This window comes from Microchirus variegatus, assembly GCF_963457635.1.
Source record: "Microchirus variegatus genome assembly, chromosome: 5".
NCBI lineage: Eukaryota > Metazoa > Chordata > Actinopteri > Pleuronectiformes > Soleidae > Microchirus > Microchirus variegatus.
In genome coordinates this window covers 32025741-32169919 of record NC_139806.1, presented here as the reverse complement: position 1 = coordinate 32169919, position 144179 = coordinate 32025741, and the positions used below count along the sequence as shown (strand labels likewise).

General features: G+C 39.6%; 7 protein-coding genes across 8 annotated transcripts; 3 read left to right on the top strand and 4 right to left on the bottom strand.

The window, feature by feature from the left end:
• Positions 1-8230: 8230 nt before the first annotated feature.
• LOC310927436 (interferon alpha/beta receptor 2-like) lies at positions 8231-15056 on the bottom strand (the record flags this gene model as incomplete). The annotated part of the gene is made up of 8 exons (XM_083889731.1): positions 14956-15056; positions 12973-13102; positions 12044-12219; positions 10854-10999; positions 8877-9036; positions 8660-8772; positions 8372-8439; positions 8231-8288 (listed from the first exon to the last, which is right to left on the bottom strand). Exons 1-8 carry the CDS (start codon positions 15002-15004, stop codon positions 8231-8233), a joined length of 900 nt encoding a protein of 299 aa, XP_083745857.1. The 5' UTR covers positions 15005-15056.
• Positions 15057-33305: 18249 nt separating this feature from the next.
• LOC310927435 (exosomal polycystin-1-interacting protein-like) lies at positions 33306-34037 on the bottom strand (the record flags this gene model as incomplete). Its single annotated transcript, XM_083889730.1, has 1 exon — positions 33306-34037. One exon carries the CDS (start codon positions 34035-34037, stop codon positions 33306-33308), a length of 732 nt encoding a protein of 243 aa, XP_083745856.1.
• Positions 34038-62487: 28450 nt separating this feature from the next.
• On the top strand, positions 62488-67824 carry LOC310927434 (ly6/PLAUR domain-containing protein 6-like; the record flags this gene model as incomplete). The annotated part of the gene is made up of 7 exons (XM_083889729.1): positions 62488-62605; positions 62845-62943; positions 63272-63402; positions 63551-63695; positions 67003-67063; positions 67358-67499; positions 67798-67824. The coding sequence occupies 7 exons, from the start codon at positions 62488-62490 to the stop codon at positions 67822-67824; spliced, it is 723 nt and encodes a 240-aa protein (XP_083745855.1).
• A 6771-nt stretch (positions 67825-74595) lies between these two features.
• On the top strand, positions 74596-101387 carry itgb2 (integrin, beta 2; the record flags this gene model as incomplete). The annotated part of the gene is made up of 15 exons (XM_083889728.1): positions 74596-74632; positions 76933-77030; positions 80448-80649; positions 80732-80902; positions 81838-82079; positions 84700-84858; positions 84978-85073; positions 85169-85258; positions 85352-85489; positions 87274-87464; positions 88641-88873; positions 94834-95053; positions 97175-97389; positions 98921-99087; positions 100560-101387. The coding sequence occupies 15 exons, from the start codon at positions 74596-74598 to the stop codon at positions 100623-100625; spliced, it is 2325 nt and encodes a 774-aa protein (XP_083745854.1). The 3' UTR covers positions 100626-101387.
• Positions 101388-102449: 1062 nt separating this feature from the next.
• Positions 102450-114454, bottom strand: ubxn4 (UBX domain protein 4). 2 transcript variants are annotated; one of them, XM_083889955.1, is made up of 13 exons: positions 114271-114454; positions 113686-113788; positions 112141-112169; positions 111703-111821; positions 110808-110976; positions 110179-110290; positions 109607-109661; positions 108216-108380; positions 107101-107228; positions 106401-106503; positions 105209-105340; positions 104781-104995; positions 102450-103399 (listed from the first exon to the last, which is right to left on the bottom strand). In XM_083889955.1, the coding sequence occupies exons 1-13, from the start codon at positions 114350-114352 to the stop codon at positions 103342-103344; spliced, it is 1470 nt and encodes a 489-aa protein (XP_083746081.1). In that variant the 5' UTR covers positions 114353-114454; the 3' UTR covers positions 102450-103341. The 2 variants fall into 2 exon arrangements, with proteins under 2 accessions (XP_083746081.1, XP_083746080.1); XM_083889954.1 differs by having other exon boundaries at positions 102452-103394.
• Positions 114455-116378: 1924 nt separating this feature from the next.
• nmi (N-myc (and STAT) interactor) lies at positions 116379-125771 on the top strand. Its single transcript, XM_083889983.1, has 9 exons — positions 116379-116525; positions 116616-116675; positions 118068-118226; positions 118301-118417; positions 119867-120029; positions 121267-121373; positions 123025-123211; positions 123670-123773; positions 124643-125771. The coding sequence occupies exons 1-9, from the start codon at positions 116511-116513 to the stop codon at positions 124844-124846; spliced, it is 1116 nt and encodes a 371-aa protein (XP_083746109.1). The 5' UTR covers positions 116379-116510; the 3' UTR covers positions 124847-125771.
• A 3323-nt stretch (positions 125772-129094) lies between these two features.
• Positions 129095-141917, bottom strand: LOC310926643 (rho-related GTP-binding protein RhoE-like). Its single transcript, XM_083888822.1, has 5 exons — positions 141763-141917; positions 140778-140865; positions 133192-133301; positions 131256-131381; positions 129095-129632 (listed from the first exon to the last, which is right to left on the bottom strand). Exons 1-5 carry the CDS (start codon positions 141865-141867, stop codon positions 129387-129389), a joined length of 675 nt encoding a protein of 224 aa, XP_083744948.1. The 5' UTR covers positions 141868-141917; the 3' UTR covers positions 129095-129386.
• Between the last annotated feature and the right edge of the window lie 2262 nt (positions 141918-144179).

The following is a 144179-nucleotide window of genomic DNA, read 5'->3' as shown; positions in this document are numbered from 1 at the left end:
TGGATTTGACATGTTTATCTTTATAATAAGTGAACCACAGATGTTGACCAGTAGCAGACAGCGGATACAGACACTCTCTAATCTCTAATAAGAAGGTGAGAAGGTGCAAATATTTTCTCTGAAAGGTTATTATGGCATTATTGATCTATAACACCAATAAATAAATAAATCAACCTCATGTTGTCTGAGCGATGTGGACTGGAATACCTGTAGTTGATGATTTGTACTGTGAAGTGGGCGTCTGCTGGGGTCCCAGGTCCTGGCAGGAACTTGACTGTGTGCTCCATGTTGAAGGAAGAGATGGTGACATTGGAAGGAGGTGAGAGCCAAATGCCAGCCACTACAGAGACAGACAACACACTGGAATCTACTTAGAAAACACAGCATTCTTTCTAACCTGGACCATAATCTTAACCTAAACCACAATTTAAATCTTAGCCCTGAACTTGGCCAGTTCCTTATAAATGAGATTCTGCCTTATTAGGATAAGGTTTTGCTGATTTACCCTCGTATAGTTGGGACATAGAGGTTTTGGATGGCATCAGATGCTAAAAATGTTATCTTTCTCATATCCGATCCAGTGATTTTGACCACTATCGGACCGATACTGGTACTCGGTCATGTATTGGCTCATCACTAATTGGTTTGTGTGCAAATCAAAGCTAATTCTAATTCTAAAAACCTGAACAATCCCTTTAATACACTTTAATACATATACATCTACATACACCAGGGGTCTCACACTGCAATGAGAGTCTAGTCTGATCAGTGAGGAGTGGGCAACTTGACCTAAAAATCATACTGCAGTCATTAAAATGATATTTGACATCATTCAAAGCCTTTGTTTTGATATTGGAAATTAACACAAACATATTTAACGATCCAAACTGGATGTATAAATAACAACAATAACAAAAATCAAATGTATTATCATTATTTTTTAAATATTGCAATTAACATATTTAGGAATATAACCTGTCTATATTCTATCACCTCACAATAATAAGTGGTGGGCCACACACACACACACACACCTTCATAAACATGCATCTTCACATATGATGCACACACTGTACACACACACACAGACAGACAGAGCAGATAAGCAATAATCAGACAGAATTACCAAAGTGTAAATTGAGGAGAAGGACGATCCTGTGCAGCATTGTTCCTCCATAGACCGAAATCACCCTCAGTTAAATGTTTTTGCTTGAGAGCAGACACCGTAGACGGTGATGGGCAGGAGCAGAGCATCATGTGGGGGTTGGGAAGTATATTGTGTTTTTCATGTAACATGTTGACTTTCTATTTCCTGTGAAATCCCTCCCTGTGCTTCTCTGTTCGCCTCTGCCTATCTCAGCGACACTGACACCGGAGTCGGTCGTGCTCTAAACTCGCTGCTGTGTTTACTGCAATAATGCACCTGAGAACATTAAGAGATACAAACTGAAGTGATGCTTTATTTTTCTAAGTGTGTACATAAATGTTAGAAGAGTTGGGTACAATGAAACAAGCTTGAACACAGTGTAATAGTCAGTATAGAAGAAAAATTACAGGGTTCAGGGTTTTTTTCTTCCTGCTGCATAAAAAACGGTCAACACTGAAGTTCTTTTTTTTCCTAAGTGTAAAATCTTATTCAATGTTTGACTCGTATTATAGTATAAGAAACACTGGTGCTAAAAATAAAAATAAACCAGCAGGTGGTGCTGGAGGTGGCAGAGCTGAAGATGCTTAAAGATTAATTAAACCCTTAAAACCACTTTTTCCAGGTTAAAACTGGTGTTGTATGTGGTTATCTGGTAATACTGATCAATGATCCAGGTCCAACTCTTGAAAATTTTGTATTAAGTATAAATATATAGCCGACTCTTAGCGTGACATCATCACTTTCCTGGTTCTACGTCACCCACCATCTCCCTCCAGCCCCTGTTTTTATGTATTTTCATGCACTACTGAAGATCACAACTGTTCATCGTGGACACATTAAGGACAAATACTGACACAAGGTGTGAACGGGTCACTAACTGATTTGATATGAGTCACACAGAGGCGTCACATAAGTGTCACAGAACATCCAGCCACGACAAACTAACGAATGTGAACGGCTTTGTGTTCCGAACATTGAACATTAGTGTTGTACAGACTGGTATTTGGCAAACTTCAATTAAATGGTTCAGATATCAGGAGAAAACTGTTCGTAAAACTGGATCTAACATCAGAACCAGTCATGGCTCAGTGTGACTGGATTAAGTTAGCTTCAGTGCAGTTTTACAGTATTGTAGGTTTTTACAAAAGATCACTACCCCATGAGATTCCATCAATAAATTGAAAACTCTAGTGCAAGGATGAACTTAAGATATGAACTGTTTCTAGGGTTTAAAAAACAAACAAACAAACAAACATTAAGTGTGATATAAATAAAATGTATTGTTATTATTATTACATTTACATATCTACTTTTCTTTAATTCCTGCTAAGTTTTGATAATTTTTTTTAATTTGCAATATTTTTTTAGTCTTTGATGTTGTGTTTTTTATCCTATGAGTCATTTTAAATTGCATCGGTTTGTATGAAAGGTCCTATATAAATAAATAATTCAGTCCTAAAGTACATCCACATCTTGCATGGACAGTTACTGATCAGTATATATAAAAACATCAGAGGGCAACCATTGTCTCCAAAAACACATCATTCTAAAAAAAGGCCCATACTTTTACAATAACTTCTTTAAAACATATGTACTTGGACGACCCATGTATCCACACTCCTCCTCCTCTTCCTCATCAACAGAGAGGGAAACCGATTCTACAGCAACTTCCTCCGAGTCCAAAGTTTGCGAGGGTAGATTTGGCGTGAGCGTGCACTCGTCCTCTGCAGAGTGGCACTCGCACTCTGTCAGGTGAAGAGGAGGCTCCGCCTCTTCCTCTTCGTGAATGGCAAAGGTTAACGTGAGCAGGTTGACGTCCTGACTGTCCACCTCTTTCTCCTGCTCGTCAGACACAATTAATGCCACAGTCACACCGTCGTTGTCTGTGTGTGTGTTCATCGTCTGTTTCACTCCCTCCTCTGACTGTGGACTGAAGCCTGAGCTTTGGTTGGAGGAGATTTTAACCTGTGGGTTAGTCTCGGCGGGAAAAGGAGCCGACAGAGACGACGAAGACGATGAGGAGGACAGGAGCTTAGTGCCCGTCTGCAGTTTATAATCTCTGCTCCCGTCACTGTCGTCCGTTTCACTTTCAGTCTCGCTCTCGTCCGAAAAGTGTTTGCTCCTCTTTTCACCTGCAGAGGGCAGCGTTGGCTTAACGCTCAACAGGGACAGCAGGGACACGCTCCACGGCAGGACAAACAGAGTCTCCTCTGAGTGACGGATGGATGTCTGAGGTGCACAAGAGAAGGAAGAGAGAGCAGTCAGTCAAACTGCACAAACATACACATGCTTAACGCTCACGTTTGACAATCATCACTTTAACCTCTTCCTCCCTATTGCACCTGGTTACCGGGGGCAGCGTCACCATATCTAACTTTAACAAACACAGACATGCTGCATATAAAGGTCAGATGCTCAGCTAAACATTCATATACACCATTCTTATGTTCACCAAACACAGTTAAAACACAGATGGATCAAACCAGCAGGAGCGAAAAAAAAAAAAACGTTACAGCGCAAACATTGAAAAGCGGTTCCAGCTGTACCATTTTTATCACTCTGCGACCAAGATTCACGGATCCAGCCCCGAAATAACGCTCCACACAGGGAGCATTGATTTAAAGAGAGTTATCGTACTTTTTTGTTTTCAAAACAAGTTCTTTTTAGACCAATAGTGACATGTAAATAACATTAAATGGGTTTAAATAATTTGGTACCTAGGAAATCTCAAATGGCACAGATAGCGGCAAAATGTGCAAGAGAACGCCTAGACATCTCGTTACTAAAACCTCTGTCATTTTACTCTGCTTCATTTCAGCAGCATCAGACTTTGCACAGCTCACGTCCACATGTTGTAACATGACCTCCATGTGTTTTTAAGCTCCTACTGCATATTTTAAATATGATATTTACGTTAAAATGCAATATTTTTTTAGGCGAGAGAAAACAATCCTTATGCTGTGTTCCACGTACATTTACTCTGACACAGTGGCATCTACAGTGAAACTTACACGTCTGGTGGAATCTCACAAGTGTTATCTGTAGTTTGATACCAAGATAATATAGAGCTTGTAACTGCAGAGATTTACTCTATTTAGTTTGGGAATGTCATTTTAGAGCAGGGACTCCAAGAAGAGGGTCAGGGAAGAAGAGGTTAATCACAAAAATCCAACTCCTCAAATGTCAGCTGTTGCTTCTTTTCTCTATTCCATCAGTATTCTATATTATATATACTTTTGGTTTGCAACTATTTAAATGCTGTTTAAATTTTTTGAATTCTATACATTAAATCCATTGTATGGCTCATTAACTTTATTAAGTTTACTTTATTTATTCAGTCTCCTCAGTGTCCCACTTTTTCTTTGCTAACCTCTTTCTCTTTATATACTCCTGCACTTCCCCATTCCACCACCGAGTCTCCTTGTCTACTTTCCTTCCAGACAACACACCAAGTACTCTCCTACCTGACTCCTGATTGCATTAGCTGTAGTTGTCCAGTCATCTGGAAGCTCTCCCAGAGTCTTTCTCGACTCACTTCTCTCTTTTCAGCTTCCACCGCTTTTTCCTCTGCTCTGCCTTTGTCCCGTTCATCTTCCTTGTTTCCAGAATCATCCTACAAACCACCATCCTATGCTGTCTGGCTACACTCTCACTCTAACTACCACTATTTTGCAGTCACTGGTCTCCTTCAGATTACATCGTCTATACAAGATGTAGTCTACCTGTTTGCTCCTACCTCCACTCTTACTCTTACCCTATGCTCCTGCCTCTTCTGGAGGCAAAGTCCTGGATACCAAACCTGCCCATCACTTCTCCATCACCTCTATTTCCTGCACCAATGACCACTCTCTCACCTCTGGGGATATATATATAACGGCTAATCCACGTCTCTTCCTATCAATACCATAGTAATACAACTTAAAACCTGCACCTAAGCTTCTCACCTTGCTACCTTTCCACCTGGTCTCCTGGACACACAGTATAGCCACCTTCCTTCTCTGCATCATGTCAGCCAACTCTCTAGCTTTTCCTGTCATCGTCCCAATATGACAATCAAAATCCCTACTCTCAGTCCCAGACTCTTGCCTTTCCTCTTCTCGCTCTCTTCTTCTGAACACGCCTTCCTCCTCTCATCCTTCGACTTTGACCCACAGAAGCCCAATTTCCACTGTTACCCTGTAGGATATCTGCACTAATGGTGGTCGTTGTTTTATGCCGGATACCCTTGTTGTAATATTATGAGAATTAAGTCATAATTTCACAAGAAAAAAAGTTGCAATATTATGAGAATACAGTCGTTTTTTGGCACATCAGCATCAGTATCAGGCCTTTGAAAAGATTGTGTAAGAAACTCTTTTTTTTGGCAAGAGGAAATGGTTGCAGTGGTTAGCTGAAGGATGCTGCTGGTTACATCTGCTCGCTGTTCAAAGAGCTTTTTTAGTTTTATAGTTTCTCAAGAAACAGTTTGTCCTCTGAAAAATCTGTTCAGTTTCCACTGTGCTGTCTGAACACTGGAAATGTTACTGAATCATATTAAAACTGTCAGTGTTGAAACACAATTGGAAAACAAGAAAAAAAAAAATTCTGATATGAATCTGATGATCGGATATTTACTTAACTGGCCACATACAAGACCCGATACAAGAGGGGGAAACCCCTCTATATCTGACTGCCTGTCTGTCTCACTACCTTTAAAATAAACGTGGAACATGAAACTTCGTACTATTCATCACATGGCATATTCAAATCCCCCTAAAATGACAAACCGCATATAATAATAATAATAAAAGGTCAACAGTAAGTGGCGCCCACATCCAAAACGTTTCTATACCACAGTGAAAGAAAATACTAATAGGATCTCACAGTTTCAGAAGCTATGCGTGAGTGATAACTGAATTATGGTCTCATCTAAAATTCACGTAATCAATTATCTCTAAAATAGTGCCACAGCGTGAACATTCACAGAGCTTAGCTGTTGATATGAATTATAAACATTTTCATAAACAAACAATCTACTTTCTACATGACCCACAACAGTCACGTGACAGATTTCTGGACCTCTTGTATGACATTTTTTTTTGATTTGTTAGTTTTCATTGAGATATTTTTATTCGGTCTTTGATTTTGCTGTTAGGTTTTCACTTTCTTCAGGTTTATTAAGGTTTTTGCACACTGGACGGATTGCAAATATACAGGACAGTGTGGATAATTATGATGCATCCTCCCATAATTTTTTCTTGTTTATTAAAAAAAATAAATAAAAAAAAGGGGTTTAGGGAAACAAACACAATCAAGTGATCCGCCTTGGACCGTATGTCATTGACAACACTCCATCTGATTAGTTATGTCGACTGGACATCATCGTCAATACTCCGATTGGTTAACTGTGAATCTGTCAGAAAAGGAAAATCGACCACAATCCGAAGAAGACAGAAGTGAGAATCGTAACACACCTAAGAACAGAAACCAGCAGAGTTGAACAGGAAGCAACACCAGATAAGACACACAAGCACATAAACCGCATCATTTTACTGCATTCACATCATCATTTCACAGGCTGGCTTGATTTGTTTCTGTGCAAGGGGGACAGTCAACTATATGATAGTTAACTATTAACATATATGTGTGATATATGGCCCATGTTTAGAATTTTTGTTGAATGACGACATGCGGCTATACGTGTCGTCACTGGTCACACTGGGCAAAGGGCCAGAGAAAATGACGGCGTCTGACTTTGACTGAGCGTAATCGAGACACAGACTCAACATTAACTTTAGTGACCTCCGATGTAATCGGGTGTCATTACTGCTGACATGAATAAGAACTTTACCAAATTTGCATTTATCTTAGCCAGCTCTTTCAGGTAAGACTCTATGTCGCCCGCTCTGGCTCTGGGAAAACACCTGCCTGTGGTCACTGGCGTCGCTATTTTCACGTTCCTCAGAATAGAGCCACCAAGAGAGGGGAAAACATGTTTGAGGTGCGAGTTGGTGGGTGGTGAACAGGACTCTTAGGCTTAGCAATACTAATATATACTGGCTAACTGACTTAGCGTCTATGGTGCGAAGCCGAGTTTCTACTTCACTAAGCCTCGCCTCCATCCTGGCCAATAATCTACACTTATTACAAATATCTGTATCACTAAAGGGAGGCAGAGGAGTAACTAAACATGTGGCACACAACACAATAGAGAGCAAAGTGGTGGCAGAGGTCTGTGTTGTGTTTAGCTCGAAAATAGTTATCAATTTGCTCGCCTAAGAATTTAAGGGTCCTGCATCCATTTAATCTGAAATCTCCATTTTGAAGATTGCCGTATCAATGTTGGCTCCACAAGTGTCAAAGATACAACAGCATGATCTGAGATAACTATACTATTGTGGTGACAGCCTCTGATGTTAGAGAGGAGTTCTGCTGATACTATAAAAGTAATCTAACCTAGAATAACTGTTTAGAGTACCGGAAAAACAGGAGTATTCCTGGGTTCAACTGTCTCCATAATATCAACTAAGTTCAAGTCTATCATGAAAAAGTGTATAATTTTCCTGGATCTTTTATTACTGTTGTCCATCCCGAGAGATCTATCGTTTTTTTTGCATCCAGGACACAATTAACGACTTTCCAAGCAAACAAACTAGGATCCAAATTAAAAGGGCTGGTGTGAATATGACATAAGTCTACCACTGAGAAAGAGGGGAGGGTACAGGAATACAGGTTTCAAGGAATAGAGTGAAACCATGTCACCAGATGTTGTGTCTGCTGTCTGGAAGGGGGAAAAACTGATGACGTGCCATGGGCGGCAGCCCTTCGGATGCTTGCCAGTGGCATGAAAATTTCACTTTCAGAGGTTTCCTAAAATTAAGATGAGTGCCCCTAGTCTGCCGATGATCCCCCAGTGGCTAGAAATGGCCATATGTGTAAAGCAAGTGCTGGGTATCATCCTCCACCTTTGACAAAATGAAAGCTCAGATGGGTTTGAATAGTCCCTTTAAAAAAAATAGGTTCGAACCATTCGAATATCTATGTGAAGAGGCAGGTGTCGATCTCTTTTTAGTCACTATATTCCCGGCGGAGAAAAAGACCCGTTCAGAGCGCACTGAGGATCCAGGGATGGGGAAGATTTCTCTCTGCCATCTGCTTCATGCTGTGCATGTGTGACAGACAAGGCGCCGTGAAGCTGAGGCAGACGGCGAACGCACTGCCCCCAACCACAGACTTATCACCCACTTCCCTCCGGGAGGCGTAACAGGTCTCTCTGCACCCAAACCAGCAGGTTGAGAGGAAGCTTCGTTTAACTGTGACAGTTGTAAACAAGACGTCATTCTTCTGTGTCTCCTTGTCAACCATAGGTATGTCAAACTTACTTTTTAAGATGGTTTTGTGTAAAACAAAGATAACCATTTAACTGTTCAAACTTTTTTCTTCCCACCTTGAGTGTGACCTCACAGGGAAATCAATGACAACAAGAAAAAAGATATAAATTTCTACTTAATGGTCAAAGTAACTTTTACCAACCAGGACTAGTGGTAGAGGTGTCCTTCTCAGACTGATGAAACAACTGATCAGCAGCAGGACCGTGATGATCCCTAAGAACAGCAAAGGACAGAGCACAGCTGAGAGCCAAAGGTCTGCAAAGACAGAGAGGGGATCACAAAGAACAAGGAGACATTAACTGTTACGTGCACCATGATAATAATTGGGAAAACCTTGTGTAAATATGCACGACTTATACCTATACTGTGGTTGCCAAGTGTGGCAGCACAAACAGGCTGACTGTAGTAGAACTCCTTAGACTCCAGATGCATTGAGATGCGGACTGAGACACAGTACTCTTTACCAGGGGCCAGCTCCTGTAAAACCTGTCTTCTGAGAGACTGAATGTCTTTGAAGAACTGGATAAACAGAAATGACAGACCACAGTTAGATTGGTTCAAGACTTGAAGGAAACAATGAGATAATGGTTGCAGATGCAAGCTTTAAAGCAGGGGTTCTCAAAGTTGTGATACCTGAGGGACAATTTAGGAACCCAACATTGGACTGAGGGCCGCCAAAGGGAAAAAACTGAAAGAAATCCCATTTGTAATAACTATGGCGTCCAAAATTTGACAAAAACGTCATACTATACTAAGTCATTAAAAATTTTACAATTTTTGGGGAAAAAAGTTTTTGGTCCAAAAAAAGTTTATGGCGTCCCAAATTTGACAATTTTTTTCAAAAAAAATTTGGTCCAAAATTTGACAAAAACGTCATACTATACTATTTTTTTTTTAAATTTTGGGGGGAAAAGTTTTTGGTCCAAAATTTGACAAAAACGTTGTACAACGTTGTCCCAAATTTAACATTTTTTTTCAAAAAAAAATGTGGTCCAAAATTTGACAAAAATGACAAATATATGCTGTCCCAAATTTGACAATTTCTTTCCAAAAAAAATTGGTCCAAAATTTGACAAAAACGTCATACTATACTATGTCGTTCAAAATTTTACAGTTTTTGGGGAAAAATTTAAATGCCAAAATTTGACAAAAAAGTCATACTATACTGTGTCACTATGTCATCCAAAATGTAATGACATAGTAAATACAGTTGCACAGTTTACACTTATTGGTCTGTATCCAGTAATGTCCAATAAACATTTAATAAGCTTAGTAGCTCCTGGATTAAAACTATCAACTGTAATTCATTGCGGGCCGCTAGAAATGTTTCTGCGGGCCGCCATTGGCCCCCGGGCCGCACTTTGAGAACCAATGCTTTAAACCCATGAGCGTAGCCCTAATATTTGATAATGTCACTCCGCTGTGCAGGCCACATTTTACAATTGGTGGTTAATTGTGCATTGAAACACCCTCAGATCAGTAAGGGACAAGAATCGGATATCAGACAGTTTAAAAAAGTAAACTCCAATACTATCCAAAAATCCTACATATTACAGGCTTCACTATGTAAAAACGTAAATAAAAATCAGCAAAAGCATTTTAGCTGAGTCAGGTTTGGGCTGTTTATTTCTTCTTTTTTGGGAGAAAAACATTTGTTGCACAGTTGTATCACGTCTTTAAAATAACTGTCCGACACAAAAGTGGTAAATAGATCATTGCAGCTGCACTATACCAGGGTTAATTGGAACTTCCGGTCTAGGTCCGCTTTAACTAAAGAGATGAGCTCATCTGATGCTACATAACGTACAATTTTGGTCAATACACATTTGCACACTCGCAATAGCAAACACTGTACAAACAACTATAAAATGGCTTCACTGCACACAGCCACTTTGACCATCACTACTGCTATACTGCACTTTAATGTCACTGTCACTTTTTCAATTTCACAACGCTCTCATTCCTTTCTGATAATTACTGTTTTATTGTCTAACCCCCATTGTGTATATATGTGTATATATATATATTTTTAATTTATATTTCCCAGTCATATATTTAAGTTCAGTCTCAGAGCGACTCAGAGTCCATTTCACTGTCTTTTACTGTGTAACATGTGACAAATAAAAATCCTTGAATCCTTGAACATGTGTGGTTGTGGCTGATGGGTGTAACCTACCCGAATTCATGCGATTTTTTTAGCAGCCAAAATACTCTTAAACATTTTTTCAATTTAAATTTCATTTTAATATTTGTGCTGTCCAATTTATCTTAAAATGTATATAAGCATGATGTCACAAATAGGAAAGATGGTGCTGTGAAGAGTCTGTGTGTAGTACCGTAGCTCCGTCAGCACTTCTCTGGATCTTGAGTTTGTAATGAAGAGTGTCATAGACCTCCCTGTGCTGCTCCATGGGAGGATGAAGATCCACACACAGGTCGCTGCCACAGGACGTCACACTTAGCAGTGGCATATCCAGCTGAGCTGGAGGACACAGAGCAGACGAGAGGGTGAGGGCGACCATTAATATCACACATGACAGAATCACTTGAGTGACTAGAGTGTTGCTTTGCCATTTACAAAGGTGAAAGGGCTGAGAATAAGGCAGGTGTGAACATGATGAGTAATAGTCCTACAGTTCAATCTGGAATAGACAGAAACTGTGTCAACAAATGTGTTTGCTTTCTGGGAGCAAAGGTTATCTAAGAATGACTTCTAACGAATTCTGGTCAGGGGAGCAAGTTGGAATGGAAGCAACAGTCGAATCGAAAGAGATGCTCTTCAGTGGCCACCATGCTGGATGTATACAAAAGGTGCTAGATCGTGTTAAGTCCATGAATTTGTTTGGCAGTGGTTTGACTGTAACAGACATAGGTTAAAATTTTAACAGCTTTAAGGCCACATTATACTTCTCCGACTGCCTATGCGTTATCCGTCTGCGTCACCACGGAGACGCCTCGAGCCTTTATACTTCTGCGTCGTGGTGACGGACACGCGCTGCAATTTCCCGCCCGATCAGTAGGGGTCGCTGCGCAAGGTTGTTCTGCTTCAGGCTACAGTGAGCAATGGCGTCCGAGAAAGAAAGAGAGAGAAAGACTGTTGTTGTTGAAACAGTGGCCGTTTCTCACTTTTCTGTGTCACGGAACGCAGTTTTAAGATAATTTGAGGCGAGAAATTGGCCATTTAGAGTCTAAACATGTGCTGTGTGTGTTAAGATATGACGTATTTATAGTTTGGCAGCGGCGTTATCGGCGGGGATCAGCTCCGCGTCTGTGGACGCTCGGTGCTCACTGTGAGCCGGCACAGAGCAGCTTAGCTCGGCCTGTCCTGAGGACCAATCGCAGCTCTTGCCGTCTCCGTTGACGGAGTGACGGACACTTAAAAAATATTTCGTGCAGTCGGAGACGACGCAGAGGCTCTTCAACAGGCTCTGCGTCGACGCAGAGTCTCTTCGTAACCTACGCAGAGCACTTTACGCAGAAGTATAAATTGGGCTTTAACATCATATTTTCACACAGTGCCACTTACCATCAGTGATGGGTTTAAATGCTGGGTGTATCACTGGTTGTGATGTCCGTGCTTCTTGCCTGGCTACAACCTTGACAAAGTAGACTTCTCCTGGGTCATGGAAAGCATCTGTGAGGTTGCAAACCAGTGGGTACTGGACACGTTCACAGCCAGCCACTGGTGTCCAGGATGTTCCCCTTCAGGAGGGAAACAATAACATGCTTAATTAGGTGAAGTGAAAAAAATCAATCAATAAACATTAATAATAATAAATATATATGCACACAATAAGTTAGGGTTATTTGTTATTTACATGAGTGCTTTTTCCTATTTGGTCTGAATTTTAGTGAAATAAGTAAAAGTTCCCTTTGATATTACTAATAATGAATGAGAAGAAACAGCATTTTCATTAGTTTAATATTGAAACTGATGCCACATTGAAAAGTGTTCATTTAATTTTTTGGCATTGGACCCAATATGTAAGGCACACTGTACACAGTGAGACCATGACGTGGAAAACACAAAATGAGGTGCGTCTATCACCCCAATACAATTGCCTCCCTCTCCCAAAAATCTCGGAAGAACAACCACCGTATGTACGAAATTCACAAGAGTCACAATATCCCTAACTTATTGTGAGTAGTGTATATATATATTTCGTCATGCATGGATATTATACCAATTAATCAACAAACACTTAATCCAGTAAAACTGAAAACAATGATGTAATTTTAAGTACAACCGAACTGCAGTTTTATTGATTTTAGAACGTACAAAAACACTGAAGAAATGTTTTCACTTGTTACAACCTGTCCAGAATATATATCTTTGGGTGTGTGTATTTACACAAATGCTGATTGAATGAATCATCCCGCTGTTGTTGTAACCTGAACTTCAAGTGCCCTGTTGATCTTTATACGGGTTGCAACACAAACACATCTGAAACCCACTTGTCTGTGTTGATGGTGACATTGAAGTACACCCCACTGGGTGTTCCTGGTCCGGGCTGCCATTTCAACACATGAGTAAAGTGGCTGGATTTCAGGGTGAGGTTCACAGGCTGGGGCAGTTCACTCATAGCTGGAACACAAAGCAGAATGTGTTGCTCTAGTCCTGAGAGGAACACTGACCAGCAACAATTTCAAATGCACTGGACATATTTTACACTTCTCAGTGTTTCCAACAAGTCAAAAAAAATAAACCAGTGGGAATTATTTCACAAATCAGAGTCAAAACATTCATAGCATTGATATGTTTGAGCTCAAAGTTTGCACAATGCATAATTATATGATGCTGATATGTTCAACCTTTGCACTGTTCTCCAACAACAGATGCTACTTTTTGTAGCATATGGATCACTGTGAATTCAACCAACTAACTACCATTTTAATACAGCTATCATATACCAATATATATCACAATATAAACACAGGGCTAAATGTTTTTTCCCCAGTGTGCTCCTAAAAGGAGAAATTAAGGAGCATATCAACATATTTAGGGGCACAATGAAATGATATCAAATTATTATGACGTATTCCATCAGATTACTTAAAGCGGAACTAGACCAGAAGTTCCAATTAACGGTTCAGCCATTGCTAAGGCTGTGTTTTATTGTAATCTCGGGCTCAGCGAGATCTCTGAAAATCCCGTTCTAGTTACGTAGACATCGGTTCTCCTGAACAGCAGATCCTCCTGCTCCGGGCACTAGTCCGGGCACATCCAGTTGCGTACATTGAACCGCAGAAGAAGAATAACGTCCGTTGTGGAGGTGTTTCACGAGCGACAGTGTCTTCTGACTCTGGGTCTGACTCCGGGTCAAAGTCATAAAAGGGACTGCGGTGGGGAGTCGTGACAAAGCTATTTTTAAACACTGTTAAAACAATGTTTTGATAATGAGTAGCAGTGCATCCACCGTTCCAGAAGGGGGAGCTGCGCTTCTGAGAGCGGGTGTGCCGAATGTCACTTCTGGGGTACTGGCCAATCACAACACAGTCTGTCTTCTCAGGCGAGATTTATGTCTGAAATAGCACGGCTGACAAGTGCTTCAAAAAGGACATATTTCTATCAGCTCGTTTACAGCAACTAGGAGGTTTTTGACCATAAAAACAAGTTAATGTATGTAAGTAGACCTCCATAACTAACATATATGTGCAACAGGACCACTCTATGTGACCTTTAATCTGGGTAAAGTATTTAAAAGACTTTTACTACTTCCACATTGCTTTACATACATTACCGGTCAAAAGTTTTAGAACACCCCAATTTTTCCAGTTTTATATTGAAATTCAAGCCATCAAGTCCAATGAATAGCTTGAAATGGTACAAAGGTAAGTAGTGAACTGTACAGTACAGTTTCCTTCACCATCAAAAGGCACTCTGGGAGAAACTCTGACAGGAAGAGGTCTGGCAGAGCCAAAGCCACAACAGAATCTGCCAGACCTCATTTCCTGGTTATTGCTTTCTTACGGGTCTCTAATAATATTTGTAATAAATATTTGTCCTGTTTTTCTAGTTCTGATGGCAGATTTCCTCAATACAAAGTGTTGAAATAAATTAAAGATCTACTTCCAAAATGGGGTTATAGCAGGACATTCCAATAAAAATGTGAAAATGACAAGCAGATATAACAACATCTTCTCCAAAGAGAATACTTTTTATCTGATTGTTTGTCTTTTCTCTTGCATATATACAGTATGCAAGACATGTAGTTAATTTCATATTGGACTCCCACCTTTATCTTTAGGCAGCTGTAGTGTCTGAACCCTAATCCTAGGTTTTTGTTTTCCCCAAATAAAGGTTGATATCCTTCTGTTAAAAACATTAAATTGCTAGGGAGGCATTTAAACAGAAAGTGATTGAAAAAGAGCATCATAATGATAAAATTAGCTTCACAGTGCTACTGTTTGTCAGGGTGTCATTAAAACTCTACTCACCTGTGAGGACCTGAGGCAGACATGTGAGCATCCAGATAAGGGCAGTCATGACTGCCAAAGCATCAGAGACCCCAATGACGCACAGCCAGCTCACATATGTGGACTCTAATGCTGCTTTCACTTTCCATATTAATCCAGTCCCCTCTTAAAGCTCTGCCACATAAACCTAGAACAAAACCTAGAACAAAAAGTTAAAAGATGGTGTTAGGGATTCAAAAAAATAATAAATCAATCAATTACTAATGGATTACACACACTGGGTGACAGCACTTTTGATTGAATTATGCTACAAAAACATTGGAGCTTATTTATTTTATAAGCATTATAATGGATTTAGTAAACACATGAGACGGGTACAAATAAACACAGGTATTTTTAACTTTCCCCAGATGAGGCTGAACATCCCAAGACAGGGCCCTATGCATTTGCATAGTCCGCATATAGCATGAAACGGCTATGTCCAGCATCTCCAATGCCATTAATCAACATAAGGTATTGTCTAATCACTGTGGGGGTCAGTAAGGAACCATATATGATGTCCGCACGTCAGTCAGGTGACATGCACGCGCTAGAAGCAGATATATTTGCTTGAAAGTATATGACACTGTCAGCTAGCAGTAGCAGCTTATTGAGATGGTACATTTGTTTAGTAACTCAACCCTTAAATCACTTTCTTCAGGTTAAAACTATATGGTTATCGAGTAACATTATTCAAGGGATGCACCGATCCACTTTTTTTCACTTCCGATCAGATCCCATACATGAATTTTGGAAATTTGGATCTGCCGATTAGGACCGTAAAGTCCTAGTCGACTGGTCTGTAACAACGCATTATGTAATAACAACCGCATAATGTGATAATGTAATAAATGTTCACGCCATTATGTTATAACTGCCGCATTTTGTAATAATCTGCTAATCTACGACTTCAGAGCAGCTATAAGGCAGTTACAGCACGGTGGGGCGGTGGACCTCCAAAACTGAGGGAACAGTTCAAAACATTACTCAACAGTACTCAAGTATAAGAAATGTCCATCCCTGTCGAGCTATGTTGCTAACATAGTTAGCCAAGCTTAACTTTCCTGTCTAGGAGAAGAGACCCTCGCTTTGCCGCAAACTTTATCTTGCCGTTTTTTGACATTCATACCGAGGTCTTTAAAGTTTAGTTTTCTCCGCCATTGTAGCTCAGACTATACTGAATGCAATGATTGGTAGATGGCGGTAGGTGGCGCCACATGCCAAAACATGATTTCAAAACGTAAAACATGATTTGCAGTCTGCAAAATAGTTTTTAATGCAAATATTTTGTTGGTGAGTTCAGTTTTTTATATGAACATTATTCCTGAGTCTCTGTGACATATTAGGAGGATTTTACGCCCAGTTGCTTTAGATGTATTACATATTGCACCTTTAAATATGAATATGTTCAATTTGCTGAAAGTTACAAATGAAACAACAACCATAATATTTTCAACTTTAGTAATTTCCGGTGATAAGTGAGCGACCCCTGACACTGAAAACTACATTTGACTGTTACATCATGTTTAGAAAGGCCCACAAAGTTCAGAATAAGGAACACATAGCAGAACACACGCATGATAAGCGTCAGTGACCGTTAACTTTCACAGCGTTAACGCTGACGACCAGTGGGCTGCTGTTTGCCTTCAGCTCGTTTCACTTGTTCACGCTTTAACACATTAAGACTGCTTTAACTATTAAAGAACACAATACTTAAAAAAAAACTCGAAAGAAATCGCGCTGTGTCAAAAAAACCCCCCCACGAAACCGCTACTAACCGCTTTCAAGCTAGCATGCTAAACTCTCAATTCTCAGCAGCAGAGAAGTCAAAAGTTACACATTGTAACATGCGCTGTTTTTTCATTTTCATATCATCAGTACCTGTCCTGACAGGAGCTTCCATGGGTCTTTTCTTCAGCGACAAGTCACCAGACTTCAGCTCAGAGCATTCAGCTCCACCGGACACACACAGAACACACACGGGAATAATACGGTGACTGCTCATGGTGCTTTCAGGAGCATGTAGTGCAGTCGTAACTGCCCCAACTCCTGACAGCTGACACATTTACGTGCCTGTTTCTCAATCTACAACAAAAAAAACAAGAAATTATACCAAGACTATAAAGCAATTTTGACTATACTGAAAGCCGTTTCATAAATTACAGTTTTATAATTGAGAAAGGTACGCACAAAAAGAGGACGCATAAAAATCAAGCTGAGATGGTACGATAGAAAAATAAAAAATAATAAGCAGTATTCGTGGTCAGGATTTCAGATGGTGACAGACCTAATTTGGCGTTTACTCTCGACATTTGGATTCTTTCAAATCGGCTGCAAAATTGCGATTTATTCAGAGGTCCGTGAAGGCATCACCTACGGAAGCGCTTGATAGGAAATCACGTGACCTAGAAGAAGTCTGCAGGAGGAGAGAGGAGGACGCTTGTTTGTTTAGATTTATGTATTGACAGAAAGTTCATATAAAACAATCCACACAATAATTTACAGCTGGATATCATATAAACATACATTCAAAACAAAGTAGGCCAGTTGGACAGAACAATTATTATAAAAAAACACTTTTTTGTTCAGTACAGTGGCAAGTGTTAAGATGTACTGCTGGAAAATATGTATTAATGGATATGGAATTTGGCAAGAGAGAAAAAAAAGGATAATAATAATAATAATAATTTTATTTAATTTTATTATGAGATGTAAAGATTTTGCTGATTCTCTTGAACATTTTCTGGTGAATGACAATATTTTGTCATTTTAGTCATGTGGATGCGTTTAAATATATAGATGTCTAAGGAGAGTTTTCCCCCAAAGGTCGACTGCAGGAGTTTTCAAATATTCCATTTGAATCCCAAGCATGTTCATGTTTAATACTTCCCAAGTCATAATTTCACATTTTCCAAAGGCACCATTAGTCATGATTTACTGGAATATTTAAGTTATGTGTTAATATAAGAAGGCGAACTAAAAAGTTCATAGGCTGACAAAGAGGTAGGCTAATGCCAGAACAAGGAAACTTGGCACACATTAAATTCATCCTCTCATAATACTAACTGCATTGTTAGCCCCCAAGGACATTCATGCTGATATGGCTGCTGCATTAGGGGATGATGCTGAACTGTGCAACTGTGGACAAGTACATTCATTTTTGATCTTGTACAAGAGGAGGGTCAACACGAAGGGTCAAAGGTCACGTTACACAGTTACCATTGTACATTCCTGTGTAAGACTTCGGCCACCACCTAAAAAACATTGATGGTGTTCACCACATGGTGATGGACGACAGCTGTTTGACTGTTAATCAGAGAGCCAATGCTGAAAGCATCTCCCGTGATTTGCACAACAAACTTGGCATGTTGAAGGATGCAGATTGGTGGGTACCAGAGCTTTTCACCCCCGATCGAAAGCACACCAGGCTGGTCATGTCGCAGGAGAACTTGGCACTTCTCAAAGCTGGATCTGCTGGTATTCCTGAACATTTCCTAACCCAGGATGGTCAAATTAAACCACGGTATCATGGTCAGCCAATTAACTTTTCAGCCCACGCTAATGGCACCACCACCATCAGCTTTAATCTGGTTTGTAGACAAGAAGAGCCGAGGATTAAATCCCTGACTATTTGGTGGGAAGACAACCCACTGTACCAGTGACCCACAGTCACAGCTGGGCAATATGGGCCAAAACACTGCATGCACGTACAGAACATAGACCGGAGCCACATTCTGAATCATGTGTGGGCCATGTATCCAGACTCAGTGTCTTCATCATCTTCATCGTCCTCCTCCTCTTCGGCATCTTCATGATCCCCCTCCGCTTCATCTACCTGTTCATGTCCAGTATCAGATGTTTTAATGTCATTGCTTTCATACCAACTCTTTGTACAGTCTTCCTTTGAGTTTTGCACACTTGCCTCTGTGTCAGTTTGTGAGTCTGTGTTCCTCAAAGCCTCAGTTTCTTTTACAAGGCTTGAAAGAAGCTCTCCGTTATACTGCTCCTCTTCCTCGCCTACACTGAGAGCAGCAATGGTGACTGAGAACAGGTTGACATTGCTGGAGCTGTCAAACACATCATCATTCTGCTTCGTCTCCTCCTCCTGCTTTTCCTTTCCAAGCAGTACTTCAGTCTGCGTTTCCTCCTGAGAGTCCTCACGACCACCACGAGTGACCTCAGGCTCCACAGCGATCAGCCTCTCTCTGCCACTGTCTCCTGATGCAGCAGCTTCACTCTTTCCTGTTACGGTACTTGAACTCCAGCACAAGCTTTGACCTAAGGAACGCTGTGCACCTCTGTCCATGTAGTCAATGATCTCTTCTTCTCCCTCACCCTCCTCCTCCTCCTCCTCCTCCTCCTCTTCATCAACAGATGCAGTGTGTGCTACTGTGGGATTGTTTTGACTCCTCTGTGTCACCTTCTCTGAGATGATAGAGATTGGATCTGGCGTTGTCCCATCTGGTGTCAGGATGTAACCATGCCTCAGAATTATCTAGTGTGGCCAAGATAGGAAAGAGATGTAATGGTTAAAGTGGGGATACAGACGTCACTAGTGAACACATGACCGGCTTTTTTCAAATGGCAAGAAGTATGCAAAACGGATGCCAAATGGCTACATTGAAAACAAATGCAGAAGGGAAGGGACAGGGGAATGCTGTAATCAACCAAAGAAACTCTTGGTCGACTAAAGCCCTGAAATTTAGACCAAAAATCGACTAATCGACGGGGGGTACTTTGCGGGGTGCGGCTCTTTTATTTTGAAAAGAGCCGCACCCGCAAAGCACCTGTGTGGCTCTTAATTTGAAAAGACCCGCAGCCGCGGCTGGAGTTCAACAGAGTCTGACGGCTCTGACAGCGTTTCGCATTACGTTCATCTGCGCAATATCATAGCCCGTGATATCCGACAATAAATAGTAATATCAGCACAATAACTGTTGAGGAGTACAGAGCGAGACTGAACAGCGCAGTGCAGCTTCGCGGCTGAGACACAAATAGACCATGGGACGCTGCTGCTGTTGTCTGCAGTTATAAAACCAATCAACGATTATTAGACTAAAACTGAAATAAGCTAATAATTCTGATATGTTCATACTCAAAACGGATGGAGCAACCTTAGCTTACCGTTTTTAAATGATATGTCATGTTTGTAGTAGAGCTGTGAAAAGCAAACTGTTGCTTGCAAAGCTTGTGTTCCACTTTTTTTTTTACCATCATCTACTTTTGAAAAATGCTGCCACACTGCCGATGTCTCTGACATGGATGTGACAGGAGGACTGACTGTAGCCTAACATGAAAAGCTCAAAATTCACGTCTAATTAATGGCAACGCTTATCTGTCTGTCGTGATGAGCCATGGAGCAGCAACAAGCCACTGGGCTGGACTAAACCAAAATAGTGGAAAACAATTACAGTGTGCAATTTGCTGGCATCATAGCTCCGAGTTTTTAGTGCGTTTTAATTCCAACTATTTCCCCCTAAATGAGAAAACCTTTATAATAGGATGGTGAAAACATAAATCTATGTAATTATCCCCAAACCTGGCCAACACACAAAACTATCCATGGTAGCTAGCTAGCAGCACAGGTGGTGAGGTCAGGGTTAGTTAGTGAATGTTGCTTACAATTGATGTGGGCAGAGCTTTCAGTGTGCAGAGGAAGCCGGTGTAGTGGAGGCAAAAGATGAAGGCGGTCAGGACACCCAGCACTAAAATCAGAAGAGCAGCACCTGCACCTAAAACAAGAGGCTCTGAACACACACACCACACACACACACACACCACACACACACCAATTTACTTAACAATAAGCTCTCGAGAAGGGAATTAACGTTTTGTAAATTCAGGAAAAACTGAGCAGACATTATTATTTTTTAGTAAAATGTATCTCCATCTTTCAGAAAAACAAAGCTGAAGTTACTCTTTTTAGGAAGAAAAAAAAGGATCTTGTTAATTGAGAAAACCAGGGCTTTTATTTTTCTTCAGGTGAATCTGTTTGAAATGTCAGTTCAGAGATTTTTCTGAGGGGAATAACTTTTTCTGCTGTATGATATTTTTGCCAATCCTGCACAGCACCAGGGTTCTACTGTGTGTTTTCTGTACCTGCAAGAGGAGCCCAGAGACTCAAACAGATCACACTCATGGCCTGCAGGGGGTTGGGCTGATAAATTATTCATAAAATATTATATAAAGTGATATTGGGTGAATTCCAGGGGAAATTCCTTGACTGCAACAGGCTGTCCACTTGATGACTAATTGGGTGGATGTCATTCTTCTTCCAATGGTTAAAAATAAATATGAAATGCATATACACTATACATTGGTGGGTGTGAATGGTAGCAGCCAGACAGCCTGTCCATGTGTGGGAAATAGGGCTGCGACAACTAATCAATTATTAAACTAACTATTTTGATAATAGATGAATCCATTTGAGATTTTTCAGCTTTTAAAATGTGAATATTTTCTGGTTTATTTGCTTCATATAACAAAGAAATCATTAAAACTGAATCATTTTGGTTTGCGGACAAAAACCCCCAACATTTTCACATCATCACTTTTGAGATTTGGGAAACATCGATTGACATTTAGGGACCAACAGATCAATTGAAGAAAATAACTGACATTCATACAGAGTAAATAACACAACCACAGTGTCTAAACAGCAATAAAAGTGAAACTTCAGCTCACCTCTGTGTGGTGCGTCAATAATGCTGGTGTAGATGCATTCCCAAGCAGACGGCTCTGTGTTTTTGTTCTGAATGGTCTTTGTCTGCACCTGAACACAGTACTCCACACCGGGGTTCAGGTTTGGAATAATATTATTCAGCTTTTTTGTGAAATAGTCCACCTGCAAGGAAATAAGTTTTCAAAATGTTCAGCCACTTAATTGTGAATATTCTTTGGTTTGTTCGCTCCATATAAATCATTAAAAAACTGAATCATTATTTTTTTTTTTGTGGACAAAACATTTGACATTTTAAGCCCCAAACAACTACTAGATGAATTGTCAACTTATCAATCATCGAGTATTGTCTTAAACTAAATACAATAACTACATTTAGAGTGATTGTATTAAAAGTAATATTCTATGTGACCTTAAACCCACTAAGCACCATAAATATGAAAATCTGTACATCAACATTATTGACACAAGAGCCTCATAATTGATGAGGTCACATACTGTATCCTTTACCCTCAAAAACAAACAATGACAAAATATACTGGAATAACTTTTCATATCAGTCCATTGATCTACGCTGTTAGTATTATTAAACAGAAATAAAACATATTTTAATTTTTTTTTTACCACTGTCTCTTTTCCTCTCTTGCACAAGATTCTGAATTGAGCACTGTAGTATTGCTGGATATCGTTGATTCCTGATCTCCTGTCAGCCTCCGGCAGGGAAATGTTGATTTTAATGCAGTCACCACATCCAGCCAGTGAGAGGACTGGAGGACCTATTTTGGCTAATCACCAGAAAGAAAAAAAAAATCATGGCAGTGAATTTCTTTACATTTTGTTTTGGTCAGATTCAAAGTGGCTGAAATCATTTACATGCATGAACATGTAAATGCATCCATCCATTTCTATCACGTTATCCTCCACATGAGGGTCTTGGGAGTGCTGCGCCAATCTCAGCTGACATAGGGCAATAGGCGGGGTACACCCTGGACAGGTCGCCAGTCCATCACAGGGCCACACAGAGTGTACGTATATAAATATAATATAATATAATATAATAATCAAAACTGTAGGGTGAAACGTTTTACTATAAAGAAATACCACAAACATGACTGAACAGACTGAGTGACTTTCTTTGTTCTTTGTTCAAACTTTTGACTGGTAGTGTACTTTCATAACTTCAACTTTCAACTTCTTACAGTTACGTGCCAACGCGCAGTCCGTGCCAACAACTCAAAAGTAGTATTGCGCCTGCTAATTGCACTGCCTATGGCTTGGTGAAGTGCACTTTTCGATTGAGTAGATGAGACTGTGCAGGTTCATTTATAGCCCCAGGGGAAGGGGGGGGGGGTCTCCCCCTGCCTGCAGCAGTCTCATTGGCCTTGACGGGTGTGTTGAAAAAGCTTCTTCAGGTTGGTCTCGCAAGGACGCAATCCCTATAGTGATGTGTTGTACCTCGTTTACCTCCCTCAAGGAACATTGATTATATTCATAACCTCTAGTTTTGTACCTACAACAGCGACACTGGATATTGTCAACACCATTCACCATACCACTTGCAGTAGTTCTGACTCATATTATGGGCTATTTAAGCTACTTTTTCCTTAGAAATGTCCCAAATTAGGTTGGGCTATTGACTGTTGGCATGTTGATGATGATGTTGTGAATTTTGTAGTTTTTTTTTTGTTGATATATTTATTAGTTGAGCATTTCATATTTTATTTTATATTATTTGCTGAATATTTGAATATTCTAAACTCCAATGCATGAGAGCTGGTGAAAGTAATGCAGAGTTCACATTAGAGCTGAAACGATTAATCGATGAATCGATTATTAATCGATTACTAAATTAATCGTCAACTATTTTGATAATCGATAATCGGTTTGAAGCTTTTTTCATGATTAAAACAAGATTTCTGATAGTTTTAGCTTCTTAAATGTGAATATTTTCTTTGTTTCTTTGCTCCACATAAACAAAGAAATCATTAAAACTGAATCATTTTGGTTTGTGGACAAAACAAGACGTTCAAGAACATCGTCATTTCCAGGTTTGACGAACACTGATCAACGTTTTTTTAACATTTTCTGACATTTTAAGGACCAAACGATTCATCGATTAATCGAGAAAATAATCGACAGATTAATCGATTACGAAAATAATCTTTAGTTGCAGCTCTAGTTCACGTGAGTGTTGAGCCAACAGGAGCAGCTGACGAGATGCATTTAATAAACCTCATCGATTTCACAACTTCTGCAAACACACACAGTCCGCAAACTAAATTATTTCTGCTCTACCACAAGTTGGGTAGTGATTGGGGTATAAAGATGTGTTTTGTTTTATAAATGCAATCAACGACTTTGTAATATGTTATGAATAATCACAGTAACTCGCTATAGAACAGACAGATAAAAAGTAACATAGAGTACGTGCAAGAAAACACATGTATACTCACTGTCTTGATAAGGGCAGAAAACCAAAGTGGACTCTGGAGAGTGGCTTTGGTTGAAGGAGGCCTGGACAGTCAGGTTATAGTGCTTGTTGGTTTGCAGCTTCAGCTCTATCGATGTTGCCGTTGTTACGTTCACTCGCACTTTGCGTTTTTTTCCAAGTACCCTGCACAGTGACACACAATGAGTTCCACGCATATTTCACGCCTGTCCCTAACTTAAACATTTATGACTTTCCACATACACCTTAACAATGCACAGTATACTCGAATATACCACGTACATACTTTTCATTAATACGTGATAAACATCACTCGTGGCTTTGTTTTACTACTTCTCCACATAAAAACAAAAGAAAAAACAGGGTTTAAAGCCTGTTTTTTTTGTTTACAATGCAATAAATGCATGTTGTGCTGTTTTAAGATATTTAGATTTAATATATATATATATATATTCATACTGTACTGTTTCAAATATCATTTCAGACACATTTGCTTTTCTGGTTTTCAGTTATCACTCATGGTTCTTTAATCCACAAAGACACATAGAATATAATTAAACAGAGCAAAACAACAATAAGCTTTGGGTAAAGAAAAATAATAAATAAATATTTTTTTTTTATCATAAACTGCCATCAACCATATCCTCATATTCTTTAGTTTGTGAGTAATTTTCTCTGTGTCACACTAAACTACATCTGAGGAGTTTCTTTCAACAATGTGATTCATACAAATTATTTTCTTGGACCTAATGTCATTTTCTTACATTTGCATAATTGTTTTGTGCATTTAGATACAGAGTTTTTGTTATGGTGTCATCCAGATATTAAGAATATCTGTCTGATATTTAGTGTTTTTTTTTATGACATTTGCTCAGATTCTTCATGCATTTGTTTATGGAGTGATTCGTTTTGCTCTAACCCAGTAGTCCAGCGTCACTCGGCCACTCCTATTGACTACAATCTCAGATTGCGTATTTCAACTCACCAGAGTCATGGAGCATGGCAGCGTGGTGGTAAATATGCGTGACCAGTACACAGCCACTCCTTATGGTCTATTCAATAAAAGGGCACACCAAAATGTGGATTTTGTCACTTGTCAATATGCCACAGAGTTCACAATTCATGAGGGAATGAGTGCCATTGGCATGCCGAGTGCTGGGTTGAGCGTTACAGCTGTGGCAACACAACTGAATGAGCATCATTCCACTGTCAGCTATTAAAGCCACTTTATTGATAAAGTTGTACTGTTTTTTCTGTTTTGTAACATAACGTTTATATTTTTGTTGAGTGTATGTTGTAATTCTCCCTCTAACTACAGTAATTGCTGAGGTGCAGCATGTTGTGATCAGACACATTTATATTCACAGCTTCAAAACTATAGTTATACAGAAGCCTTGGGTATTAGTCTTTATCAGTTGGACCAGAACAAATAATTTGAGTATTTTTCTTTGATAAAATTTGAACATTTGATGTGATTTTAGTGTCTTTACTGTGAATATGCTTTGATTTCTTTGCTCCTCTGTGACAGTTAAACTATTATTTGTTCATGCAAACACTAATCAACATTTTACACAATTGTATGCCATTTAATGGATTAAACAAGAAATTTAACAACAGATCAGTCAATTTAAATGAAAATATAACTATAGTTACAGTCCTGCTTAATGTATGTAAATACACTTTATCTTCCTTTTTTCTCCTCTCACAAGGAGAGTTTTTAATTTTTACTCCTCGTTTTTATTTGTGTTGTTTATTTGTGATTTTCAGAGAAATAATTATCTTGGAAAAACGCAGCCCTGAAATAAATCGTGAGGATTCATGTCTGTCACTGCGGGCGAGTATAATTACTGAAACTTCACAACGACAGAATGAGACGACCTGAAACTGAAAAACAAAACAAAATAGGGACTTGAAAAACATCGGTTCCTTTAAGTATCAGCTGGTCTGAGCTCTGTGGTCACAGCTTTATGTAACACGCAGTGAGGCGGCCGAGAAAAAAACATTAGTCAAATATTCCATCAAAGCAGACGCTCATGTAAACCACGCTGGATTAGACAGGCCGTGTTCTGACTGGAAACATGACAGTTAAAGGTTGCACATAGGCCTGAGGTTGAGTTCTCTTTGTATTCACATAATGAAACAAGTATAAACAAGTTCAAAGTTATTCAAAAAGTGACATAAATTTAAAAAAAAGGTTTGATTTGAATAAAAATTTTGCCACCTGAAGATCCACGCTAGGGCAGTGGACTGTGGCACACTGTAGAGTCAGTATATGCATCAATATATATGCTTCTGTTATGTTTTTTATACAAGAAGTTTCAGAGAACGAAAAATAAATAAATGTTCATTCTGAAATCTGACATGGTTCATATCTATATATATATATATCTATATATATAGATATATATAGATATATATATGTACACCTGGACTATGAGCACACCTGGACTGCTGCTAAAGCTTTTATTTTGAGAACATGTATTTTTCTTTCTTAATAATTTCCTCTTTTTTTGTCTCAAATTCATAGGCTTTGACTGGGCAATATATGGGTATTATATATATATATGTATATATATATATATATATGGTTCAGTACCCAAAGGCTAAAAAAATAGCTTTCCTTCTATATAGAGAAGGAAGGAAAACAATTTTTTTTTAGCCTTTGGGTACTGAACCATATTTATCACATTAATCATCTTTCCCTTTTTGTTCTCCTTTTCTTTCTGGTAGATTCTTTTTATTAGTCACTAAATGTGTCATGACTCATAATCATACTGTAATAAACTGTTACGTCTAATTGTTTTGTATTGTTATCAATGTTAAATTGCATTATGGGTTGGTGGGTGGGGGTTTACACAGTAAAGACGAGTGACACCTCCTCCTTATACAGTACTTTGGAGAAGTAACAATAATAAATAATCACATAGAAGGAAAGAGAAGAAAAGGATGTATATCTAAAAATAAGATTTCTATACAGCACTGTTGCTTTCAAACAGAGGAGTTGGATTACTTTTTGATTTTTTTTTGAGTTTTATAGGGAACCATGGCAACCATGATGTACTTAAAGTGATCTCAGGGTCGGACTTTTTTGAAGAACCTGAAAGACACTGATGTCATTATCATTATCATTTTCTTTTTACTTAAAAGATCTGACAAACGAACCAGCCAATGTGTTGAAAGCCAGAATTACAAGCCTCGTATTAGATTGTGAAGTCCATGCATACTTTAAGAGTCTCTCCTCACAAAGAGGAAAATGACATCAATTAGTTAGTGATAGAAAATGAAAGCAGAGACCACCAACAAGATGGTGGCGTGGGGACATTACCTCCTGTGCACGATGTACTGTGTACCTGGTGGAGTACCAGGTCCAGGGTCCCAGCGCAGGATGTTGTGGAAGTTGACGGAGACCACGGAGGCATTGCGTGGAGCAGGAAGTGTGGCCAGAACTGTGGGAGCAACAGGTTATAATAATAGTGAGCCACCAGGAAGTGGGTGTGGTGAATAAAATGGCATCTAAGGTATTTTGAGATATAAAAGGTAGTTGACCTTCACACCTCCTTTCTAAAAGGGTGACTCATTGAAATAGGGCTGCGACTCATTATCATTTTCATAATCCATACATCTGTCAGGTTATTTTCTCGATTAGTTTTTTATACAAATGTTCTTGTTTTTTTCCCCCAAAGCTGGAAAATATCATAACCTCCACAGATTTACTTACTCAAACTAAAAACTGATTATCAAAATAGATGGCAATTAATTTAGTAACCGATTAATAATCGTCGCAGCCCTAACAAGTGCCGTCAGTTTCTACCTAAACCAATGACAACACAGCTAGTGATGGACCAAGGCCACTCACAATAAGTTAACAGATGGTCAATATTTATTATTGTGACGGAGAAAAAGTCCCATTACTTTTGGTCCGCTAAAAAGTGGGAGGCATATATAGAAAGTGTTGTAATTCCTACACCGTTCATCTGATTTGGATGTAAATACTCAAATTAAAGCTGTTGAGCAGTTAAAGCACATCTTGTTTGTTTCATTTCAAATCCATTGTAGTGGTGTATAGAGCCAAAAAGAATAGAATGATGTCAATGTCAATATTTATGGACCTGACTGTATATCACGCGAGTGACTACGACACCTGTTTAAATCTGAGTGTTTGCAGGAGAAAACCTTTCTACTTTAAGAGTTATAAACAAAACCTGTTTATTCCTGTTTTGGTGATGATTGAATAACTAGCATCAGTTGCCAAAAAAGTAACATCTTTGAACAGGCACAATATTTGACATGCAATATAATCAGTTTAAAGTGATCATGGCTTTCATTTTCCTCTTTTCTGTTGGTTTACTCACCAGAGCTGAGCAGAAACATCATGTAAGTGAGAGCCAAGCAGTGCATGGTCTCATCCTCTGCACACACACACACACACACGCACACGCACACACACACACACACACACACACACACACACACACACACACACACACACACACACACACACACACACACACACACACACACACAGAGAGAGAGAGAGAGAGAGTCTGGTTTCAATGACTTCAGAGGACATTACATTAACTTACATTATACTAACCTTAACTATAATTACTAGTGGCCGAACCCTGACCCTGACCTTAAGCAAACATTACCTCAGCCTAACCATAAAACATTATTACCTGGTTTGTATGTTTGTCACTTTAAATGAAGGATATTTACACGTGTTGGAATGAATTAGACTATAAATTCAAATTCTGCTATAACACAAATAATTAAGTTATTTAATACATCATATTTAGTGTATTTCAACAATGTATTAAAAATAGAAAAAGTCATGACAGCCTATCACAGTCTAAGCCCATCTGTCTCATGTCACAATATAGATATAAGCTCTACAACAACATGATTTGATGGGTTACAATAAACATATTAACAGATAATATAATAATAATAATAATATAATAATCAGCTAAGAATTGATCACATATAGATAGTTAACTCATACAATGCTGACACGATGTACAGAGAACTATTTCAATGGTTAATAACACTGAAAAAATACTGTTTATAGTAAACATGGTTAGAAACATTAGGTTTAGAAACACTACTGTCAGTTATTATCTCTCTGTCACTCTGTTGTTGACATGATACTGAATACCCTATTGATTACTGATCGATTACTAATAGACGAAACTATAATAACTATAATAATATAACTATATTTCTTTTTTTAAATTCATGTTCTACACAGAATATTGTACAACCATAAAGAAAAACTGTGCGTGACAGAGTTTTACAGCTCCAGTCTGACTGGATTAACCCGGTCACATAATAACACCATAATGACTTCAGCCTGAACACTGAGCTGACAACACACACACACACACACACACACACACACACACACACACACACACACTCACATTCACGAGACTCACCTCAACATCGGACACACAAACACACACGTCTGTCAGTGTGTGTGTGTGTGTGTGTCACTAACTGAAGAAACACAGACTTTCATTCACGAAGACCATGGATAGACGGACTAACGACGCAGAAGCCGACCGTGCTTCCGGGTCCTGACCGGGCACTGACGGGGCACGCGCAGCTCGTCAACATGCTGCTGGCATCCCGTGTCATGCTGCGCGTGCACAACCCAGAGTGTACAGCAAGCACACGCAGTCCAAAAATACAACTCGCGAATAAAACTCTCAGGGTCATTTACCGTTAGGTGGTGCTGTTTCACTAACCTCAGTGAATAGTTGCGACCAAAAGAAGAGGCTGCAACATTTCAAGTGCAACTTTACTGCCAACCAGAGGCGGACACAGTACACAGCTTCATTACTTGGGTAAAAGTACAGACACCCCTTGTTAAATTTTACTCAAGTACAAGTAAAAGTACTACAGTCAGATGTCTTCTTTAAGTAAAAGTACTGAAGTACTTGTTTTTAAACTTTTTAAAAGTTTAAAAACAAGTTTATTTTGCCACAGTTCTTATATTTACGTATAGAAACGTCCTACATGGAGTTATGAAAAATGTTCATGTTAATACCTTGAAAAATGTAAAAGGAATTGAAAGTAAAAATCAAGTCATTTTAATTTTTTTTTATGTTGCTTTATTAAACATTCCTCACCTGCCCACAAGGCAATAGCACAATGGCAACGTTCTCACTTAGAAATGTAAGGAAGCGAAAAGGAAAGACGGCTGGCGTGACCGCAGTAACGTTTGTCCATATAGTTTGCAGATTTCTGGACGACATTATTATATTATATTATATATAGATATATACAGTATATTTGTTTATTTGAGGAAACATTGCGATTTCTTAGCCACTTGCCTGTGGAATCTTCACGCTAATGCTATTGTTAGCATGTGGGTGAGCCTGTGTTTCACACACTAAGAAATCAAAGTACGAGACTGTAACTAAAAAGGTACAAACGCTTTGTCGCTCCAGTTGTTACCCTATCAGGGTACAAGCGCTGTACCTTTAAAATGTGTACCTGCTTGTTTGTACCTCTAAAGAAACATTTATGAACCCCTAGTGACCTAGTGACACCTAGTGGTACACCTGAAAAAACTGTCTGTGTGGATGTTTTATGTTATATTCTTATATTAATTAAATATTCTTATTATTAGCATAATTAAATACTTATAAAACAACTAAAAGTTTAAATTAAAGTCAAAATTGAAATATAAGCTTCTATTTTGGGTTCATATATTTGTGCATCCGACGAGTGCCTCCCCAGTCATGAACCTCACTGCATGTCACTGATGGGCAGGGTGATGTGGATCCTGTGCAGGTGAAGGTACTGCTGGTGTCAACCTACCTCTAAAAAAGAGCTCCAACCATTTCTGGGTTTGGTTTTTTGTTATTACAGAAGTTTCTGTAGAAACTATTCTGTCATTGAGAAGGAGACCGTAGCACTCATCTTGGCTCATCTTTGAGGTATACGTTGGAGGAAGGGCACCCCTGGTGGTTTATACAGACCACAACCCTCTTGGGACGTTCTTGGGATTGTCGTTGTTTTTACAGAGTTATGATCTTGACATTCGTCATATTAAAGGAAAAGACAATGTCCTGGTAGATGCCTCGTCTCGGGCACCTCTGCCTTAAAGTAAATAAACCAGGATATTGGGTCAGTTGATCACGTTTTGTTGTTGTTGTGACTCTTAATTTCCCCATGCACCTTCTCTCCTGCTCAGACAAATTCACATGCAGTTGCTAACTTAATTATTATTATTTTTTTTTTCTTACTTTGCCATCCATGTCCTTTTTTTAAAGGGACACTATGTAGTATTTATCGGTTTATATAACCCAAAATCCACTTTTTTTATACATATTATGTGCTCCTGCATTGTCTAGTTGATGTATAATAGTTTTTGTTTCATTTTTGTAGTGTTTAAAAAAGTCAAACAAAGTTCTCTTTCAGTTCACATTGAAATAAAAGTTTTTACTGGATTATGTATCAAAACACTGCCTACTGTACCTTTAAGCAGCTACAAGCAGCTACTTTATACTGTATGTGCATGCACCACACTCTTTTACATATAAACATTACAAAATTGGAATGCAAATTAAGACAATGTGTGCTCATGAAGTCGGCATTTGCACCAGCTCTACAATAAAAGCACAAGCTAAGCTTTGTCTTATACAGCAGCAGATTACCACAATCACAGTGATTGTCGACTTTTCTCATCGGTAAACCAGCTTTACCTTTGTCACGGTCTGATATTGAACATTTGCTGCCATAAAACCTTACTTTCAGTTTCCTCCCTCAGTCCAAAAGCATGCAGAGGTTAGTTACACACTCTAAATCATTGGTTCTCAAAGTGCGGCCCGGGGCCAATGGCGGCCCGCAGAAACATTTCTGGCGGCCCGCAATGAATTACAGTTGATAGTTTTAATCCAGGAGCTACTAAGCTTATTAAATGTTTATTGGACATTACTGGATACAGACCAATAAGTGTAAACTGTACAACTGTATTTACTATGTCATCAAATTTTGGATGACATAGTGACACAGTATAGTATGACTTTTTTGTCAAATTTTGGCATTTACATTTTTTCCCCAAAAACTGTAACATTTTGAACGACATAGTATAGTATGACGTTTTTGTCAAATTTTGGACCAATTTTTTTTGGGAAAAAAATTGTCAAATTTGGGACGACGTTGTACAACGTTTTTGTCAAATTTTGGACCAAAACATTTTGCCCCAAAAAATTGTAAAATTTTGAAAGACATAGTATAGTATGACGTTTTTGTTATATTTTGGACCAAATTTTTTTTGAAAAAAATGGTCAAATTTGGGACGACATAGTATTGTACAACGTTTTTGTAAAATTTTGGACCAAATTTTGGACCAAATTTTTTTTTCAAATTTGGAACGACATAGTATTGTACAACGTTTTTGTCAAATTTTGGACCAATTTTCTTTGGAAAAAAATTGTCAAATTTGGGACAGCATATGTCATTTTTGTCAAATTTTGGACCAAACTTTTTTTTTGAAAAAAATTGTCAAATTTGGGACGACGTTGTACAACGTTTTTGTCAAATTTTGGAACAAAAAATTTTGCCCCAAAAAATTGTAAAATTTTGAAAGACATAGTATAGTATGACGTTTTTGTCATATTTTGGACCAAATATTTTTTGAAAAAAATTGTCAAATTTGGGACGACATAGTATTGTACAACGTTTTTGTCAAATTTTGGACCAATTTTTTTTTTGATTTTTTTTTTCAAATTTGGAACGACATAGTATTGTACAACGTTTTTGTCAAATTTTGGACCAAAAACTTTTCCCCCCCAAAATTTTACAATTTTTAACGACATAGTATAGTATGATGTTTCTGTCAAATTTTGGACCAAAATTTGTTTTTTCAAAAATATTGTCACATTTTGAACAACGTAGTATAGTATGTCGGTTTTGTCAAATTTTGGACGCCATAGTTATTACAAATGGGATTTCTTTCAGTTTTTTCCCTTTGGCGGCCCTCAGTCCAATGTTGGGTTCCTAAATTGGCCCTCAGGTATCACAACTTTGAGAACCCCTGCTCTAAATCGACCATAGGTGTGAATGTGACAGTGAATTGTTGTTTGTCTCTTTGTGTTGGCCCTGCTAATGCATGTGGAGGATAGCACTGAGCCACAGAATGAGAGTATAGCAGCCAGTCAAAGGGTAAACTCCTGCAGACCTGACTGTGGATCGTCAATAAACAAATGTAATGAGCAGGTTGTGCAGAGGGCTTGTAGGTGTAGAAGGGGACAGAAGAGACAGGGGAATGGTTAGGTGGGGAAAGTGCTGGGAGAAAACTGAAGCATGTGGTCCTGTAACACTGTAAGCCTTTATGCTGGAGAGCCCGCTGAGCACTGCTACGTCCAGGATGGTGACACTGAAGGAGGAGAAGTCAAAGGACCGGGCCTCGAACTCCACTGCAACACTTCCTGCGGAGATGATAGTCATTTCCTGATTGGGGTAAGGTACTCCTGGTGTTGCACTGTGGACCCTGAGGGTCTGTAGACCTAGCAAAGCCAGATATCGACTGTCCAAGGGTTTCATTCCACAAAAAGACAAGTGTAAATGTCTGACCATGCTTCCGTTCAGCAGCTCCTCCAGGAGCCAGAGATCCTTCACCCACACGGTGAGGTGTCCAGGATGTCTGTGCCCAGTACGGGGCAAATCGGAGCACGAAACGGTGCGGCACTTGCACAGCAGCATGGCTAGCGCCTCATCGCAGTCCTGCACGGGTGCCGAGCAGCTGCAGTTCTGCAGCTCACAGCCAGGGGCTCCACTGTCGAACAGCAGCGTGGTATTGAGCGGCAGGGAGGGTGCGGATGCCGGGGCGGAGAGTGACGTCTGGATCATTGGGGCGAGGGAGAGGAGCAACCACAGAGACCACAGCAACAGGCCAGAGGAGACTGTGTAGGGAGACATTTCCATGGAGCTCAAACAAGCTACATCTTCACTGAGTGGAGAGGCCAGACTGCACGAGAGATGGATGGCACTGTGAACAGATGGCAGAGTTCAAGTTCAAATGTGTGTGCTATGGTCATACTGTACTGCCAAGAAGTTGATAGATATTGTTATACACTCCAAAACTAAAGAAAAGAAGTCGATTAGCCTGACCCAATGGGGGTTAAAGCATATAAACGGATGTAGGTTGATAACACAAGGTCTGAGAGCTTTGGAAGTTGAACTTATATTGATTCATGTAATATACAGAGACCTATGACATGGACATGCAAAGCATTTATATCTATGCAGAATGTTCTCATTTACTTTGTAGTTGCTTTGCCAGCGTTTGTCATAGAAACACTGGCTTGTTGGAAAGGTGGGGCCCAATCCAGCAAAACCAAATATGTAAATATAGCATATAATCACGGAGTTACATCACTCAACGTGTATGTGTGACCCAAATGAAAGAAAGTGGAACATGATGTTTAAATGGACACAAATAATTGGAATATATATATATATATATATATATATACACACAGGTGCATCTCAATAAAAGTTCATTTATTTCAGTAATTCAACTCAAACAGTGAAACTTGTGTATTATATAAATTCAATACACACAGACTGAAGTAGTTTAAAGGGACACTGTGTAGTATTTATGGGTTTATATAACCCAAAATCCACTTTTTTATACATATTATGTGCTCCTGCATTGTCTAGTCGCTGTATAATATTCTTTGTTTCATTTTCGTAGTGTTTCAAAAAGTCATGTAAAATAACATGACCGCGGACCGCGGTTGCATAGCCACTGTTAGCAGCGAGACGCCATGTTTCTACCGGAGCCTGTAAGGACAAACGTGAGAGAACAAATCAAGCGTCTCTTTACTTGTAGCGGAAGTCCCGCCTCCACTCTCTCCGCTTCGTCTGCTACGGCCGCGCTAGCTCACCCTCTCCCTCACCTCACAAACCTCATCTGCTGACACGGAGAAAGACGACGAGGACGACATTTGACCAGCTGCGGATACCGTAGCGCTCAGGGAAGGGAGGGGGTGAGCAGAGGAGCAGTTCTTTGTTGTAAATTTCAGCCTCTCCTCTAGATGGCACTATAAACTACTTATTTCCCCTTTAAGTCTTTGGTTCTTTTAATTGTGTCTTTTAATTTTGGCTCACATTTAACAAGAAAGCAAAATTCAGTATCTCAACAAATCAGAATACACCATTAGACCAATTAAAAAAACAACAACCTTTAGCTCAGATCAGCCGTCTTCTCCATGATTGTGTAGCCTTGTGAATCAAACCCGGGATCATTTTGAAGGCTCAGGAAACCTTTGCAGGTGTTTTCAGTTGATTAGCCGGTTGACATGTGACACCATTTTAGGTGTTTTGATTGATTCAGATCATTCATTTTTACTCTCCTCAATCCCAGGAATTATTCTTATTGTCAGTTTAATGACAATAATTATAATAATATTTAATATATATCATGTATGTATGTGGCTCCCCCTTCCTGGAACTACAAATTGTGTGAAACTGAAGGATTTTGTCTCATTGGACACTTATTTAAGTATTGTTAAATGATTTAGAGGCGGAAACATCTGACTTTAGATGTTTCCTCCTCAGTGCATTAGAATAGATTGTATAGAAAAAATGGCTAATTGTGTGATTTTATCCTGCACTTTTCACATTTTAGTAATTATTTTGACATGGTATTGAGTAGGCTGTATGAGTGAATCTGTTTTTTTTAAATATATATTATCCTATTTATTATTCTCTTAGTCTTTCTTCCGATTAATATTGAAATATTTTCTCAAATATTCGTGATATTTGATAAACCTTTTGAATTTGACAATATATTTTTTGTCTGTCCACAACCGTGTGCAGTGTATAAGAGTTAGTGACATCTATTGGTGAGACTAGTGATTACAGCAGAGGACTATTCTTCAAGTTCATCAAGGAACGACAGGTAGGAATAGACTGTGTCTGAATTACGTGACTTCTCTGAGTCGAAATTAGTGCTTCATTTTATGTGTAACAGTGAGTCCTGCTCAATCTAATAATAATAAAAATCAATTATAAACTATGCTTATTTCTGCAGTCCCTTCTGACTCACTCCAGAACTTCACACACACACACAGATGGTGTCCAGCTGCTCTGTGGTGAAAAGGCAGTGACCAGCCACATTAAATGCCCAGTAATGAAATACTGGACTCTTTATTTCCATGGTTGAGGAACCGGTGGAAAGTTGGACAGAGTCTGCGGCCTCGACTGACTTTTCCCCTGTCGTCATTTTCTTTGAAATAGAGTGAGGATTGTGTTCAGAGTGAACACATACTGGACTGTCTAATGGCACGGAAAATCAGTTACAGCTGAGGTCAGATTAGCAACGATTTCATCTAGTTTATGTATATGAATGTCTTTGCTTTTGTTAGTGTCTCACTTTCATCAGATATTTATATTCAAAGACAAGTTCACCTGCTTTTAGTTCATATGTTATGAATTTAACTAAAGAATAAGGTTTTTTTGATCGACAAACACACATCAGTCACTTTCTTATCCCTTCCCTGTCCATCAGGCCCCTGGATATTTGGCCAATAGTACATCTAAGATTTTCTCAGCTTGATTAAGATGCCAAATTAAAGTTCTACTTGCACTCCTGAACAGAACATGTGTTTTAGTGGCTGAATGTTATGTTTGGATCATTTCTCAGAGAAGCTCAGTGAGCCGGCTCAAAGTTTGGTGTAAAAAGGTGAATGCACTTTTAGTTTGAAACAAGTTTTTGAAAGATTTCTAAAACATTTATTCTTTCTTTCTCTTTTTTAATGACAGGTTGTATAGTGTATATCTTACTTTTTACTATTTAGTGGATTGACCTGCATATACATACATACATACATACATATAATCATAAAGTCAGTTATCCGTTAATTTTGAAACATTTTATTATTAATGTTTTATATAATAATCTACTGTCAAATCATAAATGTTTCAGTACATTGTACCCAGTAAACACAATGGTTTGAGGAAGCTTAAGTTTATTTTACTTGATTTAATTTGACTTAACCTAATTTGACTTTACTTTAATTCAAGAAGGGCATTCAGTGTATTAAAAAAAGAAAGACTGGTGATCTGCTATAGTGACCCTTAGAGAGGGAGAAGCCAAAAGACATTTAGTCTATAGAGCAGGGGTTCTCAAAGTTGTGATACCTGAGGGCCAATTTAGGAACCCAACATTGGACTGAGGGCCGCCAAAGGGAAAAAACTGAAAGAAATCCCATTTGTAATAACTATGGCGTCCAAAATATGACAAAACCGACATACTATACTACGTCCAAAATGTGAAATTTTTTTCGAAAAACAAATTTTGGTCCACAATTTGACAAAAATGTCATACTATACTATGTCGTTAAAATTTTTAAATTTTTGGGGAAAAAAGTTTTTGGTCCAAAATTTGACAAAAACGTTGTACAAAACTATGTGGTCCCAAATTTGAAAAAAAAAAAATAAAAATTTGGTCCAAAATTTGACAAAAATTACATATGCCGTCCCAAATTTGCTCCAAAATTTGACAAAAACGTTGTACTTTACTATGTCGTCCCAAATTTGACCATTTAAAAAAAAAAAAATTTGGTCCAAAATTTGACAAAAACGTCATAGTATACTATGTCTTTCAAAATTTTACAATTTTTTGGGGAAAAAGTTTTTGACATAAACATGGTACAATGTGGTCCCAAATTTCGTCAATTTTTGGCAAAAAAAAATTTGGTCCAAAATTTGACAAAAAATGACATATATGCTGTCCCACATTTGACAATTTTTTTCCAAAAGAATTTGGTCCAAAATTTGACAAAAATGTCATACTATACTATGTCGTTAAAAATTTTAAAATTTTTGGGGAAAAAAGTTTTTGGTCCAAAATTTGACAAAAACGTTGTACAAAACTATGTGGTCCCAAATTTGAAAAAAAAATAAAAAAAAATTTGGTCCAAAATTTGACAAAAATTACATATGCCGTCCCAAATTTGCTCCAAAATTTGACAAAAACGTTGTACTATACTATGTCGTCCCAAATTTGACCATTTAAAAAAAAAAAATTTGGTCCAAAATTTGACAAAAACGTCATAGTATACTATGTCTTTCAAAATTTTAAATTTTTTTGGGGAAAAAGTTTTTGACATAAACATGGTACAATGTCGTCCCAAATTTCGTCAATTTTTGGCAAAAAAAAATTTGGTCCAATATTTGACAAAAAATGACATATATGCTGTCCCACATTTGACAATTTTTTTCCAAAAGAATTTGGTCCAAAATTTGACAAAAATGTCATACTATACTATGTCGTTCAAAATTTTACAGTTTTTGGGGAAAACATTTAAATGCCAAAATTTGACAAAAAAGTCATACTATACTGTGTCACTATGTCATCCAAAATTTGATGACATAGTAAATACAGTTGTACAGTTTACACTTATTGGTCTGTATCCAGTAATGTCCAATAAACATTTAATAAGCTTAGTAGCTCCTGGATTAAAACTATCAACTGTAATTCATTGCGGGCCGCCAGAAATGTTTCTGCGGGCCGCCATTGGCCCCCGGGCCGCACTTTGAGAACCAATGCTATAGAGAATCAACTTTGATGAGACGTGGATGTTAAGAGTTTACAGCATCATGTCTGGTGTCATGACTGCTGTAAGCTGCTATAAATACATGTGACTTCACTGTGGTTTACAGTAGCAGCTGTTCCTCCATGCACAGTCTGTCCTCTCTTACCTCACTGCTAAGAATATTATTAGTCATTGTCTTGCCAGCTGTTCCCAGCATCAGACTCTCCCACATGTTCTGCGCTCACTTTCTTTCTTTCACTCCATTTTCCATTCCCATGCCTCTTTCTCTTTTGTTTTCCTTTCCCCCTTCACCTCCATCTCTGCACTAATCCCCGTAACGAGCTCCATGTGAGTCTGAAGACATTGTTTTGTTGCGTGTGTCTGTGTTTGTGAACACAAATGAGTGTGTGGTGTAAAAGTGGAAGACTTAGCAAAGAAATAGTTCAAGTGTGTGTTTGTGAGTGTTTTTTATGTGAGGCAGTTTCTTCGAGGAGAGGCTCCACACATTCCTCTGACCTCATCTTCCTCCACATGCTCTCACCCTAATCTTCCCTTCCTCTCTCTCTCTTTCTCCTCCTCCTCCTCTCTTAGTTACACTCTATATCACCCATCTTTGTGCAGTGTCTCTAAAACGCCCCGAAAATGCCAAATATATCGGAATGCATCCCGAAAGTTTCTGCGATGTCTCAGCTTATTATACGCCACGTACACCAGATGACAGCAAGGGAAGCTGCTTCATCTAAAATGGTCAAATATGTACTGTTGCCTTTACATTTCGATCACATTGGATTAGATTAGATTAAATGTATTCTTCATTGCACAGGAATACAAACAAAAGTCAATGCATTCACGTACTGGACTCGTTAAAAAAGAAGCATGATAAATAGTCAGTAAAAGAAATACATTCGCATCGTCTCATTCACTCATACATTCATTTCGAATGAATTTTTGTATAAATAACTGGGCCTGAAGTCACATTCCACTGATGCACATGGTTTTAAAGGCTGCATCAAAAATTATCAGTTCAATCAGTTTAAAATAAATGTTCTCCTCTGATGACTCCTGTTCGACATGACACATGCTAAACTAAAACTGCACTACGTTACCTTTAAAGCGGACCTAGAGTGGTCCTGTTGCACATATATGTTAGTTATGGAGGTCTACTTACATACATTAACTTGTTTTTATGGTCAAAAACCTCCTAGTTGCTGTAAACGAGCCGAAATCCTCTTTTCTGACGCTGTTCCTGAGTCGCGATATTTCAGACTCAACTCTCGCCCCCAGAAGACAGAGTCTTGTGATTGGCCAGTACTATCCAGCACATCCGCTCTCAGAAGCGCAGCTCCCCCCTCTGGAACGGTGGATGCACTGCTACTCATTATCAAAACATTGTTTTAACAGTGTTTAAAAATAGCTTCTTCACGACTCCCCGCCGCAGTCCCTTTTGTGACTTTGACCCGGAGTCAGACCCAGAGTCAGAAGACACTGTTGCTCGTGAAACACCTCCACAACGGACGTTATTCTTCTTCTGCGGTTCAATGTACGCAACCGGATGTGCCCGGACTAGTGCCCGGAGCAGGACGATCTGCTGTTCAGGAGAACCGCCGTTTACGTAACCGGACCGGGTTTTTTCAGAGATCTCGCTGAGCCCGAGATTACAATAAAACACAGCGTTCTCAGCAGTGGCTGAACTGTTTGTTTAGAACCTTCAGGGCTTCATAAACAAGGTAATGACGCAGATACACACTAAAAAAACAGTGTTAATTGGAACTTCCGGTCAAGGTCCGCTTTAAATATTAACATCAGTCAGAGGAACTGATTTTTTATGTCACGATAGATGGAGGCAACAGCAACATTGCACTGTCAAGTGAGGAACAGGTTGGACTAGTGGTGTCAAACTGGTGGTTCATGGGCCACATGCAGTTCAATCACCTTTCAGTGCAGTTTTCAGTGCCTGTCTCTTTAAATGCAAATGAGACACAGGAAACTGCGTCAGCATCACTGAGGCTCTGGCAGCTAACAGCAGTTAGCATTTGGAAAAGCCATCATTTGCCGACTCTAGCCAACACATTACCATCATATGTAAAATGTATCCAGTGGACACACGTAAATCCTCTGAGGCTGGAAGTTTGTGTAGAACTCTGTGCTGCACTTTAATGGCAAGAATAGAACACTTTACGGACTTTATGCTCTTCTAGATACTGATGCCCTCGCCTGCACTCTCCCATTTTTTAGGGACAAAGCAGAGCTCCACGAGACAACAATTCCAGGAATGTGTCATTGTGACGTAGCAATGAGTGCGGAAGTCAACATCGCGCGTTTTTATCTCCTGTATTTAGACTGAGGCGGGCCACAAAAACATGAGTGATCTTTTTTGACACTTTGCCAACTCATAGGGCCTCTAGAGTTCCAAATATAAATATTAAAATGATTAAAAAGTTGATTTGGCATAATATGTCGCCTTTAATATCATGTTATAATGAAAACATCACCTGCAACCTCCTATAAACACAGTGAGTTGATAGAATACTAAATATATTTCCTAGCAATATTTTTATAATAGCAATAATACATTTGATTGTAATTATCACATTATTAAATGTTTTACAATCAACATTAAATCACACACACACCATCAAAACAAGTATTTTTACTTTGAAATTCAGTGAAATATCATCATAAATATATGTATTGTGATATCATGATGGAATATTGTGTTAGAATGTTAAGTTCATATTGCCCACGTGCTACCGAACAGTGTTTTTTCCCTACTTTTTCTTCTTGTCCCTGTCCACCCCTGCTCTGCTGCTGTATACACACAAATGTCAGGTCTGATAGTATTGCATGACAGAGGCAGAATAATAACATCATCAACAACAAAAGTTATGCACTGCCTCTTTAAGTTGATGTTGTTCATACTAGTGGCTCTTTGGGTAATATAAGAAATGTCACTGGTTCTGATTGGCTGGTGAAAGTGTTGGCTAACACCAGGTATTATTGTATCATTGGTGTACGTGGAGGGAACTACAACAGAACTGTAAACACAATATCATTAATAGGTTCTATGAAGATGATTATGTTAAGATGCCTTGTTTTAAAGTTGAAGCTTCAAATTTAAATGCATGACGACCAATTTCTGTACAGATTTTTGGAAAACAAGGAAATGTAACTGTAATTATTGCTCGCACGATACGAATCATCACGTTTTAATTCACCTTCACAAACTATGCATCTGCTTAAATCAACAGTCAACTTGTCTTGTCGGCAAAGGGATGCACTTTTGAGGAAAGACAGCACATAATGGAACAACTAATGGAAGAAGGATGTTAGGATGACAGACACCTTTACTCAGCTGTGTGTGTTTCTCATGACAGAAGCATGAAGTGAGTCATGTCTCACAAAGGGAGAAGTGTTATTGAAAACTGAGGTCACTTTGTAGACAGCGGCAATGGATTCAACATCGACATCAACATCATTAATGTGACACATCAGCAGGACACACTGTGTTGTATGTATGTATGCAGCGGGAGAGAGAGGTATAGGTGTACTTACATGTGTCTGCTTCAGTCCAGAGCTTCCTCATGTGTTCATGTGTGGAGATCTGCAGCAGTATCCGTCTGCTTGAGAGAGAGAGAGAGAGAGAGAGGGAAAAGAAAGTCAGAATGGAGTGAGGGAGGGAGGGAAAAAGAGAAAAAAAGAGAACTCTATACACAGTGAATGGCTAAATGTCTCTTTTGTAAGGCCACACACACACACACACACACACGCACACACACACACACACACACACACACACACACACTCTTGTACTTGCTGCATACTGAGGACTGGGTTGCTGACAAAGTGAGGACCAGCATTTCCACTTTATAAATCAACACAATTACAAATATCTACTTCATGAATGACAATCTACAAAGAACTACTGGTTGCAGTACCATAAAATGTCTGCAGGTGGAGCCCCAGAGCAAAAAGGGCTGGAAAACTTTTTCGATTATTTTTTTTGTTGTTGTCATTTTTGGTCAAAAAATTGACAAAAACGTCATACTATATCATCCAAAAATTAAAAAAAAATTTTTTACCCAAAATTTTTGGTGCAAAATTTGAGAAAAACGTCATACTATATACAATGTCGTCCAAAATTTGAAAAGAAAAAAAGTCATACGTTACTATGTGTTGTTTTTTTTGACAAATTGAGTATAGCATGTTATAGCAACCTGAGGTAGTGATTTCAATGAAAACAAAGTGAGGACCGGCCAAAATGTCCTCACTCCGTAAAAATGTCACTTTGTTGGTTAGAAACCCTCACTGGTCCTCAGTATGCCTCAAGTACAAGAACACACACACACCCACACACACCCACCCACCCACACACACACACACACACCACACACACACACACACACACACACACACACACACACACACACACACACACACACACACACACACACACACACACACACACACACACACACACACACACACACACACACACACACACCGGCCCATCCAGGATCATAACAAGGTCCTAAAAGAGGGCACAAATACAAGAACATGCTTCCATCTAGTGGTCAAATAAAATATTACTACACCAGGTACCAGCAGTCAAACACACTGTAGGTCGATGGTATACGATGAATTAAAGAATGAATGAACGTTTTCATAACTAAGGGCTGCAGAAGAAGAAGATTAAAATTCACAATATGATGAAAAAAAATACTTTTTCATTATTAACTTTCTTGCACGGTGCACCAGGGATTTGTAAAAAGTCAGTGTTAAGCTTGACGATGATATTCAAAGTGGTCCAGTCAAAGTTTGTCTAATATTGCCTGCTCATCTTTGTCCGACCTACTTCTGTCAGATGTTCAGAGGTGTCTGGTGCATGTGGAGACCAAAGTCCCGACTTTAAAACTGATCCTGGTCACAAGACAGAGGTCATGTGTTTTGGCCTCTTCTGTCTTCAGTTCTTGTTTTTCCTTTTTTTGACCCAGAGGATTAACTCTGGAAAGATAACTTCAACTGTGTGCTTTATTGTTAGCTCTCTCTCTATCTATTTATTATTTCCCCAATTAGATGAAGAAAAATCACAGTTTCTAATAGTTACTGTAACATTTACTATGACCCAGAACTTTATGATGCTTAACACAGAAAAAACTCAGGTCATGGTCCTAGGGCCAGAACACATAAGAGCACCACTTTCAAATCAAGCCCTAAACCTAGGCAGTAACACTCCAGTCCCTTGCACTACAGTAAGTAACCTAGGAGTCCTGTTTGACCAGGATTGATCACTGGATGAACACATTAAGCATATATGTAGAACAGCCTTCGACCACCTTCGCAACATTAAGGCAATTAGAAATATTATATGGGGACAAGACTCTGAGAAACTAATCCACACCTTTATAACCTCTAGGCTGGATTACTGTAACTTCTTACTGTCTGGATGTCCTAGTAAGTCCCTGAGAAGCCTTCAACTGGTCCAGAACGGGGTCGTACCTATGTTCCCCGGGTCCTATGTTCCCCGTTTTTCCCAAAAAAGGTCCACTTTGTATGTGACAGGGGAACATAGGACCCTTTTTTTTTTGAAAAAGGGTAGGGTTAGAATTAGGGTTAGAGAAAGGGTCCTATGTTCCCCGGTCACATACAAAGCGGGGAACATAGGACCCGGGGAACATAGATACGGTCCCGTCCAGAACGCAGCAGCACGGATACTGACTGGAACCAGAAGAAGTGATCATATAACTCCCGTCTTGGCTTCTCTACACTGGCTCCCAGTCAAAAGTACTAGAAAACGTCTGCAAACAATGACATGCACACAGGAAGTAGGTCTTCCCAGACAGGAAGTGACCCGTAAAACTTTGCCATACATTGACCGATTGGCTCGAAACTTCACAGGTGAGACCGGGGGACCTGCCCTGAACACTTCTGCAAGCCATAACCTGCACACAGGAAGTAGGGCTTCCCAGACAGGGAGTGACCCTTTGCTTTGCCATATTTTGACCAATCTCCACAAAACTTACACATCAACAGTCCAGGGCTTAACCGGCCTGCTATGAGGGGTTGGGGGCTGCAAGGGTCTGCTTGCGTGCAACGCTGCTTGCAGCTTTAACTATTAATATCATTACATACATATATATATATATATTAGTTCTGTCAGCGTTAACACTTCATTTTGAGCTGATCGGTCAATGAATGTGTGAGTTAAAGGGAACTTCCTGATTCGGTCAACCTACTTCCTGTGTGCAGGTAATGTGTTCAGGGCGGGCCCTTGGTCTTGCATATAAAGTTCTCATGGAAAAACCTAGTAATTTAAAAAAATATACATGACACCGCAAATAACTCATATTACAAACTCATAAACAAAATATAAAGTATTGAAGTTAAATAGTTTTCTTGGTGGTACTAAACCCACAGCAGACAATTCCTCATCAGCACCTTTTAAGCACTGCTTCTACTAGTTAGCGTTAGCGTCAGCTAGCGTTCTAATGCCCACCTTTGGTTCGGGGCCCCAAGCAGTTGCCTGCCTTGCCTTTTCATAAGCTGTGCGTCTGCACCATGGGCTAATATTATATACGAACCTCCTTCATCTGCCTGATGACTCGATGACAAGACAAATATATATTATTTTTTCAATGCAGAGTTGCCACCTCATGAAGGTACCGCCTGGAAACAGACCTGCTCTAGCTGGACTACTCAAAAGTAGTGTACGGTACCTGAGGCCAAAAAGAGCTGCACAGTGTTGTAACTGAAAATGACATTCTTCGTGAATAAGTGCTATTCTCCTGCTATCTTACTTGATGAACATGTTCATGAAGTCACCCCTTCAAACAGCCTGACATCTTATCTTGAAAATCTCTGGTTCCACCATTAAGTGAAGCTCTGGGCCTCACTCTGGATGTTGACCATATAATTGCAGTGTTGATGTCCAATGCCATGTGAATGGGCCTCTGTAAGAGTAGCTCATTGTCTCCTTTGAGTGACAGTTAGTTCACTGATAAAGCAGCGAGGACCAAGGTATCCTGCAGCAGCTGTATTACTTTACCATGTGAGTGAGCTGTTTAGAAAACCAGAGCTCAACTAAGGGAAGCGACTTATATAATAAATATTTAGCTTCAAACAACGGTGGAAAAGTGCTGTGAAATTTTCAAAGTCACTTTTTAGGACATTTACAAGAACATTTGTTCACTTGCATTAATTAATGCATTAAATAGATACATCTAAATAATAAATGCTACACCTAAATGTTAAATCCTAGATTAAGGACTGCGGCAGGGAGTCGTGAAGAGGCCATTTTTACATGATAATGAGTAGCAGTGCATCCACCGTTCCAGAGGGGGGAGCTGCGCTTCTGAGAGCGGGTGTGCTAATTACGTCACTTCCAGGTATTGGCCAATCACAAGACAGTTGGAAAGGCTCTACGTTCTGTCGTAGACAGTTCTGTCTTCTGGGGGGGAGATTTATGTCTGAAACACCGTGGCTGACGAGAGCTTCAGTGAGGAGAGATTTCTATTGGCGTTTACAGCAACTAGGAGGTTTTTGACCATAAAAACAAGTTAATGTATGTAAGTACCTTCTTTATAATAAACGTGCTAAGTAGAACCATATAAGGTTATTCGGCTTGTCCTCGTAGGAGAACCCTTTTTGCTCCAGGTAGATCCTTTTTTATAACGGTTCTACCTGGAACCCTTTTAAAACCCTTTATTCAGCAAAGGGTTTTTAAAGGGTTCTCTGGATCAAAATGGTTCTTACTGGAACCATTAGTGTTACCAAGAACCCTTGAAAAACCCTTTCCTCAGGGAAGGTTTTTTTCAGAAGCAAATGGTTCCAGGTAGAACCTCAGGCCTTCTAGAATGACCCTTTTGGAACCCTTATTTCTAAGAGTGTAGACCTACATAACTCCCATATATGTGCCATAGGACCACTCTATGGGAGCTTTAATAATGACTGCATCTGCATGTTATCTCTTACTAGTGGTCGACCGATATGGTTTTTTTTATGGTCGATGCTGAATCCAATTTTTTATACATCAGCCAAAGCCGAAGTCCGATAATGCGCTGCTTAGAACAAACAAGGTAGAATATCTAAATATATAACAATAGAAACAACGCATTTCAGATGTTGCAGCGATCCTTTTCCTTTGAAACAAAAACTAATTCGGTATATTTTTATATAGTCTTTACATCTTCAGTTTAATTTACAAATCAAACAGTTTGTTATTTTTTTCTATATGAACATTTTTCTTTTTAAAGGCTGAATGTACAAATAAAAAAATTAGAAACACGGTCGCGATGAAGTGCAGGGGATCCAAGTAGATCTTAGTAGAGCGCACTTCTCATTATTTTCACTCTGTGGTCTCAACCTTTATGCAAGAGTTAATCATCAATTTGTGGTGATTAACAGCAGTGTTCGAAATACCCATTAATAATCGCGGGGGGGGGGGGGGTCCCATCTCCCATTTGTTGCACAATACTGTTTCACCAGCCCAGGTGCCACGCTGCAGAGGCTGGAGCCATGTGCCGTCCTCGCTCAGTCGTTAGCTGTTACTCGATCCCTCGACGACCTTGTAATTATATGGGATGGCAGTTTGTGGATCTTAACTTCAAATAAAATCCAGTCATGCTTGAAATTTTGCACACAGATCCAGAGATATGCTAACAAAGGGAACTCTGGGACATTTATGAGGCATGGTCATACTACTGTAGTTGAAGTTATTAAGGTCACATGTTTGAATGATAAAAACAAGCATTATGTGACATTGCTCTTTGATTTATTGTATATTTATTGGATTAGCCTTTTTAGTTTTTTGTACAGAGCTACATTAGATCGTTCTGATTATAGAAGGGCGAATGTCCGCACGAATGCGTCATATGCATTTAGGTCCTTTTGACTCGCTAATGAAGTGATTCACACGCATTTGGAGACCGGGGTCTGATTCTACCGGTTTAGAGGTTTAAAACGAGCTGTCAATCACCCTAATTGACCAAGGTAAGCCAGAGCTATGGCGCTGCGTAACTGAAGACGCTGCAGAGTCACAGAGTTGTTATTTTACGCACCGCACGGGAAGCATCGATTTACAGACAGTTATCATACAATTTCTTTTTAGGCCTGTAGTGACATGTAAATAAAATGAAATGGGGTTTTTAATAATTTGGTACCTAAGAAATCTCCAAATGGCACAGATGGTGCCAAACTGTGCCAAAAGAAAGGTAAGTATTTCACAACTTTTGTTTCAGTCTGGAGAGATCAGGGAATAAGTGGATGAATAAAAAGTAATAAAAAGATACTGGTGGTGATGGTGGTTGATGATGAAGGATGCTGATGCTGTAAGGACTGAGTGTTGATGGACAGGTGCACAGTCTGTGTCAGTAGCATGAATAGACTGAAGCAAGACCAGCTATCTATCTATGCCATTTTAAAGGTCACATAGAGTGGTCCTGTTGCACATAAATGTTAGTTATGGAGGTCTACTTACATATATTAACTTGTTTTTATGGTCAAAAACCTCCTAGTTTCTGTGAACTAGCCGATAGAAATCCTCTTTTCTGACAGTGTTTTTCAGCCGCGATGTTTCAGAGTGAACTTTCACCCCCAGAAGACAGAGTCTTGTGATTGGCCAGTACTATCCAGCACATCCGTTCTCAGAAGTGCAGCGCCCCCCTCTGGAACGGCGGATGCACTGCTACTCGTTATCAAAACATTGTTTTAACAGTGTTTAAAAATAGCTTCGTCACGACTCCCCGCCGCAGTCCCTTTTATGACTTTAAACCGGAGTCAGACCCAGAGTCAGAAGACACTGTCGCTCGTGAAACACCTCCACAACGGACGTTATTCTTCTTCTGCGGTTCAATGTACGTAACCGGATGTGCCCGGACTAGTGCCCGGAGCAGGACGATCGGTTGTTCAGGAGAACCGCTGTTTACGTAACTATAAAGGGATTTTCAGTGATCTCGTTGAGCCCCGAGATTACAATAAAACACAACGTTCTCAGCAATGGCTGAACTGTTGTTTCGAACCGTCAGGGCTTCATAAACAAGGTAATGACGCAGATACACAAAAAAAACAGCGATAATAGGAACTTCCGGTCTAGTTCCGCTTTAAGACGTTTCTAATTATATGTTCAAATAAGGAAGGAAAAAAAATGACACATCTAAAGTCCTCTGTACTGGACGTACACCACCGACCTGGTACTTTGAAGAAGACAGGTTAGTTGCTGTTGCGTTGGTCTGGATTTAACCACGCCCCCTCATTTGCATATAATGATTGGAAATGAAAAAGAGTCTGGAAATAAATGTGACGCCTGGAAATAAACGTGTCCTGATATAAATAAAAGTGTCATTAGGAAGTAAAAATCCCCTGAAAATAATAATTGTATTTATTTATTTCATAGCCATATCTATTTATCACCCTTTTTTAAATTTATTTATTTCATTTTGACCGAGATGGCTCTCCATAAGCCTATCGCTGTCATTCAGTAAATTTTGATGTTCTATGTAGGACAATAAGAATGAAATCCACTCTATGTGTTTGCTCTTCTACATTCATGGCTTCACTATTATCAGTTAAATGGTGCATGACTTACCTCCACCTCCCCCTCCTTCACCACACCACACCACACCACACCACACTGGGAGGCTTCAGGAGGCTTGGGCTGTGGGAGGAGGAGGAGGAGGAGCGACGTCCTCTGCAGACACGGAGACCTCGCTTCAACACCGTCTCCTGAGCAGAGAAATAGAAGCTGGTGAGTTAAAAGAGTACGAGAGCGAAGGAGTGAGTGTGACCGATGTGATCTGCCAAACGGGACAATCGTCCAGAGAGACAGCACTGGAGGATCGGACCAGTGTGTCCAAGCCGGAGGAGACTTTTTCTGCTCCACGTCTGGATCCTGAGCGGCTCTGACAGCTGGAACCTTCCTCTGTGAGTGTGTGTGTGTGTGTGTGTGTGTGTGTGTGTGTGCTTTGATTAGAGATCAGGGATCAACACAGTCTGAGGGTCACAATAATCCATGTCTTCATGCACTCAGAGCATGCTGGGAATGTGCCCTGTGACCCACTATGACCTCCTCATCAGCTCCATCAAACACTCCATCACATTTATTTCATCTTTCCTCATTTTTTTTGATCACGTTTATTTAATTTAGTCAGCACTAGTCAGTAAACGACTTTCTTAATAATCTTATGAAAGATTTTTCTCTTTTTTTCATACGGCTTTTCCAAGCTTAAAGAAAATATAGTCGAGTGATATATGCGTCACTGTAGTTTTCCTGCTGTAACATCAGTGTCTGCTGAGGCTCTGACCTCTGTGTTTTCACTGTGTTTTCACTGTGTTTTCACTGTGTTTTCACTGTGTTTTCACTGTGACCCATGTGGACAGCCTTTATGCTCTGCTGTGTCCACTCTGTGTGAGAGAGAGGAGCAGGTGGATCATTGCTCATGTCATGAAATGAACCCCCCCCCCCCCCCCCCATGTCATGGAGGCTTTGTTCTGCAGACACAGTGTGTGTGTGTGTGTGTGTGTTTGCACCCTTTCTGGAATAAACTCTGACCTTTTGAGGACCAAAAAAACAAACTGATCCTAATGAGGCAGAACCTAATTTGTGATAAACTGTTGTGTTTAAGCATGTTCTTCCCCGTGCGTTGGTTTGCTCTGGGTTTCTCTCCGATTTCCTCTCACTGTCTAAAAAAAGGATGCAGATTTTGGGCTTCATAAGGCACATTGACCATGAGAGTGGATGGGCTGTTTGTCTCTATATGTGTCCCTGGATGGACTGGTGACCCCGTCCAGGGTTCCGGGGGGTGAACCCCACGTCTTATGTCAGCGAGGATTGGCTCCAGTGCTCCCACAACCCTCATGAGGAGGATAAAGCGGTAGATAATGGATAAACGGATGTTTTCCAGACATTTTATTGTCACTCTGATTTCAGACAAAATCATGGATACTCAGCTTTGATTTTTCATATTTTACACATTATATATTGCCGAAAGAACCGAATTTGGTTACCAGTGTTAAACTGTGTGATATAAGCAAATTATATTTTCTAAAATAGAATATTTGGTTTGAGAATGTTGGTGTGTTTAATGGCAAAATACAGCACACACACACACACACACACACATAAACACACAGCAGGAGCCTCAGTTTAATGACCGCTGTGTCACACCTACAGTTCTAAATGAAGCATTGTGCGACAGAGATGCTCATGAATCATATTCTCCAGGCAAAGAAGGAACATGATTAAACCACTATTGTTTTAATGTGTTTTCATTAAAAAAATGAGATGCAAACAGTTTCTCCTATAACAGCATATTCACACGTCTTAAAAATGCTCTTTGATTTATTGTATATTTATTGGATTAGCCTTTTTGTACAAAAACAGCCTGGATGAAACAATGACACGTGGAGCAGTGCTTGTCTGGAAACATACTTTCTGTTTAATATCATTTGTTATCATTTACATCTTTGAATAATTATTTGAATGAAACAAAACAAAAAAAAAATTAAAAACACTTGCTTTACAATGTTGTAAAATACAGTAACATGTTATTAAAAAAACGACATTTTATTACTGATAATGAACAGTCGATAATGGACTATAGATTATTATTAATGATAATATTATTAAAAATAATAATAATAATAATAAGAATAATAAGAATTATATTATTTTCTTATTATAATTTACATGCATACTTGTGTATGTTACATTACGCTGAGTGTTCAGTATTAAGATCAGTATTTATAATAATATAATATATTTTCTATGATTAAAATACACATTAAAAGATGAATATATGTATGGACAATACAAATCTAAGCAGAAGTGACAGACATGTTACTGTTAAAACCAACCTTTATGTAGAATCAGGTTGTTTTTTTTCTTTTCACATGCAAACCAGTTTGTTCATTTAAATGACAAACTATGTCATAATTAAAAAAATAGTCAGTTAATATAGAATAAGGTTTTTTTTTTATTTTTTACTCAGGCTTCAGCCGACACAAAGAACAAAGAGCAGCATCTTCATCATGAATGCTGAGCGATAAACATTCATCTCGAATAATCTACAGATTAATCTTCATCATTCAGTGTAATCTATATCAAAGCAGCGTGAGCTTTCTCATCATCACGTTTTTTTATTTTTATCGTTTGTCTCCGACATTTACTGTAGCGATTGTATACTGCTGTGTGCGACTTCTTGTATGTGCACCTTTGTGAGGACCAAAAAGACATTTTTGCTCAGTACGAATGCTGCACCAGAATGTGTGTGTGTGTGTGTGTGTGTGTGTGTGTGTGTGTGTGTGTGTGTGTTGCACAGTGTGTCATGCTGGCAGCAAACCTCACTTCTGAACCCAGAGCGTGGGTTAGCAGAGGAGAAGCCCGGTGTCTGTAATTGTGTGCGAAGTGCGTGTGTAGTCTGATGTGTTGGTCTTTGTGCGTCTCTCATATCAGCATCACAATGGCTATACTCAAACTTGGTAAAAGCGCATAATAAAGAAGAAGAAGAAGAAGAAGAAGAAGAAGAAGAAGAAGAAGAAGAAGAAGAAGAAGAAGAAGAAGAAAGGGGGGATTCTGCAGGAAGCTGCTGGGTGTGTGTGTGTGTGTGTGTGCGTGTGTGTGCAGCTCTGTGGCTGTGTATGTCCACGTCCAGCACAGCCCCACAGCAGGGCCTCAGAATGCTGCGTGGCACTTTACCTCCATTCTCCAATTTTATTTAGATTTTTTTTTTTTCATTTAAATTTACCCCAATTATCTTTTTTTAATATTTCACACTTATTGTACCAGCAAACCTCTAAAAAATATGATTGAATAAAATGCTACACAATGTTACGCAGTGAGCTTTTTTCCTCTTTTAAGCATATTATGGTAGCTCTTCAATACAATGTGCTTATGATACCGGCTGAATTTGTAGGTGGCGACACTCATGTTTAGGCCACGCCCCCTTCTTGTTTTCAAGATTTCACTCGAAACGGTCATAGATCCTTTAGCTTTTCTAGAAGAAAGTCAAAGGCCTGGACCTGTGATCAACCTTTGGACGTGCTGTTAGCTGGAATTGTGCTGTGTCGAGGCTCCTCACTGTGTACTTTGTGTCCACGGAGATCACAAAAACTGGACAGACTGAATATATCTGATGCTCCTGGTGTTCTTTCTACATGTTTGTTTACAAGAGCCTGATGGAATCAAACGGGCACAATCTGTCTTTGTGACAAACATTCAACTCCGAAGTTTACTGGATAAAAGGTGGTTGTCAGCACTGGAAGCACTAGTGCCACGTTAGCACAACATTAGACATAGCAAAGGGCAGTGTCATCTAAATAACTGCTGTCTTAAAGGGACACTGTGTAGTATTTATGGGTTTATATAACCCAAAATCCACTTTTTTATACATATTATGTGCTCCTGCATTGTCTAGTCGCTGTATAATAGTTTTTGTTTCATTTTCGTAGTGTTTCAAAAAGTCATGTAAAATAACATGGTCGCGGGCCACGGTTGCATAGCCACTGTTAGCAGCGAGACGCCATGTTTCTACCGGAGCCTGTAAGGACAAACGCGAGAGAACAAATCAAGCGTCTCTTTACTTGTAGCGGAAGTCCCGCCTCCACTCTCTCCGCTTCGTCTCCGCCCCGGTCTGGTCAGGCACAGCGAAAATATAAAGAGACAAATTCTGTAGACCAGGGGTGTCAAACTCAAATACAGAGTGGGCCAAAATTTAAAACTGAACAAAGCTGCGGGCCAAGGTTGAACAAATTAACCTTTTAATAGGGACCCAAACAAGTTTTGCATTGAATATTGAACAAGCAAGGCTTATATAACTCTATAGTGACATGCAAAATCGAGTTTCAAATAATAATAATAATAACTAAAAAATATCAATGGCATATCAAATAAAATTTAAATAAAAATTTAATGCACCCTAAATACAGGATAAGCGGTAGATAATGGATGGATAAAAATTTAATGCCTCTTTTCTATTTGCAGCCTTCTGAGGTAAATATCAAAATAAACTTTTTCCACAGGCTAATAATACATTTGAAAATAAAATAACAATAATGAATGAATTAAACATTCAAGCCTTGAAGTAGCAAGAGAAAGTGCATGAATAAAACGTTAATTATTGCTCAGTTTGCTACACTGATTTGCTTTAACACTGAATATGGAACAAGCAACGCATATATAACTTAATAGTGCAAAATCAACTTTCAAAAAAAAAAACGGCGGGCCAGCTCTAATGTTAATTTGATATTGCCTCAAGGGCCAAATGAAATTACACGGTGGGCCTAATTTGGCCCGCGGGCCAGAGTTTGACACCCATGCTGTAGACAAATGACTGGTGCCAGTGCTGCACGAGGCCTATTGTTGTTGTTGTTGTTGTTGTTGTTGTATAGTATAAAGCAGGGGTTCTCAAAGTTGTGATACCTGAGCGCCAATTTAGGAACCCAACATTGGACTGAGGGCCGCCAAAGGGAAAAAACTGAAAGAAATCCCATTTGTAATAACTATGGCGTCCAAAATTTGACAAAACCGACATACTATACTACATTGTCCAAAATGTGAAATTTTTTTTGAACGACAAAAACGTCATACTATACTATGTCGTTAAAATGTTTAAATTTTTTTGGGAAAAAGTTTTTGGTCCAAAATTTGACAAAAACGTTGTACAATACTATGTCGTCCCAAATTTGAAAAGAAAAATTCAAAATAAAATTTGGTCCAAAATTTGACAAAAATTACATATGCCGTCCCAAATTTGGTCCAAAATTTGACAAAAACGTTGTACAATACTATGTCGTCCCAAATTTGACAATTTTTTTCAAAAAAAATTTGGTCCAAAATTTGACAAAAACGTCATACTATACTATGTCTTTAAAATTTTACAATTTTGGGGGTAAAAAGTTTTTGGTCCAAAATTTGACAAAAACATTGTACAACGTCGTCCCAAATTTGACAATTTTTTTCAAAAAAAAAATTGGTCCAAAATTTGACAAAAACGTCATACTATACTATGTCGCCATTTGGCGGGCCGCCATTGGCCCCCGGGCCGCACTTTGAGAACCAATGGTATAAAGTATAATGGTCTTGTTTATGTCTTCTATAATAATAGCAGAGGCCGGTGGATGCACAGCATGTGAGGAGCACAGATGACTGGCTGTAGATTTGCAGTAAATGTCCACACTGCAGGACACATGCTCCTCATGTCACACAGTCATGAACCTGCTGGTAAACATATGTTGCTCTCTATGTCTTCAGATGTCAGGTCTGATCACACTCTGGTGATTTACTGATATTATCTCATGTCAACATCCCTGTTTACTGCCAGTTGTTCTCGTGCTGTAGATTTTGTATTTTATTTTGCTCTAATAAATGAAACGATGCCCCCACGACCCCCATGTGGAAGATAAAGCAGCAGATTATTCTAAAAACAATAGTATTATTTAGTTTTATCTTTTACCAGACCAGTTTAAATGTGAAATCCTTTCCATACAGAATCTGATTAAATTCAAAGTTGTAGATAATTTAATTTAATTTGATAACATCATACACGATGGCAACATATGCCTATTAAAAATAAACAAATATTGCACATTTCTGCACATATAGTTTATTGTATTTTTATTTAGGAATAAAACTAATTGAGATGATAACTCTCTTTTGCAGGAGTGTCCCGGTCAGGACAGGCTGTAGTACATACAGGTTAGAACAATATACAGACGACTCAGTACAAAAAGAATAATAGAATAAATAAAATCACATAATCAGCAGTTAAGCTTTTAGGATTACCTGGGTTCTGGGTTTTCATTTTACAAAGCTCAGTGTAGTGATTCATTAGTTAAATATGTGTCTCTTTATGTGTGACAAAACCTTTGTATGCATGAGGTTTCTTACTGTTGGTTAATGAACCTAAATATCTGAACGATATATAAAAAACCTCACTTACATTTCCATGCCTGTGGTGACGTGGTGTGTTAGCATTCAGCCGAGGTCTTCAGCCTGGGAAAGAGAGGCAGAGTCTGCACAGTGTCTGCTTTGAAGCTTTTTTTTTTTTTTCTTCATGTATAATTCATGCTGTAGCGCTCATCATAGTAGTAGTTTTAGTAGTAAGCACTCAGGCAACATTTAGATTTGTCTGTGAATGAAAGTAAAAAACGTGAATAATTCCAATCTTGAGAATGCCAGGGCCCAATTTAAATGTCGAAGATCTTCTGCGACCCACAAACCTTTAATCACAACTCTCATCCACTTTTTTCAGGCCCAAAAGTCCCTACTGTATCAGCCCTGGTTATCATATTTGTCTTTCATTTTACTTTGATGGATGGAACACTGAGTTTTTGGGTGATCTGATGAAGCTTTCAGGAATAATTAAAAACACGTTTTCTTTTTTCATTCCCCTTTCTGGCGGCCCGCAATGAATTACAGTTGATAGTTTTAATCCAGGAGCTACTAAGCTTGTTAAATGTTTGTTGGACATTACTGGATACAGACCAATAAGTGTAAACAAAAATACTGGGTATTTACCTGGTTTCTATATGGTGAATTTTAGTGTATTATTGGGTTATAAGCTGGTAATAAGCAGGTAGCTACAGCCCCCAATTACTAGCTATTTACCCAGTAAATATATGGTAACAGAAATGAGTTACTTGGTATTAACCTGTAATTAGAAAGTAATAACAACGGCCAAAATACTGGGTAATTACCCAGTAAATTATAAAGCGTTATTATATTAACGCTAAATTGTAGAACTGCAATCTGGTCAATTACTTGAACTTAGAGCTGAACGCTTGGGATTGGATCTCAGCACGGATGTTAATATCAGGTCTGAACAGGATTTAATGTGGACGGAGCGCCTTAATGTGGTCAGATCAGTCCTGAAGACGATCCATTAGCAACACACAACCCTCCCCCTACTCCCACCCCACACACACCTGAGAGGGAAACACTTTTCACAGGTCGCTGCATGTGTGAATATCAAGTTGCCTATAGCCTCTAAATAACATTTCCCAGCTGTCAGCTCTCCAAACTGGGATTCCTGTGCATGCAAAGTCACATGTAAGTGTCGCATCACTTCGTTATTATCAAACTGTAAGAAAGAATAAGACTTAATCCAAAGAAGGACAGATCTGTCATGTGTTTACGTGTAGATGCACTATATATATATATCTGACTCCATCCAGGTGTTATTTTGCTTATCTCTGGTGATGAATGCGGTGTCGAAGCTTCACATTCTGCATTAGCATAAGAAAACACTGTAGAGATAGTATCCGTCTGGATCCAAGGTGCAGTGTGAGACACCTGTAGCGCTGAAACCAGACCTGAGTGTCCATGTCCGTGCGATGAAAAGCACATGGCAGAGGTTAGATAGCTGTCACTAGCTCTCTTTACTCACCTCACAGCACTCTTTCTGTTCTTAACCAGATGGGGAAATCTGATTTAATTGTAATAAACCACCTGTTTCTGATTTTTGGCCCCGGCAGACACACACTGGGAATATCTGCAAATAAACACAGTGCCACCCTTCTATGACAAAACAGTGTCACAGTGGTGCAGAGGTCACTGTTTACACCATCACATGCACGTTTATAGTTTAGTTTGTCTGACAAGCTTGTTTTTTTTTAGACTTTGACAGGATTTGACACAAAGTCGGCGCTGATTGCAAGCGTGCATAAGTTAGCAGGAGGTTTGATATTCGCTGGATATTCGTTTTCAAAGACATTTTCTCAATGAACAAATAGATATTTTCTCATTCTGATTGCTGTAGTAGTTGCTAATGGTTGACAGCTACTTACTACAGGTGACGTTTTGTTGATATGTGCCATTATTGTGAAACAGTATGAAATTAAATATTTAACAACAGAACTTTTCCTGTAGTAAGTAGCCGCCTACCATCGGCAACTACTACAGCAATCAGAATGGGAAAATGTATATTTGTTGATTTTTGGTGAATTTTTTAAATATATGATTTCATACTGTTTCACAATAATGGCAAATATCAACAAAACTTCACATGTAGTAAGTAACTGTCTACCATTGGCAACTACTACAGTAATTAGAATGAGAAAATATCTATTTGTTGATTTTTGGTGAATATTTTAAATATTTAATTTCATACTGTTTCACAATAATGGCAAATATCAACAAAACTTCACCTGTAGTAAGTAACTGTCTACCATTGACAACTACTACAGTAATCAGAATGCGAAAATATATTTTTGTTGATTTTTGGTGAATTTTTTAAATATATGATTTCATACTGTTTCACAATAATGGCAAATATCAACAAAACTTCACATGTAGTAAGTAACTGTCTACCATTGACAACTACTAGAGTAATTAGAATGAGAAAATATCTATTTGTTAATTTTTGGTGAATTTTTTAAATATATGATTTCATACTGTTTCACAATAATGGCAAATATCAACAAAACGTCACCTGTAGTAAGTAACTGCCTTCCATTGGCAACTACTACAGCAACTAGAATGAATCAATGCCTGTTTAATTCTGTAATAGCTTTAGAATTATGTTTGTTGTGGTTCGACACCCTTTTAAAATCACAATTTTAAATCACAGAACTTTCACAACAAACTACTGAAGTTTATATTTACTGCTTCACAAATTGTGTGACATTTTTTTCTATTTGTGGGAAATGTCTGGATCAAATGAAGAGCATGTTGTCCCTGTCGCTGCTGCACACAGACGGACGAGGACAGCGTCGCAGAGCCGCATCACTCAGGGTGTCGTGGAGGACAGAGCAGACGGCCTCATGTGTCCTGAACACCAGATGACCTCAGCACCGAGGACACTGTCAGAGTCCAGAGCTGAGGATATGAGCATATGAACGTGTAAGTAAATATATATGTTTTTTTTTGTGTGTGCTTACATTTAACACTAATATTCGTATACATGTATTCACAGTGTGTTATTTGGTAACGCTTTCTTTTACAGTCCCCTAATTACCAGGTATTTACCTGGTAAATTCATGGTAACACCAAAGTGTTACTAGGTAATTACCAATGGTAATAAGAAAGTAAATACAGTGAAACTGTTGCCAAAATACTGGGCATTTACCTGGTAACTATATAGTTAATTATAGCGTGTTATTACTGCTGTTAATAAGAAGGTATGTACAGCTAAACTATGGCAAAACTATGGTAAATGTAAGTGTATTATTGGGTTATAAACTGGTAATAAGCAGGTACCTACAGTCCCCTAATTACTAGCTATTTACCCAAGGGGTAATCTAACAAACCTAACCCTAAAAATGTGTGTAATTACATGGAAACAAGCTTGGCTTTCTTTTACAGTACAGTTTTACTTTACTTACCGAGTACATTACCGTGCATTACCCAGTATTTTGGCAACGGTTTCACTGTATTTACTGATCTTATTACCCTTGGTAATTACCTAGCAACACTTTAGTGTTACCATGAATTTACCAGCTAAATACCAGGTAATTAGGGGACTGTAAAAGAAAGCGTTACCTGTTATTTGTATGGTTATTTATACCCTCACTTTCTGTCATTCCTAATAATACAGACTTAACGAAACCATGGGACCTGCATAATTTACCCACTTCAAGCCCATGCCAACTTAGTACCCATTTAGTATTAAATGGATATGGGCTTGAAGTGGGTAAATTATGCAGGTGGGGCCACCATGGATACCACAGACAAACCTGCATGGAACCCATATGTCAGTCAGCTCGAATATAACCCTTATGGGCCCATGTTTGCCCACATTGACATACTGGCTTGTATGGCCGTTGCAGCTAACTGCTAGCGCGCCGTTTAGCATGAATAGAGCGCTCTGTGGGGGGGGACGCCTCCAGTTTGGCCTATCATAAGAGAGTAGGAATGTCCTCAGTGGCTAACCAATCACAACACAGCATCAGCAGAGAAGTAGTCGGGCTCTTTCTGTAGAAACTCGGAGGTTTTTGACCATAAAAACATGTTCATGTTTGTAAGTAAACCTCCATAACTCTAACATTTCTAGTGAGGACCATTCTATGGCTGCTTCAAAGGTCACAGGACAGAGAGAAGTGAGCAAAGGAGTAAAAACCATCTCTTTCAATCTGCAGTGTCAACGTTATTGATTCTTACACAATGGACCTTTAATGTTGTAGTTTATGGGTGCATGTAAATCAGGGGTTCTCAAAGTTTTGATACCTGAGGGCCAATTTAGGAACCCAACATTTGACTGAGGGCAGCCAAAGGGAAAAAAAAGAAAAAAAAACTGAAATAAATCCCATTTGTAATAACTATGGCGTCCAAAATTTGACAAAACCGACATACTATACTACGTTGTCCAAAATGTGAATTTTTTTTTGAAAACAGTTTTTGGTCCAAAATTTGACAAAAATGTTGCACAATACTATGTCGTCCCAAATCTGACAATTTTTTTCAAAAAAAAATTTTGTCCAAAATTTGAGAAAAACGTCGTACTATAGTATGTCGTCCAAAATGTGAACATTTTTGGGGAAAAAATTTAAATGCCAAAATTTGACAAAAAAGTCATACTATACTGTGTCACTATGTCATCCAAAATTTGATGATATAGTAAATACAGTTGTACAGTTTACACTTATTGGTCTGTATCCAGTAATGTCCAATAAACATTTAATAAGCTTAGTAGCTCCTGGATCAAAACTATCAACTGTAATTCATTGCGGGCCGCCAGAAATGTTTCCGCGGGCCGCCATTGGCCCCCGGGCCGCACTTTGAGATCCAATGATGTAAATGGTACATTTATATTGTTGAATTTGGTTATCTGGGGTAACACAGCAACACAAGCAGGGACATTTGAACTCAGTTCAGTTATGCTTCCGTCTCCTAACAGGCAGCCTGACTAAAACACTGCCTTCTTCTGTGCTCTGCGGTTTCAAAAATATCCAGGGACATAGAGCATGTCCTTGTTCATTCTTCGAATCCAAATATTAGTCAGGGAGCTGGAGAGATAAATGTGTTGACCGCGTGTGACACTTTGGTTTATGTGCGTGAACCTGTGTAGAATATTTAGGTAGCTCTTTGTGAGCCGCTCATTGACTTTGCTGGAATATAACGAGCCCGTGCAGATTTCAATGGGGCCTTCAATGCATCTGGCTGTGCTGGTGAAAAAAGGCCACAAAGGAATCGGAGTCAAGTGGATGTGACAAATGCTCGGATGGCTCCATTTGTTTCCTCCCCTGTCAGTGCAGTTTGTTGTCTACGGGGAAAAGTTCTCCCATGTGTCGCGGCTGCTGAATGAGGCTGTGGGCTCACAGTGGGCCTGTTCAGGCCTTACTTTACCTGCAGGGTGATAGATGACACTGGTCTCAGCCGCTGCTGTGTGCTTACTTTTTTTAAAATTCTGAACATTGCCTGGGGCGACCGATCCCTCTATTCTCCGAGGCAGACGAGAATGAAGCAATTTCCAACCATGGGAACGTACTCGTTCTTTAATTAATCTCCAGATTATTATGCAGCCAAAACTAAATGAGCATCCATCACTGTGTTCTATTGATGCTGAAGTCCCATTATCAAGCCAATACCTCATTCAAAAACAGTCTTTAAGGCAGTTCTATACGCTTAAATGGTAATATGTAACTGAATTCACTTCGTTTGTTAGTGAGCTCGATTGGTATTACAGAATTTACGATTTTTTGGCCTTTTTTCAGAGAATACGAATGATAACTCACTCATGGTTAGTGGTTGGCTGAAGCCATTTATTGTCAAACGACTGTGTTTACTCTTTTTATCTTCTCAGATGGTAAAGCTGCCCATTCTTCCTGGCTAAAAGCCTCCAGTTGTTGTAAATGGTCTTGCTGTCTTGCATGAACTGCATGTTTGAGGTCTGTCCAGAGTGTTTCACAGTAGGAATGATGCACCTTTCATCATAGGCCTTGTTGACTCCTCTCTAAATGTAGTGTTCATGGTTGTGGTCAAAAAGTTAAATTTTGGTCTCATCACTCCAAATGACTTTGTGTCAGAAGGTTTGAGGCTTGTTTCTGTGCTGTTTGGTGTGTTGTAAGCAGGATATTTTGTGGCATTTGCGTAGTAATGGCTTTCTTCTAGCAACTGGACCATGCAGCCCATCTTTGGGCCTCCTTAAGCCCAAATTATACTCCTGCGTAAAGTGCTCTGCGTAGGCTACTCAGAGACTCTGCGTCGACGCAGAGACTGTCGAAGAGCCTCTGCGTCGTCTCCGACTGCACAAAATATTTTTTAAGTGTCCGTCACTCCGTCAAGGGACAACGGAGACGGCAAGAGCTGCGATTGGTCCTCAGGACAGGCCGAGCGAAGCTGCTCTGTGCCGGCTCACAGTGAGCACCGAGCGTCCACAGACGCGGGGCTGATCCCCGCCGATAACGCCGCTGCCAAACTATAAATACGTCATATCTTAACACACACAGCACATGTTTAGACTCTAAATGGCCAATTTCTCGCCTCAAATTACCTTAAAACTGCGTTCCGTCACACAGAAAAGTGAGAAACGGCCACTGTTTCAACAACAACAGTCTTTCTCTCTCTTTATTTCTCGGACGCCATTGCTCACTGTAGCCTGAAGCACAACAACCTTGCGCAGCGACCCCTACTGATCGGGCGGGAAATTGCAGCGCGTGTCCGTCACCACGACGCAGAAGTATATGTTATCAGGCCAAATCACCAGGGTATGTAAACTTTTGATCAGGGTCATTTAGATAGCTTGTGTTGTCATTATGATTTAAAAAGAGTAAACAAATGTCACAACACTTTAAACCACAATGTAGCAGCTCACTGTCTGTGTTTATGTGTTGACGTGAAACTCGTGAACGTGTTCATTGTGTCATGTTATTATATACTTGTTTGTGTTTCACAGTAAACAGCAGTGATGGAGCTCTGGCCTGCAGTGGCCTGGCTCCTGCTGCTCATCGTCGTCTTGGATCTCGCGAGAAGCTGCCACAGCAGAGACTTCACTGAACAGGACGTCATATTCCTTTACCCCTCAAGTGAGTGAGAAACCTACAAACGGCACAAAGCTTTACAGTTTACTGCTGTGGTTTATACTCATCAGCCTGGTTTAAACATAATCTGCCAAATCAAATGTGGAGATCACTGTGGTCAGCTGTGGAAGGAGAGAGAGGGAATAGTGAATAAGTTAGACACAGCAGTAGCTGAACAGGCTGGGTTAGATGGGGGACATGTTATGATGTGCCTGTAATTTATGACAGTAAATAACTTTTCGCAGGTACTCCATTTCCTGGTGGATTCAAGTGTTTCACGTGTGAAGATGCACAGGATAATTTTGAGTGCAATCGTTGGGCACCAGATGTTTACTGCCCACGTGGTAAGACTCCTCTGCAAACAGCTACTTACAGACGTAATTCATTGCGGGCCGCCAGAAATGTTTCTGCGGGCTGCCATTGGCCCCTGGGCCGCACTTTGAGAACCAATGATTTAAATCAACCTCACATTGGTGCTGCACCGCCTCACCAGGCTGTAGAAGAACTGACTGAAGCTCTGACCTCACTCACATAGCCTCATAAAGACCACATCCGGATTTGTGAAACTCCAAAATAGAATTTAACACTGTGTTAGAAAGTGGTTCTTAATGGAAAGTTGGAAAAAAGTTACTTTTTTATCAGTGTTTGTGTTTTAACTTTTCTGTCTTCCAGAAGCCAAATACTGCTACACGCGCCACATTATAGACGTGAAGGGTGTCAGTTTGTCGGTGACCAAACGCTGTGCGGCTCTGGACGACTGTCTGCCCACAGGATGCAGTGAAATGGATCAAGAAGGAAAAAAGGTAGAGAGTCCCTGAATATTAATTATTATAATAACAGGACCTGTGTTTGAGAGAAATGGTGTCCCTATACGATCAAACAGTTTTACTTTTATCATGTATCAATGATTTTGTGAGAACAAATGTGACATTTGTGTTTCTCTCTGGTCAGGTGTGCACAGCCTGCTGTGAAGGAAACATCTGTAACTTACCGGTACCGTGGAACGAAACGGGCAGCGTGTTTTCCACCAGATCACCTCACAGCAGCAGCAGCAGCAGCAGCAGCAGCAGCAGCAGCACTGAGCGGCCGTCACACAGTCACACACACACTCTCTCAATCACCACTGCGCTCCTGATCATTTCGAGGGGTGTTTGAAACCTGAGGACAAGGATGTGCTGACAATTCAAAGGAGCACTGACATTGGACCACATTACTGTATATTGTGGTTTAAAGGAAGCCTCTGTCGTGAGGCAGTGATACAAACTGTATATAAAGAACATTGCCAAGAGAATGAGCACTTACCACAGCATGATGTGTTGACATTTATAACAACGGCATTGTTTTTCGAGCATTCTGTCACTATTTCATCCCCACTGAAGCATGGGTCCAAGCCTTAAAGCTGCAGTATGCAAGACCACTAGAATAAGAGTTTAATTTGAAGGTTATTAAAACACTCTACAATAAGGGTACAGTAATTAACATTACTTCAATGTCAGTATTTATATTGTGCTGTTCTTGTCTTGATGACCACTCAAATCTGCTTTACACTATAGTTTTGTTTCATTAATCCAGGGGTTCTCAAAGTTGTGATACCTGAGGGCCAATTTAGGAACCCAACATTGGACTGAGGGCCGCCAAAGGGAAAAAACTGAAAGAAATCCCATTTGTAATAACTATGGCGTCCAAAATTTGACAAAACCGACATACTATACTAGGTTGTCCAAAATGTGACAATCTTTTTGAAAAACTAATTTTGGTCCAAAATTTGACAAAAACGTCATACTATACTATGTCGTTAAAAATGTTAAAAAATTTTGGGAAAACGTTTTTGGTCCAAAATTTGACAAAAACGTTGTACAATACTATGTCGTCCCAAATTTGAAAAAAAAAAATCTAAAAAAATTTGGTCCAAAATTTGACAAATATTACATATGCCATCCCAAATTTGGTCCAAAATTTTACAAAAACGTCATACTATACTATGTCTTTCAAAATTTTACAATTTTTGGGGAAAAAAGTTTTTGGTCCAAAATTTGACAAAAACATTGTACAATGTCGTCCCAAATTTGACAATTTTTTTCAAAAAAAAATTTGGTCCAAAATTTGACAAAAATGACATATATGCTGTCCCAAATTTGACAATTTTTTTCCCAAAAAATTTGGTCCAAAATTTGACAAAAAACGTCATACCATACTATGTCGTTCAAAATTGTACAGTTTTTGGGGAAAAAATGTAAATGCCAAAATTTGACAAAAAAGTCATACTATACTGTGTCACTATGTCATCCAAAATTTGATGACATAGTAAATACAGTTGTACAGTTTACACTTATTGGTCTGTATCCAGTAATGTCCAATAAACATTTAACAAGCTTAGTAGCTCCTGGATTAAAACTATCCACTGTAATTCATTGTGGGCCGCCAGAAATGTTTCTGCGGGCCGCCATTGGCCCCCGGGCCGCACTTTGAGAACCAATGCATTAATCCATTAACACACCGTTACTCGTGTGCGTATGTGCAGTTCATTTTCTATCACACATCTGCCATACCCATCCACACACTGCTGACAGCCATAAGGACCTGACACTTGCCCAAGGACACCTTTACATGTAGAGGGGGTGGGAATCTAACCCATAATCTTCAATCTGAAAGACGATTTGCTCTACCACTGGTCCAATGTGGATATGGGTGCTCAGGCAAAAACATGTGCAGTATTAAAAACATGTGTTGTTCAGTTTCAGTGTTCTTTCTCTTTGCCAAACCCTCAATGATCATGATTTTCTGCTTTGTGTATAAATGTGAAGGATCTTTGCGAAGCAATAATATGAAGGTTGTGTATTTTAAAGCTTATGCAGGATTTCGCTTGTTTTTATGAGCCACAAATATCTTTTTTTTTTTCTTATTATTTTATTTTTAAATGTAGGATTTGATGTTGCACTTGTGAGTCCATAATCCATGTTCTATGTGCGTGAATGCATGTGCATTTAGAGTATTTATTTTTATATCGACTGTTGTTGTGAGGAATGTGAGACTTTTGGATTTCACAGATTAGGCCATTAATGACTTTTTCATTTTTTTAGACCGACTTATCTGTCAATAAAGTCTAGTCGACAGGTCATTTGATGACGTTATCACATTGGAGGCACAGCGGAGGAACACAGCTGTACAACAATGAGCAACTTTTATTCTCTGTAACATTAACAGTCAATATGTGTAGTAAAGTGCATAATTTTTTTTTTTTTTTTTAAGAATTCCATGAAATGTTTTTGTATTTTTTTTGCTATAAAACATGACATGCACATGTATAGTTTATGCACGTCTGAGGCCACTGTTGTTAATTGTAACTGTGACTATTTCATTGTCCATATTCTACAGCATGCTGCCCTAATATTCATGTAACCGACATAAACTCTTCCTCTGCACTATCCTCATCCGGTGTCTTCCGCTTTGTATTAATCATGACAGAGATAGTTAACTACATGTATTACCATATAATTATGAGTACACAACTAAGACTGTTATTGTATATTCGATCAAAATTCCCAATGCAACAACTTTCTAATATTTTGTTGAGTATTTGGCCAATTTTTTTCTCAGATTCTTAAAAAAACAAAACAAAAAAACAAAAAAAAACGTTGACCTTTAGCCATCCAAAAAAAAAACAATCTGTTATATTTTCTCTGCTGAGAGCGAACCTCTGAGTCACTCACACTAACATGGGTTAGCTTATCACATTCAGGCAGTTGAAGTTTCAGATAAAAGCTTCCTGGAGGAGGATGTTGCTCATTCTTGAAAGGGAAATGAAAACAAATGATATATTTTGAAACTTTAAAGAACTCTGAAGAAACCTATCAGTCAAGTTTCATCAAAGAGTTTAAGAGCACATTTGCCTAAAGACTCATTGAGCTTTGGCTGACAGACATTTAAACATCCTTCGTACCTTGTTGCACAAACTGAAGAAACCTAGTCAATTCTGGAGGAGATGATCAGGTCCAAGTCTCCAGGATCATACAGTACTTTGCCTTTGTATGAGTCATTTGTTAATTGTTGGCATTTCACATTTTGGTTCTGAATATTTTTTACCATGGGCCACACAGACGGTGTAGTGTTGTTAGCGGTCAAGAAGACTCAGGTTCGAGCCCCGGTAGGAACAAGGATTTCTCCAGGTTCTCCAGCTTCCTCCCACAGTCCAAAAACACGCAATACAGGGATTAGGTAAATTGGACGATCTAAATTGACCATGGGTGTTAGTGTGAGAGTGTCTCTATGTGTCCCTGTGATGGACTGGCGAACTGTCCAGGGTGCACCCCACCTATCACCCTATGTCAGCTTAGATTGGCACAGCCCTGCAAGTATCCTGGCATCTTCAACTTCCTGTGTAACTTCCCTTCATCTTACTCCAGAGAGTGAAGTGAAAGTTCACAAGAACCTGGAGGTGGAAACAGATGGATCCAATCTGGCTTGGTGACAAACATCCAATGAGTCTATCAGCTAAAAATAACATTGTTGTCAGTCAATACAAGGCAAATAATTGCTTTGTCAATGTTGCTGTGCAGACTAGCTCTTGGTGAAACCTCGTCTGAGTCCATGATTTATCATGAGTTGACTCAGATTATTGAAAGTTAACAACAGCCAGAACTCAGGTTGTGGTTTGACAATCAAGTTTTTGGACTGTGAGGGTTATGGTTGAATTGGAGAACCCGGAGAAAAGCGAGCCCCAGTGTCCTAATGGATAAAGTCACTGTCCTCATAAGCCAGGGATTGTGGGATCCAGTACCCATCTACCATCTTGGGTGAAATGTATTTCTATGGGCAGTGTATCCAAGAAGAAAGGAATTGGATTTGTAACCGGGATGATTGCCGGTTCAAACCCCATCATGGGCCAATGCCTCTGAGCAAGGTACCCCATTACTCCCTGGGGTAAACAACAAGTCGAACAGTGTATTTTTTTTTAGTATTTTCAGCTGCAGATGAACCACAGCAGGATCTGACGACACATGACTGTAGACGTTATTATCCTATACTATTCTATTCATGATATGACCCAGGAAAAAACTAAATGAAGTGGACTTTGCCTTTAGTTTCACGGTGTGTTGGTGTGAGCTGCCACCCCACGGCTTAGCCTAAACCCTGGTCTGGAAACAATCTTAATAACGGAGAGAAAAAGCTCTTTTTCTTTCTCCCTCTCGTATTTCCAGGATGTCCTGCAGGTTTCTCAGGATTAATGCCCTCAAGAGTCATTTCTAATCCCTTTCCCGAGAGGGGATTAGCTTCCTTCCATGACCTTAAGACCTGTCATGGTGTTCATGTAACAGCGACCTGCTCGCTGATCCATGAGATGCTGGTACCTTCTTGCACTGTGAGTGAGCTTTTAGGAGAAGGTTACAGCTGTAGAGCAGACAAATCGTTTACTGTACTGACTGAAATCAGTCCTCAATTTGGAATTGGTTTCCATAGAGTAAAGAGTTCCCCATAAGTAAAAAGATGTATGAAGTGGTCTGTCATTTCATTCAGTTTACTTAAAGGTGAAGTAAGTAGTTTATAGTGCCATCTAGAGGAGAGGCTGAAATTTACAACAAAGAACTGCTCCTCTGCTCACCCCCTCCCTTCCCTGAGCGCTACGGTATCCTCAGCTGGTCAAATGTCGTCCTCGTCGTCTTTCTCCGTGTCAGCAGATGAGGTTCGTGAGGCGAGGGAGAGGGCGAGCTACCGCGGCCGTAGCAGACGAAGCGGAGAGAGAGGAGGCGGGACTTCAGCTACAAGTAAAGAGACGCTTGATTTGTTCTCTCGCGTTTGTCCTTACAGGCTCCGGTAGAAACATGGCGTCTCGCTGCTAATAGTGGCAATGCAACCGCGGCCCGCGACCATGTTATTTTACATGACTTTTTGAAACACTACGAAAATGAAACAAAAACTATTATACAGCGACTAGACAATGCAGGAGCACATAATATGTATAAAAAAGTGGATTTTGGGTTATATAAACCCATAAATACTACACATTGTAGTATGTACCTTTAAGCGTGTGCTCTAAATCTTGTTGAGTTTCATATCACTTTCGAGTTGACTTCTTGATTTGGTTTATTTGCTTGTTATTTTCAAGTTTGTTGTTTATTTTTCATCAAATAGTGAGGAAATATTTATTTGGATCACTGAACCAATCGCATATAAGTGTTGTGATTCATAAAAAGTGTCAGAAAGTGTCAGAAACTTTATATTAACAAAGTGACAGAAGAGAAACACAATCTACCTTTAAAGATTAACTTAGTAATATTTGTTACAAGATAAGTGAAACTAGAAAGTAGCCCTACTGCTGAATGCCTTTTGTTAGGTTGAGGTTCTGCCAAAAATAATACTACTTTCATCTGAAACGGGGAGATGTAATGGTAAGTTATGGCCAACAGGTGGTGCACTGAATGTATTATGTGGGGGATGGAAGATGGCGGAAGTTGGATTGAAGTTGTTGAGCTACACCCTGATAGTTGTGTCCTTTAATACAGACGAGTAGAGACACAGTTACTCTCACACACATAAGTTATGCTTTGTGCTGTTTACCTGTTTAGTTCTTTTAGGTCAAAGGTAAAAAGCTCTTAAAAGTACTTTTGAATTTCACCAACTTAACAACATATGCTTTACAATAGAGTTGTGACAGTGACCCACTTTGTGACACAACACATTCTACCATCCAAAAACTCACACTTATTTAGTGGCACTTCCTTCTGTGTAGGTGGAGTTTACTTCTTCAGCCGATGTTCGACACAGTTGTTAGCCACAGAGCACAGCTGCAGCTTCCTGTTTCTGGTAAGTGTACTTTTTATCAAGAAAGGTGGGGTTTTTTTTTTTTTTCAGAATAGAAAGTGCAGTAGAAAATTGTACACATTATAAGTGACCTTCAAAACATTTGTCATATAAAAGAGATCTGCAGTGTTCAAAATCATCAGAAAACAGCAACAAGTGGTTAAATTTAGCCCAATGAGGAAGAAGAAATTCTTGTTGTCTGGGAGGAACTGACTGAAGGAGGGTGAATGCGAAACTTTTGTTTTATTTTTTCAGGATACATTTACAATTGCAGATTGTTTCTATATTACTTTTATTTAAAAGGCATACACATATTATTAACACAACATAGTATGTTCTATCCCCTGTGTGACTGAGACACTGCCTGGGAGATGTATCTGGGTTGGGTTTGTGGCTTTTCATGGACCTGCCTTTGTAACATGCACTAATTTATTCAAGTTTATCATATCCATATTTGTTGATTTCAACATGTACATGAACAGTTCACATAACACAGCTCCACTTTGATAAACGGCTCCTCTTCACTCTGAACCGGAGGAGAATCAACCTGCACGTTCTAACTCGAGGTGAAAATCAGTTTGTGTCCGTTACTCTTCTTCTTAATGTTGCTTCTTCATTTGAGTGTGATATATTCTTTGGTGAATACACTGAGTAAACAACAAGTGAAAACTGTATTACAGAGTTTTTATGTCATGAAAGGACAACTTTGGTTATGTTTCACCTTGTTGACTACCGTTTTTTTTAACATTGTGCTTTCCCTATTTAGATTTAGTTTTGTCTTGGATTAGAGCCTCTGACAACTAGTTGGCATCAGGTGTTTGGACCTAAATCCTTGGACTCATTTCAAGTTTTTAATGACACAAATAATACGTAAATTCCCTAACTTTAGTAATCTGTGCAATCTATGTTTTATATATATATGTATATATATATAATACAAAAATAATGTATCAACTAAATATTAACATTTAACTATAATAATTAAGAACTAAAATAGGGTAAATAAACTTTTAGATGACAAAAAATATGTTTTAGTGACAACATTTATCAAGTTTCTGGGCACAAATATGAAATTTGGAATAATTAACCAATGCCAATTATTAAAATATGCCGAATATCCATCACTTATATGCATTTGAATAATAGTTCAAATATGTTGTTCTGATATAGATTCTTATAGCTATACAATTTTTTTTTTTTTTTTTAATGAATACCTATTTTTTATAGGCATTTAAAGATATAATGATGAAACTTTGCCCAGTTTTAAAACACACACACACACACACATATATATAAACAGTACTGTGCAAAAGTTACAGGGCAACACGGGCTGTCAAATTCTGTAATCACTGCCATTTAGAATGAAGTGATGCGACGTAAAGCTGGTCTTATATATTAGCGAGCTGTCAATGAGTTTAACTCATGCAACATGTGTATGTAATCAATCCATCAATCAAATTTTATTTGTACAACAAACATAGTTTGTCTCACAGGACTTCACAGGGTTGGTTAACATCCTCTGTCCTTAGACCTTCGACCAGGATAAGGAAAAACTACCAGGGGAAAAAACACTTATAATAGGGAAAAAAGGTAGAAACCTTAGGGAGAAACACAGGTGAGGGATCCACTCCCTGGACGGACAGACGTGCAGTAGATGTTACCCAAAACATACAATACACAATGACAAAGAATACACGGTAAAGAGTCTTTAAATGCCAGGATCCATCTGGATCACTGTGTTTTGAATGTGTTTTTGGTTACGCCTCATTTTTCTTTTGCAGCATGTGTTTTTGGTTTGGTTTGTGTTTTTGTATCTGCAGTGTTTGTGAACACGCAGCTCGTTTCTCCTCCTGCGCGTGTTTCGGGTCGTTGGAGATACAACGATGCAATGCAAAGTAAAAAAAACAAAAAAACAACAGTGGTCCATGAGGCTAGCCCTTCTCACCACAAGAAGGTTGCTGATTCATGTTGCGGTTGCATGCCTTTCTGTGTGGAGTTTGCATGTTCTCCCTGTGTGTGCACGGGTTGAACTAGAGCTGAAGACCTTTGCCTGAACCCGACAAAGGTCCCTACAAAGACTGACTCGTGCATAAAGTATAGATAATACAGGAAAGATAGATAATACAGAACCTCCACAAGATCGCAACATTCCTCTGGCCAGAATTGAAGAATTTAACCACAGCTGTTACACGCAGACATTAATTAATGCCGTACGTTTGCATGCCCACACTCTTCTGGCTGCACAGGTGCACCCACTGTGGAGAGTAGGGAGACCCAGAGCTCTCCAGAGTCAAACCCAGATGTTTACCATGTCAGACCTGCCGACCTCTACGTGTTTTGCATAGCAGAGACACAGTTTGATGCTAAACTCTGCCGCTACGACGTGTCACTTCAAACGATGTGGAAAGGGAATCGTGGCTTTCAGTTCATCTGTTCACGTGCGTCGGTGCAGCAACCGACAGGGATACAGTCTATGGGTCTAATTTCAGCAACTTTAGCCTGGTGTCAAACACAAGTGGAGAGCCAGAGCGACACCAAATCCCACGTGACAAAATGGATTTTATCCTTCTCGGTCCATCGTGATAGTCGCGCTGGTTTCCCCACGGGAGGACGGTGCTGAACACTGTTCCGACGCTAAATTGACCGGGGTTCGAGAAAGTGAAATTGTGAAGAGCTTTCCTTTTAAAAACAGAGCTGTCGACTTCTGGATGAAATAATTGACTTTTCATTAAAAGAGTTCTTGTTTTCTTCGCAGTCTATTTGTATGTTGAATATCTGACATAGAAGTGAGTGGGGAAGTGATTCGTAAACATATTAATGATGTGTGTTCAGCCAAAATGACAAACCAAAAGGTCATCAACAATGGGATCATTTTTGGGGTGCTTGAACACACTGCACTGCTTCGTTATGCAAGAACAATAACATTAACAGTAAATCCTGGTAAGTTGCTACTAAAACCATGTCAAGGTTGGCAGGTTTACGATGTTAACAGAGGACTATTTTTTGTTCCAAGTGGCCTCTTTAAATGTATAAATGACTCATTCTTGATTAAAGGCAAAAGAGCTGTGTGCGTGTGCATATTTGGCTGTAAATGGGTTTAAGGCTTTTAAAGCTGTCAATCAAAATGTACTTGTCGGGGTCGGGCCTAACTTTTAAGGCCTGATTACAGCTCTCGTGGAACACTCGTCTCTATATGCTGGTCCTGTGAAGGATTGTTTACCTTTTGCCTTATGTCAGCTATGTCAGCCTCGTGTGGAGGATAAAGTCAAACAACTTTAAAAAAAAATATATATATTTCTAACACAAACCTGTTGCTGTTCTGTTTTTAAAATACAAGAGCTGCTACCTCAACACCCATAATCTCATCTGAGTCATAAAACACAGGATGTGATGGTGAAACTGTCCGTTGTGCCAAGAGATGGTAATAACGTGAGGTTTGCCTGGATTTTGAGAGTGGGCGTGGGAGCTGTATCTCAGCCATCACAGATGTACATTTGGGACACATCATCAGTAGTGTTTCGGCCTTTCAACACCATGACATCCTCATCCCCACCTCAAGGTGGCCAGCTACAGGGTGATCGAGCCTGAGCTTGTGTCCCATGCCCAATCATGAGTTTTGCCCATGGATGTATTACATGAACTGGACAGAGCTCCGCCCCCTCTGCTTTGAAGACAATTTTTACATGGTGGCCACTGTGGGTACTGCAACAGAAAACCCCATAAAAGCCCAAAAAGCAATTTCCCCATTGACCGCAATAGTAAAAGAGACGCCTCCTGGAGACATGGACACAGGCTTTTATGGATCTTTATATGGTATTGACACTACTACGCATGCTCTATGGGCCCCATAACCCGGAAATAAACGCGGAAGTCAAAACATTTTGGCATATGCGCTGGGTGAGCAGCTTCATAGGAATGAACGGAAGAGAAGGGGCGGGTGCTCTATCCAGTTCATATAATACATCCATGGTTTTGCCTGGTTCTTTCGTCTTCCATCCTCGTTGTTGCGCCTCTGCTGCCAATTCTGTGTAGTGCGCTTTCTTGCGCTCATTGGCCTCTTCGGTAGAGTAGTGAGCTTTATGATGTTGAAAGACTTCAGTGAAGGGCGACCAGAGTCTGGCCTAAGGGTGGTGGCTGCAATCTCAGGTGGAAAGATTAGTTGCTGGCCAATATCGACTAGCATCTTCCAATCACTGGCCATGGCCAGTTCTCCAGCTTCTTGTTTGGTAGGGGGATGGTTAGGCCTTCTCTGTCCCTCTAGGACATTGGTTCTCAAAGTGCGGCCCGGGGGCCAATGGCGGCCCGCAGAAACATTTCTGGCGGCCCGCAATGAATTACAGTTGATAGTTTTAATCCAGGAGCTACTAAGCTTATTAAATGTTTATTGGACATTACTGGATACAGACCAATAAGTGTAAACTGTACAACTGTATTTACATCAAATTTTGGATGACATAGTGACACAGTATAGTGTGACTTTTTTGTCAAATTTTGGCATTTCAATTTTTTCCCCAAAAACTGTAACATTTTGAACGACATAGTATAGTATGACGTTTTTGTCAAATTTTGGACCAAATTTTTTTGGAAAAAATTGTCAAATTTGGGACAGCATATATGTCATTTTTGTCAAATTTTGGACCAATTTTCTTTTTTTTTTTAAATGGTCAAATTTGGGACGACATAGTATTGTACAACGTTTTTGTCAAATTTTGGACCAAATTTGGGACGGCATATGTAATTTTTGTCAAATTTTGGACCAATTTTTTTTTATTATTTTTGTCAAATTTGGGACGACATAGTATTGTACAACGTTTTTGACAAATTTTGGACCAAAAACTTTTTCCCCCAAATTTTTTAAATTTTTTTGATGATTTTCTGTTTTCTAATTATAAATATATGATCGTTCCTCATGAGCTTCCTTGTCAGCCTGGCTCAGAATGAGGAAATGTACAAATGACCCATTAGTTCACTGTTCCCCGCTGCCTTTTATGGTGTCAACTGTGTTGAAGCAATTTATAGCGTGTGTGTGTGTGTGTGTGTGTGTGTGTGTGTGTGTGTGTGTGTGTGCATACAGGAAAACATTATCATTATCAGTAATACACACTCAGTATAGCTCAACATGTGTGAAAGTCTTTTGATGGTTTAACATAACGGGTTTGTAGTTGCAGTCATGAGCTACTTGCTAAGGGTGAGTGGAAATGAAACGCTTGCTTTTTGATGATGAGTTGGCAAATGGTCAGAGAATAGGTGAACATTAAAGCTGTATTTTAGCAGATGTAGCGTTTTAGAATTTTATCACATTTGGACAGGTGGTAATATCAATGATGAAACTTTGGATTAGTGAAAGACGCACTTAACCGACTGATCCTCAATTGTTTGCACTTGCATTATATCACATTGTGTTATCAATGTTATTGTGATAATAATCTGTCTGACTCAAAACGTAGGTTTGCTGCACTTTCTGCAGAATATTCTGACCCTTTCACTTTCCCAAGATGTAGTGATGTATGAGTACGACAGTGTCGACTGTAAACAGAGCTCGTTTCTAATGAACTGTTATTGCATCACTCCTTCGTGGCCACAATTTCGCAACCTTCTTCATCTGGGAATCCGGGTCAAAAATATTATATTTATCTTCATGGTATTTAAAAGCAGAACTCAAGTGTTAAAGCTCTTAGAAAAGCTCCTGAGTCACCAGAAGATTTATGTTACAAATGATAAAAAAAAGTGTTCATAGTAATAACAGCATTATTAGTGACAGAATCGGTCAATTCGATTCATAGAAACGATCAAGTGAGGTTGTTACATAGACACAAAGTGTGCAGAAGTGTATTTAGAAAACAACATACTACATGGTGTGTTTTTTACTAATAAAACATCACTGTACACCTATATTATACTGACACATGACTGAAGTCAGATTGATCAAGTTATTGCATTTTGAAGGCGAGGTTCAGAGACTCGCAAAACTGTGATTTTCCGAATATTTGAGTGAGGCTATTGAAGTCACCCTCCGAGTTTAGTAATTTGGAACCATGTTAGTACAATATATGTGTATGTAAATGGGAAAAAGCTGTAAACTAAGCTAATGGCGCCCCCTGCTGGAAACCTACCACAGCTCTGCAGTCTCTTATCCAGTGCAACCATTTACAGTAGCAAAGTGAGGGTCGCCAAAGGAAAAAAAAAAGGGGGGGAAAAAACCAGAAAGAAATCCCATTTGTAATCATTTTAATGACCAAATTCACAGTTCTACAGTTTAACGTTAAGTAATATGAGCGTTAATATAAAGCAATTTAAGTGTTAATATAACTTAAGCCTTAATATAATAACGCTTTATAATTTACTGGGTAATTACCCAGTATTTTGGCCATTGTTCTTACCTTCTAATTACAGGTTAATACCAAGTAACACATTTCTGTTACCATATATTTACTGGGTAAATAGCTAGTAATTGGGGGCTGTAGCTACCTGCTTATTACCAGCTTATAACACAATAATACACTAAAATTCACCTTATAGAAACCAGGTAAATACCCAGTATTTTTGTTTACACTTATTGGTCTGTATCCAGTAATGTCCAATAAACATTTAACAAGCTTAGTAGCTCCTGGATTAAAACTATCAACTGTAATCCATTGCGGGGCCGCCAGAAATGTTTCTGCGGGCCGCCATTGGCCCCCGGGCCGCACTTTGAGAACCAATGCTGTAAAGTGTTACTGTAGAAAACACTAATTGTACAAATATTTGACTTGGAGACGCCAGTCAATGCTCTGCACCCCTTCTCCCTTTTTATGTATTGTGTTATTTTAGTACTATTGTATTGTATTGTAAGTGTTCCATCCATATTTTTTAAACAATCTCTTAGAACTGATAACGTTGGGAAAGAAGCTGGAGAAGCCACAGACAAAGAGAACAGAAGGACACATTATGGAAAACCATGAAAACTCCACACACAAAAACACCTATAGTTGGTAGAGATGGTTCAGATGCCGTCCAGCTTTAAATCAACCAATATAGTCCTGCATTTAAATGTTCATATTTTATTGTACTGATCAAATAAATGTTTTTTCTTTTTTGTCATCAGGAGATGAATCACTGTGGGTTATTTCTTCTACTCCTGCTGATGAGTAGAAATGGTGAGCTTTCATATCCCTTATTGACATGTGTTTGAATAGTTCATATAAATCCCGAAAGAGAGTTTCAAAATTATTGTTTAAGATTTACATTTAAATACCTCATGTAAAAGGAAGGGAAGTGCTCGTTCTTTATATTATTTATATTTTCCTGCTGATGTCTTAATATTTTAGCTATATTTATTTTAGGCCATCATATTTCTAAGCTACACATACTGTACATGCAGTGTACAGGGATGCAGGGATTTCCCAACATCACCTTAATCTGTTATTGACAGAATATAATGGTGAATAAAAAAACATTAGCATCAGAAAGCAACACTGAGCACCAGTAGTATTGATGGATATTGAGCTCCCTGGTGGAGTGCGTGTGCTGAATAAAGTGTGTGTTTTTTCTTGCAGGACCGTGTCAACAAGCGGAAGTTTGCTCAAAGTCGGTGATTAACTCCTGCAATGACTGTATCAAATCTGGACCATACTGCGTTTGGTGTCAGCAGCTGGTAAGAAGTGACATTTACTCTAAAATCAATTGTATGTGTTTATACCAGGGGTTCTCAAAGTTTTTGATACCTGAGGGCCAATTTAGGAACCCAACATTGGACTGAGGGCCACCAAGGGATAAAAAACAAAAATAAATCCCATTTGTAATAATTTTAATGTCCAGATTGCAGTTCTACAGTTTAGCTTTAAGTAATATTAGCATTAATATAATGTAGTTTAAGCATTAATATAATTTACTGGGTAATTACCCAGTATTTTGGCCATAGTTCTTGCTTTCTAATTACAGGTTAATACCAAGTAACACATTTCTGTTACCATATATTTACTGCGTAAATAGCTAGTAATTGGGGGCTGTAGCTACCTGCTTATTACCAGCTTATAACCCAATAATACACTAAAATTCACCATATAGAAACCAGGTAAATACCCAGTATTTTTGTTTACACTTATTGGTCTGTATCCATTAATGTCCAATAAACATTTAATAAGCTTAGTAGCTCCTGGATTAAAACAATCAACTGTAATTCATTGCAGGCCGCCAGAAATGTTTCTGGGGGCCGCCATTGGCCCCCGGGCCGCACTTTGAGAACCAATGGTATATACAGTACATCTATAAATATAGGTACCCGGTACATATATCGACGTAGCATGTGTAGCTGTATAAGGATGCTGTATTTTTGTAGATGTAAGATCACAGATGTAACATGTCTATACATATATAGTTATATAGATAATCTGGTTGATGTGTCCACCTCGGTATCTCCACCAGCAAGTCAGCAGTCCTGAGAGACTGCCGTTCACAAAGAGAGGCTGAGTTGAAGGTGCTCACCAGTTTTATAGTGAACGTGAGAGGTCTTGAGCCAGGTTTGACCAATGACCTTTGAGCCCTGGTCACCGGGGTGTGAATTCTGTGGGGATCCTGGAAGATGGAGGTGTGACAAAGGACCTTTGTTCTGTCTTTGACTCAGCCACATGGGGAAAACATGTTTCGGTGCCCAAAATGTGGCCCAAGGAATCAAAATGTCTTCTTAGAGACGAAGGCCCTACAGGTGTTACTGCCTACTCATCTTCGCAGTGATGGTGACCATGTTGTGCTGAGGCAGGTTGTTGGATGAAACTGTCCTTTTCTGGTGGTCCTTCACGATGAGGCATAGCTGCCAACTCTCACACATTGGACTCGTAAACGATAAGTTATGCCCGCAGAGACTGTGAGGAGTACAATATCCAACTGTCTTTGATTGAGCCAATACGTACATGGGCTGAGTTTGTGCGTTAAGCCCAATTTATACTTCTGCGTAAAGTGCTCTGCGTAGGCTACGTAGAGACTCTGCGTCGACGCAGAACCTGTCGAAGAGCCTCTGCGTCGTCTCCGTCTGCACGAAATATTTTTTAAGTGTCCCTCACTCCGTCAAGGGACAACGGAGACGGCAAGAGCTGCGATTGGTCCTCAGGACAGGCTGAGCTAAGCTGCTCTGTGCCGGCTCACAGTGCGCTCCGGGCGTCCTGACAGAGGCGGAGCTGATCCCCGCCGATAACGCCGCTGCCGAACTATAAATACGTCATATCTTTACACACACAGCACATGTTTAGACCCTAAATGGCCAATTTCTCGCCTCAAATTATCTTGAAACTGCGTTCCGTCACACAGAAAAGTGAGAAACGGCCACTGTTTCAACAACAACAGTCTTTCTCTCTCTTTCTTTCTCGGACGCCATTGCTCACTGTAGCCAGAAGCACAACAACCTTGCGCAGCGACCCCTACTGATCGGGCGGGAAATTGCAGCGAGTGTCCGTCACGTCGACGCAGAAGTATAAATGCTCGAGGCGTCTCCGTGGTGACGCAGACGGATAACGCATACGCAGTCGGAGAAGTATAATGTGGCCTTTAAGCGTATGCCGCGAATATCATCAAATCCTCTGAAAACGTTTGAAACCCGCTCGCACTCGTGATACCGAATAGACAATTCGGTTACGATCGGTTGCGTCATCCTGGACTGAGCGGGAAAGAGAGGTGTCTGAGCATCGACGGTTCAAAGAATTAAGCCAAGCACATGCGCAGAACGGAGTTTCCGGTACAGGTCGGTAATGACATGCACCACACTGACGCTCCAACCACCAACCGGCGTTATTACAGCATAGATCTTCTTTTGCGTCTTTTATTCTCTTTCTAATCTAATCGTTAAATCTTCTCCTGACATAAAGCATATTGTATAAAGCATTGGTTCGGTGCGGCCGAACAATGGAGGCCCGCAGAAACACTTCTGGCGGCCCCGCGGTGAATTACAGTTGATAGTTTTAATCCAGGAGGTACGAAGCTTGTTAAATGTTTATTGGACATTACTGGATACAGACCAATAAGTGTAAACAAAAATAGAGTATTTAAATGGTTACTATATGGTGAATTTTAGTGTATTATTGGGTTATAAGCTGGTAATAAGCAGGTAGCTACAGCCCCCAATTTCTAGTTACCCAGTAAATACATGGTAACAGAAATGTGTTACTTGGTATTAACCTGTAATTAGAAGGTAAGAACAATGGCCAAAATACTGGGTAATTACCCACAAAATTATAAAGCGTTATTATATTAATGCTTAAATTACATTATATTAATGCTTATTACTTAACGCTAAAATGTAGAACTGCAATCTGGTCATTAAAATAATTACAAATGGGATTTATTTCAGTTTTTTCCCCTTTGGCGGCCCTCAGTCCAATGTTGGGTTCCTAAATTGGCCATCAGGTATCAAAACTTTGAGAACCCCTGGTATAAAGCATTAATAAGCTTGGGATGCATAAAATATTACTATAAATAAATATATTGGCTGTAGCCAGTAGACGTGGATCATGTCCTGGTGCTGTCCAGCGCTTCATTTTGGCCATTTTCATATCTGCCATTATGATCGTCACTGGATCTCGTTCTGGGATGTCGTGCTGCCAACTTAGTAACTGTGTCACTATATTTAGTCTCAGCTATGGGTGGGTCTGTTACTATTTTACTACCCTCCCACTGAGTCGAGATCTTGATGGAGAATATCCTGTTTATTCTTTAGCCCTCCATCTCTTTCATTTACCTCTTCAGTCAGCAGGGGGCCGTACCTATGTTCCCCGGGTCCTATGTTCCCCGCTTTGTATGTGACCGGGGAACATAGGACCCTTTCTCTAACCCTAATCCTCCTAACCCTACCCTTTTTCCCCCGTCACATACAAAGTGGACCTTTTTTGGGAAAAACAGGGAACATGGGACCCGGGGAACATAGGTACGACCCCGTCAGCAGGCTGTTAGCCTTTGTTTTCTCTCATACCACCGCTGTGGAGAGAGCTTGTTGTATCATCGAGGCAACTCTCTTTTTTTTTCATACCTGTAGATTGAATACATGGCTAATACATGGTTTGTGTTGTTTTTCCCCTTTATTTAGAATTTCACCAAACCTGGTGAGCAGGAAGCAGCGCGCTGCGACACCAAAGCTCAGCTGATGGCGAGAGGCTGCAAAGACGTAGAGATCATCTCCCCCAGGAACAGACTAAGAATCATCGCCAACAAACCACTGTCGAGTTCATTCAACCAGCAGGAGCCCGTACAGCTCAGTCCACAGAAGATCAGTCTGAAGTTGAGACTTGGTCAGAGGAACCACTTCAATAATCACGTCTCTGCGCATCCGACGTCTCTCTTCAATCATCTCCTCATCTCTTGTGTTTGCAGGGCTTCCCACCACCTTCAGTGTTACTTTTAAAAGAGTAGAGGGTTACCCTGTTGATCTCTACTACCTGATGGACCTGTCTTACTCCATGAAAGACGACCTGGAAAATGTCAAAGGACTGGGCCAGAGTCTGTTTGCAGCTTTGAAGCGTATCACTGCTCACGCTCAAATTGGTAAGAAGACTGAACTCTTCATCTTGTATCTTCATTCATATCCATCCATCCATTATCTACCGCTTTATCCTCCACCAGAGGGTCGCGGGGGGTGGAGGCGCCCAAAGTCTCCTATCTCAGCAGACTTTGGGCGATAGGCGGGGTTCACCCTGGACAGTTCGCCAGTCCATCGCAGGGCCACATATAGAGACAAACAACCAATCACTCCCACACTCACACCTACGGTCAATTTAGAGTGACCAATTCACCTAATCCCCATATCGCATGTTTTTGGACTGTGGGAGGAAGCCGGAGAACCCGGAGGAAACCCACGCACACACAGGGAGAACATGCAAACTCCTTGCAGAAAGGCACTTGTTCCGAAGTTGTTCCAAACGGGGCTCGAACCCAGGAACCCGGGTCTTCTTGCTGCAAAGGCAAGAGTGCTAACCACTACACCAACCGTGGGATTCATTCATATGAATCTGTCATAATTGGAAAAATACTGATGTATGCTAATTAGTCTATTGTCTGCCTCTGACCTGCCCTCTCACTCAAATTGCCTATTGAACAGAACAAATTTCAAATTTCAAAGTTGTGTGAAACAAGCCAAATATTTTGATGTACAAATGTTTTAAATCAGGTGAAAAATAAAGGGGGTGGTGACCCAAAAAAAAGGTACAGAAGAACAAGCGATTTTAACAAAGCTGTTGTTGTCATTGAACAACACATTGAAATTAAAATGATGATTGCTACTTCTGATCTAGGCAAATAAATAAAATGAAAACAAACATGGTCATGTACTGCCACACAACATGGACATGTTGGAACAATCTATAATCCAAGGAATAATCATATAAAAGTGTAATACATTAGCATTTACCATACAATTAGATTGATGTGAAATGTTACTGAAATGGAAAAAAAATAAATCAAAGCTATTTCTATGACTCCAGGGTTCGGTGCCTTCGTTGATAAGACGGTCCTTCCTTACACGAACACCAATCCAGAGAAACTGAGGCGACCATGTGACGACCATAACGAGCAGTGTCAGGCCGCCTTTGGTTACAGGCATGTTTTGAGCTTGACGCCTAAGGAGGAGGACTTCAAGAGCAAAGTGAAACAGCAGTACATCTCTGGGAACTTGGACTCTCCAGAGGGAAGCCTGGATGCAATAATGCAGGCTGCTGTGTGTGGGGTAAGAACCCTAAAGTATGACTCAACCTCTAAACCACTTTTTTTCAGGTGTAAACCAGAGTATACAGGTATCTGGAAATGTTATTTGTTGATCCAGGGGCAAATCTTGACAATTTGGTAGTGAAATTATGCATATTGCAATAAAAATCGGTATCTTCTGCCTCTCTGGTCAAACACCAGCTACTGCATTCAAATTCTTGCCATTTTTCTACCATGGTCCCAGCTTGCCTTGCCTCGCTTTAGGTTGGTTTTCCACTACAAAAATATTAAAGCGGAACTAGACCGGAAGTTCCTATTATCGCTGTTTTTTTTGGTGTGTATCTGCGTCATTACCTTGTTTATGAAGCCCTGACGGTTCGAAACAAACAGTTCAGCCATTGCTGAGAACGTTGTGTTTTATTGTAATCTCGGGGCTCAACGAGATCACTGAAAATCCCGTAATAGTTACGTAAGCAGCGGTTCTCCTGAACAACCGATCGTCCTCCTCGGGGCGGTAGTCCGGGCACATCCGGTTACGTACATTGAACCGCAGAAGAAGAAGAACGTCCGTTGTGGAGGTGTTTCACGAGCAACAGTGTCTTCTGACTCTGGGTCTGACTCTGGTTTAAAGTCATAAAGGGACTGCGGCGGGGAGTCGTGAAGAAGCTATTTTTAAACACTGTTAAAACAATGTTTTGATAATTAGGAGCAGTGCATCCGCCGTTCCAGAGGAGGGCGCTGCGCTTCTGAGAACGGATGTGCTGGATAGTACTGGCCAATCACAAGACTCTGTCTTCTGGGGGTGAAAGTTCACTCTGAAGTCTCACAGCAGAAAAACACTGTCAGAAAAGAGGATTTCTATCGGCTAGTTTACAGAAACTAGGAGGTTTTTGACCATAAAAACAAGTTAATATTTGTAAGTAGACCTCCATAACTAACATTTATGTGCAACAGGACCACTCTATGTGACCTTTAACTACTCAACGAGTCATCACTGCCAACTGCCGTGACTTTGTTTTACACGCAACACACACAAACGAGTGACTTGTAAAGCAGTTGTTTTCAGCGAATCATTAGAATCCGTTAATTACAACACTTTGTTCAGTATTTCCTCCATGACCGGAGCACAGACTCTTGTGTATTGCCTCAGCTCGCTTGGAATCTCGGCAGAAAAGGTACTAAAAAAAATTTACCTGGTACCAGTTACTATAGTAGTCGAGCCGCCATTAATCTGCTCTTGCACCACTCTTTGGCGTTCTGCCGTCTAATCAGCATCCACACTGAAACGGGTTTATGTGAACGCGCATACTTTTTTGCAGGAGCGGCATTCTGTCCACACAGAGACAGTGGGGGGGGGGGGGGGGGGGGTGGCCTGAAATGGTATATTTTGAAAATGCCTCCCAGAGTGGAATAATCTCAATCTCAAAAAATCTCCCGGCCTTGCATTTACGCGTAGACAGCGAATACCATACTTTAGGAAAATGATCGACATCTTGTGTTTGGAGATTGTTTGACAGTGTCACCAACTACTATCAATGAAAAGAAACTAAAAAAGACGCTAGACAAAACCTATTTTTCCTTGACGAAATTCACAATCAGTGATTGTCCCACACACTGTCATCTACAGCTTGTTCTTGTCTTTTTAAGGTTGCTTTGTAGCATCTTCTTCTTACTTAAGCCCAATTTATACTTCTGCCTAAAGTTCTCTGCGTAGGTTAGTCTCCGACTGCACGAAATATTTTTTAAGTGTCCGTCACTCCGTCAAGGGACAACGGAGACGGCAGGAGCTGCGATTGGTCCTCAGGACAGGCCGAGCTAAGCTGCTCTGTGCCGGCTCACAGTGCGCACCCGACCGTCCACAGAGGCGGAGCTGATCCCCGCCGATAATGCCGCTGCCAAACTATAAATACGTCATATCTTAACACACACAGCACATGTTTAGACTCTAAATGGCCAATTTCTCGCCTCAAATGATCTTAAAACTGCGTTCTGGGAAACAGAAAAGTGAGAAACGGCCACTGTTTCAACAACAACTGTCTTTCTCTCTCGACGCCATTGCTCACTGTAGCCAGAAGCACAACAACCTTGCGCAGCGACCCCTACTGATCGGGCGGGAAATTGCAGCGCGTGTCCGTCACCACGACGCAGAAGTATAAACGCTCGAGTGGTCTACGTGGTGACGCAGACGGATAACGCATACGCAGTCGGAGAAGTATAATGTGGCCTTTAGGGGTCGCCACAGTTGATCATCTGCCTCTGTCTTGTCCGATCCCTTGTTTGTGTCCTCTTCAGTCACCAACTGTCCTCATGTCCTCCTCCACACAATCAATGAACCTTCCCTGCGGTCCAGCTCTTTTCCTCCTGTCATGGCAGCTTCATCTCCAACATCCTTTGTCCAATACAAACATCGAACCTTTCTTACTTTCAACCTGAGCTGTCCTTGAAATACACTCATTTCATGCTTTGTAGTAGTATTTTATATTTGTAGTAGTTGAGTAGTAGTCTAAGCTTCATATCATGGACTTTATCCTTATCAAGGACAGTGACTTTTGCACTTTTGTGTAGCTGCTTCGGGGGAATAGCCAATAGGAGGCGCCCTCACTCGATGAATGGTCAAAAATGATGATGATGTTGTTGTTTAGGACATAATCGGATGGAGGAACAGCAGCACTCGGCTGATTGTACTAACCACTGATGCTGGATTCCACATGGCTGGTGATGGAAAACTGGCAGGAATACTTGAACCCAATGATGAACAGTGCCACATGCAATCCAGTCTTTATGGCAGCAGCAGTAATCTGGTGAGTATGGAGCCACATGTTATACTATCCAAGGGCAAAGCTTTGTATTATTTGCCTCCATAATTATTAATTCCGAAAAGTGTTGGTTCAAGTCAAATGTTTATATTTGCTGCATAAAGGACTACCCGTCTGTGGGACAACTGGCCAGGCAGTTGGAAAAAAACAACATTCAGCCTATATTTGCTGTGACAAAAAATATGGAGGATGTGTACAAGGTAAATGAAAATCTACTACTACTGTTTACTCATAAAAAAAACCTATACATTCTCACACTCACCGGAATGTATCGCACCACCACGTTCTCTCTCAGCAACTCTCGAAAATGATTCCAAAGTCAGAGGTGGGAGTTCTGACAGCCAATTCTGACAACGTGGTCAATCTCATTGAAAGTGCCTACAAGGTGAGTCTTAGCTCCGTCACCCATTGAGCTACATGTGACCAACGTGTTATCAACTGTATCTACTAATGCTCTCAAATATGTCCTCCGTGACAGCGACTTTCCTCCAGCGTTACTGTGACCCACGACACTCTCCCTGACCAGGTCAGAGTGGTCTATACTCCGATCTGCAGTAATCCAGGACCGGCGGGTGAAAGCAAAGGGATTTGTAACAACGTCCACGATGGAGACGAGGTCAGTTCTTTGGAATCTCTGCGGAGATTCTCATTCATCCAGGTCACCATTATCAGAATTAGTAATCGTGAAGTACATGTACACATACAGGGAATTAGACCTGGTGTTTTGGTGCATTTAAATAGATAGTGGGGATCAACAGCTAGTGGCAATAATTTGATTGATAAAAATAATTAAATCATTATTTATGAATTTATTAAATATTAATTTTATGAGATCGGGGCACTGCCCTGAAACAGCGAAAATACAAACAATCTATGCCTTTAAAATCAGTCTAAACAAGGCAATCAGGGATAGCAGACATCACCCCATTCATGCAACAAGCCTCTGGCGGCCTCTGTTGGCCATATCGGCAAGTGCAGAAACACAAACAGACAGACAGACAGACGGAGCCACTAAAAACAATACTTCCCTCCCGATCCGTGGGTTGAAGTGATAATCACTGTAATTGACCGCGACATCAAAAGATATCCCAATTAAACAGTAATGAAGGTAGTTGTGACTAGTATGCCTAGAATGCATTGCAGCGCAAGCATCTATTGATATTGTCTTTGTTTTTCTTCTTATTATTGTTACTATTATTCCTCTTCCCCTCGTTTGGCGCCTCCTCCCACAGTTTTGAGAAGACCCCCGCATATCAAAATGTGTGGTTTGAATGGGAATCGTGTGCTATGACTTTTTCTAAGTGTTTTTCGAGTAACCACGGTGACAAAAATCGCAAAAAAACGTGAATAATTTCCACAAACACAAAATGAGAAACTGTCAAAAACATGATCAGAATGCAGCCCACGTTTCACAGTAGGGACCTGAACCCTTCATACCAGAGACCCGCCCTGAAAATGTCTGCAAAAGATGACCTACCAACAGGAAGTGCAACGCCCCAAAACAGGAAGTTAAATGTAACTTAGCCATACATTGCCCGATCTGCACGAAATATGATATGTGAGACAAGGGAACTACCCTGAACACGTTTACGGACTTTGCCCAAAAAAATCAGCAGCAAGAAGCAGGCACAATCGATATTTTGCCCCAGAATTTTCGAGGTATTGACTGGTATTGTTAACAATGGATAGCCCAGCTTCCATGATTTTTTTTTTTCCCTGACCTTCTCTGGGTATCTGGGAACTTGGAGGTGATGTCATTCCCAACTCTGACATCTGAGTAATGAAGGAACATTGTTTCATTTGCCATCTTCAAATCCCACCTGAAAACCCACCTTTTTAAACAGGCCTACTCCCTCTGACTCTTTAACCCTCTACCCGTTGCTCTTACCTTTTTTGTTTTGTTTTGTTTTGTTTTTGTACGGCGACCTTGAGTGTCTTGAAAGGCGCCTTAAATATAATGCATTATAATGTAAATGGAGCGAACACTGTCATTTCCTGGGTTTTACCTCAAACCTTCAGAACTGAAGAAGCCTCTTGGATTAGAGGTGAGATATCCCTGGGCATTTTAAACAGGAAGTGCAAACAAACTTTGCCGTGCAATGATCGATCTGCACGAAACATGATATGTGAGACCAGGGACCTGACCTGAACATGTCTGCAAAACATGACCTCCCAACACCGGCATAGGGCAGCATTCGTTGTGTTTTGGTAATAGACCAGCATTAGCAAAACACAACATATGTTGTGTTGGGATGTTTACCAAAAAAAAATACAGACAAATCAAGGTAATTACGAGTTACAGTATGCTCACTTTTCCCATGACATAATGACAGAGACCACCATTCATTTCTGTGTATGTGCTCACTGTTGTAATTCTGTCCGACTCCCCCCCCTTTCCAGATCTCTTTTAATGTCACTGTGACAGCACACTCTTGTATGAAGGGCCAGTCGTTCACCATCAGTCCACTGGGCATTAAAGACACATTGACGGTGAGCTTGTCGACAAACTGCGAGTGTTTGTGTGAGGACCCCAATGACAGCACACACTCTCACTGTCAGATGAAGGGGAGAGTCAGCTGTGGCATTTGCAGGTAAGAAAGTGCAGGTTGCATCGTTATCTCAATGTTATTATGACTTACGTAAGCTTTTATTCTTATTTTATTCTTTTTATTCTAAGTTAGAAGTCTGATTTTTAGCATTTCACATCTGGTGTTCTTTGAGCCCTCCTATATGTCATGTTGTTAGTGGCTTAATGTAAATTGTATGTGTATTTTAACTGCTTTTATATTAACACAAAAACCTTTGTCAAAGTAATTTGGTTTATAATACTACTATACTATACTGCACGATAGATCCCCTTTGTCACTGAGTGGAATTAACACACATTGCAGCATATGTCGATATACATTTATTTCTTTCATAATCAATGAATATCTTGATTATTATTATTTTATGAACTGTTTGGTCCAGAAAATGTTGAAAACAGTAAATCAGTATATTACCAGCATGAGGTCCGTAAGGTGTGGGTGACCAAAACAATAAAAATGTATGCATGTAAGTGAGTACTGTATGTGTGTATGAATGCATGCATGTATGTACAGCATGTACTGCACTGCAGGCATGCATTAGGGATGCATTGATTTTTGATTATTTGATTAATTGATGGACTGGTGAACTGTCCAGGGTGAACCCCGCCTATCGCCCAATGTCAGCTGAGATGGGCACAGCACCCCCCCGCGACCCTCATGTGGAGGATAGAGCAGTAGATAATGGATGGATAATAATAATAATTGCTTAATAAATTAATTTGTGTTTTTTAAATAACAACCAAGCTGTCTGATTTTTCAGCTTCTAAAATGTGAACGTTTTCTTGTTTCTTTGCTACTTATGACAAAGAAATCACTAACCCTTTAAGCCCTAAGACTATTTCTGCCCAAAAATGACGTTAGTATAATCCCTGTGACCACAAGGTCTATCTGAATACTTTTAGTAAATGGAACACTTGCGGGATTTGCTAAGGTGTAAATAACAAATTATTTTGGTTAAGGACAAAACAAGACACGTGAGAACATCATTATTTCCCTCTTTAGTAAACACTGATTACCATCTTTCAATGGGTGTGTATGTTAAAAGTTCACTTCCCAAAGAATCTGCCCTTTCTTACACTTCAGCATTTTACACTTCAGCATGCATTATTTCGGCTATTTATCTTCACTTGTGACAGATTTTATAGGTTCATTTATTCATTTCTTCGTGTCGTCGTTTAGCTGCGACGAAGGCCACATCGGTCAGTTCTGCGAGTGTGCCATCGGCGAGAAAAGTGGCCACTCCTTACGGGCGACCTGTCGGAGGGATAACGGCACAGAGTGCGAGGGTCGAGGAGACTGCGTGTGCGGTCGATGCCGGTGCCACACCACAGAGAGTGGGAAAAGTTACCATGGTGACTTTTGTGAGTGTGATGACGAGCACTGTGAAAAGTTCCAGAATAAGCTGTGTGGAGGTACAGTTTTACTTATTACATGATCGTGTTCATCATAACGTGTATTTTTTGTGTTTTAAATGTTATTTTCTGATAACTTTGATTGTATATCATTTCAGTCAGACATTTCAAACAGTTTAGTTTAGTTTAGTTATTTAACCTTTATTTAAGCAGAGGGGGAAAAACAGAGCACAGTTACATTTAAACAAAGTTCAGTTCTGACCCTTGCGACAGACAGTGAGAGAACGTCCTGGGAACAAAGCTGATTCAGATGTCCACTGATTGATAAAAGTCAACAGGTACAAGGGGAGAAGACCAAGAATAGCTTTGTAAATGTTTATCCGCCAATGTTTTTTCAGAATTCCAATCAACACGCTCATATACAAAAATGAGTAAGAGATTGCAAGTTGGTGATAAACCAACACTAACCCGAACCCCTAACCCTAACCTGAACCTCAAACCCCGAACCTTAACCCTAACCCTAACCTCAGGACCATGTGATACACAGTATCAATGGCATGTGGACTCTGGGATGAGGTGTGCATGTACACAACATCTCCATAGCCCACAACCGACAGAAAAGTGGCAGCAACCACTCTTTTTAGATTAAAAAGTAAGACATATGATTTAATCCTGAAATGAAAACCCAGCTGATTTATATGTGGAGTAAAAAAGGAGCGATTCATCATTTAAAATAACAAGATATCTGTACTTGGTGCTTGGTGTTGGCATTTGAAAAGACCATGACTTTAGTTTTGTCTGCATTTAACACCAGTTTTAAATGATAAAAGTATTAAAAAACCAGTGGTAACTGGTCAAGTGCTTGGGTTGGGGTGGGAGCTGTGCAGTACACAGTGTCATCAGCATTACATTTTGATCAATATTATTAATATTGAGGATAAAAAGTGAGCCCTGAGGCACTGCTTTTGTTACTTTACACTGCATTCTGTTTGTTAAGTCGTTTTGAAACCAATGAACAGTTTCTGGATACAGACCTTATCTAGCAAGGCTACTCAATAGCAGTGTATCAAACAAATGTTAGACTGTTTATTGCATCAGAATAGAAATGGTTATGGCGTCCAGGCTCTGAGTTAATCACTCCCCAGATATTTCACACTGACATTTCCCTCTCATGGAGTCTGCAGACTATAACTCATTTTTTTTTCATAGTTCACTCTTGGGTTTCTCTTTCTCGCTATAATCTAGACTCTTGGACTTTCTATGTGCAACATGTAATTATACAATTACTAGTGCCCTGAGATAATGTATGTTTTAATTTGGACAATGCAAATATATTGGAATTAAATGTAATTAATAAAGGTAATCACATAAGGTGAAGGTAGGGTAAAGAAATAGTACAGTAAATGGAAAAAAAAAACTACAGTGGCCTGTAAGTGTCAAACAATATTAAAAAGTGTGAAACATTTTTTCAAAAAATTTGCATTCATGACGAAACAAATTAGAATCCCTTTTACAAATCCTGAAACAAATCTACATTTTAGAAAAGAAAACACAAAACGTTGTGTTTCAGTATTTTCACATTTTGTGTTGTGTTCCTGCCTGCAGCACTGACTGTAGTGAACAACCCTCACTCATGAGGAAATTATCAAACATAAATAAAGCAGTCTCCAAAAGATCAATTAAATAAAAAACAGCATATAAAATATACACATCATTAAGCAACAAAATAAAGATATATTAAGGAAAAGAAAAGGGTCTTTAACACACACTGCAACTCACTCCCGTCAACTCATTTTATATAATTTTAATTAAACATATAATTAAACAACTATGACAAAAAAACTCAGAACAGAACATACCTTTCAGGAGAAAACAGGGAAAACAAACAGGCGTCACACAGTCCGCAACATGCATCTCGCTCCACTCTGCAGGATAAAAAAAAAACGGTAGGGATGGGCAAACGATACCGAGGCTTTGGAGCTTGTGTCGCTCTTCCTGAAGCAGGCTGGTTCGAAGCGCTGTGTCGAGGCTTGTATCAAATCTCCGCGATCACGTGACCGATGACGTTTGAAGCTTCACACGTCACAACGAACCACCGGAAGTGAGGTGACTGATTCGAAACTTTGGCGCGGCTTCGTTCTTTTTAAAGAGACCGAGATGCCCAGTGTTCCCCCCGCCTCATTGCGTTATTACAGACCTTTGACAGCGACAACCCTACTTGAGTGATGGAGAATCCGAGTGGAAGAAAGCGTTCCCGTGTATGGGAACACTTCGACCTTGTGTCACCCACTAAGGTAGGTGTTTTATAATCGGAATCAGAATACTTTATAGATCCCCGGGGAGAACTTGCTTTTGTTCCAGTTGCGCCGTGCAAAGTAGTAGAAAACGAGCTAAAATACAGTAAACAGATATATACAGTGAAATCATTAGCTTTACAAATGCGTAATTATAATTATGCTTTGTTTGTTTTGAGAGAGGAGTTATACAGTTTAATGGCCACAGGCAGGAATGAGTTCCTGTGGCGCTCACTTGTGCATTGAGGAGCAATGAGATATAATATATATAAAATAATATGGCATTGCAAAATATCTTCTTGTTACACTTACAAACATGTAATGGTTACAGAAAATGAATGAATGTTATGATATCGCTTGTATTATTTTCAACTTCATATTATCTTGACTGTTTTAATATCAGGTGTAAATAAATTTTTTAATGTTTATTTTTAAATTTAGGTTCAGTGCCTCATATGCTCACGAGAGCTGGTGTATGGGAATAACACCTCCTCTATGTTGCGGCATCTTCGTGCCAAGCATGAGGATGCAGCAACTTCTCAGCCGAGCACCTCAGCTGAAGCTCACCCTGCTGACCCTTCTGGTATTGTAACTATTTAATACAACCTATTCTTCAGTTGAGTCTATAAGATTTATATACAATAAGATTTAATATTGCACACGTAACCTAAATAATTTTCTTTCATCAGTGTCCAGGAAGCAACAGCTGGATGAGGCCTTGCTGAACCTAGTAATTGTGGATACACAGCCATTGTCTGTGGTGGAGAATGAAGGCTTTAGGGCCTTTGTCCACCTCCTGGATCCAACTTATACGATCCCAGGAAGGAAGGCCCTGAAACGGATGATGGAGGAAAAATATAAGATAAAAAAAGAGCAGGCCGTGGCAGAAGTGGCAAAGGCGTCCACTATCTGTTTAACCGCAGATATGTGGACCTCCATAAACATGGATGCCTACTTGGCAGTGACTGGGCACTTCGTCACAGAGGAGGTCCAGCTCAAAACGGTCTTGCTTGGTGTCAAGCAATTCCCCCGGTCCCACACTGCAGCACATATTGCAGAGGCCAAAGCCACTCTGATGGCAGAGTGGGGAATTCGTGCCAAAGTGAGGTGTCTGGTCACAGACGCAGCACCTAATATGGTTGCTTGTGCTACTATTCTGAATGTGCGTCACATTAACTGTTTTGCACACATGCTAAATCTGGTGGTAAAGAAGTCCTTGACGCAGACATCTGACCTGGATGAACTACGCACCAGGGCACGCAAAATCGTGGGGCATTTCAAGTCCAGCACCACAGCCAAAGAAAAGCTCTGTGAAATCCAGAGACAGATGGGCCGACCTGAGCACAAACTTGTGCAAGAAGTGGACACCCGCTGGAACAGCACATTCTCAATGTTCCAGCGGCTGTACGAGCAGAGGGAGCCCCTGGGTGCAGCCCTCAGCAGCCTCAACACCCCCCTCCTGCCATTTTCTGCGGAAGAATATGAAACTATTCATCAGTGCGTTTCAGTCCTCTCTGCCTTCCACCAGGCCACTGAGGAGATGTCAACAGAGAGGAGGGTCTCTGGATCAAAGGTTATACCCATGGTGAAAATGCTGAAGCACCAAGGTGTAAGACAGTGTGCTACAGTAACACACCATATCGCAAGCAACTTGGTTCACAACTTAAACACCAACCTGCAAGAGAAATGTGCCATGCTGGAAAAGGTAACATCGTTAACAATTTCAACATTAGTGGATCCCAGATTCAAAGAGGTGGGCTTCTGCAGCTCAACGAGCTGTCAGGCAGCGGTGGAAAGGCTCACTAGAGAATGTGCAAATATAATGCCTGCACCGGCTCTGCCACTGCCACCTGCAGAGGGTCCACCCCCTGTCCAAAACAACAGCCTCTGGGACCTACTCGATAACCATGTGGATGCACAACGTCCATCCAATTGTACCGCTAGTGCAATAGCAGAGGTCCAGAGGTAAAACATTTTAACTTTACATATTCTAATTCACTTTGTATTCATATCTTTCTGAAATGATCATGACCTTGCATTTTTTTCTTTACTTATCCAGATATCTGAAGGACAAACTACTGCCCAGGACAGAGGACCCGCTAAAATATTGGCTCCTCCAGAAGTCTGCCTACCCGCACCTTTTTATCATTGCCACGCAGTATCTTTCTACACCAGCATCCTCTGTCCCCTGCGAGAGGATCTTTTCTAAGGCTGGCGAGATCGTCAGCCAGAAAAGAAGCCGCTTGAAGCCAAGCACGATTGAGCAAATTTTGTTTTTAAATAAAAACATGTAATAAACTGTAACACAAGCATTCACAACATGACGAACAAAGAACAACAACACATCCCCAAGCACATATTCACTTTAATTTGACACTGTAGCACAAGCATTCACAACACAACAAGAACACATCCCCCAAGCACATTTCCCTTATGCACATATTCACTTTATTTTGACACTGTAGCACAAGCACAATCTCACATATTCACAAAAGTACCTCTACCATGTTGCATTTGAATCTTTTCATATTATGTTACATCACAATCATAAGTCATAACCATAAGTGGTTTCCACTGAATTGCATAAAAACTTCTCACAAACTCAGTCACACCTCCAAAACACATGTTTCAAGTAATTGCAGGTAATAACAGGACAACACATGTAACATTTTATTAGTCAATTGACATTTTATAATAACACTAATGTGTGAACAATGATTCTTAGAATGAAGACACATCTGCTTAATAATGACTTTATTGCTTTTGCGTTGGAACTGGAATCAATGATGTGTGAATCATTTGGAGGTTCATTGCTGCTATAATTGCAGCTGACCACTAGATGTCACTGGTAGCGTCTTTCTTTTGAAGCTTTGAAGCTTCGAATCTTTTTTCGGTACAATCAGGAAGAAGCCTCAAAAGCTTCATGAGGCTTCATTTGCCCATCTCTAAAAAAAAGAATTACCCCCCACATAGTGGTCAAACAGCGACACGCAGCGGTGTCCTTAGCTCACTGCCACTAGCATTAAGCTAACCCACGCACTCGTTCAAGCACATAAAAGTCCGTTTCTGTAACAATTTAACAACGTACGAGTTTACCTACACAATGAAGATTTAAACCAATGCACGTGCATTGTAACAAAACTATTTTAAAGTGACAACAAAAAGATTATTTTTTTAAAAATCAAAGGGAGAAAGATGCTAACACAACTTACCAGCTCAGAGCCTCAGTGCTCCCTGAAGCTCGACACACAGGTGCAACGCCAAATTACTCCCCAGGGAAACAAAAAATGTGGAACCTATTTACAATAAAAACAATTTTGGGGGAGTTCACAATAGAAAATGATGTGAAATAGATGGCCAAAATAAAATACAATAAAATAAAATGAATCTCGGCTACATATATATCAGTATAATATAAACCCTTAATAAACACTTTACTCACTACAGTTCACACGTTCATAACATACATCTATGCATATACAGTACGTGGCTCTTTTTTCCATCATATCCATTCACATGCTGCTGGCACAGCCACCATGAACAAGTTGTGTCTTGCCCATGGGCACATCAACATGTACAGCAGTAAACCTGCAGACGACCCTCTGAACTACAGCTGCAATTGGTTGGTTGATTGATTAGAGAAATGCACTAAAATGCAAGGAAATATAACACAGACGCGTATGTAAATACTGTTTGTAAAGTCCTAAGTCTCACCTGATCTCACAGGTAACGGTAACTGCATATGTGGCACGTGTACCTGCTATGATGGCTTCGAGGGCTCAGCCTGTCAGTGCAAGAAATCCGAGGAAGGCTGTCGTACGCTGAACAACTCCGTCTGCTTCGACCGAGGAACCTGCAAATGCAACCGCTGTCAGTGTAAGGGGGGATACCAGCGGCCACACTGCCAGCAGTGCCTCGGCTGCCCTGACCCATGCCAGACCAAACTGTGAGACTCCAAATTATTTTACTTTCAAATTATTTTTCAAGGATTCACTTAAAAGCAATGTTTAGTTTTCACTTTATTTATAGTATTTTTTTGGTGATTAACGGTTAACTGGATACTCTAAACCATTGGTTCTCAAAGTGCGGCCCGGGGGCCAATGGCGGCCCATAGGAACATTTCTGGCGGCCCGCAATGAATTACAGTTGATAGTTTTAATCCAAGAGCTACTAAGCTTGTTAAACGTTTATTGGACATTACTGGATACAGACCAATAAGTGTAAACTGTACAACTGTATTTATTATGTCATCAAATTTTGGATGACATAGTGACACAGTATAGTATGACTTTTTTGTCAAATTTTGGCATTTAAATTATTTCCCCAAAAACTGTAAAATTTTGAACGACATAGTATAGTATGACGTTTTTGTCAAATTTTGGACCACATTTTTTCGGGAAAAAATTGTCAAATTTGGGACAGCATATATGTCATTCTTGTCAAATTTTGGACCAAATTTTTTTTTGAAAGAAATTTTCAAATTTGGGACGACATTGTACAATGTTTTTGTCAAATTTTGGACCAAAAACTTTTTCCCCCCAAAAATTTAAAATTTGAAAGACATAGTATAGTATGACATTTTTGTCAAATTTTGGACCAAATTTTTTTTGAAAAAAATTGTCAAATTTGGGACGACATAGTATTCTACAACGTTTTTGTCAAATTTTGGACCAAATTTGGGACGGCATATGTAATTTTTGTCAAATTTTGGACCAAATTTTATTTTTATTTTATTTTTTTCAAATTTGGGACCACATAGTATTGTACAACGTTTTTGTCAAATTTTGGACCAAAAACTTTTTTCACCAAAAATATATTTTTTTTTTACGACATAATAGTATGACGTTTTTGTCAAATTTTGGACCAAAGTTTGTTTTTCAGAAAAATTGTCACATTTTGGACAATGTAGTATAGTATGTTGGTTTTGTCAAATTTTGGACGCCATAGTTATTACAAATGGGATTTCTTTCAGTTTTTTCCCTTTGGCGGCCCTCAGTCCAATGTTGGGTTCCTAAATTGGCCCTCAGGTATCACAACTTTGAGAACCAATGCTCTAAACTGAATGTAGGTGGAGGTGATGAAACAAAGGGAAAAGACAAAAGCAAGATTAAAAAAAACAACAATAATTACAACAAAGAAAAAAAAACACGATGCCAATACAAATAAGAGGCTGTGTTGCGTTGGAAGGAGTATGAATAATATGCTGTGACTCCAGAAAGTAGGTTATGGCAGCCAATAAGAGACGGCACATGAATAAGCAGTGCAATAGTGCACGTTTAGTGGTGATATGTAACTACAACACATATTTGTTTTATTTAAGTCTGGCCTTCCTCATAATCCTGAGCCACTGTCCCACTCCACATTATCATCTGTTTTTATTCTCTTCTATCTAGTTATAATCTTTTGTATAAATCTTGTTTAATCCATGTTTTATCACGTGTTGTTTTTGATTGTACAGTGACTATGAGAGTTCTCAAAGGGACATTTAAATAAAGAGTATTATTATTATTATGTATCTACGGTGGCCGACAGGGGCAAACGCACTGCAAACCCCCAAAACACCAGCAAATAAGAAAACGCCAGCATGTAAGAAAACGGAAATGCTCCGGGTCTGTGGGGGGCGCTGTCGTGCAGGTCTTCGACCAACCTGTTGACTCGCAGTGTTGGGCCAAAACTTTTTTTTTTTTTAACTTTATTTAAACTTTTCCAGTACACATATACACATATACAAAATACCTCAAAGGGAATATAAAATTGCATCTCGTCGATCTATTTATTCAAAATACAACAGTGAAAACAAATCAATCACAACAAGGCAATAAAGGCAAGTTAACAATCGAGGTATCCTTTCTAAATGACGAGATGCAATGTTATATTCCCTTTCTTATTTGCTGGCGTTTCGTTATTTGCTGTTGTTTTGGGGTTTGTAGTGCGTTTGCCCCTGTTGGCCACCGTATGTATCTCTTGTTTGCTTTTCTACTTGAATGGGGCTGGCCAGTACAAGCCTTTCATATATGAAATAAAATGAGAGATCTGAAGGCTTGACTCATTGTGATTTGTCTTTCAGGAACTGCATTGAATGCCTCGGATTTGAATCCGGCCCTTTGAAAAAGAACTGCTCTGCGGCATGCGGCCAGAGTGTCTATCATCAGAAGGTGGACCACTTCCTGTTAACAAGCAAGCAGTGTCAGCAGAAGGACTCGGAGGGCTGTTGGGTGACGTTTAAGCTCGACCAACTGGTCGGAGATGACAACTACAGGGCTGAGATTCTGAAAGAGCGAGGTAAGCTCCTGATGAAACAAGCTTTCATACCCATTAACCCACTGCCCAAGGACACATTGACATGTAGACACATTATCAACATTTCCCCAAATGCTACCACTTTTTAAAGATGGAAAACAACACAAATACAGACAAAATAAACCAGAAACAGAAGAGCAGTTTTGGGTGGGGTCGTACCTATGTTCCCCGGGTCCTATGTTCCCCGTTTTTTTCCAAAAAAGGTCCTATGTTCCCCACTTTGTATGTGATAGGGGGACATAGGACCCTTTTTTGAAAAAGGGTAGGGTTAGGGTTAGAGAAAGGGTCCTGTGTTCCCCGGTCACATACAAAGCGGGGAACATAGGACCCGGGGAACATAGGTACCCGTTTTGGGTCAGGTGTTGTCCAGACACACACTGCCATTTGAACTAAAGGAGCCATGGATCAAACCTCTCTTTGGTTGGAAGATGACCTCACAGACCATGAGCAGTGAGTCCGACGCCCCTTAATGGTTCACATGAATCATGGCACCCAATCAACCTGATCCACTCACAGTGAAATGCTATAGTAACTATAGTTATAGCTGTAATTGTGACCTTTTACTGTGGAGTCAGGACCTACACTGGCTCATCTTCAAACTGGAAGGTTGGAGGTTTGATTCCCTCCTCTCGAGATACTTGACCCCCAATTGAAACAAAAAACAAACTAAGGGTAAGGTTTTTCTGTTACCAGGCTGACAACCCACTGTTCCAGAACGCCACTACCACTGTGGCTAACCCCACTTTCACTGGAGAGTGAACGCCTCCCACTGCAGCACAGCCACCAATCTGCACGGCTCTGTGTTCAATTCACACGTGGTCGATTACTGAAAAAAAAAAAGTTTTGAACAACATAGTATAGTATGACGTTTTTGTCAAATTTTGGACCAAATTTTTTTGGAAAAAAATTGTCAAAATTGAGACAGCATATGTCATTTTTGACAAATTTTGGACCAAATTTTTTTTAGAATTTTTTTTTCAAATTTGGGACGACGTTGTACAACGTTTTTGTCAAATTTTGGACCAAAAACTTTTCTCCAAAAATTTGTAAAAAAAATTTGAAAGACATAAAAAAACGTCATAGTATGACATTTTTGTCAAATTTTGGACCAAATTGTTTTTGATTTTTTTTTTCAAATTTGGGACGATATAGTATTGTACAACGTTTTTGTCAAATTTTGGACCAAATTTGGGACGGCATATGTAATTTTTGTCAAATTTTGGACCAAATTTTTTTTTCAAATCTGGGACGACATAGTATTGTACAACGTTTTTGTAAAAATTTGGACCAAAAACTTTTTTCCCCAAAAATGTTAACATTTTTAACGACATAGTATAGTATGACATTTTTGTCAAATTTTGGACCAAAATTTGTTTTTCCAAAAAATTGTCACATTTTGGACAACGTGGTATAATTTGACCCCCAATTGATAAAAAAAACCATGAAATTAATAAATAACATTAATAAAAAAAACCTGTTGGCACACTTTTAACTCATTTATCATTCCTCCCAGTCTGTCCAGAGCCGACCAGCGTCATTGCTATAATCGGAGGCTCCATAGCAGCAGTGGCTCTTATTGGCTTCATGCTGCTGATGCTCATCAAGTTGTTGATCCACATAAGGGACCTGAAAGAGTTCCGGAAGTTTGAAAATGAAAAGAAAAAATCCAGATGGGCAGAGGTGAGATCCTTTCTTTTTTTTATGATTATTATCACGTTTAGATTGTTGTAACAAAGGATTGTATGGTCAACCCCTGACTGCTAATATATTTAACTGAACCTGAGTCCTGGCAGAAGGATGAAGAGATGAACAATTGTGAAGGGGGCAACTTTTAGATAAAATAACAAATATTAATATAACATTTAATCCCAGACTATCTTCGGAAAAGCTAAATAACACAAGACTACCAAAAGTCACTGAATAAGTGGCAATTGGACATTTTATTATGGTTTTCTTGGTCCAAGAGGCTTCTTCACTGTAACTAATCCTAATCCGTCAATGGTCAAAAGTCCCCTAAGGTCTTTAATAAGCACTTTAGCAATTAGCATGTCCACGTGGGACCCATAAGGACTGACAATATGGGTCCCAAGTGGGTTTGTTGCTGGTATCCATGCTGGTCCCGCACCCATTTGCCCACTTCGTACCCTTTCCAGGCTCCCTGGGTACGAATGGTCTGTATTTATAGATGAACTTTTCTAGTGATAACCACTGAAAGCCGATGGCACTTTCTATCACACATCTTTCATACCCATTCACACGCTCCCATCTGGAGCAGTCAACACGACTCACTCCACCCCTGAGCTCCTGGGTCAGGGGTCTGCAACCTGCGGCTCTAGAGCCTCATGTGGCTCTTCAGCCCCTCTGTAGTGGCTCCTTATAACTTTGAAGAAAACAACTTTTCATGTTATTCACACTTTTTTTGTCAAATTAAAGGCGTAACTATAAGTGTTTTTGATATTTTGTCCATCACATCCAATTGTAAAAACCTCCCCTGAAAGCCATTAAAGTGATGCATACATGAAGAAGTTCACATTTGGAGTCCTGTCCATTCTTAGATCCATGTACTTAGGCCAGGCAGATTTTTTTCAGACATAAACTACATAAAATTGTACATAACATTTCATCTCAAAGTTGTTTTTCTACACTTTAGAGGTTTGGTATCAAAATGCGACAAACTGTAGTTCTTTAAATATAGTATATATGTGTAAAACAACAACTTTACATGTGATTTTACCTTCATTTTAAGGATCAAATAGGTTTTGCGGCTCCAGAATAATTTTATTTGGGGGGAGAGGGGACAAAATGGCTCTGTTCATTCTAAAGGTTGCAGACCCCTGTCCTGGGTGAAGCTTCGGTGGGTACTAATTGGGCAGGGGCTTAAAGTGGGCAAATTATGCAGATCCCATAATGGTTTCAGTAACATTGGCCCCACATGGGAAACTCACAAGGGTGGGAGCACCATGGAAAACACAGACAAACTTGGGACCCATATTGTCAGCCCAAATATAACCCTTATGGGGCCCACATGGACATGCTGGCTACGTGGGGTGACAATATTGTCATTGTCGTTGTCAGTATTTTGCCCAACATTTGTTTTATGCTGAATTTCACTCACGAAAAACAAACTAAGAGTAAGGTTTTTCCGTTACCAGGCTGACAACCCGCTGTTCCAGAACGCCACCACCACTGTGGCTAACCCCACTTTCACTGGAGAGTGAACGCCTCCCACTGCAGCACAGCCACCAATCTGCACGGCTCTGTGTTCAATTCTCACATGTGGTCGATTACTGAAAAAAAAATCCTTTGCGATGTATTTGCAAATGTCCCCAGCCAGTGATAATAAGGATTTGCTTGGTAACGCGTATACTGATGGATTACACTTATTTATATGACTGAAATTGTATTGTTCTGTACATACACAGGGTAATTTGTGTATGAGTAATCCATTTTTTATTTACCGCTAATGATGATTTTACATGAAATATATATTAAATCTTTTTTTTTTCTACTTTTTCTTTATAATATATATTTCAGGTTCATATAAATGACATGATTAAAGGAGTTACACCTTTGCACCTCCTCTGGACTCTGTTAACATCCTTAGGCCCACACTTTTCAAAAGCCACTTTGCATTTTTTGCTGTTGTGTTAATACTGCTCTATTTTTAATGTCCTTTTATTCTTTGAGCATTGAAGTGCACATGTGTTTGTAGCAGCGGACAGTTTCTTTTGTCTCTTTTGCACAAGAGGAACTGGACTTGAAGGTGTGTGTGCTACAGCGAGTTGGTTCACCTTAGTCCACACTAGGGTCCACGTGGATGGGTGGATGATGAAATTTAAACAATTCATGAACAGCTGGTAATTCTGTCCCAAATTATTGGAGACTTTGACCAATCACAGAACTGTACATTTCACTGTGCAGACACATATAGCGAGAACACTGTTTTGGCCAACTCCAGTTGATAGTAAATAGAAAGGTGTACCAGGTATTTTAATGATATGTAATTCCACTGTTTAAAATATTGTATATGTTAACGATTGTTAAATAAAGTGCTCTTAAGACTTATATATTGTTTCTTTTTTTACCTGCTCAATTGTGTGTGTGAAGTGTTTTTGATTTGCATATTACAGTGGTATGCAAAAGTTTGGGCACCCCTGTACGTTTTCATGATTTTCCTTTATAAATCATTGGTGGTTTGAATAAGACATTTCAGTTAAATATATCATAGGAGACAAACGCTTCCTATAGCTTCCAATTAGAGTCTGGATTCTGGCTGAAGGTATTTTGGACCATTCTTCTTTACAGAACATCTCCAGTTCAGTCAGGTTTGATGGTTTCCGAGCATGGTGCTTTAGCATACCTTAAGAGACTCTGTTTGTGACGGGTGCAGAGAAAAGGCTTTTTCTGCATTACTCTTCCATACAGCATCTCCTTGTGTAAAGTGCACGGAATAGTTGAACGATGCACAGGTCTTTGGAGCTGGTCTGTGGGTTGACTGTGCCTGTTCTCACCATCCTTCGCCTCTGCTTATCTGAGATTTTTCTTGGTCTGCCACTTCAGGCCTTAACTAGAACTGTGCCTGTGGTCTTCACATTCCTCACAATGTTCCTCACAGTTGAAACTGAGAGCTTAAATCTCTGAGATAGCTTTCTGTATCCTTCCCCTAAACCACGATGTTGAACAATCATTGTTTTCAGGTCATTTGAGAGTTGTTTTGAGACTCCCATGTTGCCACTCTTCAGAGAAGATGCAAAGAGGAGACACTCTTACAATTGACCTCCTTAAATACTCTTTCTCATGATTGGATTCACCTGAGTATGAAGGTCAAGGGTCACTGAGGTTACCAAACCAATTTATGCCTAATACATGCCTAATTTTGTTTAAATAATTCTTGCACGCTTTCTGTAAATCATATCAACTTTATTTCACTTCTCAATTATCACTGTGTTTGTCTCCTATCTGATATATTTAACTGACATTTCTCATCCAAACAACCAATGATTTATAAAGGAAAATCATGAACATTTACAGGGGTGCCCAAACTTTTGCACACCACTGTATCTCTAGATATCTGCATAGGTAGAACAACAATGTGCCAACAATGTGCCAACAATGTGCCAACAATGTCAACAGTTTATAAATTTAGTAATTTGTTGTTGCAGCCCTAAACCTTTATGAATACACACACGTCACCTAATTCCATTTAGCTCATCTTGCGGTCATATGGGTTTACTGTATGAGGTAACATGATATTCAGATATATATCAGCCAATCATCATAGAGAACAGTCATTTAATATTAGACCTCAATAAACCAGAGGTCTAACAGTGTGAAGTGTGTGTGGAGGATCGAGATCTGGTGAACAAAGACAATCAAAGGGTTTCTGGAAAAACGAGCTGCTTTAATCTTTATTATTTAGAAGAACTAGTAGTCGTTTAGTTGTGTACGTGAGACCACAGTGGTAGTTGCACAATCCTGTGCAATCCTCTGCCAGCAGCTGTAGGCTGTAAGAACTTTATACACCCAAATCATAAATGCCTTCATTCTGTTGTTAGAAGTCGGATGTTAAAATGTAAAGCTAGACTCAGAAAACATCTTCAGATCTTTTACTCTCCATTTAGCAATTATAAGCTGAAGTTAACACAGTTTAAGACGGTGTGAATAACCCAGAAACCAAAGCGAAAGATGCTGCTGTAATCTGAGTTAGGAGAGAGAGAGAGAGAGAGAGGAGATGCTGTTGGATTAGGACTGATCTGCCCATGCAGGCGAGATGCAGAGCAAACGACCGGAACATAATAAGACAGAGAGAAAAGAAGACTCAAGGATCTTCAGAAATCATCCACCGCTCAGGACTGAATTCATTCACATTTCACATCTGCTGGGTGGAGTTCCCGTTCCAGGTGTTGTTGTCGTCCTCACTGTCCTCCTGAGTCCTCAGACTGCAGATTTTACCCTCTTTCTTGAAGTTTTTGGGACGCTTCTCCAGACTGTGCTTGGAGAACCATGGAGGAAAAGGACACCACATAATCTGTCAGTTTATCCAGTACACGGCAATTCAAAAGCACTGATATTGTTCCAATAATCTGCTGGTCAAACTGGGCTGATGAAAAATGACGCCACTGTGTGTGTGTGTGTGTGTGTGTGTGTGCACATGCTGATGTTAATGTCACTACAGGAAGACTGAAGACTTAATAATGACGTCTGCATTTGGATTCAGGGGGAAAAATGTAAATATGAATTATCAGCCCATTAACAACAAAAAATCCAATATCGTGCATCTCTAAAAGGTAAGAAAAAAAAGACAAAAGACAAACATTATTTTCAAACACAAGAAGCAGAAGACGATGAAGATAAGCCACAGCAAAATGCAAGCACTAGAGAGTGGTGGGAATATAACATTGTTTTCCCAAAACAGCATATTGGTTTTCTACATAAAAATCTTTCTTGACGCTGTCTTGCTACTGGGCCAAGGTGGTCTTCTGACGAGAGAGTGTGGTCGACGACGTGGGCAACTCCTCCCCACTATGATCCAAGTCCTTTTTGTGCAAGTACCTGTGTAATGCATACGTGTGCCTCTGCTTTTAAAGTTTAGCGTTACTTTAGAGACTCAATTTAACAACCGGGAGTCACGCAAACATGACAAAATCGATGTTATCACTTGCAATTTGGTGTCTCTGCGTCTCTCCACTTGTGTTTGACATCGGGATGGAAGCAAGCGCGATGATTGGCCGCAGTCGTCTTTTCCCAGCAGGCTAAAGTTGCTAAAGTTAGACCCATAGCCTGTAGCCTGTGGGCTGCTCACTGATGCATGCAGTTGAACTGAAAGCCGCCATTCCCACCGAACGGGCTGGATACAGTGTGCATCCCATCGAAGGAGAGGTAAATGCTAAAACATCGCTGCTCTTGTGATTTACTTATCATTAAAGGTGGTAACCCTCATGGGAAAATGTTGAACATTTTTTCATAATATTACATACTTTAAAGGGCCTGATGTTGACATCTATAATGTGGATTCTTTCATTTTATAAATGAGTATCGGAAACAAGTTTAACTAGTAAAACTAGCATTTAACACTGTTTTCACTGGTGATACCACAGACCCTACAGAGACAAAGACCCTACACTGAAACCAAGTCTTAAGCACCAGCAGCACAACCTCAGTGGATCAACCTGAGGAACCTTGTGTTGCCCGTTTCCTAGGTTTGGAAACCTCTTGTGGGTTCCCATCACAGGTATACAAACTACAGGTACCAAAACATGGTATTAAATGGATTTCTGGGGCAAATTATTGTTATTATTATTATTATTATTATTATTAGTAGTAGTAGTAGTAGTAGTAGTAAGTGAAACTGTGACCCAGTGGGTGTCCCTCACCTCTTTGTCTTGTCCGAGGACGATGATGGGTTGGTATATGAGCTCGACTGCTGAGATGGGCCTTGAGATGCTGGTCCAGGAGGAGGTGGAGTTGTAAACAGGAAGGAGCTGAGGAATCTCCATACAGCCAGCAGAGGATAGATGATTGTGCCCAGAATACCCCAGATGCCTCCTCCAGAGGACTGGATCACTGTGTTGGTAGGCCGACCTGTATGCTGAGAGGAATAGCATCCAAATAAATCTGACATTAGAGGCAAAGTGAAGGGGGTGCTTCAGCATTTAGTGACAACAGCAAATTTCTTCCCCTTTATATTTTCCCTGTTGTTACTCATCTCTGTGCAGTAAGAAGTAAATGTGATAGCACACCATATCACATCACATCTAGGTTACAGGTCTGACACACAGGGGGAGGAGTCTGGTCTACTCACTGGCAGAAGCACAAGGGAAGCACTTGGTGCCAGTTCCAGCTCCAGCAGAGTTTTGCTCATGTCTTCACTGGTGAACTCCCGTCGAGGGAACATGGTAGCCAGGGAAAAGTTGCTGTAGCGGTTTCTCACTTCCTGAGACAAGATCAGCACAAGTGTTACATAATTATGTAGAGTGGCTTTTTTTGTCATGCACTTTAACAGCATACTACTTTATCATGCACCTCAAATCTGAAATGAATAACTTTATACAAAACATTTTATTTTAGAATGTGTAATTAACAAATGTGCTTTTGAGCATTTAATGGTGAGTCTTCAACACAACGGATCTAAGTTAGGGGTGAATTTTGAGGCTACGCTCATGTTCAGGCCATGCTCCCTACTTAATTGCAGGATTTCACAGGAAACATTTGCAGCTTTTCTAGAGGAACGTCTGACTGGGTGTACACCACAGGCGTCATGAATATTACATTGGAAAAATATTAGTGCACTGTCAGTCTATCCACCCAGCGCTGTTTCCATTGCTTCGCCATAAAACTATTCCACTTGACTGAGAATCTGCTCCAGGTTTTCGTTGTTACCTATAACTACAACAACTCACAACATGCATGCATAACCTACAGCAAGTGAACCTTCAGTGCAGACCGCTCAAAGCTGTATGAGGTAATGTCAGCACCAGTGCCATCTCACAACAACTCATTAATGTTAAATTTAACAATAAAACATTATTGTTATGGTTATTGAACAATAAAAAAGGGATTTTACTAGCGTAAGCTACACCTACTATAGTGCACAGAGCATCATGTGCTAGTATGTTTTATTGTAAGCCAATTGGAGGCTTTTCTATCATGCACTGCACTTGAGCGCTATAGAATATAAAGACACTAACCGTTACTCACAAAATCAGCTCAAAATATTGTTTTTGTTATAAAAATCTAAGTCGATTACATTTTTAGAGCTCAATTTCCTCCATTTCATGAATCATAATAATAATAATAATAATAATACATATGCTACACCTCAGTCTGCTACCTCACTCCTGTTTCTCTCTCTCTAAACAGCAAGGGGCTGGTGAATCGAGGTGTGCGAATCAAGTGATTTAATCTCAAAATATTCTCATTTTAAAATCAGGGAAAATACAACCCTAAATTGATAACATTAAAAAGTGGACTGGAAACAGACTGGTGACACAGACCTGAGCAGCAAAGTGTTGAGCATCCTGCAGTGTGCTCTGCGACGGGAACTGGTTGGTGAAAAACGAGCCATCTGGGAGGCGGAACTGTATCCTCGCGATAGTACTAAATATAAACACAAACACAATTTCACAACACGACATCTAGAGTACCAATCCTGTAATTGTAGTAAACCTTTATCGGGCGTTTTAAATCAAGTTAATGTATGTAAATAGACCTCCATAATTCACTTATATGTACCATAGGACCACTCTGTGGTCGCTTTACAGTTGAAGGACAACTTGCTCTACCGCTCAGCTACCGTTAGCGTGGGGAAAATAGGAACCTACTGGATAAACTTATGTTCAATGATTGTCACTCGTGTTCATAGCTTGACTGATCATTATGGAGAGTTAACTTTCAGCTTTCAAGACTTATGTTTAGATAGATAAAGGCAGGATTTATGAGATTTCTCTTCTTCCTGGTCCTTGAAAAAGTTAAATAAATAAATAAATAAATAAAATATTGATGGTGTGTAGTTTTGTGGTGTTGTTCATGAATCATGAACAGTAATGTGATCAGTGACACATTTCCTGCTTGAACATGGCTACTGTTACAAAAAGGCCCATTGTTTTAGTTAGTTAGTTTAGTCCGAAGATTGTTCTCCTAGAGTGCTGGCAGCTCCAGTGAGTACTCTTTGGTCTCCGTCATTTTATTTTTTACCTCCTCTGTCTGACCAGTGCCTCCTTCCTGGCCTCCTGCTCTACCTCTCTGGCCTTTAGTGCGGCCTCTGTAGCTGCCTTCTCCTCATCTTGGGTTCTGGCATATCGAGCAGCTCTGTCAGCTCGGTCCTGCAGAGTAGGAGAGAAAAAGGGGCGCAAGAGGTCAAGCTTGTGAATTTTCTTGTCTTATATGGCATCTATCAGTCAAGTAATACAAGAGTTTTGCTTGTTGAGAGTACAAGCAGAATACAAGCATCAGAGATGTTATTTGCAACATAGTTTTATTTATTTATTTATTTATTTAATGATCCAGCCATAATTAAATAGGCTGATGTATTTACTCTCATTCTCGTTAATGCGAGTAAAACAACACATTTCTAAGGGAAACCGGGGAAATAGACAACAGTGTGTCTCCAACAGCAGTGTTTGATACATAATTACTTCAGTTAATAACAGCGGGGCATGAACTAGATGAGTAAAAGCCATGTTTACCATTCTCTGATTCTATTATAGAGCTTCACGAGCGTCACATGACACAGCCTCTATGAACTGCCATGTTGGCAGCCTAAGATGCAGTACAACATGAATGGGAATCAACCTGTCAGAGTGCAATGGGCATTATAAATCCATAAAGAGAATGATTTATATATGGCTAAAGTTGACAGACTGAATATATCCTTTACTTACCATGCACCCTGCATGCTTTTTATGGGTTTGGAAACAGACAGAGAGGACGATATTCCAGACATGCACTACGCATAACGTTAGCATTCGCAATGGGAGCAGTGATTTAACCTCCGCCATCTCTCCGGATCTTTGGGGGATCTGGTAAAATGCTCTCCTGTTAGCCTGTCTCTGACTGTTTTGGCACATCGTCTTCACTTTTATGATGAAAAAAGCCGGCAAATTGACAAGTTGTCCAATTGATGTCTTGTCTATAGAGGTGGACAGTGTCGTTTGCTATTAGAAGGCACTATCTTTGTTGAATGACATCAGCTACCGGAGCTCTATTGTAACTAAAGTTAGATGAAAGCAGCAATAGCACCAGAATGGACCATTTTAATTTGTCATTACAATGCAATTTCTCATGTAAAAGAGAGAAGATAGTGGGGTTACCTGGGCGATCTGCAGTTTGACCCTCTCTCTGGCAGCCTTCTCCTCTGCCTTCTCTCTGTTCCTTTCGTCCATGAGTCGCTTGGTCTTGTCATCTTCCTGTTTCTTTTTAAAGTCCTGCATGTCCTTCCAAACCTTCCGTCTATCTATTTCTCTCTTGATCTCACCCTGAAACAAACAGCACACCAGATTTAAGCTTGCCATTTCAACAACGTAAGGCGGAGACATAAGGCACAGCCCTAATTCTAAATGTAGACACGTGCTTGTACAATGTCGTGGATTTCTGGCTCAACTGCCAATGTGCACAAACGTGTCACAACAGGGATTTAAGTGAAAAAAATAATAATTAATTAATAAGTAGTAAGAAGGTTTTAATCTCCACCATTTACAAACTCAAGACCAATGACAATTTAAAAGAAGAGGGTGATTTTGAACAGCTTTTGCTTATTGTCAGTTTTTATTTATGCAATTTCAGTGTCTCTCAATAAAACTGATACTTTTTGCTTGACTTTTTTTCGTAGTCATACAAATAATCCACCCATTACATAGGCATGTATAGTGTTGAGGGCCGAGTCTGGTGTGGCCTTGTGCTTACTGTGTGAGTGAGAAAGGAGACGAAGTGTAGGCGTGATGTGTGCAGCCAGTCTGTTAAAGACTGTTAAAACCCTTAAATAACAGCGGGAATAGTAACTCACGTCTTACTTACGAATACACAGCAGTAACCCGCTGCTGTTAGCGTTGTTATGCGCCCATGACTGCAGACTGATTTTTATTGGATGCATCATGGTGGGAAATTTAACAATAATTATGTCGATTGGATCTATTTTAAAAACACTTTGACTTTTAACTCTCTGAAGTAGTTCAGCACGCAAACAGTTGTTTGCATTAATTCACATGGGGAAATGTCACTGTTGAATTCACATGTGAATTAAGTTCATTAAAAATGTATTTCATGTAATGCATTTTGAACTGTTACGGTGGACAGGTGTCCCTCATCTTTGTGCCAGGTGAGGTGAGTGCTAAACAATTATGTTATTAATTCATTGATACAAAACTGTCCAAAGCTTTGGTGCTCAAAACAATAGACGATTGAACAGATTACTGCGGCAATCGGTGCGTTCTCACGGAAGATACACGCGCTGATCCATATTCATGGCAGAACATAGTTGACAAATTACTCATATTATTATTATTGCATTACTGTTGCTATTATTAATCCATATTGTGAAAGAAAATGTCAAAATGTTCTATTTAAATGTGAAATGTCAGGTGATTTTACAGTTCAATTTAATTTAATAGAACGTGTTTTTGTACCATTGTTGTAATAAGTGTTGTATACAGGTAACATTACAGGTGACAGTGAACAACATATGGTCTAAGTACTGTCTCCTTACCTCCTCCTCTCCTTTTTTCTTTTGCTCTCGTCTCTCCTCAAGTTTCTTGGTTAACCTGATTGAACAATGATACAGTATCACATTTAACTTGTGCAACTACAACAGTTAATGAGAGTCTTTCACTCACTCTTTCACTTTTTTTTTTTATTAATCCTTAACCTTAATCATCTTTATCTTTAATTTATACGAGTCAGAGCACTGAACTGAACGTAGGGCTGATTGGTTGAACATCATTGATTAATGCTTTTGTTCAAGAGATTCTGACAGTTCATTGGTGAAGAAAATTAAAGCTCAAGTTACAAGGTAAATCTTAATGTAAAGCTAATGTCACACAGTTAATGTCTCACCCTGCAGGTGGTGACTGAACTGTAGTGTTCAGCTGCAGTTCTACCTGAACTTATACATTACAGTGAAAACTCTTTATGTTTAGGACTTAATACCAGTATAGTTGGTATGTTTTATCAAGTGATTTTCTCCAACTACTGTTTTAACCTAAAAAGAGATTACGTCTACAGAACCACAACATAGAAATGTGCATATTTGATATCTACAATATGTATTTCTGCCTCTACCTTTCCACCTTGGCATCCAGGGTCTCGTCACTCTCTGCATTATCTGAAGAAGCATTGTCTGCACTCGCTGTGGCTGAGAGGCTGCCATCATCTACTGGGCTTGACAAAGGTCCTACACACAAGAGTAACACAAAGGTTCAACACTGGTTTAACTGAATATTTAACACCCTTTCAACACGATGCAAAGGAAAGCTGCTAAAGCTGAAGAAAAGCAACCCCAAAGCATGATATTCCCACCACCATGCTTCACCATGGGTATGATGTTCTTTTGGTAATGCTAAGTGTTGTTTTTGCACCAAATATGCCTTTTGGATTTGGCCAAAAAGTCACACCCTAACACATTTTCCCACATGCTTTTGGGAGACTAGATATAGTTTTGCATATTTTAGGGTGGGTGTTTTCCTTTTCTTAGTAAGTAGAGTAGTAGAGTAACAAAAACGACCAGTGAGTCAGTTACTTGCTCATCACGGGCATCTTTGATTACTGAATAAAGTGAAAAAAAAGACCCGACTGAACCAATGCTGTGTCTCTCTCTCTAATTAAATGATGCAGAATAAAGTGCTACAATGGATTCATTTCCTTGTACTACAGTTCATCTGTTGATAACTGCATGAAACAGGCTGACTTACCTTGTGCCGGTCCTGCTGCAGGCTCTGTGGCTTCTGCTGCTGACCTAACGGGCACTGCTGCAGCAGTGGCCACAGCAAATTGTGTGTCGGCGTCGTTAGGTGGGGTGGTCTCCACAAGAGTATTTGTCTCTGGCAGCACTGTCACACCTCTAATCTGCTGAGTGTGCATCTATTGGATAACACGGAAGAAGAAGATTTACCAGCAAGAAAACACCATGCAGAATGAGCGGCTTTCTGCTTTCAACTGCACGATAGTGGCCGTGCTCGCAACACAGTGTCTGAACCTTCAAAGTTTCAAACATGCTGATGTCATTCAGGATGATATTGGACATTTTGCCGATGTTTGATATATTGGGAGTACTTGGCTGATAACCGATATACACGTTTTGCCCTGCGCCAAACTGCAGAGGGCTTCCCACAGAGTGGCAGTGAAGTATTGTTTTTTTTTAGTGGCTCTGTGTGACTGTACGTTTGTGCTTCCACACTTGCACTTGCTAATATGACCAACAGAGGCCACCAGAGGCTTGTTGGCCTTTATTCACTATTGAATTAAACAGAAAGTTCAAATGAGGCTGATTGGAATTATTTTTTTTTTTCAGGAATTTGGAAATTAATACAATAGTCTGTATCTGTATCGGTCCGATATTGTCAATGCTTCACTATGCACCGTCTAAAAATGAAATGGCTAGCACAAATGTGTTGTTAACAGCTTCATAGTTTAAAAGTAGACTCAATAAATAAACTTGAGAATGATCTGTATTGGTAGATAGATACTCGAGTTTGTGATGTCGGTATTGGACGCAAAAAAGTGGTGTGATGCCATCCCTAGTAAAACTGTTGCTCAAATAATGAGGGAAGTTATAACATGCATAGAATCCGTTCCCTGTAACCATACCTGCTTCACTCTGTGGATTCTCTTCATCAGGTCTTGAGCAGACACACTGCCGGCGATGACCTCCAGGGGAATTCCATTTTCTCCAATAAAGAAACTGGAGGGTACGCACACCACTGGATCTTCACACGGGAAAGGTTGAGGAACAATCTCCCAGGCAGTGATGAAATACTGACTTTTTTTAATAATAATAAAAAGCAGTTTTTCTTTAATGCACCATGTTTTTGCATTTATCCTGTCACAACCTACAGCATAACCTCCTGGTTCATTCTCTAAATTAACATACAAACACTCTGGCTATCAAAAAGTAGTTTGCGATGTACACATCTATTGGTCTAGTCAATGCATCAATACAATAAATAGCTCCCTTTGAGATAACTCACTTATTTTCTTTATACATTAGTTTAAGTTCAAAATAAACAGACACAATAAAAAAGATACAGAACTGAGAGAACTGCACACAGGCCTCACTGTGGAAAAGAAAGAGAAAAATCAAACATAATATGCATTAACATGTCAAGTCAGTAAGGTATTATATGAAACACACATGAGATTAAATAGTTGTGTTATTGAAATAGATGCAAGCAGCTGTATTTGCTGTGAATGAGACACATTATTCAATGAATAATAATAGTAGTCGACTTCTTTGTGATTTGATTTTATAAATGTGAAATTAAAGCTGCAGTAAATAGATTACTGTTGAACTTTCATCCTGCAGGTTATTAAAATGCTTACATTGTGGCTGACTGTGCTGAGCTCCTCTCAACAGATGTGGAAGGACAGGTCCAAGGCAGTCTCTCCTTCATCAAAGTAGTTATTGTTTTTTTACTTTCTACTTTTTCTAAATTTCTTTGCATCATATAAAGTTGCTGTTGCCCAGTGATAAGAGTTAACAGTACTGCTTTTTTTAAATATGATCGAACTGCTACTGTAATACTACTCAAACTTGTTATGTAGTTATCCATATTATTCCTCTGGCCCTGGCCCATGATGTCTTGCATGAATTATAGGGCCGACTTTTGGCGCGTCGTGTTGCTGAAGCAGATTTCCATGGTAATTTAACATGTGGGAACATTAACCCGTTACACCTCAAAAAGGAATTAAATATTTTAATGTAACTGTAGCCCTATGAGACTTCTTTAACCTGTATAAATGTCTCATTAGAACAGTGCAATACAGTGTCTGTATTACCCAAATAATAAGGAATGTAAAGAATTAAACTGTCACTACAGACAGTAACTCTATAAAGAATGTGAAAGGCTCTTATGTGTATCAGCATTTAAACAGCAAGAAGGTCACTTATTTTTTTAAGGGGGTGGACAAAATCCTATTTAAAAGGCATTCTTAGTGTCCCTTCTGCACTAGACGTCTCACCCATAATCAATAATGTGGAAGTGCCTCCAGGAATAAGGTGGATAGATGTAATGCTCTGAAATTCTGAGTTATTAGCATATCACTACCAGCACCTGTACATAAGAATAAGTGATCAGGAACAGCTGTCACTCCTCCTCAACCCATGTGACAGATGCATTTGTCAAGTGAAACTGCTCAACAATTAGCCATACTTTCTTTACTCTATGATACTTGAGAGAGGTAGTAAGGTGTTTTTTAGGGTTTTTAGTGTGCATGTGTATTGGGTGGTTGGCAGTGGGTGAAGCAACAGATCAAAACACCAAACCAAGACATTTAGATTTTGCTGCCCGCATGTGAAAAATATATATTGAGAAAATCCTGTCTGGACATCGTTTCAGTTCAACATGTTCATATCATGGCTTTGTGCATTTACTTACAGCACATTTAATATTGCGTCATGCTCAAAAAATATATACAGGTTCAAACACCATTTAAGCTCCAGCACCGTTAATAGTGTTGTTAAAAGCCAAAACAATAGCCAACCCAAGTTGGGAGAGAGCTGGAAATGACTTCACGTCGATTTGACCTGCAGCTGAAGTTGAGCAGAGTAAACACAGATGTCATGAAAAATACCTCTTGGCATCGAGTTTGATGGCCACACAGCAGTTGAGTGCCGCCTCTGACACAGACTCATCTTCCCAGCTGGACATCAGCTGTGCCGACTGTTCATCTTCTCCTGCAGAGAGAGAGACGGTGACAGTGGAGTGACAGTGTAGTGACAGCTCACCGTTCACAGCAACAGAGCTAACAAACAAGCAACACTCTGACGCAACAGTGACCCACCAAAAACAAACAGCGGCAGCTTAGCTTCTCTGGCTAACATGTCAATATTAATGTGAAGTAACTGTATCCCGACTGTCAGGGACAGACCCACAGACATAAGCTGACTAACTGGGGTTAGCTGCTCTGACATTAGCAAGTGCTCCTAGCAGTTAAATGAATGTGACGGTGGTATAAAAGACGCCAGATTATGTTACATAGGCCGTAAACTTGCTTTAGGTGACACGTCTTTCCTCTGCGAAGGATAGATGATTATGCTAACTGGTTTATAGCTAAGTGGGGGGCAGCTGAACCGGGAGTTAGCCGGGAGCCCATTAATTCTTACATGTAGATGCTAACGTTAGCAAGCAGGTTAATCGACACACACACACACATTACCTGTAATGACGACGACAAACACCAAAGTCCGCTGTTTAGCCGTGTTAATGGCATCAGGAATCGAGCCCTCAAACCAAAGCATGATTACAACCGTGTTTTCTTCTGCTGCTGCTTTGGTGACGCTGGTAGCAGCTATGCTAACGGTGACATCAGTTCATGAAGCGTAGTGGTACAACAACCATGGATGAATGATCAAATAGACGGGCAGAGCTCAGCAGCGCCACTCAGTCCTGCTGAACATATGCAGTGGCCACTTGTGGTATTGCAGCAAATGGAAATCCCCTGTGGCCCAAAAAGGATTTTCTCTGTATTATGTGAGTAGATTTTGTTCGGTAAATATTTTTTAAATTGTATTTATTTTAGAATATTAGAAACATATTATTTTTTTTACTGAAATAGGGTAATAAAATAGGATACGAATAAATAAATATTCTAAAGTGTTTTGTTCACAGTTCCATAAATCTAAAAGTATTCAGGAAATCACCCAGAACATTTTGAAGGACAGTGACTCCAACTTCCACAAGATGCACATACAACACTTTCAGGTTCATACCTTTGATGTACATACTAGTATGTGCATTGAAACAAGAATTAACAATAATAATAATATTGTGCACATGAGCAAGAAGAGACAACTTACTTTTTAACTACATGTAATGTTAATGTAGCCACTGCGAGTCATGCAGCAAGTTCCTGCTCAGACCAAAAGACTCCTGAGCCAGTGTGTCCATGTGTGTGTTTATGTAAAGTGCCTATTAAACATTAACATGCATATAAGTTGCATACTAGTCCTTTATTAGTAATCATTAAGCATGTATTAACACCTTATGTAGGAAAAATCTTCATTCATGTCCTAATAGAGGTAGATTAAGGTTATGTAGAGTGAGGTGTTAATGGCGATGGAGCTACTTTACACTGCTCCAACCACTGATCCAACAAGTGAACTGAAAAACTGGCGAAGGTTGGCTATACCTAGTTAATTATTAAACAACGGGTGTGATTTTACACAGCACAAGAGAGCACATAGCAAAGCAAAGGTTAAAAAGGGTGAGTGCAACTTTAATGTTTTTAATCACTTAATTATTGCAGTCTGATGTGAGACTGAATGCTTCATTAAAAAAAAAGCCTGTGAGTCTGGAAAATGTATATTTTTAACCAGTTCTTGTGGAGGACCCTCGTCTTTGGTTTGAGTCATGTATATCACAGAAAAAAAGTTTTGTTTTTTTTCCTATTTCACACATTTCTGTCAGATCATATTTGATAACTATGATGGAGCCTTTGGATTTGTCAATATAATATTATGTGTTACCGATATGGCTGTAAATCAGTTGCTGCACTGTGCAGAAAACGTGCTCTTTTGACAAAGATGTGCCAGAAGATCTGAAAAGGAGAACCGAGTCGACATCAACTGGCAAGATAACACACACCTTGTAGAAATAATATGCCACAAGCTCTGCATCCTTTGTCATGTATGTGATTGTATGCACCATTTTATCTTTACATAGATAAAACAGCATTATGTTAATGCTGTTTGGGTGAGACTGGGTGTTAAATGATTTTAAATCATCATAGATAATCAGTAGATGGGCACTGAAGTAAATAGTGAATATTTTTATGCAAGAGTTAACATTTTCCTATTTTTAACAGACTTATTGTTACGATGATTTATCTGAATAAAGCTGAAAGAAAGAATAATGATTTTTGTTATGAACATGATGATGTGGAGAAAGTGAAAGTAAGTGTAAGTAAGTGTTTACAGCTAATAGTCCAGTCACAGTTGATAAAAAACCAACCAGGAAGTGACTGACGACGCTGAAGTTAGCCTCTGATTCGGCACTTAAGGGGAAAGTTAAGGGGAAATAAACTTGATGCGCAGTGCGACTGTTTGTACACTGGTTGTCTGTTTTTTGTGACACTTCTTGATTTGATAACGTTTCAGACATGTTAGGTAAGACATTAACCTTGCATGACATCCACTGATCCAAAACTACTGTACCGAATCGGAGGCGAACTTCAGCGTCGTCAGTGACTGCGGGTAACTGCGCCATGCTTTTCAAGAGCGCTCTTTGTTTCACTTAGTTTCACTTTTGCTTGTGAGCACAGGGAGAACTCTGCTGCTGCTCTCTGTCTCTGTCTCTGTTCATTCTCACTAAACTGAGCTAAACTCAACAAGAAGAGCTATTTGTTTACTATTTGACACCTGTGTGTTACCTGAGTTTGGTTTTTCCTCTTGACAGGTCATGGCTGACATGAATGTAAGTGACAAGGTTGAATAAGTTTGACAGTGTTTGAGGAGTGAGCTCGACTGGTTAGTAACAGAAGTCTGTTTTTTTTTTTTTTATCAGATGAACGCTGGTCTGGTGGATCACACTCAAACTGCCAAGAAAGAGCTGGATAAATGGAAGGTAAGAAGAGGGGTTAGATTCTATGTAGGAACGTAAGAGGACGGGTTCTATTAAGGACAGGTTCCATTTAGGAACGTAAGAGGACAGGTTCCATTAAGGAAGGTGAGGGAAGATACCATGTCCCATATGAGGATAAGAGGACAGGTTCCATTTCGGAAAGTAAGAGGACAGATTCCATTAAGGACAGGTTCCATTTAGGAAAGTAAGAGGACGGGTTCTATTAAGGACAGGTTCCATTTAGGAACGTAAGAGGACAGGTTCCATTAAGGAAAGGTAATGGAAGATACCATGTCCCATAGGAGGATAAGAGGACAGGCTCCATTTAGGAAAGTAAGAGGACAGGTTCCATTAAGGAGGAGAAGAGGACAGGTTCCATTAAGGACAGGTTCCATTTAGGAGGGTGAGAGGCCAGGTCACACGTGTAAAGGTAAGTGGACAGGGTCCATTAAAAGGGTGTAAAAAATGAAGGCATAGTTCTGAGATAGAAACTGAATGTTGATTTAACTTAAATATATATATATATATATATATATATATATATATATATATATATATATATGTATATATATAAATATATAAATAAATAAATTCAATATGACATATTAATATAACATATTCTGGATTGTTTTACTCTGATAAAACCTGTTAAGATTAATCTGTAGAGGGAAGAACAGACTAACACAGGTATGATGCAACAAAGGTCCAAAGTATACAACAGGATTTCCTGTGTGTGTGTGTGTGTGTGTGTGTGTGTGTGTGTGTGTGTGTTTTCCAGGTATTACTCATGTTATGGGGACCTAAATCTGTTAACACTATCTATCTATCTATCTATCTATCTATCTATCTATCTATCTATCTATCTATCTATCTATCTATCTATCTATCTATCTATCTATCTATCTATCTATCTATCTACATGTGTGTGTGTGTGTATATATATGTGTTATATGTGTGTTTCTTGTATTTTTTTGTATTTCTTTGTTGTTTGGCAGTAAGTGTTATACCGTTGGAAAGCCTGTTTATTTTAAAAGGTGCCACATTTGTGAGGAAAATGAAAATGAAAACACATTTGTGAGTTGAGTATGTGGGTCGTGCCCATGAAAAAAACTTGCCAAACCTTCTCTGTCAAGGCCAAAGAGCTTATTGTGCTGTTGATTCTTCTGCAGCATCTCCTTCACTGAAAAAAAAACATCATTAAAGTCAATCTCAGTGCAGATAGATATGGAGATGATAAGGTTCTGAAACCAGCGGCGATCCCATATCTCTACAGTCTGGGAGTGAACTCTATCCCACAATGACAATGCTCACCCACACACAGTGGGATTTATCAGAGACGACCGTCCAGAATTTGTCAGTGCTAAGTTTATAAAACGTTGTGTTTTTGTCTCTAAGATCAAAGTAGAGAAAGCTGATGATGTGAAATCCAGACTCATTGTGGAGAAACTGGAAGAAGTTGAGATGAAGGAGAAGGCAAAGCAGGAGATGTGTGCGCTGCTAAAGAAACAAGACGACTGTAAGAAAGAGTTCGATCAGAGCATGAACATATTACAGGTAAAGTTACTGCCGTCGCCACTGTGTTGAGGGTCAGGTCTACTTTGTCCCCCTGACTTTATTCTTTCATTTAGGACGACATCTCACAGCTTGTGAGACGCAAACAGGACTTGCTGGACAAACTGAGAAGATGTCAGGCTCAGCTGGAGGCCAAGAAGGTCGATTCCACCAATCTGAAGCAGAAATTCAAGGTGAAAGTCCTCAGTTCTCAGGACCAAAGCACTTAGAATGAAAGACTTGAGAAGTTAACTTGTCTTGTTCAAAACTTTATTCGTGAACATACATGTGACATCAGCTATGTTTCAATCCAGGGGCTATTATTATATAATCATCTAATTATATATATATATATGCTGTAACTATATAACTTGAACATAAATAAAAATGATCTTCTTTAGACTGTTCTATGCAACAGCATAGAACAGTGACCAACAACTGGGCGTGCAGTAACAGTGTTTGTAATAATAATCTGATTATTACAGTTCTATACAAGTTCTTTCCATGATTTGCTTATCTTAAAAATGTGACATTTTAATCCAGAATTCGGAGCCTTTATTCTGAAAAAAAAAATACGATCTAAAGGAAAACTCAAAAGAGATTCTGTTGCTAGAATTGACTGACATTATGTTTGGTTTGGTGGGTTTTCTCCAGGTTCTCCTCTCCAGGTTCCTCTAAAACAGGGGTTCTCAAAGTTTTGATACCTGAGGGCCAATTTAGGAACCCAGCATTGGACTGAGGGCCGCCAAAGGGAAAAAAAAGGAAAAAAAACAGAAAGAAATCCCATTTGTAATAATTTTAAAGACCAGATTGCAGTTCTACAGTTTAGCGTTAGGTAATATAAGCGTTAATCTAATGTAATTTAAGCATTAATATAATAACGCTTTATAATTTACTGGGTAATTACCCAGTATTTTGGCCATTGTTCTTACCTTCTAATTACAGGTTAATACCAAGTAACACATTTCTGTTACCATATATTTACTGGGTAAATAGCTAGTAATTGGGGGCTGTAGCTACCTGCTTATTACCAGTTTATAACCCAATAATACACTAAAATTCACCATATAGAAACCAGGTAAATACCCAGTATTTTTGTTTACACTTATTGGTCTGTATCCAGTAATGTCCAATAAACATTTAACAAGCTTAGTAGCTCCTGGATTAAAACTATCAACTGTAATTCATGACGGGGCCGCCAGAAATGTTTCTGCGGGCCGCAATTGGCCCCCGGGCCGCACTTTGAGAACCAATGCCCTAAAACAGTCCAAAAACATGCAATATGGGGATTAGGTCAATTGGTCATTCTAAATTGACCGTAGGTGTGAGAGTGAATGGTTGAATGGTTGGTTGTCTCTATATGTGGCCCTGTGATGGACTGGTGAACTGTGAACTCCCCCGCCTATCATCCTGTGTCAGCTGAGATTGGCACCCGCGACCCTCATGTGGAGGATAAAGCGGTAGAAAAAGGATGGATGGATGGATGGATGTTGGGGTTGAAAAATAAAACACTGTTGTTGTAATGGACAACCAGGTTCAGAGAGTTAATGTTTGCACATGTTAGACACAAAGAAGCTAGAGATACAGCACACTTGGGTAGTAGTATTATAATAGTAACATTAATGTGCTGAAATGTTTTCCAGATCTCTGCCCTGATCCGAGACACAGAGGTGAAGTTCGTGGCTCAGGATGAAGAGCTGGATCAAGACGACAGTCAGCTCATCACAGGAGTGTTCGTCATCAGCCAGACGCCCTCACTGCTCCTGCAGGGAGGACAGGCTCTCATCACATTTGAGGAGGAGGAAGGTAAATATGCTGCAATATGATCATGAGGCTTTTTCCTGCAAAAGAAATCTAGAACTCTTCAGTGTTTGGTATTGTAATGATTCAATCACAAGCCAAAGATATTCAGTCTACTATCACAGAAAGCAGAATATGGAAGTAAATCTGTGCCATCTGAGTTTGATTTCGAATTTCTAACACTGAATTTTTTTGCATCGAAATTAGACTTTGAATTTAAAAAACCATCAAATTTCAAGCACAGTTTTTTTTTTTTTGCCATTGATTTTTTTTCAATGTTGAAATAAATTCGGTGTAAAAAAATTTGAAGTCTCAAAAAATTCAGTAGCAAAAAATTCGATGTCTCAAAAAATTCAGTTGCAAAAATTCAGTCGCAAAAATTCAGTCTCAAAAATTCAGTCGCAAAAAATTCACTTGCAAAAATTCAGTCGCAAAAATTTTTTGCAAGTGATTTTTTTGCGACTGAATTTTTGCAACTGAATTTTTTGCAACTGAATTTTTGCAACTGAATTTTTTGCGACTGAATTTTTGCAAGTGAATTTTTTGCGACTGAATTTTTGCAACTGAATTTTTTGCGACTGAATTTTTGCAAGTGCATTTTTTGACATCAAATTTTTTGCAACTGAATTTTTTGAGACTTCAAATTTTTTGCAACTGAATTTTGTGAGACATCGAATTTTTTGCAACTGAATTTTTTGAGACATTGAATTTTTTGCAACTGAATTTATTTCAACGTTGAAAAAAAAATCAATGGCAAAAAAAAAAACAGTGCTTGAAATTTGATGGTTTTTAAAATTCAAAGTCTAATTTCGATGCAAAAAAATTCAGTGTTAGAAATTCGAATTCAAACTCAGATGGCACGGATTTACTTCCATAGCAGAACACGTTCACATTGAAGAGGTTGAAATGACAGAACTGGTTTTTATGTTGTAAAAACAAAAATCACACATGTTCCTTTGTCTTAGTAATGTACTTGTGCCCAAGTATTGATAGTGTATAGGCTGAATCCTGTATATGTATGAATATAACCTCAATATCATGATGTAATAAAATATAAAAACTGAACCCGGCCATTAGGGGGTGCTGTTGCCTGGACAAAATGAATAGAGCAGACAGACGCGTCTGAAGGCTTCCATCACTCGCAGTGTAGATGAAGATACAGTAGATGTTTGCAGGCTTTAAACAGTCTGTGACTGAGATGAATGGACACACTGTGTCTCTGCCGTGTCCTCTGTCCTTACAGTGGCCTCTCAGATCATGAGGATCGCTACTTGCCGCGTGTCTTGTGATGACACGACGGTGGACGTGAAACCAAGAAGAATAACCATGGATCCTGTTGTGAAGTTTGAGGTACGTTCTGACCATATCATATTGTGTTAAATGCACATTATGCCTGGACTAAAGTGCTTCTCCACGTCGAGGAAACTGCACTTTTTTTTATTTAATTGATAATAGCAACGATGTGTACAGTATCACACTGTCAGGTCCATAAGATGGATCCTTTAACCATCAGTCGCTCACAGAAGGTCACGATGTATTAAATATTGATTCATTTAAAATAACACGGGAGTAATTTAGCTATCAATCATTCATCCATTCTCTCCTGCATTACCCTCCACATGCCAACCATGTGCCAACAGGTCACCAGGCCATCACAGGGTCAACACACTAAGATGAACAACCGTTCATATTCACATTCACATCTACGTTCAGGGCCGCACAGTTGGTGTAGTCCATTGGTTCTCAAAGTGCGGCCCCGGGGGCCAATGGCGGCCCACAGAAACATCTCTGGCGGCCCGCAATGAATTACAGTTGATAGTTTTAATCCAGGAGCTACTAAGCTTATTAAATGTTTATTGGACATTACTGGATACAGACCAATAAGTGTAAACTGTACAACTGTATTTACTATGTCATCAAATTTTGGATGACATAGTGACACAGTACAGTATGACTTTTTTGTCAAATTTTGGCATTTAAAATTTTTCCCCAAAAACTAAAATTTTGAACGACATAGTATAGTATGACGTTTTCGTCAAATTTAGGACCAAATTTTTTGGGAAAAAAATTGTCAAATTAGGGACAGCATATGTCATTTTTGTCAACTTTTGGAACACATTTTCTTTTGAATTTTTTTTTCAAATTTGGGACGACGTACAACGTTTTTGTCAAATTTTGGACCAAAAACTTTTTCCCCCCAAAATTTTAAAATTTTGAAAGACATAGTATAGTATGACGTTTTTGTCAAATTTTGGACCAAATTTTTTTTGAAAAAAATTGTCAAATTTGGGACGACATAGTATTGTACAACGTTTTTTGTCAACTTTTGGACCAAAAACGTTTTTCCCCAAAAATTTTAAAATTTTTAACAACATAGTATAGTATGACGTTTTTGTCAAATTTTGGACCAAAATTTGTTTTTCAAAATATTTGTCACATTTTGGACAACGTAGTATAGTTTGTCGGTTTTGTCAAATTTTGGACGCCATAGTTATTACAAATGGGATTTCTTTCAGTTTTTTCCCTTTGGTGGCCCTCAGTCCAATGTTGGGTTCCTAAATTGGCCCTCAGGTATCACAACTTTGAGAACCCCTGGTGTAGTCCATAGCAATCTTGCCTTTGCAGCAAGAAGACCCAGGTGGAACAAGGGTCTTTCTGCATGTTTCTGCAAGTTTGCATGTTCTCACCATGTGCGCAAGGATTTTCACGGGGGTTCTCCGGCTTCCTCCCACAGTCCAAAAACATGCAATATGGGGATTAGGTAAATTTGACACTCTAAATTGACCACGGGTTTTAGTGTGAGAGTGTAGGTCAGGTTCAGGCGTGTGAGGGTCATAAAAATCCTTGAAACACTTATCACTACCCCGTAGGATCTGTAGGAGCAATGTGTATTGTGTCGTATCGTTCAATTGCACATTGTAGACACATTTAGACACTTGCATACATATTATATTGCCATGTAGTTGTTCCCTCTAATCAGTGTGTCCTGTCATCCATGAAGGTCCACCTCGATGTCTTCAGAAAGATGCTCCAGTTTTCCAACATCCCACCCGCCATGCCACAGGAGAAAATGAAAGACCGACTGGAGATGAGTTTCTCTCGACCGAGCAGAGGAGGAGGAGAGGTGGAGGGAGTGACCTACGATAAGAAGACCGGCTCGGGAAACATCACGTTCCTCCATCCTGGAGGTAAAGCTCTCTGAGCCGTGTTTACTGAGGATGAAGACGATCACACAATCACACAGTGTGGAGTTCAATGACGGGTTTACTATTTAGATTTTACTCTTTTACTCACTTTTCCAGTCTTGATGACCACTCAAAGCTGCCTTTGCAATGCTAGCTGTGATTGGCTCTGTAATAATGTAATGTAATGTAATGTTATCATGGCTAACTGATGCAGATTGTAGCCAATACAAAAACCAAACCCCATCTGCATTACAGAGTCATTTTATTTTGTAGTGAATGCAGATTTAACAGATTCCCATTTCTTAATCATAGATCCTATTCAGACCTGGAATTAAATCCATACAGTAAATATAAATACATACAGTATACGACCTTGAGTGTCTTGAAAGGTACAGCTGTGTGGAGCACATTGATTCACTGCATGCGTGTGTGTGTGTGTGTGTGTGTGTGTGTGTGTGTAGTTGCTGAGCCCCTGGCCTTGAGAGGGAGGTACCAGGTGAATCTGGACAGGGAAGTGAATGTTCAAGTTAAACCATTTTACAAACATCAGCTGCGTAAGTTTCAGGTAAGATGCCAGATGCCCAGAGGCAGCTAACGGCTTACTGTCATCTGTTTTCCTCTGCTGTCTCTTTTTTCTCACATCATTTTATTCACTTAAACCCTCAACAAACCACGCCGTCTTAAAGCTGCAGTAAGCAGGATTGCCAGATATGGTTTTCTTTTGGAACGTGGTTGTGTTTCATGCACAGGTTGTTAAATTGCTGAGGTCCACAGAGCTGCACTGACAGATGTCACGAGGCAGTCGCTCCATCTCTGGAACTCTCTGCTCTTAGTGAAATGTGATTTATTGGAGCCTGAGTACGAATTTGTGCGAGGAACCTATTGTTATCCTTCAGATTATTATTATTCCGTGTCATTGTGGTCATTTTTGAGGAGGTTAATGTGCATAAAACCTCTTGGAACTGCACTGAGGTCAGGTCTGGTTATTATTACATCTGTGGTTCTGTGGTCATCTTTGAGGGGATTAGTAAATAAAAACTAGTGCTGCCTTAATTTTCCACGACAGCGCCACTCAGTGACTGGGCAGTGCAACTGCAGTCCCAAAGAGCAGCAATGAAATGTGCTCACAGTGAGCAGAAGAAGAAGACGGGTCGATGTAAAGTTGTTTATAAAATGTTTACTTAAGTGAAAAGTACCTGACTTCTATTCAAAAAGACCCAAAGACACCTTTAAAAAGCCTAGTAGGCCATTGGTAGCTGGTTAGACTCACCCAGCACACCTTTCTATATGGTCTATTGGACACAATGGCATGAAGACTTGCAGTCCCCCTCTAGAGATGACCTGCTCCACCACTGAGTCATTAGTCTGAGATTTGTTATCAGACTGCAGAGATGAAGCTGACAATAAATGGGGACGTTTTGTGATTCTTCGCAGACCTTTTGCGGCTCTCCAAAGCGCACCGTCCTCCTGGACGGCATCAAGGACGTCAAGGACGAGGAGGAGCTGCAGGACCACCTGGAGATCCACTTCCAGAAGACCTGCAACTCTGGTGGCGAGATGGAGATCATCCAGTACGTGTCCGTGGGGAATGCGCTCCAGGCTTTCTTCTCCGAGGACAACTCAGAGAGAGACGTGTGACGTTCGTGAAGCAGGAGTCAGTCTGATTTTAAAAAATGCATCCATCACACACTCCCTCACGTTTCAGAAAATAATTAGCTACATCACAACCTAATAATATTCCTTCAACATCAGTATCGGCAAGAGTTAATATATACTGATTACATGACACATCAGGGTTTCTCACTCCAGGTCCTGTTGAGCCACTGCATGTTTTAGGCGTTTCCCTCCTCCAACACTCCTGATTCGAATAAACGGGTCGTTAACCAGGCTGCAGCAGAGCTGACTGACGAGCTGAATCAGGTGTGTTTGAGCAGGGAAAACGTCTCTAAAACATGCAGGACGGTGGCTTCCCAGGACCGGGCGTGAGAAACCCTGCTATACATTGTGCAAACGCAATTAAAGTGTCTACATGTGAGATTCTGTATGTAAAAATGCAGCCACTCACAGCTTAAATGGGTACTGTAAGCATTGTGATTGCAGAATTGTGTATGTCAATTTGAAAAATCTGGCAACCGCGCAGATGCCATATTTTTAACTGGGGTTGCAGTAACCATTTTAAACACTAAAGGTCACTGTTCTACATATTTTAGAAACAACACCTGTATTAAAATTCCATACGTAATGACAGCTAGACAGTTTCCACAACTTTCGCTCTGGGGCAAAAATCAAATCCTTAAATACTTTAAATGATTGTCAAGTGATTTGAAAATCTTTAATGGTGATATATATTTTTGGCCTTTGGTTTTGCTTTACACACACACACACATGGCTCATCTAGAATCACAAAGACCATAGAGAGAGGGGCTGTGTTTGGTGACAGGGTTCAATATTGAAGGTGAAATGGTGTTTTTGTGCGACATTGTAATTATTTAAGACTTAGACTTTGACTCAGCATGTAGTTGAAGTGATTCTTAGGACACCATCTCTTTTGAAGGATAAAATAAAACCCTTTATTTCATATGAAGACTCTCGGTTAAGGTTCATTTTGTTCATCTTTTTAATTTAGTTTGAGTTGAAGGTTTTCCATCATAATGGTTCAGATGATTTAATTTAATTTAATTAGTATAGTATTCTATAGTCAATGTGACATCATGTGAGTTATCTCTAGTCTATTTCATGTACAGTATTTACTACAAAAGCCCTGAGAGACTGAACTTTTTTGGGGTCAAAGTGACGTTTTTTTAGGATGTTCTTTTCTAAAATGTTAGCATTTTGTCGCCTTTTGAGGAAACAATGTGTAAATAAGTTTAAAAAAGGTGAAAAAAGTCACTTGCCTCTCAGGACTTACTGTTACTAGTTTATATTTATTTTAGCAGATTTTTTAAAATCTGAGTTTCAGGTGAAGCATGAAAATGTTATTCATGTTATTCCTCCCACTATAATGAGTGGATTATCGATCAATGATGTTTATTATAACATGTAAACATTTCAGAGAAGAACATCCTGAATGTTTTGTTTTTTTTGCCTTTCACGGCTTCCGAATTAAAGACATAAAAAGATAGGTAAAATAAAGGTTTTAAAAAGGAGAGTAGAGCGATAATTGTAACACGATAACACATTTAGAATTGTGGTTTTAACATTGACAACACTGGGGTCCCTGTATGTGCCCTGAGCCAACGGCCAATGTAGTCAGGCTGTGGAGCAAAATGTTTACACATAAATGTCTAGATCTCTGTTACTTTTACAGAATTTCGAGTGTAGAGACTCAACAATGTCAGTTCAAATATTCAAATCAATATCAAATATTTACAATTCATGATTACCAGGTTTGTTAAACAATGATCGACCTTTTTCTTTGACAACCGCTTTCACTTCAAGATGAGAATTGTGGCCATCTCTCCCAAGATAGAAGTCTCTGTGAGGAGTCAAACAACATAGTCATTCTTCCATGTTTTATTTGAAACAACACAATGTGCACATATATCCTCTGGTATGTCATGTGCCTCCACATATCAGGAGAAGGTGAAAATATTGAAACAGAACCGAAATACAATATGTATTTGTATAACGTTGGCATCTCTGTACTTTACATTGTACTGTAAATGGCAGTTTAATCTACAACGTCAGCTTTAACACAACTGGTCACAAATGTAAGTAGTAAAATGATTAAAAAGTTGATTTCACCAGAATTGACAGTCGTTGCATCTAGTGCAATAAGAATTTTGCATTTAAAAGTGGAAATACGAGCAATCTCACAAAACACTGAGCTTAAGTCGACCACGTCCAGACTGAAAATGCACCGTGTTTGAAAAGCTTAGCTCAAAGCACGTCTTCTTTTGTGAAATTCTTTCTCAAAAAAAGAACCAATAAGGGCACCGTTAAAGCCGCAGAACAATAAGCAGTATCTAAAAAAGTAGTAGTATCGTTAAAAGCTTCATGATACCATCCCTAGTTATATCCATAAATATCAGTATTTACCACTCCTCTGTTTATGTACTTTTGTAAGTACTCTTACTGATGATGTGTTTATGATTTTGACACAGCGTCATATTTTGACATATTTCGCACTTCTGAGGCAAATTCACGGGTAAATCAATTTTATTTTAAAAAACAACAATAATAATAAGTCAATTCTGTACAAAGTTTCTTCTTTCGGCTTCTCTGTTTAGGGGTCGCCACAGCGGATCGTCTGCCTTCCATCTTGTCCTTTTCTGTTAAAACATTAATGTTGGACGCCCATAAAGCATTGGTTATTTCCTGCAACACCCCACAATACATGAACGGTCGGATACAGGATATCATATTTATGTGATTTGGAAATATTTTGTCAAGAAAAACAATGAAGCCGACAAACTTGCATGAAAAATACTCCACTTTTTTTTTTCACGGGAACAAATGGCTCTCATACATCATCAAACATTATACAAATACAAAATAAACACAGCACATCCCGGTTATATGAATGTTGAGATTTCAAAAATCTGACCGAACAGAATCAATCACTTCCCCACCATCTGTTCATGAGATGGTGTCCACTGCAGGAGAAGTCCTTAGGTAAAGGTAAAACATGCCACAACTCACCTAATAAAGTCTGTGACATCTCAAGTATAATGTTCGCCTCTTCCAGCTTTTATCAACAGGAAACTGGAGAACTGTTTCACTTTTTGAACTGCACACTCTCCCTGCACCAAAGTCCAGAGAGAAAATCAGCTGCCTCCATCTGTGAGTTCAAATGTGTTATTTTGTGACACTGATGTTGGAAATTATTTGTGTTTGGCTTTAAATAACTTAGTCCAAATGACCAAACTACGCAGCAGGAGACCAGCAGCTCCTGTCTTTGTAAGCTAAAAATGCTAATTCTCTATGAGCTTTGCTACGGGAGAGTGAGCAGTTTCCTATGGAAGCCAATTTCCGCCAGTGTAAAAAAAAAAAAAAAGATCCCACTATCTCAAAATTATAAGATAGCATCTCAAAATAATGAGATAGTATCTCAAAATAATGAGATAGTATCTCAAAATAATAAGATAGCATCTCAAAATAATAAGATCGCATCTCAAAATAATAAGATCGCATCTCAAAATAATGAGATAGTATCTCAAAATAATAAGATAGCATCTCAAAATAATAAGATAGCATCTCAAAATAATAAGATAGTATCTCAAAATAATAAGATAGCATCTCAAAATAATGAGATACTAGCTCAAAATAATGAGATACTAGCTCAAAATAATGAGATAGTATCTCAAAATAATAAGATAGCATCTCAAAATAATGAGATACTAGCTCAAAATAATGAGATAGTATCTCAAAATAATAAGATAGCATCTCAAAATAATGAGATAGTATCTCAAAATAATAAGATAGCATCTCAAAATAATAACATAGCATCTCAAAATAATAAGAAAGCATCTCAAAATAATGAGATACCAGCGCAAAATAATAAGATAGCATCTCAAAATAATGAGATAGTATCTCAATATTTTGACTAAGTATCTCAATATTTTGAGATACTGTCATTTTTTGAGATGCTAAGTCATTATTTTGAGATAGTATCTCATTATTTTGAGATACTAAGTCATTATTTTTAGATACAAAGTCAATATATTGAGATAGTATCTCATTATTTTAAGATAGTATCTCATTATTTCGAGATACTATCTTATTATTTTGAGATAGTGAGATGGAAATGGGCTTCCATAGTTTCCTCACACAATCATTTATAAAATAACATCGGAACTATCACTTATATGAGTGATAAAATGGTTGTGGATCTGTATATGTACAGAGTATACACACACAAATCTATTAAAAGTGTAAAAAGGGTGAGAAAAGGTTCAGACTTCCTGCTGTAGTGAACACATGACCCAGCCAATCACCTGCTGAGTTCCTCATATGTAAACTACGGAAAGTTCACGTCTTTCATCAGACACTGGGGGTTCTTCACAGTATCAGACCCAACGGCGCTCTGTAAAAGAACGTTTCTCATCGTTCACCCCTCTCAGCAGATCTCTGTCGTTGCAGGTAAAGGTGGTTGGCAGTCACATTCTGCCAGTGTCCAAAACACCACATGAGTCATCATCACACCTGCTTTCAGGACGGATCAGCACTGTGTCTGTGTCTACATGACAGCACAGCTCTTGGCTTTGGTCCGCTGGTAATGCGTGGAGACGACGGGCGACACGTCTCCTCCACTGTGAGACATCCTCTTAGAGGCTCCGGACGACTTCGCCCTCTTCACGTTCTTCTTACTCTTGCTGACGCAGGCCAGCGTGGCCACATGGAAGATGTCTTTGACGCTGTTCTCCGACTGCAGTGAGGAACACTCCAGGTAGGGGGTGCTCAGCTGGTCGGCCGTGTTGGAGCCCTACAAAACAGAACATGGCAACAGGATTTCAGAGTTTGTAATAATTTCAACACAACTTAATAGCAGCATCATATCAAATCAAAAATATTTTGATTCCTCACAGGGAACATTTTTTTTGTTACTCCAAGAATGCAGGATCCAGATCAAGTTGTGATTTGTATTAAGGGTGCAAGTGATTATTTTCATCGTCTTTTATTAACCTGTCCATAATTGTGTTAGTTAATCGAGTGATCGTTTTTCCAGGTTTATTTATATATACACATATATATATACACATACACACATATATAGTCACACCGTGGTGAGGGATGTCTCGTTTTTGGGATTTTTTTGTCCTGTTATTTCCTGTTTTATTTTGAAAGATTCACTCTCCCCTTTCGAGTCCAGCCTTGAGTCCCGGCCTGACATATATATATAGATATATAGATATATCTATATATCTATATATATATATATATGTGTATATATATATATATATATATATACCCACATATATAAAGTCACACCGTGGTGAAGGATGTCTCGTTTTTGGGATTTTTTTGTCCTGTTATTTCCTGTTTTATTTTGAAAGACTCACTCTCCTCTCCCCTTTCGAGTCCAGCCTTGAGTCCCGGCCTGACATATATATATCTATATACATATCTATATAGATATATAGATATCTATATATCTATATAGATATAGATATCTATATATATATACACACATATATAGTCACACCGTGGTGAGGGTTGTCTCGTTTTTGGGGATTTTTTTGTCCTGTTATTTCCTGTTTTATTTTGAAAGACTCACTCTCCCCTTTCGAGTCCAGCCTTGAATCCCGGCCTGGCATATATATATATATATATACATATCTATATAGATATATAGATATCTATATATATACACACATATATAGTCACACCGTGGTGAGGGTTGTCTCGTTTTTTTGGGGATTTTTTTGTCCTGTTATTTCCTGTTTTATTTTGAAAGACTCACTCTCCCCTTTCGAGTCCAGCCTTGAGTCCCGGCCTGACATATATATATATATATATATATATATGATATATAGATATATAGATATCTATATAGATATATATAGATATCTATATATATACACACATATATAGTCAAACCGTGGTGAGGGTTGTCTCGCTTTTTGGGATTTTGTTGTCCTGTTATTTCCTGTTTTATTTTGAAAGACTCTCTCTCCTCTCCCCTTTCGAGTCCAGCCTAGAGTCCCGGCCTGACATACATATATATATATTCATATAAACATACACATCAGGGAAAAAACATGAACAGTCTATGGGTTTGTTTTGCTTTACTTGAAGCAAAAACATTCACAACAACATAAAGTGTATAAGATCAAATGGTCAACGTATGGATACAATATCTATATCGTAACATGAGGTCTTAGATTTTTGATATCACGTCATATCATGATACCGTAGGTGATGACTCTTCCTGGTTGTCGGATTGGAAATCATCATAATTATTATATTGAATATGTTTGTGAAATACACTAAATATTATATACTGTATGTTGATTAAAAAAAATCTCTATTTTAATTTCAGATATTTTGTTCAATGAAACACTCTCTTGTCTCTCTTGTCTTTCCTGACAGGGATCTTCACACCCACCTGGTCATATGACACTGGAGTGTGTCTGCTGTGGGACCTGGTGAAGAGCTCTGTTCTCAGGTCGGACTTACAGCCCACCAGCAGCCTCTTGGTGTGTGGACAGAACTCCTCAATCTCTCCTCTCCACTGTAGAGAGTGAACAAAGAGCAGCAGTTACCACACTCTGTGTCACACACACACACACACACACACACACACACACACACACACACACACACACACACACACACACACACACACACACACACACACACACATTCTTGTACTTGCTACATACTGAGGACTGGGTTGCTGACAAAGTGAGGACCAGCATTTCCACTTTATAAATCAACACAATTACAAATATCGACTTCATGAATGACATCTACAAAGAACTACTGGGTGCAGTACCATAAAATGTCTGCAGGTGGAGCCCCAGAGCAAAAAGGGGTTGAAAACTTTTCAACGTTTTTTTTTTTTGTGTGTAATTTTTGGTCCAAAATTTGTCAAATCGTCATATTATACTATGTCGACCAAAATTAAAAAAAAAATTTGACCAAAAATGTTGAGTCCAAAATTTGACAAAAATGTCAAACTATACTATGTCGTCCAAAATTTGAAAAAACTTTTTACAAAAAAAATTTGGTCCAAAATTTGACAAAAACGTCATACTATAATATGTTGTCCAAATAATAAAAAAAAAATGTGACCCAAAGTTTTTGGTTCAAAATTTGACAAAAACGTCATACTAAACTATGTTGTCCGATTTTTTTTTTTTTTGACAAATTGAGTATAGCATTTTATAGCAACCTAAGGAAGTGATTTCAGTGAAAACAAAGTGAGGACCGGCCAAAATGTCCTCACTCTGTAAAAATGACCTCACTTTGTTGGTTAAAAACCCTCACTGGTCCTCAGTATGCCGCAAGGACAGAACACACACACACACACACACACACACACACACACACACACACACACACACACACACACACACACACACACACACACACACACATTAATTTAGATTTTCTTTGTTTTACTGAATTCATTGATTCATTCTTTTTTAATGTATTATTTGCAGTTAAAACGTATGTCTTTGTTAAAAATGTATAAATATGGCAGGATGAATGTAATAACGACGAAACATAGCTTCTGCAATGTCAGTGCCTGCATTAAAGGTCACATAGAGTGGTCCTGTTGTACATAAATGTTAGTTATGGAGGTCTACTTACATATATTAACTTGTTTTTATGGTCAAAAACCTCCAAGTTTCTGTAAACGAACCGATAGAAATCCTCTTTTCTGACAGTGTTTTTCTGCTGCTTTCACCCCCAAAAGACAGAGTCTTGTGATTGGCCAGAACTATCCAGCACATCCGTTCTCAGAAGCGCAGCGCCCTCCTCTGGAACGGCGGATGCACTGCTCCTCATTATCAAAACATTGTTTTAACAGTGTTTAAAAATAGCTTCTTCACGACTCCCCGCCGCAGTCCCTTTGACGACCTTTGACCCGGAGTCAGACCCAGAGTCAGAAGACACTGTTGCTCGTGAAACACCTCCACAACGGACGTTATTCTTCTTCTGCGGTTCAATGTACGCAACCGGATGTGCCCGGACTACCGCCCGGAGCAGGACGATCGGTTGTTCAGGAGAACCGCTGCTTACGTAACTATTACGGGATTTTCAGTGATCTCGTTGAGCCCCGAGATTACAATAAAACACAGCGTTCTCAGCAGTGGCTGAACTGTTTGTTTCGAACCGTCAGAGCTTCATAAACAAGGTAATGACGCAGATACACACCAAAAAAACAGCGTTAATAGGAACTTCCGGTCTAGTTGCGCTTTAAAGTAAAACAAGAAAGCACCAAATTCTAGCATATAAACGAAATAGCAGGACACCAGAGGAGGAGGAGGACGTTGTCGGTATACAGCAGATGACTGCTGTCTCCATCAACTCACCTTCTTCAGCACATTGTCCAAAGTCTCCGGCCTGCTGATGTCAAAGCAGATGAGGACAGCGTCTGCGTCAGGGTAGGAGAGAGGACGCACGTTGTCGTAGTAGAGAGAACCTTCAGTAAAAGAAACAGCCACAGGTGAGTTTTTTTACCCATTTATGAAAGAGGATTAAAGAGCAGCTCAGTGTCCATGTCATCAGTAAGATCATTTACACATTTTAAGGCAGTTTTCTTTTTCAATCTAGTTACACATTAATTTAAGTTTGGTTTAATTTCCAAATCCATAATGGTTATACAAGGTCATTTACAAGGTCATTCAAATATATTCACCCCTCATTAGGACAATATTTTTTAGTAATTCCACCAGTCTGAAATTAAAAAGTGAGCCATGATTGAAAATACAATCACCCACTGTCACTGTCATATGTCATGTGTGCATCACAAAAGAGAGGCAGAGGTTTGGTGCCGTTTTGGAATGATAGGTGTTGTAAACATGTGTAAACCCGTAATGGCCCTGGTATACATGGGTCAGTCTGCGTACACTGAGCATCATACAAATACTACTACTAGACTACTGCAAGATCAGCACAATTAAAGCAGCAGTGATTTAACCAGGTTGAGTGTTTTTTTTCCAGTAATTACAACAAGCTTTCTGATTTTTCATCTTCTTAAATGTGCATATTTTCTGGTTTCTTTGTTCCATATAAAAAAAATAAATCAAAACTGAACAATTTTGGTTTGTGGATAAAAAATAAGACATTTGAGAACACAATCATTTCCAGGTTTGTTAAATACCAATCCACATTTTTTTTTTTTTTTTATCATTTTCAGTATCTATATCTCATGTATTTGCTTCTGTACAATGATATGTGCAGTAGGAAATACCCAGCCCTGAGTGGCTGTCACTTGTAGATCTTTTCAGTGTGTTCACATGCTCAAATTCAGTCCTGCGGGTAAAAGAAAGCCTCTCTCTCTCTCTTGAACACCAGAATGAGACTAGGATTACAGTGCATTTCAACACTGCATCCCCTGCAGGCATTTATCCAACAAACCCCAGTGTTTGGAGTGAATCCACAGGCCTGTGACCTGCATACTTCTATAAGCAGAGTGCATGATAGCGGTGGATGGATGATGTGGAAATTCACTGGATCGTGTCGCGCGAATCAGTCCAGCGTCCTGTGCAGACGTTCAGAATCTGACAGCTTTGTGCAGAAAACACTTTCAGCACCCTCTCCACCTCTATAGTGCTATTTAGATCAGAAATGAAAATCAGAAAGAAAATGGCCAACGTCAGGGTGTTCAGCTTGCTGACTGCAGAATCAGCATGTACTGTATGAGTTGTCCAAGTCTTCATTATCAGACATTACAGTTAATTTACTCTTAATTCCAAAGGTTGATATAAAAGATATGCTCTTTAAACGCTTTAACATGTCAATGCATGGAAGTCTAAAACAAGGGTTCCCAAAACATGGGTTCCAAGAAATGCTCAAAAAGCAATTTTCTCAATGACCACGATAGTAAATCTTATTTCCCAGAGTGACGTTACAGCTGTGCACTGATGATGATATTTGTCTTATCGTTGCTAGTCACTGATAAATGTGATGAACACATGAAACAGAGTTGAAGATAAACATGTTGAGTTGAAAGAATCTGGAGTTTTAAAACTAGTTTTAACACGTTGTTCCTAATAATATGATCATGAGTTTTCTGGCCTGACTTTAATTTAGTCTGACTCCAGTCGTAGACTTATACATGCAGGAGTAATCAGACTATTAAGACTGGCTCGGTTTTAGTCGGACTAACATAAGATTAAGAAAACTGAATTATTGTTTCAGTGCGACTAAAATCACACTATTCCTACCAATCCTACACATTGTAGATTAAACTAATACACCCCCCCCCCCCCCCACCACCCGACCCTGTGCCTGGCCTCTGCTGCACATACATCAACAAACAGCTGTCATTGAAAACTTTCCTCACTTCTCCCAAAAGCATTCCACACAAGCTGTGGTCGACACCCACATTCTTTCTTTCTCCTTCTTCTGCCAAACAAACTATAGGCGGCGAGGAGGCCTGATGTTTGAACTCACTGATGGATCTCAGATGGTCCAGTCCAGTTTAGAGGACTCCCGCTGATCACTTTACATTATTCACCTCGTTCACCTCGACACAAATTAAAGTGAGTGAGAGTGAGAGTCAAGTCTGTCCTCTCCTTCCTCTTCAACCCTCCACGTTGTTCCATATGCGTATATGTGAACAGCGATGAGAGATTTTGAAAGAAGAAGAAACGAGCAGGGGCCTTTTATTTGAACGTTTTTTTTTCACCACAGTTCCTTGGAAAACTGTCAATGCCAGTTGTGGTATGAGCTTTTCTCTGGGAGCCTTTGTGAGAAGAAGCAGATGCTGGATGCTGCAACAGATAGGTCACCGAGTAGGGAGGATGAATTCAAATAGTTCATGTTATCGGTTGGAATATTAGCAAGAAAACTAGAGGGCTGCCAGTTCAAATCCCAACAGGTCAAGCGCTATAGGGTACCTCTGAGCAAGGTACCCAATATCCCCATTGTTCCATTGTTCCCCATTGATTTGGTGCATTGGACAGGATGTTGGCAACAGCAACAGCTGGAACTGTTAACAAACAATGTCTGACGGATCATCGTGTCCCACCCGAAGCAGTGAAGTGATCAAGTTAAAGCCCCTGAATCGTATGTAATATGGTATTATATATATATATATATAGATTGACTGAAATTCTCATCACTAGACACTCTCTAGGTTTTCTTAAAGGTCACATAGAGTGGTCCTGTTGCACATAAATGTTAGTTATGGAGGTCTACTTACATATATTAACTTGTTTTTATGGTCAAAAACCTCCTAGTTGCTGTAAACGAGCCGATAGAAATCCTCTTTTCTGACGGTGTTTTTCTGCTGCGAGATTTCAGAGTGAACTTTCACCCCCAGAAGACAGAGTCTTGTGATTGGCCAGTACTATCCAGCACATCCGTTCTCAGAAGTGAAGCGCCCCCCTCTCGAACGGTGGATTCACTGCTACTCATTATCAAAACATTGTTTTAACAGTGTTTAAAAATAGCTTCGTTACGACTTAATAGGAACTTCCGGTCTAGTTCCGCTTTAATGTCATTTAAACATGTTAATCTGGCTAAAAATCCAGCTTGTCTAGTTGGACTAACATACCTGGATAATGCGGTCATAGTCCAATTTCTCCTGCATGTACAGTATATGCTTAGTCAGACTGGAGTCAGACTTGGCGTTCTGCGCATGCACCAAAATGATCATAATGTGACAGGCGACTTCCCCCCATGACTTGGCTCGGCACCGATGTTCACGACACGCACAAACGAGCGACTAGTGACTTAAAGCAGTTGTTTTCGATGTAAGTGAATCATCAGTACTTCCTGCATGACCGGAGCAGCACAGACTCCGTCTGACAGTACTGTTTGCTAAATACATCAGACTCCTCTGTTAAATATTCAGATTTTACAACATTTCCGTGCTAAATGTTGGAGATGAACTTTTCAGAATGTTTGTAGTGTTTTTAATTTACATACAGTTCGGCAATGTTCGGATCATGTAGTGCATTGGTTCTCAAAGTGCGGCCCGGGGGCCAATGGCGGCCCGCAGAAACATTTCTGGCGGCCCGCAATGAATTACAGTTTATAGTTTTAATCCAGGAGCTACTAAGCTTATTAAATGTTTATTGGACATTACTGGATACAGATCAATACAGGGTCTCTGCAGGTTTCAACAAGTCAAATTTAAGACTTTTTTAAGACCATAATGAATACAATTCAATACCCATTTCAAATCCATACCGGCAAAAAAGTACAAAATTCATGAAGGAAAATTGGAGCCACAAATCGTTGAACTTGCAATTCTTCTTAGCTGTGGGCTTTCATTAAGTTTTCTCTGCTGCTATGCTATGCTAAGCTAAACTGTAGCACACCGCAGCGCGCGCACAGCACGCTAGCTGGTGGTGCTCGATGCATGTTTTAAGTAAAAGTAACGTTGATAGATTTAAAGACCTTTCAAAATTGTATTTAAGACCTTTTATGAGATTTTAGGAGAATTTAAGACATTTTAAGGCCTTAAATTCAAATTTAAGACTTTTTAAGACTTTTTGAGACCCCGCGGATACCCTGTAATAAGTGTAAACTGTACAACTGCAATCTGGTCATTAAAATTATTACGAATGGGATTTCTTTCTGTTTATTTTCCTTTGGCGGCCCTCAGTCCAACGTTGGGTTCCTAAATTGGCCCTCAGGTATCAAAACTTTGAGAACCCCTGATGTAGTGGGATAGTGGCATTAGTCAAGCTATGGCTGCATGTAAACATACTGACTGACTGTTTCTATCCCCTGAAATGATTTGTGTTTCACACTTGATGTAATAGGGTGCAATAATAGGGTGCATTAAAACGAGGTTTATTCATGTCACAAATGTCTACAGGCCGTGGTTTTTCAATATCCTTAAGATCCTCTTTCCCTTTTTTTTAAAGAGTGTGAGCTGAGCCCTGAGACTGAGGGGTGGGTGGCCTTGTTGTGCAGCCGGGGATATAAGATGTAATTCATCCACAGAAAGACTGTGTGACGCCGTCTGTCTGGAATGCAGGCGAATCGCTGCACAGAAACTAAGTGTCAGAGGACTAAAGAGTCAGATTTCAGTGTAACCCACATAATATGAAGTGCTCACAGCGGCCCCTCCCCCCGTCATACACTCACACACCTATCGAATGCTGCGGGAAAGTTAGCCGAACGCTTCTGTAAAGTACGTCGTATTATGCAGTATAAGGAATCCTGCAGCATCCACTCAGTCGCATCACGTGTTGTTTTCTTCTTCTCAGCGAGCAGACCACAAACCTGCAGGGGATTTTTTTGGGGCTTTGGTGTGGGGAGAAGGGCTGAACCTCACACTATAAAAACAGCTGTGGTCTCAGAGCTTTATGAGCTCAATGTGCTGAATCTGCAGTGAGCAGATGAATTCATACATGAAACAAGCTCACAGTGTGATCATTAACGTCATCTGAGTAAAGTCAGGTTATTGTACTTTCACATTATTTTTTTACAGAAGCCTTGTGTGTCAATGACTTGTTTGGTCCGAAAAAATTTCCTGAAAGGCTGAAAACATCGGGATCGGTTCATTTTACCTGCCAGTGAAATGTATTCCTGATCTTCAGGACATTAACAAGAACCTACAGAACATTCACCGCTGCAGTGGTTTTAAAGGTCACATAGAGTGGTCCTGTTGCACATAAATGTTAGTTATGGAGGTCTACTTACATGTATTAACTTGTTTTTATGGTCAAAAACCTCCTAGTTTCTGTAAACTAGCCGATAGAAATCCTCTTTTCTGACAGTGTTTTTCAGCCGCGATGTTTCAGAGTGAACTTTCACCCCCAGGAGACAGAGTCTTGTGATTGTCCAGTACTATCCAGCACAATCCGTTCTCAGAAGCGCAGCGCCCCCCTCTGGAACGGCGGATGCACTGCTCCTCATTATCAAAACATTGTTTTAACAGTGTTTAAAAATAGCTTCGTCACGACTCCCCGCCGCAGTCCCTTTGATGACTTTAAACCGGAGTCAGACCCAGAGTCAGAAGACACTGTTGCTCGTGAAACACCTCCACAACGGATGTTATTCTTCTTCTGTGGTTAAATGTACGCAACCGGATGTGCCCGGACTACCGCCCGGAGGAGGACGATCGGTTGTTCAAGAGAACCGCTGCTTACGTAACTATTACGGGATTTTCAGTGATCTCGTTGAGCCCCGAGATTACAATAAAACACAACGTTCTCAGCAATGGCTGAACTGTTTGTTTCGAACCGTCAGGGCTTCATAAACAAGGTAATGACGCAGATACACACCAAAAAAAACAGCGTTAATAGGAACTTCCGGTCTAGTTCCGCTTTAAGTAGTATTGCAGTGCCATTGTATCAGAACATACTGTGATGTTTAATGTCAAATTCCCCTATCAGCGAATCCTTTGTAATAACAGTTCTGTTATTGCACTGTGGCCTGTCAGCTGTTGTAGAAACAGGGTAGAGACACTAATTCTTTATTTTGGGACATGCGATTCCTCCGATGGTTCACGTTACGACCTGACGGTGCCGATACATTCAAAGTCAGCGTAAAGTAGGAACGTCACATTATTTGTCCTGACAAAGGCATCACTGTGGAGGGCCTCGTCTTTAATTACACACGATAGTGTGTATCCGCACAGATTTGTCAGTCTTGCAAACAAAGACGAGACCGTCACATAAATCAAATATTAAGTATCACGGACTATATTGTTGGAAGCTGTGGGTGGAGAACACAGGCCAAAGAAGAAGATTACTGTGATTCTGGAGACTCACAACACAGCTATCAATGTCCATTACTGAGTAGTCCTCGAGTCATTACAGTCCGTTCAATTATCTTAATACACACACACACTCAACCTCAAATATGCGCCAGGTTTTCAAATACTTTACATTCAAGTATTTAGCAGACACTTTTATCCAAAGCGACTCACAAGAGACTTTATAGCAGGTCTTTACAATTCATGTTATCAGGATTCACTCATGTTTTGCAAGTGTTCAACTGCTTTTAATGCAAATATTCTATTATAATTCAATGGCAGCACCCTCGGTGCGTTCACGCATTGGTGAAGACGAGCTGCTGGAGCTCAAAAAACTGAGCATCAGAATGAGTAAAGAAAGGCTTGCTTTTTGATTCATGATATATGGAAGCCTACTCTGATGAGGTGTGGACACACGGGACATCCTTTTTTCCGACGCTGTACTCTCTAAGGACGTTAAAACAATCTATGTGATAGCAGTAAACCAGGGGTTCTCAAAGTTTTGATACCCGAGGGCCAATTAAGGAACCCAACATTGGACTGAGGGCCGCCAATGGAAAAAAACCCAGAAATAAATCCCATTTGTAACAATTTTAATGACCAGATTGCAGTTCTACAGTTTAGCGTTAAGTAATATAAGCGTTAATACAATGTTATTTAAGCATTAATATAATAACGCTTTATAATTTATTGGGTAATTACCCAGTATTTTGGCCATTGTTCTTATCTTCTAATTACAGGTTAATACCAAGTAACACATTTCTGTTGTTACTGGGTAAATAGCTAGTAATTGGGGGCTGTAGCTACCTGCTTATTACCAGCTTATAACACAATAATACACTAAAATTCACCATATAGAAACCAGGTAAATACCCAGTATTTTTGTTTACACTTATTGGTCTGTGTCCAGTAATGTCCAATAAACATTTATCAAGCTTAGTACCTCCTGGATTAAAACTATCAACTGTAATTCACTGCGGGGCCGCCAGAAATGTTTCTGCGGGCCGCCATTGGCTCCCGGGCCGCACTTTGAGAACCAATGCAGTAAACCTTTGGTAGGACCAGAATTTTAGGAAGTAAATTGATCATTTGAAGGTTAAATAATGCACATTAGACTCAAACAGAGGCTATAACAGACACAACACATGAAGACTGGTGTGTGTTTACTGATGTGCAGGTCCAGCAGCAGCAGCTGCACCTCCTCCTCCTCCTCCTCCTCCTCCTCCTCCTCCTCACCTGAAGTGTCCCACAGTCGCAGCTCCACTCTCTGCATGTCCAGGTCAAAGGTGGCTGTGTAGTTCTCAAACACCGTGGGCACGTAGCACTGTGTGGGACAAAGCAGCGTAAGCACTGACACTGTGTGTGTGTGTGTGTGTTCTTGTACTTGCGGCATACTGAGGACCAGTGAGGGTTTTTAACCAACAAAGTGAGGTCATTTTTACAGAGTGAGGACATTTTGGCTGGTCCTCACTTTGTTTTCATTGAAATCACTTCCTTAGGTTGCTATAACATGTCATACTAAAAAATGACATGTTATAGTCATAACATATATATTATGTTATATAAAATTTTGGGTCAATTTTTGGACCAAAAATTTTGGGTCAATTTTTGGACCAAAAATTTAGGGTCAATTTTTGGACCAAAAATTTTGGGTCAATTTTTGGACCAAAAATTTTGGGTCAAAATTTGACCCAACATTTTGGGTCAATTTTTGGACCAAAAATTTTGGGTCAATTTTTGGACCAAAAATTTTGGGTCAAATTTTGGACCAAAAATGTTGGGTCAAATTTTGGACCAAAAATGTTGGGTCAAATTTTGGACCAAAAATGTTGGGTCAAATTTTGGACCAAAAATTTTGGGTCAAATTTTTTTTTTCAGTTTTTGGACGACATAGTATAGTATGATGTTTTTGTCAAATTGTGGACCAAAAATTTCTTGTCAAAGATTTTTTCAAATTTTGGATGACATCGTATAGTATGATGTTTTTCTCAAATTTTGGACCAAAAATTTTGGGTCACATTTTTTTTTTCAAATTTTGGACGACATAGTATAGTTTGACAAAAAAAGAAGTGTCATTCATGAATTAGATATTTGCAATTGTGTTGATTTATAAAGTGGAAATGTTAGTCCTCACTTTGTCAGCAACCCAGTCCTCAGTATGCAGCAAGTACAAGAATGTGTGCGTGTGTGTGTGAGAGAGATGCTGCGTGGATCATCTTACCTCTGGAAAGCTGTCTTTGACGAACACATTAAGCAGAGCACTTTTCCCGCACTCACTGTCTCCCACCAGCACGATCTTACACTGAACACTGGTGCGGGACTCCATCTTCAGTAGACCGAGAAAAGCTCCCGAGACACAAAAAGTCCAGAGAAAGGGTCTCCGCTCAACTGTTCCGCAGCTGAAGCACAGCCCACTGTGGACACATTCTTCACATTACTTACTCACAGTCCTCCTATTTCCAGTCAGCGGAGGGAAGAAGGGAGGGGCTTTCACCGTGGGAATGGCGTCAGCACTTGGCACAGAGGGAAGGGCCTTTCTGAGGCCCCAGGCAGAGAATTTAAATCCTTTACCTCAAAAACAAACACATACTTCTCATTTCTTTCTTTACATTGAAGGTCCAGTGTGCAAGATTTGGGTGAAATTATGCACATTTAGCAAAACTACGTTTTATATATGATACTGTTAGTGTACATTTTGATATTTATATTTGGAGCAGGGTTTTTTTTTCTAACGTAGAACTTTAGAGTTTGGCGGCGAGAGAGAGAAAGAGAAGGTAAAGTGAAACTTTGAATTTGAACTATATCAGTTCCATCCCCTCCATGCACACATGCTTTTGTTTCCACAGCAACAGACGCCTGTAGACTAAGAGCAGCACGGAACACACACAGGTAAGCTAATGTCTGTCAAACATTAGAACAAGGGATTACGCTACTGTTCCAATTCCAAGTAGTTACTTTCCAAGTATGCAAGTATGTACTTGCATACTTGGAAAGTAACTACTGTTTGAATGGTGGGTGGCAGCAAGTGCCTGTTGATAAATTAACAAGTGAAATACTTTCAAAACATTGACATACATTTATTGTTATTATTTTCACATTTGAACCTTCTAACCCAAACCCTTCATGTATTTTTTATTAAAATATACAGTACCATGTGGAAAAAGATGTATTACAGCATCGAGACAATTCTCTTCTTTTTGGCTCTATACACCACTACAATGGATTTGAAATGAAACTAACAAGATGTGCTTTAACTGCACACTTTCAGCTTTACTTTGAGGGCATTTACATCCAAATCAAGTGAACGTTGTAGGAATTACAACACTTTCTATATGTGCCTCCCACTTTTTAGGGGACCAAAAGTAATGGGACAATCCACTGAAAAGCTAATTCATGGACAATTGTGGGCTTTTCCCTCATTATTTCATCTTCAATGAAGCAGGTAAAAGTTCTGGAGTTGATTCTAGGAGTGACATTTGCATTTGGAGTCTGTTGCTGTTAACCTTCTATATGAGATCCAAGGAGCTGTCACTGTAAGTGAAGAAGCCATCATTCGGCTGAAAACATCAAAACAAACCCATCAGAGAAACAGTAAAAACATTAGGTGTGGTCAAATCAACTGTTTGGAACATTCTTAAAAAGAAAGAATGCACCGGTGAGCTCAGCAACACCAAAGGACCTGGAAGACCACGGAAAACCACTGTGGTGGACGACAGAAGAAGAAAAAGCTCTTCACAACAGTTGGTCAGATCAAAAACACTCTCCAGGAGGTCGGTGTATGTGTTTCAAAGTCAACAATCAAAAGAAGACTTCACCAGAGTGAATACAGAGGGTTCACCACAAGATGGAAACCATTGGTGAGCCTCAAAAGCAGGACGACAAGATTAGAATTTCCCAAACAACACTTAAAGAAAGCTGTTTTGTATATTGTGTATTGTGTCTAGCCGGCTCCCCGATACCTACAGTAGACAAAGAGGTGTGAAAGCACCTGAAGGTAGAGTCTTTGTCTATTGGAGGAATGCGAAAGGGAAGCTGCTCAGGCATGAATGTGGAGTGTTCACTTTGCTCGGGGTCTTTCTCCAGCAAGGATCACTTCTGTGAAGTGATACACGCAACTTTAATATCAATCTAAAAGTCAAAGTTAGCTCTGTGCAGGGCATTGTGTGCACTGAGTGTCTGCAGAGGAGGAGCTGTTCACCTCCAACAACGTCACTGCTAAACTACACTCAAAAAACAATAAAAAATATAAACGCACAAACAAAAACTTGTAGTTATTATTATGTGACAAAACAGTAACTAAAAAAACACAGTTTTTCCTAATTGACGGGAGTGGGAGAGTGAGCAGTTTACTACGGAGCCCCTGAAGTGACATGAGGGAAAATTTTTTAAAAAAAAAACTTTTTTATTTTTCGAAATCTCGAGTTATAAAGTCGAGATCTCGAGTTTCCCCCAAAAAATTGGAAATGTTTTTTTTTAATTTTTTTTTTTTTTCAGAAACTCGAGATCTCGACTTTGAAACTCGAGCTCTCGTGAAGTGATCCCACCCAGTCAAATTTATTTAATTCTTTTCAGATATATTTTTTGTTTTTCTCATGTCACTTCGTGGGCTCCGTAGTTTACAGTATTCAGTTTCTACTT

What these genes read in the sequence shown, in the direction of transcription:
- ubxn4 (XM_083889954.1), bottom strand. Translation starts at nt 114,352, where the DNA reads ATGCTTTGGTTTGAGGGCTCGATTCCTGATGCCATTAACACGGCTAAA. An exon ending in GTTTGTCGTCGTCATTACAG is followed by an intron (nt 113,789 to 114,270) that starts GTAATGTGTGTG and finishes CTCTCTCTGCAG; the next exon opens with GAGAAGATGAACAGTCGGCA. An exon ending in TGTGCAGTTCTCTCAGTTCT is followed by an intron (nt 111,822 to 112,140) that starts GTATCTTTTTTA and finishes TCCCGTGTGAAG; the next exon opens with ATCCAGTGGTGTGCGTACCC.
- nmi (XM_083889983.1), top strand. An exon ending in ATCTGAAGCAGAAATTCAAG is followed by an intron (nt 118,418 to 119,866) that starts GTGAAAGTCCTC and finishes AATGTTTTCCAG; the next exon opens with ATCTCTGCCCTGATCCGAGA. An exon ending in CACATTTGAGGAGGAGGAAG is followed by an intron (nt 120,030 to 121,266) that starts GTAAATATGCTG and finishes CTGTCCTTACAG; the next exon opens with TGGCCTCTCAGATCATGAGG.
- LOC310926643 (XM_083888822.1), bottom strand. Translation starts at nt 141,867, where the DNA reads ATGGAGTCCCGCACCAGTGTTCAGTGTAAGATCGTGCTGGTGGGAGAC. An exon ending in TCAAAGACAGCTTTCCAGAG is followed by an intron (nt 140,866 to 141,762) that starts GTAAGATGATCC and finishes TGTCCCACACAG; the next exon opens with TGCTACGTGCCCACGGTGTT. An exon ending in CTCCAGTGTCATATGACCAG is followed by an intron (nt 129,633 to 131,255) that starts GTGGGTGTGAAG and finishes TCTGTTTTGTAG; the next exon opens with GGCTCCAACACGGCCGACCA.